Source organism: Centrocercus urophasianus, unplaced genomic scaffold, assembly GCF_019232065.1.
Source record: "Centrocercus urophasianus isolate 14NV4802_14NV808 unplaced genomic scaffold, USGS_Curo_1.0 seq_12, whole genome shotgun sequence".
Lineage (NCBI taxonomy): Eukaryota > Metazoa > Chordata > Aves > Galliformes > Phasianidae > Centrocercus > Centrocercus urophasianus.
Window position 1 is genome coordinate 56018654 of NW_024884364.1, and position 133352 is coordinate 56152005.

The 133352-nt window shown below is 41.6% G+C and overlaps 4 protein-coding genes and 1 long non-coding RNA gene across 9 annotated transcripts in view; 2 read left to right on the top strand and 3 right to left on the bottom strand.

The window, feature by feature from the left end:
* MGAT4A (alpha-1,3-mannosyl-glycoprotein 4-beta-N-acetylglucosaminyltransferase A) overlaps positions 1–17644 on the bottom strand; it is a 77569-nt gene extending 59925 nt beyond the window's left edge. For 2 of the 3 annotated variants that reach the window (XM_042809859.1, XM_042809856.1), the window contains exons 1-2: positions 17559–17644; positions 13634–13942 (exon numbers count right to left, since the gene is read on the bottom strand). In XM_042809859.1, the coding sequence (XP_042665793.1) occupies positions 13634–13727 (94 nt within the window). In that variant the 5' untranslated portion in view covers positions 13728–13942; positions 17559–17644. Of the gene's footprint in view, positions 1–13633; positions 13943–17553 lie in introns of all 3 variants that reach the window. The other variant, XM_042809858.1, reaches the window with a different exon arrangement.
* A 14060-nt stretch (positions 17645–31704) lies between these two features.
* CRACDL (CRACD like) lies at positions 31705–91973 on the bottom strand. Of its 3 annotated transcripts, none has more exons than XM_042810215.1 (11): positions 91904–91973; positions 57067–57143; positions 55970–56132; positions 53429–53564; positions 52907–53071; positions 52177–52245; positions 48574–48804; positions 44346–45957; positions 34939–35135; positions 33115–33250; positions 31705–32440 (listed from the first exon to the last, which is right to left on the bottom strand). In XM_042810215.1, the coding sequence occupies exons 2-11, from the start codon at positions 57113–57115 to the stop codon at positions 32319–32321; spliced, it is 2880 nt and encodes a 959-aa protein (XP_042666149.1). In that variant the 5' UTR covers positions 57116–57143; positions 91904–91973; the 3' UTR covers positions 31705–32318. The 3 variants fall into 3 exon arrangements, with proteins under 3 accessions (XP_042666149.1, XP_042666151.1, XP_042666150.1); XM_042810217.1 differs by lacking the exon at positions 91904–91973 and adding an exon at positions 91480–91626; XM_042810216.1 differs by lacking the exon at positions 91904–91973 and adding an exon at positions 62544–62564.
* LOC122155887 lies at positions 39376–41190 on the top strand. The gene is made up of 3 exons (XR_006167328.1): positions 39376–39658; positions 39871–39950; positions 40380–41190. It is a non-coding gene; the product is annotated as an uncharacterized LOC122155887 (long non-coding RNA).
* Positions 91974–97000: 5027 nt separating the features above from the next.
* TSGA10 (testis specific 10) lies at positions 97001–123959 on the bottom strand. Its single transcript, XM_042810263.1, has 17 exons — positions 123903–123959; positions 119500–119715; positions 118701–118766; positions 117518–117718; positions 115606–115779; positions 115362–115439; positions 112800–112951; positions 111334–111449; positions 109306–109460; positions 108009–108064; positions 107603–107771; positions 105877–105987; positions 105175–105360; positions 101888–102090; positions 101446–101550; positions 99707–99841; positions 97001–97551 (listed from the first exon to the last, which is right to left on the bottom strand). Exons 1-17 carry the CDS (start codon positions 123957–123959, stop codon positions 97527–97529), a joined length of 2205 nt encoding a protein of 734 aa, XP_042666197.1. The 3' UTR covers positions 97001–97526.
* A 3357-nt stretch (positions 123960–127316) lies between these two features.
* On the top strand, positions 127317–129148 carry LIPT1 (lipoyltransferase 1). The gene is given in 3 exon segments (XM_042810259.1): positions 127317–127398; positions 127684–127897; positions 127900–129148. Coding segments are annotated over 2 exon segments (1230 nt in total). The 5' UTR covers positions 127317–127398; positions 127684–127845; the 3' UTR covers positions 129078–129148.
* Positions 129149–133352: the final 4204 nt, after the last annotated feature.

Here is a 133352-nt window from a genome sequence, read left to right on the forward strand (position 1 = left end):
CACCAGTCTACACTCCGACAGAGGGTCTGACATTATTTTAAACACAAGGAATAGAAAGAATAATGTATCAGAAATCCAGACTCCCACAACTAAAAGAGGTCAAGTCAACAGAAGCATATGGTATTCTGTCTGTGCATTGGCTTCAGACAATAAGGATAATTAAACACATGATTTGTCTGAGAAGAGCTACTGACAACACAGGAGCTGGGCTTCTTTTAAACAGAAAGAATAATAAGCTACAGCAATGGCAAAAAATATATATTCACATTTGCAATTGCTTTGTCCTGACCTAAATGCTAACCTAACTAATTTAGTCTTCCTTGCCTAGTAAACAACACTGCCCAGGTCTTCAAGGACAAATATAATCCTCAGAGCTTTTTAGATTCCAACTTTTATGTTGTTGTTTTTGGTTTGTTTTTGTTTAACTCCTCGTGCTCAGAAGCACTGTCAACTCAGTCATTTCTTCTTTAAAGGGAAGGTCTCTGAAATCATATGCTAAATCAGTCCCACAAGAAGTAACCAGTGTTTAACACATCTCCGACCTATGCAGAAACAGCAAGAATAAATAGGAACTACACATATTCTATTCCCAAAAGTAAAGCAGATCAAGAAAAAAAAATATCAAATTTCTGCTGTAGATACACTCAACACAAAATGTTCATTTTAAGAAATTAATAAAAGAGTTCAGGTGAGCACGTAATCCAAAGATTTTGTGTAATTTGGGTATTAATTCTTTAGTGTCTGAAGAAAAGCATCATCTTTAAACAACCTTCATAAAAACCCTACTTCTTCTCTCTGCACAAGACTCCAAGTGTGGCTTTATAACAATCTATGAGATACTTAATGTTGATATTACAGTACAACCCCTAAAATTAACCCTGGTGCAGCACTGCCAATTCTCACCTGATTAAAAGAAGAGACACCTCTTTCACCTGAAGTACACAGAGACATCTGCTGAGAGTGTAAACAAGAGTAACTACTGTCCTTCAGGTAACTCAACCCCTCTCAGTTAGCTTTACTACACGTGATCATCTGTGACATCTCATGTTCCTCCTCGGAACTCAATCACCTGTATTGTCAGCTCCTTTTGATGAACAAGTACATCACTCTGTGTTCTATAATAATCGAGAACACATTCTACTGAGAGGTCTCAAGTTCCTGGAGTGTTGTTGTTTTGGTTCTAAATACATATAACGTACGGATACATAATAAATACCTTGTTTTTCTCTACATACCTTCTTATAAAGGTATTGAAGTTTCAATTTAATTTACTAAACACAGCGTTCTCTAACACAGTTGAATTAATGAAACCGGAGTTATTGACTTTCCTTGTAATGGTCTTGACTGGAAAAGGGATTTGAAAGAGGAAAAAAAGCAGTCTTCACAAAGTTCACAGTGAAAACATTTTGTTGTGCCTTTGTTATCCAAACCAGTGTTCACAAACAGGAAACCAATTTTCTAAATCGATTAGGATCAGAGAAAGCTTGACTGCCACTCACACCTTGGTAACAGCAGCCAGTCATTAACTGAATCTACATTTATTTATTTTTTTTAAATCCTTTTCCATACAGTTAACTGTATTTTAAAATTAGATAGATTGAGTTTTAGTCAAGGGTTATACATTACTTCCTATATTTATAATGTAACACATATTGGAAATCTCAAAAAAAAAAAAAAAAAAAAAAAAAAAAAATCAACAACACCTAATCTGAAATGAGTTTGCTTTTCCCTTTTCCAGCTCTGGTTGCATGAGTAAATTGTGCTGTTAACAGCACCACACCATTAACTACACAGCTGGAACCAAAGCCACAGCCAGTGCCTCCCATGGTGCCCAGAGCTGAGGGACAACCCAATTCAAAGGATGAAATCAAAGATCCTTGGTTAAGAACTGAGAATAAGGTGCAAGTCCTCTTTGTTCTGGAATACCCATATGTTTTAAATAACTATAATTAGGAGAATATTGATGACAGACTTAAATACTACTTAGTGGGAGCACTACAATACACACAGATGAGGTTCTACTTGGAAAAACACAGAATCAGGTACCCAGGCTTAGAGATGATAATCACACTAACCGCTCTGCAACTGTGAGCACTGATGTAGCTCAAGCCTATAATTATGGCATTAGAGCAATTAAAAATTCAACCCTAGCTGGACTCTCAGAATCAGTCTAGCCTCAATTCTATCGTGGAATCAATGCAGGTTTTGTTTGTTGGTTTTTTTTTGCCATTATTTCACAGACTTAACTTCCATATGATTAAAAACAAAATAAGCACAAGGTTAAAACTCCTGGTGGGGCAGGAGGAACGTATTCAATTTTATGTCATCTGCAAACACCAGAATACATAATGTATTGCAACAGATCAGAATGCCAACCGTGGCAAATGAAACTGTAAACACAAGGTTAGAGAAGATGCTACCTGGTTTCTAGTTATACTTGATTAAAGCCATTGGAATAAATTTCTTGAATAAGAAGCAGAAAGATTATGCTTTTCACAAAAAAAAAAAAAAAAAAAAAAGTCACCAAAATATTCAATAACGAAAATCAACATTTTGGTTTAACTGTCCCAAACCTATTTATTAATTATTATATGTTAATTATTTTTTACTATTTTTCCATCACACTACCGTTTCTCAGTATTATTCAACATCAGTTTGTGATGCTACAATGCCCCAGGGAACTGTGGCTCCTTTTGTACTTCAAATGAGTAAAGGATTTGAGCACAATTCAGCTTCCATATTGGTCTCTTCTAAAACCAAGAAACAAAGATTTGTGGAAAATCTAGCAAAGTTCAGGAGTTATCCCCACAGAAGTAGAGATGCAAGAAACATCAGATGACTACACCTAAATAAAACTGAATGGAAATAGAATATTTTAATCTTCTGTTATGGGAAAGATTTCATTGTTGCTGTTGTTCTGTTGTGTGTGGTTGTTTTTCTTTTCCCTAAGAGAGTCTTTTTGCATTACAAACATTGTGGATGTAAAGTTGCATTTTATTTCTGAAAGCTGCAGATCAATACATCCATAGGGTAGAAATGTTATTATCTCATCACTCTGAATGCCAGTATTCAGTATATAAAAGCAATCTGCTGTGCAACTTTTTAATCAGTGATGATGAAAAGTAGAGCCAGTTGCATCAGCCACCAACCCTACAGTTTCCCTTACACACCGTAATGGAAATAGCTTAGCTGTTTTTTTCCTTTAGGAAAAAAAAAAAAAAAAAAAAAAAGTATCTATAACTTCTCAAACAGCAGCAGTTTATCCTACACTTTGAAGCTGCATTTAACCAGCAGCATCATGAACAATCAAGAAAAACAGCATTCATAATTTATGTGCAAACATCTGCTGGAGTCTTAACTGAAGCAGTGCTCCTTTCCTCACCTTGTGCTCCAGTGACGGCGTGTGGCTGGTCAAAGCCAACATCACGGGGTGGGGAGGGAACACCCAAACCCCAACTGAGATACTGCAGCCACACAGGCTCCACGCATTTGTTTTCCTACCACTGTTTCCACAGCTTCTCACTCCCGGGGACAGGAACCCCAGTGGGCCAAGCTCCTCCCAAAACTCCCTCCCAAACCCCAGAAACCCCCATTCCTCTGCCCCAAGAGTCCCAGCCTGAAGATCCAGCATTCTGCCTTTGGTCCTGCATTGACACACAGCTCTTCATACTGCCCCTCAGGGATGGCCTGCACACAGTAACAGCATCTGCCTTTGAACACCAGCTAGGCCAAAGGAGCTGCAAAGACATCACAGCTCTTGAAAAGATCAACGACAGCCATCCTTTCTTTGTTACCTGAGTCCATAGTTCATCACCAACTTCACTGGTGAACAACTTAGACATGGGTACTACTTGTAATGAGATACTGACTATAAGGACGTGTTTTTTTTTTTTTTTTTTTTTTTTTTTTTTTTTTTTGCTACACAGATGAAAACTCTCAACCTCACCCATTTCAATCCTTTGATCACTGCAAGCTGCACATAGCTAAAATACCACAAAACCTGATGCAACTCATCTTCAAAACACAAGACAGAGTAAAGCCTCCTGTTCAGTTGTAGATCTTTTCATGTTCAAAATTTCTTCCAAGTTAAATACAGCTAAATTTAAACCAATGTGTTGTAAATACACAAGGACCAATGTCCTTGTAAACAGGACAAGGAATTAGTCTACTTTTACAGCACACAGAAACACTTTAAAATGCATATTTTTTTTTGTATACAACTGCCAGCCCAATAAAGCACGGCAGAGGAGGACGAGGGAAAACAAACCCTGACCTACAAAGGCCATCTCTACCTCTGAATGCATATGTCCCATTTCAGCTGAAGAGAGAACAGTTACTACACCAGCACGTGTCTTCACATGGGAGTTTCAGAAAGGTCGCCGGTGTTTCTGTTGAGAGCCTCCCTGATCAACAGATACATTTGTGCAAAGCAAAAATGTTTAACCTTGCTGCTTACATGCAAACAAAACCTCTGACACGTGCACTCTGTACATCCTCCTGAGCACGACTCACAGCACATATGCCAGCCAAGAGGGCAGTAGCTGAGCAGTTGACCCCCTTGCTCATCCCTGAAGCACTGGAGCTATTGTACAATTGCTCAATAACTACTTATCACAAATACACACTTGCACTAAACTTCTCAAAGGTATCACACACTGTGCACACAATCAGGACTTACAGTTACACAGCCATCTGGTCAGCAGGAGGATACCAGTGCAATAGCACCCACTCATCTGGGTGAAATAGATTATACACCTGAAGGATTTCTGCCCAGGCCAGATTTTCATAAAGAAGTCACGTCCACCAAAACCCAGGTACCCCAAACCTCCTCCAAGAGTCATTATTCATGTGGTATGTTCAGGCACTGTTGATTATTCAGAGCTCAGACTCTAAGAGTCAAGATACAGTATGTTCTTAGATGGACTAACTCAGCCACAGATCGATGTAGCACAGAAAAGAAAGAATGCTGGAAAATAAAACCATGCCACAGGAAGAAAAAGCAACCTTTCAGTTCTGACAGCCTGAAGGCTTTTGAGAACCATAACATTATTTGTTTCTACTACAGAATTGTCAATACCTGTCTGGGAGAACCTGTACATGTAAACCAAGACACTTACTTTAAACCATTCATTTCTCTTCCTTCAGAAACCAGCAATACATACAGTTACAAACCAGAAACTACAGCAAGAACACCCAGCTTCCTAAATTAAAATAAAACTAGTTAGCTGTGGATCAGTCATTACTGTTTACCATCCTAATACACTTGGAGAAAACTGATCTAACAGAAGATAACAGAAGAGAGCTACCACTCCAGTGCTATCTCTAGGAGCTAAAACTAATAGAAACTCTCACCAGCTTGGGTACAAAATGCAAGTGCTGTAGAAGTTTGATTACTGTTTCTGCACTTGCTAGTAGATGCTCCTTGCTTCTCTGTGCACCAGTAACTGCCGAACAAGCTTAGTTTCCAAGCACAGATTCTAACTTGCCTTCCTTGCAAATAAACAAACAAGGTACCCACACCTTACAATCAGTTTTATCAAACTCTCATGTTGCTGCAAATCAGCACCGCCCGTAAGTCAAGTGTGATGCCATCACACTTGTTATATTCAAATCTCACTTCAACACTACTTCTACAGTTTTTCTCTAGGGGCTGTACAATTAAGAGGACTGTTATTGAAACAATTACCTTGCCAGTATATAGTAATGGAAAAGAAATCTAGTTCAGCCCATCCCTGAAGCATCTGAGGAAACTTGCATATTCGTGATGTTGATACACAAAAACATGATGCATCAGTGGGCCACAACAGCAACATCTATGTACGGTAAGCATAGAAACTTGTAAATTATTTTTGAGAATAAAATAGTAAATATATATATAGCTGCAAGCAAAAATACGGTTTGTTGTTTACTGCTAGATGGATGGGTGGCACGCCTGTGGGAAGCATCAGCAGAAATAGACAGAAAGCTGCATGAAAGCCAAGAAGACGACCAGAAAAGCAGTTGGAAGTACAGCACTAAGAGACCATTTAGAGTAATTACTTTTTAGGGAGAGACTAGCTGGAATAAAGCCTTTCACCGTGAGGAAAGAAAACACTTTCTATTCACTTTCTAGCATGTTCAGAAAAACAAAACATAGTGCGTTATAAACAAAACTAAATTATAGACTTACCAGTATCTCATCCTGAAAAGAAACAGCTTACAGGATTCTAATCCAAAGACTCCATCATAAAGAAATAGGCTTTTCCATTGTCCAGACAGCAAATAAAGTTGTGATTACACAGCAGGAATAGGGCTATCAAACAGGATACTTGAGAGGCAGTGAGGGGGAGGAAAACACACTTAAAAATAAAACCAAGAAATTCTGAGATTTTTCTAACAGAGTACTTCAAAGGTCCCTAGGCATAGAAAAGTCAGAGGACAACAATAATAAAAAACTATGTGAATCTACCAAAATATGAGTCAACATTTTGTGTACTTTTAAAGGACCAAATGTTGAAAATAATAAAGAACAACTTCTGCATATCTTACGCAAGCATCAATATTATTTAGTGATTAAATGCACTGGCATGTCAGTCTTAGCAAAAAAAGAGAAACTTAGCCAAGGTGAAACAGACCTCATACAAACAAGTTGGAAGGGTCTTTTAGGGATCATCTAGCCCAGCCCCCAACTTCTCAGGACTACTTTCAGCAACACAGCTAGCTCAAAGTTAGATTATTCCTGCCAGCTGTACATCACAGAATTGTAGAATACAATAATAGAATTGATACAATCATAGATTGATTGAGAACACAGAAGCTCTCCTCCTTAAGGCAGGAGGAGAACTTAAAGATCATCGAACTCCAACCCCTTGCCATGGGCAGAGTTGCCAACCGCTACAACAGGCTGTTCAAAATCCCATCCAACCTGGCCTTAAATGCTTCCAGAGATGGGGCATCCACAACCTCTCTAGGCACCCTGTTCCAGCGCCTCACCATCCTCTGAGCAAAAAAATTAGGCTCGATGTTAGGAAGAAAATCTCCTCTCTTTTAATTTAAAGCCATTTCTCTTTGTCCTGATGCTATTAGACCACATAAAAAGTTAGTTTCAATCCTGACAGAAAGCTCCATTCAAGTATTGGAAGGCCACAATGAGGTCTCCCTGGAGTCTTGTCTTCTCCAAGCTAAACAAGCTCAACTCCCTCAATCTTGCTTCATAGGAGAGCTGCTTCAGCCCTCTGATTATATTTGTGGCCCTCCTCTGGACCTGCCCCAACAGCTCCACACCCTTTTTGCACTGGGGGCTCCAGGCTTGGCCATAACACCCCAGAACGCCTTCCCTATCTGAGCTTTACTTTGGGGTTGTCATATTGGCTTTAAAAACCAGCATGGCTTGCACTTGCGCTAGTCAACTGAGTCTCCTTGATATCAACTTTTGATATCAAACAGGTGTGTCTGTCTTGAAATCACCAGTGTAACCTGTTCTTGAAAATGCCTACAAGGGAAGTTCGTCACTCCTTCCAAGAGTCTACTGTGGTATGTAAGTACACTTGCCCTTACCTAAACTTTCTACTATCTCACCTCACTCTCCATTCCAATTTCAGTCCAATATACTCTATCATCCAAAGTGATCATGAACAACAAACTGCATCCTTTATTTTTTCAGGAATTCTTCTAATACTGAAAATTATCTTCATGTTTCTCTTTTCATACCTTCCCTTTAAGTTAAGTAATGCCAGTACATCAACTTACCCTACTGTATAGATAGATTTTTTGATCTTTGGTCACTTGTTGCTTCTTTGAACCTCAGCTACCGAGCCTCTTTTCTTCACAGTGCACCACCCAGAAACAGAAACAGCACCAAGCAGAGCAGAAAAAACACTTCCTGTGTCTTGCTGAGATAGCATACTTCCTTTGCGTACTTCATTATCACCCCTTTTCTGCTAAGTTTGCTTTCAATTCTACAATAATGTGATGTCATGTTTAGCAAGTGACTTACAGTAAACTGTCATTCCTAACCAGAATCCTAACATCAAGTTTCTACCCTATTCTGTGTGCGTGAATTTCCTTCTCCCCTCCATTACTGCATCCTGTTGTTTGTCTGGGACGCTTTCACCTATCTTCAGCAGCACTCATCCCAACCCTCCTTCCACTCACTGCCCTTCTTGACTAGCTCTCTGGTTTGCATAAATTGCTTTAAACTTAATTCTCTCAGGCTATCTGCCAGCATGCTGCTGTTTGAAGCACTTCTTCCCTTTCATCCCCCAGATTCACTAACGAAAATACCAACAAGCACCAGAACAGACCATTGTGAAGCCTTTCTTGCTCACTTAATGTGTCAGCTAGTATCTACTATGGGAAAATATTACTAACAAGAAATCCATTGCAAATATAACTTAGCACACAGATACATTTGTAGTTATATATTTTACAGTAGAGCTGTTCATGTACAAGCAGCTGTGTCAAATGCAAGTCTTTCCTGAGCTGCCTAAGGGATAGTCTCTGCATGAGAGCAGGAGAATTTTGGAGGAGTCATGCAAGCACGGAGAACTCAGGCTGAAGAGCTATTAAAAGAACCCATGCAGAGCAAAAGCATTGGCTTCCCCCATGTCTGAGGGTTGCATTGCAATGGAGAGCAGTACCTCAAGCTGTTGGCTGAGGTTAGCCTTATTAAATGCTAGCAGCAACCAAGTTTTAGAATCCCATCAACCGCGATGCTAACCTAGCTGGCATTTTACAAACAAGACAAAAGGACAGAGAAGTGCTGCAAAAGCTCCTTTGGCTGTGACCCTTTCCAGAGCAGCTCAGAATCACTGGTGTCAATAGTACTACTGCAACAGACCCCACAGACACAGAGATCCTGCAGACCTAAACACCTGAGCAGCAGGCATATATACCTCTTCCGCTCAATTCATCTGTAAAAGCACGATCAGTACCTGCACATAAGTCACAGTAACCATTTCAAACCTGCATTCCTGACTGGCCTTAATGCAATTCAACTGATAGTTTCACTACCAGTAAGCTACGTGCCACTTGGTCAGCTTTGGAAAACCAAGTTCGTAGCATGCTTCAGATAGCAACCAGAGTAATATCTGTGCGCTGATGCTACTGTTTCAACTTCAGCTCCTGAGAGATCTGCAACAGAATTTCCAAATGAAGCCAACATTTCCTTTCTACTTAAGAGAAAAGAAGAAGAAAATCATCTCTCCTCTTGCTCAAAAAAGTTGATCAGTAAAAATTGTTAAATGTACGACCTTCTCTAGCATCCCACTCCTTCCTTTCCCTTGCCACTACTCTTCCCATTTTGCAGACATTTTAACTTCTTTGGTTGAAGTATCTTTATTCATATTGTTGGAAAATTAGCACAATTGAAAATCAGAATGTGTAGTCATAGGACTGCAATCAGCATTTACTCACATAACAGTTTCTCTTAGGATCAAAGCACAAACTATAGTGGGTTACAGTTGCAAAATACTAACATGCATCTCTTAGATTTCTGTTCTATTTTTAAGGAGAATATATGCATAATCACTGCCAAGAAAAAAAATAATCCTCTCCTCCCTGCTCTATCTCCTCAGTGGCTCTATAGGACTTTTCTCCTTCTGGGAACTAATTCCTGCTTCTTATTCCAAAGCCTCCCATCACTGGCTGCTGCCTTTATTTTAGGTTAAGTTAGATTGTCCTACTCTTGTCTTGAAGTTTTGACTTTTTTTCAGCACTTAAGATTACTGTGGCTAAGAATCAGTGTGGGAATTCCAGGGGTATGAAGGCAGAGGAGAAAGAAGACAACAGTTTCATTATATTCCAGGAAGACCTCATTGTGGCCTTCCAATGCTTGACGTGAGTGTATAAACAGGAGGGGGAGCAGCTGTTTACAAGAGTGGATAGTGACAGGATAAGAGGGAATGGTTTTAAACTGACACAGGAAGGTTCAGGTTAGATATTAGGAGGAAGTTTTTTTTTTTTTTTTACACAGAGGGTGGTGATGCACTGAACAGGTTGCCCAAGGAGGCTGTGGATGCCCCATCCCTGGAGGCATTCAAGGCCAGGCTGGATGTGGCTCTGGGCAGCCTGGTCTGCTGGTTGGTGACCCTGCACATAGCAGGGGGGTTGAAACCAGATAATCACTATGGTCCTTTTCAACCCAGGACATTCTACGATTCTACAATGATATGGACCAAGTTATTTCTCATTCTTGCTCCATAGGAGAAAAAAAGGTTGTGCTTAGCACAAAACAGTCACCATTATTTAAATATGAGTGGATATTTGGCAAACTAGGGAGCTGATTAAACATCTCATAAGTGAGAGTCCTCTCTGAGATCCTCCCATATGATTTTAAATCAGCATACCAATATCAGCCATTCTCATCCAGTGAGCAGGTTTTATCATAACACCCTTGGTCAAACACCAGCAGTCTGCAGGTCAGTAGTACTGGGAAGCACAATTCAGTCCAAGTAGATGTGTTAAGCATGAATTTACCACTTGCAGAAGAGGAGGAGGAATTGCCTTCACTTGCTTAGGAGGAATTCAAGGACATATTAAGCTGAACTAGCTCTGAACATTACATAACAGCAGGTTCTTTAGGTGTGCTCTTTATGTGCATCAAAAGAATCAATTTTGGTAAGATCTGTTTTCCAGTATCTGCCTCATTTATGAGCTGTTCATAGCATACTTTTAACACATAAAAAGTAGTCTTACAGTTCCTGTTTGTGAGTCCCACAAAAGAGAGAGGTTTCTCCCACGTACATTCACGGCCTGCAGCCTGCACTGCTTCCTTACAACTTCAGTGCTTCTGGGCACTACATGGGTGTAGAAAATGACAAAGGTCTTGCCTTAATTTTAAAGATGTGCCAAAGACAAGAAGTATCCCAGTCAACTTGCTTCAAATACAGTTAACTCGAAAAACAAAAACATAACCAGGAACTTCATGCAAGAAACATCATCCATCCTATGAGAGGTTCATACTGTTTCCAGTGACAGCACTTCAGACAAAGTTTACCCTCCCATCAACTTTCTACCATGTCCATAAAGTCTGCAAAGAGCTGTTCCACTGAGAGAAATTTTTTGTGCTTTAAATTAGCAGCAAAGCCTGTACCATGTTGCAGTGCAAACTTATCACGTAGACTGGGACAGCTATGCTTGTTAGAAGAAGACATCATAAACAAAGATATCACACTCTCCCAAACTTGTGTTTATTCCATAAGTGGTTCTACATTTTAACTACAGTCACTCAGGATCCTGGTTCTTCTGAAAGGAATCACCTGATTATTGGGTCACTGGGACAAAATTTATTTGGCTACCACTTGCTCTTAGTTTTAAAAAAATATAATTAATATGTTATACAGATGGATTTACTTTGCTGTCCAAAGACTGACAAACACCTTCAAGAAACCAGTGTATGCCATATAAGCATAACGAATAACAAAAGATGATCACAGCACGTGACACATCATAAACTTCCAGTGAACAGGAACAGCAAGTGCCGTATCTGCGTCTAATTGAGCCTCTGAATAATTGATAATGAAGAAGTCATCAATGAATTAAGAGAACATTCTGCAAGGCTTATTAAATAAGCAGAACGTTGGAAGCTGAAAAAAAAAAAAAAAAATATGGATTCTTATTAAGCAGATACTGTTAGTTCCTCAACTTTTCCCACTGGTATAGAAGCGTGAATTGAAACGTGGTACTGAAACGAGCTCAGATCCGGGCTTTACAGATCTTTATACAGATCTTTGGGCTTATACAACCTGTTCAACATTTCATTAACTTACACAAGCAAAAAAGAATTTCAGAAACAATATTCTATGTATAAACTTGTCTTGAAGCAATATCTGAAGAGTGGGTTTTCTAGGTTATAGTTCTATAACCATTATTCATAATTAGTGTATTTCTGATGTCTTGTTAAACCTGTTTTTATTGAACAAGTTACCATCTCATTGCTCAAAAGAAAGACCTCGAGGAAGATAAGTGTAGAACTCTTATACTACCATTAAGTATTGATTCCGAGCATTCAAATGGGAAGAAAAAAAAAAAAAAAAAATGAAGTACAGACAAATAACAGAGCAGTCTCACCAACCAAGCTTAAACTGTCAGCAAGCACCATAGACAATAGCACTCTCTTGACAATGGATTTTTGTTGATTACTTTAATTAAGATTTTATTATTCTTTGAATGAAGAGAGCAAGATTTATACACCACATTAAGAAAAACAACCACCACAAAGACAGAATTTCAGATACATACATCTCGGCCCCAAAGTGAAAGCAAAAATTTTTTTCGAGGTTCTTCAAGAAGAATTATGAACATGAAATTTAACCAGAGAATGAATGCTGTATTAACCAAAGTTAAAAAGCTACTTGCAATACAATTCAAATATCACTTTCTTGACAGTGTTCTGCACTTCTACACTTTTGTTGCCCAATGAGAAGATCTCTATATGACCCCAGCCCCAAGAACGTGACATTTTTAATGATGCTCACAGTTAGAAGGCTGCCTACCAAACAACCACCACAGCAGAGATCAGGCTACGTAGCACCTGCTGTTTCTCTACTAGTATCAAATAATACACTAAAAACAAAAAACCCAAGCCAATATGCCATAGACCTCACCTGCTTCCTCCCAAAAGATCCTTCTCATTCTTTCACACTTAAATAAGGATCCAAGTTGGCTGCACTACAACAAATAATATTCTCAAAAAACCTCAGCCTTTTCTTACTGGACCCAAGGCACAACTGAAGATAATATTCTCAGCAGAACAGTCAGAACAAACCATGTAGCAATCTCATTTGATACAGAATGTGCACTTTAAGCTGACTCGATCTTTGAAGGACACAGATCAAATGGTTATAAAAGAAAAAAATATCTAACCTTTTTCTAGCAGCCATCGCTGCATAAGTTCATTTGCTTTACAGAAAGACAAAAATCAGAAGAGTAAACAGTCCTGACCCTCAGAAAAACTGATTTTTTCAGGGTTCACATGGAATGCAACAAGATCAAACATTTTCAACCATGAAAATCTATTACGCACATAGTCACTTTTTCATGAAATTGCTCACATTATTACAATGGATACATTTCCCATCATGCAGTCAGTCTGTTCATATTATTTTACTCCCTATACCACGCTCAGAAGAAATATTTTACACTTCCTTCGAAGACAGCAAGAAAGAACAATCCTTGGACAATGCTGCTTGGCATTCGCCACTGCCATCACCGAATCGTTAGGGAAGACAGAACGCTGTGCCAAAAACAACCCTGTCCAGCCTGGTCTATTGGCCATATGTTACATGGGAAAAAGAACAAAAAAGAAAAAATGAAAAAAGAACAGCTGTTTTACCAACACCCATTAACCGCGAAAAACAAACGGTCAAAAAGATTATTCAGCCTGGACCGACCCTTTCCTCTAGCAGCAGAATTTGTTTTTCTTCAGTCATTTTTGTTTATTTTTATTTACTTATTTTTTTCAAACCAGGATCCCTCCAAGTTAATTTTCCTGAATCTACTGGTGGGTGTTCAGTTCTCACCAAGGCAACACCTGCTGGTGGACAGGCAGTTTACAGATTGCTAATGCACGGCAGCAAAGCGCACGTTTGCCCTACCCATCCTTCAGCCACACAGCCACGTGGAAGCCTGTTTAGTTTTGGAGCCCTTTACTTACCTTTCCCATTTTGCCACGCAGTATACCAGGACAAACTGAGGAAAGTAGTGATGAAAACTAACACGGTGGCCACAGTTCCATTTCGGAGCCTCATCTCATTGCAGCATCACACTTGGTTACGTTCCGTTAGCGACGAGGACCGGTCTTGTTGGGCTTGCTGCAATCAGGTCAGCTCAGGTCCACCAGCAGCAGCCAGGCCAACGCAAAGCAGAGCTCTCACATATCAAAGGTGTCACAAATCAATCCATTCCACACTGCTGTAAACTTTCTTAGGGTTCTCATAAATGATACGTCCTCTCTCTTCTATTCCTATTCAAAGGAAACAAGATGGCAATAGATTAGACCAAAAATACTTACGGGTGTCCCCTGTGTACCAAAATACAGAAAAGAAACAGGTGCACATTAGTTATTGTGGTTTACACGCACTCCTATCTTGCTGCCTCATTTTCAGCCCAGAGAACAGCACCTGTTAGGTTAGTTTGCCCTTTTTCATTAGGAATGCTTGTATCTGGAAGAGTTGTACTTGACATTACTTTGGTAATGGAAGGATAAACATACACATCACCTACATTAGAATTTTATCACGGACGCACACAGGTTGGAAAGGACCTCTGGAGACCATGGAGTCTAAGCCCCTGCTAAAGCAGGCTACAGCTCAAGGCAACAGCACACATCCCTCCAGCAGGCGACGAGTAGATACCAGAGGGTTTTCAGGAAGCCAGCAAGTCCAAAGCCCCACTCCTAAGCACTCACTTTAACAAAGCCTCTCTGAAATCAGTGAGTGGAGGCTGCAAATGCAGCAGTAGAACCGCCCCCGGTGATCTGAGAGATCAGAGCTTTAAATAGCATTTACAAACATATATCATTCATCTCTTCCTGTTCAGTGCCAAAGCACTTTATCCAGCCACAATCATTTATTTTTTTTTTTCCCCTCATTTAGCTGCAGCAACAGCATGGGCTGCTGTCACACACGCAGAGACCGTTCAATCCATAACAGCTGGCAACAACCCAGAAAGCCCACAGCACCACCACAGTGCATCCGTACCGCTCCTGTCTCCTCACCACATCGGCACAAGGCCAAAACATAGCAGTCAACCACAGGTCACTTTTACCACAGGTGGAGGGCCCATAGCCCAGGACAAGAAAACCCTCAGCTCTCAGCTGTCCAAACGCAGACAGCACCTAAATGCACAGTTCTAACAGACTGAGAACATAGAAATAAATTAAGCAGTGTCCTGCTTTACACCTGGGGATGGGGAACTGATTTACAGACAGCTCAAGTAACATTTACAGTAGCTCAGGCATTTTATATTCTTTTAAGAGGCTGTCTGATTTTTCCCCCCCCCACCATAAACTACCTGTGATTGCTGCCTTGCAATAAATAAAGACTTGCTCTGAATTTCCCTCACAAGCAATCTCTGTCACCCTCTTGCCTGGGTATGTTTAGAACAGGGAAAAAGACTCTTTATCATGTTGGTACCTGAGGTCATATCTGGCCAGCTACCTTTCCCAAACAGCTTGCCAATAGGGACATAACAAACAGGCCTGGTCAGCATACGAAAGGAAGGAACGACAAAGGCATGAGGTACACATCCCTGCAATCAAGCCTTGGCCACAACATGCAGGTTATAAAAAGAGCATAAATTTTGTGATTACCCCATAATAATAATAAGGCTTCATGCCAGTAACATGCTTTGTTTTGAGGAACTGCATGCACAGATAAGTCTGTGGCTTTAAACATTAACTTTGAGATCGCATAGTACATACAAGGAAGAGAATACATGCACTTACGGGGAAGAGGACAAAGCAGCCAGTCAAATTCAGTAAGAAACAAAGTAATGAGCGGAAATAAAAAGGACTGTGAAAAGCTTTACAATACAGAAACCTGAATTCAACATAATGAAAGATAAAGACAGCTGAGAGACCTATAGAGAGCTAACAGGGAGAGCACAGCATGCCAGGAAGTATCAGCATCACCAGCACCTTGAATAGGAGATGGATGTTATCAGAGCTAGGGGGGTAGGCAGCAGCAATTAGGTCAAAGATAAAAGCCTGCATGAACTTTAATGGAAAGGAAAGAAAGAAACCACAAAACCCCAAAGTTCCACGAGGCCTGTCTGCAGGGATTTATGGAGCGGGAAGGGTTCCATCGATTCCCAGACCACCAGAATAAGTGGCTACACTGCTGGTAACAACACTAACAATTTATACTGTAAAGCAGCCCTGAAATACGGATGCTCAAGCTGGCATCTGCCTTCACCACCGTTCTAGCAGCAGTCACACTGCTGAAGCAGCTCAGGTGGGCACAGAAGAGCAGGCTGCAAGCTAGATGGGATCATCCCAGAGAGACAGCTGGTCCAACGTGCAGACAGGGGGCAGCCAGGAGAGTAAAAATGCTGTCTGGTAATGGAAGAAAAGGGAAGCGCCTTGCTGGAAAGCCTTTGCATCACTTCTACATTTGCTGCAACAAAAATCAAGAGGCTGCAATCAGGGCTTCTCACTGCACTAGTTGAATCCACAAGATGATGCAGCCTAAAACAACTGTGAGAAATAATTTCTTGATAGTAATACAATTCCATTCGCTATAAGTATGCACAAAACTGTGTCAAATGAATAATGCCCATGGGTTTGGAGTTGGCTTGGTCTGCTTTCAGCCCTCTCACCCACAGGCTCCAAGAGCTCAGCAGCAGCCCAGCAACACTCAGACCATCCTTCATGCATTTCACTGAACCAAAAGGCACACATCAAGGCCACACATGTGCCACAACCATCCCAGCCTTCAGAAACAGGTCTCGTTAAACCAGCAAAACCCCACACTCCCACGAACAATCTGACCCATAGGTGGTCGCTTCAGACTGTCTCAATAATTCACTGCCCAAACTAAGCCAATTTAACCGAGAGGCAATCCTCTCTGAGGCGACGGAGCACACAACCAGATATGAGAAGCCCGTGACACCGGAGCCAGACGATCCGTCGGGTCCTCGCCAACCTAAAGCCACTCTCCGTTTCCCAGCTCTGCTGTGACTCGAATCTCTTCCACCGCAGGAGGGGCCCCGCAGGCCACAGGTACCGGACGGACCCGGCACTGCCGAATCGCACCTCAAATAAACTGAGAAGTTCCCGCCCGTCCCCCGCTGCTTCTGCACTAAGCGCGAAGCACGTTTCCAACCGCAGACCATAAAAAGCCCGAGAGACACCAGTGCCCTGCAGAGGCTCCGCCGTGCCTGGCGGTGCACGCCAGACTCAGCAGAGGACGAGAGAGGGTGCCATCCTGAGGGAGCCGGGCATACAGCCGAGATCCGGCCCCGCTCCCTAAACCGGCGGGCACCGACCCGCTTCTACCCCTCGTACTGCTCCGTTCCCCCGCCGCGGCAGTGGCAGGATGACCTCGCTCTCCGAGCGGCGAGTCCCGAGCGAGTCGGGCTCTCCTCCGCCGCTGTTTACTCGGCGGACGACAGCACTGGCCGCCGCCAGCTGCGGCTGCGGAGATTGGGAGGAGGGGGGCGGGGGAAAGGGGAAATGGAAGAAAAAGGACCGCAAACTCTGCTGCAAGCCGCGGGCGAGCACCGAACGCAGAGGGAAACGCGGCGCTCCCCGAGCAGCGAAGCGCAGCGGGGAGGGGGGGGGGCAGCAGCGCCGCTCCGGACCCCGGCGCGGGGCAGAGCGCGGGGGCGGCACCAGGAGCCGCGAGCGGCAGGTCCGGCTGTATGCAGGTGCACGCGGAGCAGGGAGTACGGCCCCGACCTCCTGCCCTCGGGGAAGCCCGGAGCGGGAGGCTGCGGAGGGGAAGGACGCCCGCAGACCCGCGAAAGCAGAGCAGATGACGAACGGAGTGGAAAAGGCGGTCTGCGAGGGTAGCGCGGAGCTGGCAACCGGCGCCCTAGGCACGTAAGGGAAGAGGGTGTCAGTCACGGGCAGACCTCACCTGTGCGCTGCCTCCGGCAGGGGGAGCCCCGGGACGCGGGCGGCAGAGCGACCACCAGCGACTACCTCGGCCGGCGCCGGAGCTGCCGCTCCCCTACCCTCCCCTCGTCAGCGACGCGCCGGGAACTCCGCCCCGCCCCCGGGCGCGGAAGCCCCGCCCTCTCCCAGAAGGGCCGCTCATTGGCTGCATCATCTGCCGCTCTCCTCGGCAGTGGGTATAAATAGCTCAGTCTCGCGAGGCTTCCCTTAGTGGTCGCGTTGGGGTCAGAGCGGGGTGGGTGTGAGTTGGTAGTTGTCACTTATTATCGTTTTATTTGGGGCTGCGATATCTGGAGTTTGGCCATTATGGTCAAAAAAACGTTACCTGTTCTAATATCTCACTGTTTACCGAATCACAGAATGGCCAGGGCCAGAAGGGACCTCGAGGCTCATGAATCTCCAACCCTCCTGCCACATGCAGGGCCACCAACCTCCCCATTCAATACTAGACCAGGCTGCCCAGGGCGCCATCCAACCTGGCCTTGAACACCTCCAGGGACGGGGCATCCACAACCTCTCTGGGCAGCCTGTTCCAGCACCTCAACACTCTCTCTGTAAAGAACTTCCCCCTGACATCCAACCTAAATTTTCTCTCCCTCAACTTGAAATCATTTCCCCTTGTCCTGCTGTTATCTACCCTTTCAAAGAGTTGATTCCCCTCCTGTTTGTTATAGACTTACTGACTAAGATCACATTTCTCAAAGTTTTTTGTAACCATCTTCTCCTGTTTGTAGGCTCCCTTTAGGTATTGAAAGCCTGCAGTGAGGTCACCCCACAGCCTTCCTTTCTCCAGGCTGAACAAGCCCAGCTCCTTCAGCGCATCTTTGTAGGGGAGGTGCTGCAGCCCCCTGATCATCTTTGTGGCTCTCCTCTGGACCCTCTCCAGCAGCTCTTGTTTACCCTCTTGTATGCTCCTGGAGGAGATCCATTGCTAAGTTTGGTGGTGGCAGAGATGTACATGGTGATACCTGGGTCAAGCCCTTGGCCTTCGGAGTGAGGGTGTATGTCATAGAACCGTTAGAATTAGCAGGGACCCTTAAAGGCCATCTAGTCCAACTCTTCTGCAGTGAACAGGAACTCCTCCAGATACATTAGGTTCTCAGTGCCCCATCCAGCCTGATCTTAGATGTTTCCAGGGACACGGTGTCCACCACCTCTCTGGGTAACATGTTCATATATACCCCCTGAAGCGCAGGTGAGCTCAGCAGGGTATTCCTTGCACTGCTCATTGGTGCCAAGTGACTGGCCCTTACCTGTGCTGTGTGGTGTGCTCAGTGGCTGGTGATGATGGCCATGAATTTGCGTTGTGCTAATCAGAGCGTCTGTTGAGAGCTGCACTCCTTAAAGGACAGCTTGTTCCTCACATCCACTCAATGGGCCCTCTGTCCTTTGTGCTGCTTGCAGGAGTGGGGCTGTGTCTGTGTTGCTGCAGTACATGTGCTGCCCCGCAGGCTGTGTGACAAGCACAGCTGGGAGGTGTGGAAGTAAACCCACTTTCCTCCTGAGAGCTATTACTGCTGGGGTGTGCAAGTAGTGAGGAAAGGTCAGCAGCAGCTCTATCCCGTGGTTCATTACTGAGTGCTGCAGTGTTTCCATTCAGTAAGCAAACCTTGTTCTTCAATGCTTCCTTTCATGGGCTCCAGAAGTTGCATCAAGTGATGTGTTTTTGGGTTTGCAAGGTCCCATTAAAGTCAGCACTCTCAGGTCATGGTAGGTAGTTCTCTGCTTTGCAAGAGCCATACTGGGCATTTATGTAAGTGCTCATGATTAACGGTGCCCAGCCCTTCACCGCCTCCCCTTTTTTCCTAATCTTCCACCTGATTGAGACCAAACATCTAGCAGACATCTCTGCTCTGAGTTAAGGCTCTTGCCTTGAGTGTAGTGGTAACAGTTCCCCATCAGAACTTGATGAATCATACATCAGTCCTGTTAGTTATTCTGTCTTAAAAGTGGCATTGGACAAGATTCCATAGGTTATTATATTTTAACCAAAGCTTAAACACGTTGCACTATTCTTTCCCTTTAGGTGACCTGCAGAGTAGCCCTCTGTGTTTGTGCTGAGGGGCTGGTGCAACTGTGTGGAAGGGCAGGAGGAGCATATAGGCAGTTTGCAGGATCTTGACATCTGGCTGCCCTGTGGTGTTATATGCTGAGTGGTGAGAAGTTAGGTTTGTGCTTCAGTTCCCCTTTTTATCGTTTACACATTTAGTACAATAACTTTCTAACAAAGGCTGGCACTGCATGTACACAAGTGCACACATCTACTACAGGCATTTCTATAGGGATCCCAGCAAGCTAAAAACATTAGAGCTGCCACTGTTTGACTTGAATAGATTAGTATTGCATGGGGATATGAATTTTTGCATTTCTGTGCCTGGAAAAAACAAAATTGATTGGAGACATTTTTTCATGAAACTGCTTTTGTCACGAGAGAGAAGTCTGCTGGAGGAAAGAATGTGTTACAAGATGAGTTTAATGGCATTTATTTGGGGAGGGCTATCTTATACTTTCTACTCTTTGCTTTTTCAGATTGAACATTTGCACTAGGAGGGTTTACCAACTGGACCTTGACAGTATCCAATTAACTATTAACTTCTGCAGACAATGGAGTGAGTGTTAACGTGGTTATTTTCTCAGTTCATCTGACATCTGGTCCTGGAGCCAGCTTCATAATAAGGAAGACGGGGTGCAGGAGAGGGGAAAAAAAATGAGCAATGCTCTCATCTGACCTACTGCAACAATAATCAAATGCCTCTTGGCATATTCCATTGCTGGATGCATAGAAAAATTGCAAAGGAAAATCCTGCAGCTGCCAGAAGAAAGATGTCTGAGCTATTTGGCTGACATGCTGAAATGCTGCCTGGTTCTGGTGAAGGTGATGGCTCACTTTTATACCTGAGCAGTATTTAATGCCTGCAGATCTCTGAACTTGTTCTTCCTGCTCAGCTGTTCTTTCATCCTTCACTGTTAAACCAATGGCAGGATGCATGGGAACAGCATGGATCTGTGCCATGAGAGTTTCAGACTGGACATTAGGAACAGCTTCATTCCCAAGAGAATGCCTGACAGTGGAATAAGCTCTCTAGACATGTGGTTGATGCCCGTGCCTCTCACAGAGGTGTTTGGATAATGCACTCAACAGTGTGCTTTAACTTCTGGTTGGCCCTGAACTGGTCAGGAATTTTGATGGTCCCTTCCAACCAAACTATTCTGGTCTATATTTTGACACTGGAAAGCTTTCATGCTGTGATTTTTTTGTTATTACCTGAATGTCAGAGTAAAGACAAATTGGTCGTCTCACGTACGCTGCAGTAGTTCTTTGTAGCACACCTGGTCATTATGCATTTGTAGGGCTGCACTATTATTAGTATTTATCAAATTCTGAGCTCTTTGTATCTAGTCACGTTTCCTGAATCATTCAGGAGTATGAATGCATTATTATTTCTGCATTTCACACCATTAATGCTCTGGCTTTCTGTGACCATTAGGATAGATGCTCTAAGGTAAAGGTGCTTGACCGTGGGCAGCAGAAGCCTTAACGGTTGCCTGGCTGAGGAATGGCAGTCTGGAAATTGTCTGTGTCTACTGGCTGATAATTGAATCCTGCCTCAGAGACAGGATTTATTCTCAGTCTAGCACTAACCTTATTTAACAGAGCCAACACCTTCTGACTCTCAGCGCTTCTCCCTCCATCTCACCCCAGTTTTGCCTTTCTCAGCTGTACAACTGTGTGCTTTGCCACATCAACAGTGAAAACAAAAAGGAGCTCAAATATACCTGATGAGTAGTAGGGAAGGGTTGGCGGTGATTGCAGGGGCAGCCCCTCTGGGTGACTTGATGCAACAGGGTGAGTGTGACAATGCAGAATGGTTTTCCCACCTCACGCTTTTGGTGCTCATACAGATTTAGATCTCAGTACATTTTTATAGACGTAAACCAAAACGAATGAGGGCTTTGATGACTGGACTAGTTTGCAAAAAGTGTTTTAATTTTGTGGTATTGTAAACTTCTTTTATACACACAGAGCTGCTAGATGTATAGTTCGTCTATAAATGGGCAGCTTGTGTGGTATCTATTGTGATGCTAATGCTCAACAAATAAACGGATGTAGAAAATTACATTAAAATGATGATAGAGACAGATGCACAGTAGCAAAGAAAAAAAAAAGCTCTATTTAGTTAACCTTTACTATGCCATTTCTGTGACTACGCTCTGAAATAATCTTTTCTTACACGCTGTGATGCTGCTGCTCTTCACAGACCTGTGTCACTAGGAAGTCAGATGTGACAGATGTGCCCTGTGGAAACCTCAGGATTCCTCTCCACTAGGTAAATTATTTGTCCACCTTTACAATGGGTGACCTGACATGGGAGAGAGCACATAACTTTTCCACATCGTCTTGGGGAGGTAGAAACAAAGCTGTGTCTCCAAACTTGTGTTTCTCTTCCCTCACCCCCACAGCATCATTTCACTCACTGCGATGGTAACATTCTCTAAACTGCAAATTCTTCTGCCATATGCTTAGAGATGATGAAAATTTACATTTATTCATCTCCTTCTGAAGGTAGAAGCTTTCAAACGTGTTCTTGCTATTACATAAACATAAACCTGGAAGCCTTGAAGTTCGTATTGTGCCCGTATTGCTGACAGTAACTGAGGTCTGATGCCTGAGTTAAGAGCAGTCAGATACAGTTAGTCCTGAAGAGAGAGTTCACCTGAGAGGAAATCATATTAAGAATTAAACAATTTGATTGTCAGTTCTTTTTCCATCTGCCTGCTTCATGGTATTCTCACTACCATGAGAGAGATTTCTAAAAGACAAAGGAAAAGATTTCTGGAAAATATTTGAGAGTTAGACTTTGTGCATCGGGCATCATCTTTGTAAGCAAGGCACTGAAAAGATGTCTCCTCTCACTTACCTTGGGGTGACTTGGTGTTTGGCCCACTGATGGAAAGGAAACCACAGCTAAAGGGAAGTCTGAATCAGGCACTCAGCATGGATGTATGTCTGATGTTACTCTTTCCTAGCAAAAATCAATACAGGTCCAGGCAGCGCTGGGAAAGAATCCAATGTGTCTTTCATAGGCAAAGTAAGGTATTTTAGAAGGGTCTCTCAAAATCTGGTCCATTGTCACATCGTCAGATGATATGACTCTTGGTTTTATTTGGTGCAGTTATTACAAGCTGTAAACATTTTCTAGCTCCCCTCACCGCAAGTACCCAAACAGCCATTGGAATGATGCACGGTTAAGGCACTTGCATATTCTCCAAAGATGTAGGGATATGTAAAACCTGAGCTAAAATGTGGAAAAACAGTGCAAATCTAAACTTCTGATTGCCAAGAAGCACAGACTAAAACCATATACTCCAGGCTTCTGACACAGGCTCCCCTGCCAAAGCGTGGGCTGGCTATGCTTTAGTTTTTGCCTTGTTTTCTTTGTCTCACGTCTCTTGTTGCCTGGTCCAACCCCGCTCTTCATCACCAATCCTCCTTCCAACTGGAAGGCCACATTATGCAGGACATGGCTCAAATCACTTTGTTAGAACCAGATGTTAAGAGCCCAAAACCTGGCACCAAACCATTGGCTCAAATTCATCTCTGGGAAAAGAGCTTTCTCCTGCTCTCACCATTAGGTGAAGGATGAGCCTGCATATTTTCTGCTGCTAGAGAAAGTGTGGGATAGGGGATGAAAACGCCCTCTCCCAACTGGTAAACCAGCAGCAAACTGATAGTTGGGCTTGTGTACAGGGACAGAGCAGGCTGCCCCTCTGTGAGCATGTTAGCTGTGTGACACTCATTCTTGGAAACCCAATTCTCAGAAATAACTGTGGATGTGGAATCTGATGTTCAATGCGGTGTTTGTTCTATCAGCAGTCATCAGCTGTGGCCTTGCAACATTCAAGTCAGCATTGCCTCAAAGGATAAAGAGGCACAGCCCTTGCTCTTGAGCTTTCCTTACCCCCACCGCCTTCTGCTCTGATCCCATACGACTCTTCTTGCTTCCCTGACTACTTTGTCTTCAAAGTCCTGTACCAAAAAGCATGAGGAACAACCAAAAAATCTTAAACAAACTCACACTGAAATGACAGGAAGAAAGTGACAAGTGACTGGAGAAAGCATGACCATGTAACTTTCCGAGCCTTATCACATCAGATATGAGTAAGAAGCTCAAATAATTGGTAAGGTTTTGATTTTTGCCTCCTGACTGATGACCATGAATTTCCTGGTCAATACTTCTAAAACCAAGTCCTAAGTGGATTTTAGAGCATTCTGAAATGCTAGCTTTCATTTCAGGGCAAACCTCAGAAGTAAAACACTTGGTCTTTGGAAGCTCCCAGAGCAAAGGCTTGGGCTCACAGGCCTCTGCTGTAGCCACAGTCCAAGAGCTGCTGCCTGCTGACCAAGCAGGACTGCCTCTCCCATTGCATGCTGCCCACCAGCCTCCCAGTCTCTACAAGGTCCTACCGTGCTCCCCACCAACCCATCCACACTAAGCTTTACCCCAAGTAGTCTGCTAGTAATGCCGTGGACAAGGGGACACACATCCTGAGTGGCTGAGATCAAACAGGGGAGAATAAGAGCTGTCATTCAAACCTGAAGTGCACTGCAAAGTGATTTTGTCAGCAGCTGACTTAGAGCAGGGAGAGAGACAGAAGGAATAAGAGAACGATGTCTTAGATCCTCTTGCTCAGATTACCTGTAGCAAGTATGAGGCACCTTAACTTGTGTCTCCCTGAGACACAGCAATTGTCAAGGCAAACCTTGTGAGCGTGTAAACTCGGGAGTACTGAAAATAATTATCAAAGCTGCTCTCAACTTAAACACAGCTGGTGCTCTGCTGCAATGAAAAGATCTCATTCCTTGCCTTATCACAGCAGGAATCCGGGCTATATTAACTCACTCTATCTGGCCTTAAAGGCTTTAGTGATGTTTCTTTCGTTAGAGAGTTATTTTTCTGCCAATTTAGAATCCCATTTCTTACCCACCAAGTGAACAGGTGGATATCCCACCAGCAGTGGGAAGATAGTGGATGGCAAGGAAAACATACAAAGGACACGAGCATTCTTCATGGCATTTAGAAATAATGAGTGCAATTTCCTGCCTCTGAGGACTTTTTTGAGCAAGGTTTTAGAAGAGAGACAAATGAACCCCAATCAAACAGGAGCTCTACCTGAGTCTCTGGAATAACCAGCAACAGAAGTGACAGTAATGGCAGAAGAACTTCGGGACTACCAGACAGCTCCATCCCCTAGGAAGGACATCAAGGATACACATTTTTAAGTAAAGTGATGTATTCCTTTCTTGCAGATTCAAAAGAAGCTTCATGTTTCCCATCCCCACCTGCAAACGAGGTGCTCAGCTCTCTCTCAATCACATGCAAATTACTCTCCCAGAACACAAAGGAAAAGCAGCAGTTTAAGAGCAATCTGTTGATATTGTATTTTATACCAAAAATGTACTTCTCCGAATGACAGCTCCCAGCACAATACGACATGCTGTACAACCGTGTGGGCAGATGCTAATTCCTCCCACCAGACACACAGGTAATGAGAGCACATGGGACAAGGTCAGAACAGGCACCCATCACAGCCAGACGTGCTCCTGGCGGCTGGAGTCCAGTGAGCAATTACCAGACTCTTTCTGAAGTTTGTAACGTGTCAGAGATGACACGTTTGATAACCATAGCTGTGTCATAGCATATCCCATGCCATGCATATACTAGTGCCTTGTTTCAGGACAGGAATAACAGCAGTGTGCTGACACAGAGACAGCCCTTTGTGTTTCCAGGTGATTACGTCTTAACCCTCGCTTATAGAATTATAGCATATATGTAGCAGCGTGTTCAGAGGCAGGCTGCAGGATGACTCATCCCACTGCAAACCTGTTTACGGGCAATTAAACCTCAAAATTACAAGGGGCTGGATTTTGTCCCTGACTGCCAGAGCCGAATGGGGGAAAACACAAGGAGAGAGTGAAGAGCATCGTGGCAGACTCAGGTGAGCAGGTTGATGGCAAGCAATGGCTTTCATCGCCTTCTGTCCCATGGTGCAAGTTGTGTTTTTTGCCCCTTCCATGTGCATTTAGGAGGGGCTTCCAGCTGCACGGTCAGCTCAGGTTTGGGATGCTCACGGCTCCTCCAGGGGACACGTCTCACCTTCCCTACACAGAGCATGTCAGAAGGCTGGCCCTCAGCCTAACCTGTGTGTTTCTCCTGTTTCATCAAAACCCGCTTATGTTTTTAAATTGGAATTATACTTGTCTGCCACTCACTGCAGCCCGACAACACTAACTCAGTGTGCAAACAAGGCCATCATCCAAGAGTTGTTTTACATAACCAGAATGCTGGGGTTGTTAGCGTTTGCATAATGTTTAATTATTTAGTCAGAACATAAAACTTGTCTCTGTCTCAAAAACATTTTTATGAAATGTCTCAATAATTAAACACCACTATGTTTATTAACAGCAGGGAAGGCTCATAAAATGAATTAGCCAGAAAGAGACAAGTAATGACACCAAGCTACAGTAATCAAAACATGCTGCTCTAAGGTAGGTCCCCGAGCATGGCAAACACCCACAGTAACTCCAACAGGCATCTGAGTACAACACCATTAAAAGCACAGCAGATCAGGCACCATACCTTGGAGAGATCAGGGAGCCAGAATTCGATGGCTTAATTCACTCTTTAGTCAATACGCGTTGTTTTGAATGGACTCATTTGACTACACTGAGCCCGTGGAGCTGAGCCCTGTGTCTGTGGGTAACCTTTGGGGTCAGCTGAAGGCCGGTGTGTGACTTGGTGCCAGAAGAGCAGCTTGCTGGTTGTCAGGTCGTGTACTCAGGCTGATCAGAACAGTTGCTGTGCCCAACCTCCAAGTTGCTCTCAACCGCTCAAGGGAAAAGCAGAATTTGGAAGCAGAAATTGTTTCTTTTTAAAGGCGTCATCACCCATTAAACTGGGAGGAAGAATCTCATATGTCCTAGGAGCCGTGCATTCTCCTCTAAAATAAAGTATTTTAACAAGTGGAACTTTTCAACTTGCGTTTAGAGGAAGCGTAAAATTCAAAGTTCATTTTATTGAGGCAAGATGGAGATTTATGTTCCCGTTAAATACAACTTTATTCTTTAGTGGTATTTCAGTAATGTTACGCAGGAAATTAAGCGTGTGTCCTCCTATGCTCTCCCAAGCTCATCTGTTACTTTCTAATGAGGACTCCAAATTGCTCAAACCAATTCCTGAGGCGGGCATGTAGTTAAGAGGCTCCTTTTTGTCCATCAATCTGCATAAAAGCAGACAAGGAAACCACCTCATCTCCTCCCCGTATCCTTGTTGCGGCACCCGAGGCCCAGCCTGCATGCTGCAGCTCTGCAGCATGGTGCCAGTGGCTGTGTCCGAGTAGGGCTGGCTTTTGTGGGAGGAGGTGAGGAACTAATTGTGCAGAGGGGAAAAGCAAGTGGGAAAGCCACTGTGGGTTTATCCCCTGGGATATGCACCCTCTTCCCCCCCACACACGGCAGTGTGAGCCCACACAAGTGAGTTCTGGTGGGGGCTGCTGCCATTTTTCTCAGCCCAGAAGAACTCTGCATTCTTTGCTGCTTCAGTGAAGTAGGTCAAGGCAAAAGCAGCCTGCCCACATCTCCTCTCCATGATCACAAGGTAAGATAAATTATATCCTCACCGTAATCGAGGCGTCTAAAAGGAAAGCGTGGCATGAAGAGGCAATTCCAAAGCTCAGTGTCTCTCTGGAGAACAGCTGACTGCATGAGCCGCCATCAGAAGTGACTCACAGCTGCTGCCCTGGGCAGCCACTGTCCTGCTTGCTGCTGCTGGAAGGAGCTCGGTGCTTGGGCTGAATTAAAAGGAAGGCAGCCAGCCTTCAAGGTACATGCTGCTTCGGGAAAACAAGAGGAAAGCCACAGAGGAGGAAGAGGAAGCAGCAAAGAGCTGGGCAGTCATGAAGGCTGCCTGCCTGGGTCTGCGCTGCATAGCAAAGCCAGGTGCTCACAGTGGGCCTGGTGTGTGCTGGCCCTTGGGAGTGCTGGTTTGCTGTGCCAGTGAGCCATGGATACACCGAAGGCGTGGGGATAAGCACTGATTTGCCAAGAGGTTTGGGACTCGAGGGAGACAGAGCCATGGTGCACAGTGGGCACAGGGCCGTGTTCTTCTGTGCTGTCCGTAGGGAGCGTGCCTGTCAAAATCACCTCCTGTGCTGACTGCGAAGAGGAAGAGCCAGCAGCTTATTGTGGTCTTTCTGTTATTTCTTTTGAGAGGATGGCTGTTTCCCTGAACTGCTCTTACCTTAATTCTCCGCTTGTCGTGACTTGGAGCGTTGTCTGCTCTTTCCAGAATGTCCCTGTTGGCACTTTGATGTAGGCAGCCTTGTGGAGTGGTTATAGGCAGCTTCATTAAATTCAGAGGGGGTTAAAAAAAAAAAAAAAAAGGAGTAAAATAAAGTGAGGATGGGATCTCTTTGGGAAGCACCATTAGCGCAGCCTGACTTGGGACAAACTTGGCTCTCCAGTTCAGAAACTCCTGGTTTGAATGGCTTGGGCTGGAAGGGACCTTTAAGGCTCATCTGGGAAACCATCAGTTCACAAAGTTTACTTTCAAAGGTTAGGAAATTACATGTCAATTCTCAACTTCAGAAGTCAAACTATATTTGGGGAGAAATGGAGATTTGTTGCTATGGGGAATGAGGAGGACCTCACATGCCACCACAGTTCAGCATCCTTAAAGACAGCAGGACAGGCTTCAGTGGGACTGTGAGTCTGCAACACGTGCTCTTTCATATGCCAACAAGTAAATTAAGGGGAGCCTTCCAGGCTAACAAAAAGAAATCACTGAAAGCACAGTCTGCAAAGGTGTGAGAGGCAGAAGGAAGCGAAATGGCTCTTCATCACTTTGCTTCAACACTTTAGTGCAGAATGAGCTGTGCTCCTAACAGCTCTTGAGAGACGTCTGGGGTCCCAGAGAAGGAGAGAGGTCAATGCTTTTCTGAGCGACCTCTTTTTCAGCTGCGATAGGTGAGCCAGGAGGGCTTCCTTCTGGGAACACAGCCAGTGCACAGAAGAGAACTGGGATCTGCGGGGGAAGCAAAGGCACTCCAAGGTATCACAAAAGAAGATCTGAATGGACCTTGTGGGAACGTGTCACACTGGTAGGAAGCTTCGAAGAGTAACACAAGGCAGAGAACTATCAGGGAGTGATATTCCAGCAGGCCCTTCAGTCGGTATTGATTCACGAGCCACAAAGCACTGACCAGCACTCACAAATAGTTTCTTTGCCTTTGATTCCAGAACAGTACAAAAGCGATCTGCTAACCACAAACATCAAGCCCAGTAATTAAACCTCTGTTATCCGCAGCAGAATGCTCATCACATGTACAAAGCAAACGTTTTGACAAGTTTATTGCACTCCGTTAGACTAAGAGGGAATTAACGGCATCGCAAAATTACAGCGAGCTCCTTGCTATCTATGCTGCTGCTGGATATTTTCTGGCAAGATTTTGTGTTCCTTTTCATCTTTAAAAAAATGAAATACATTTAGTAAACATTTTTACTGTCAAAAGCAACGCAGCACAAAACTGTATCAAAGTAAAGGCCGGAGGGCTATTTTGGCCTCAAAAATTTATTATGGTTTGCTGTACATTAAGAATCATTTAGTCATAATTTTTTACTGAAAGTTACTGAGCTCTAGAGGTGGCTAATTCTGATAATCCAACTTGCAAATTGGGTAAGTCACCAACTCTACAGTTTTTCACAGAAAGAGGCACGGCTCACGCTGCATTTGCATTGCATGCAGTACTTCACTGCCAGAGACAAACTGATTACAGAGTGTCACCTTGCACCTTGGACAGAAAGCCAAAGATGCATCACAAAGCACTTCTGGGGAAGGAAACTGTTCTGTTTTCCAGTCCATTTTGCTGGTGTTACTTGACTATAATGCAGATTGTGAGAGCTGCTGTGTGTGAGTTATGAACAAAGGCTGAATTTTTATGTTTTATGTCACTGTTGGAAGTTCTGTACCAACAATGTATACTGCACTCACTTGAGCAAAACGGATCAGCCTGACTCAGTCATACTGCTTCTCGGCTGGAAACACACAGTGATGTCCCCACGAAAGCTGATCAGACCTGAAAGGCTTTTCCAGTGAATTGTTAACCAGAAATCACTTTCACGCAGAGAAGAAAAATAGATTTGTATTTGGTCACAAACAAGCCTTCCGTCCAAAGCAAAATACACAGATTCCAAACCTACATTCTGCCTACCTGTTGACAGTACAGCTGTATCAGGACTGTATCAGGGCCCTTTGACTTAGAAAAAAAATATATACAGGGGGATTTAAGTTAGATATTAGGAGGAAGTTTTTCACACAGAGGGTGGTGACGCACTGGAACAGGTTGCCCAAGGAGGCTGTGGATGCCCCATCCCTGGAGGCATTCAAGGCCAGGCTGGATGTGGCTCTGGGCAGCCTGGTCTGGTGGTTTTGACCCTGCACATAGCAGGAGGTTGAAACTGGATGATCATTGTGGTCCTTTTCAACCCAGGCCATTCTGTGTTTCTATGACTCTATGATTCTATGTGTGCAGAGCAATGCTGTGAGAAAACAAAAGCCTGCCAGGTGAGAGGTCCAGAGAACCCAGGGTCTTTCCAAAGGCTGGTGCCTGTGGCAGGATGCTGTGCCAAAGATGAGTCCTCCAGCTGCCGCCTTTGAAGGCCCATGGCAACAGCACAGGCCAAGGCCAGAGGCAATCACTGAGCCCAAGACCTTGGCTTTCATACTGATCAACTCTTGTTTGGTTTTGTCTTTCACTGGTTGATCTAGCTGCACCGTGCAATCATCTACGTCTTTCATGCTTCCAGTCTCCTGTTTGGAGCCAGAACACCACACAAGGAGCAAGGCACCCAGTGGTTTTTCCCTTAGGATTGCACAGGTCATGCCAGCAGACCTCCATCTTGCTTCTCTGGTATTCTTGAGTGTCTGTCTGTCAAAATGGGAGATGGTCCAATGGGTTCCCATGCTTCCCCATGCAGCTATACAGGTCATGCTCCAAAAATTCAGTCACGATTCAGCAGATTTAATCATTTTAAGGGCTGCATGGAGACAGACTAACAGACTATATTTTTCATTGTGTTTCCTGAAAACATCATCCTCTGCACAGGGTACTCCTTTAATACAGAAACCATTTTTTCAAGTTTGCTACAACACAGTAACAATATATATTAAAAAAACACTATATGCTAAAAAATTATTACAGAGGGAGTTGAAATCTTTTTTATAATATCTGATAAATGTACCTATTTCTTCTGCTGGTCCTACAGTATCACCTGGATACAAAACCAAAACAGGAAGAGAAGCGCTGAGCCAGAGCTGCAGCCCATGGAGAGGGAGCCACGGTGGGGCAGGAGGGCTGCTGCCCATTGGGGGCCCATGTGGAGCAGTGCCTGAAAGGTGGGTCCCATGGTAGGAAGTGGATACAGTGGAGTTCTGTTGTCCATCAGGGTGAATCCACCACAATGCCTTGGATATTCACATGTTCCAATGGGCTGTTCGTTGCAAAATTAAATAATCATTGCTGAGGGAGGCCAGCTTTTACTCCCCACCTCCTAAGAGAAGACAACACAACAAAACTTCCAAACTGCAGATGTTTTTCTTAGGAAATCCTACATTTCCTAAGGTCTCCCCATATATATATATACATATATATATATATATATATATTTATATATGTATATATATATTTTCCTGAAAGAGAAACAAAATCACAAATCTATACATAAATAAACCTAGGGAGTGCAGTGTAAAGGCAATATTTCACACATACATACATACACAGAGATAAATGTTTGTCTTAGCCACTGCTAAGTTTCCTTAGCATTAATTCCTGGGCATTAAGTTTCCAGGAAATTCCCCAGTGGGATTTATTGTTAGCTTGCAAAATTGTCCATTGCTGCTAACACCATGCTCCTAATTGAGAATGATGATTTCACATAAAGAGAAGATAGTTGCAGATCAATTCAGGTCGAAAAGTAACTGCAATGAGCTTCAAACTTCAGTCCAATTTCCTTATTGCTTCCCTTCTAGAAAATATCACAAAACCAAGGCTGCTCACAGAAGAACCTGAGGAATTTTTATTCATGGTCATGCATAAATTTGCCGTGCCTCATGAAATGTAACCTAAAATCAGAGACTGGACCACTTGGTTCAGCTCAGCAAACAGAGTCCAAGCAGCACATTTTAGCAGAGTACTCACTAGAAGCCATTCATGAAAACTTCTACAGTTTGACAGAAAAAGCGTGAGGCAATTCCAGTGACACACATCAACAGAACCAGGATGTTAGTGTACAGTTTACAAACGTAAACACAGAAAAAAATGTGTCAAACAGAACAGCAACAACTGAAACTCAGCAAAGTTTAGTGAAGATCCGCTTTTGACGCAAACGTCCTTAAAGGAAGAAAACACAGGAAATAGATAAAGCAGAAATCTTGTTTTCCAAAGTATAAGAATGTTCTCAGCATAATTTAAATAATCCACTGCAATCCTGATTGCTACAATTGCTTCAGGTAAACTTTTTGACTGCACCTATTGCACGCTTTTTCCACAGCTGTATAGTTAAGAGCCTTCTCCTGTTTCAGAGATTCTTCACTGTGACTAGTTGGTCTGTAGAAGTTCAATTAAGTAGCTGACTTATTTATAAATGATGTTATTCATTTGCATAATTCTATTTTATAATCTGGGGCATATCACTCCAAGCTTGAGATTTCTTTTTGGCAAGTTCCATCCATGACGGCTGGTCTGGAGCAGCAGTACTGGCTTTCTTCAAGTGGCTGATTTCATCTTTGTCTGTGAATAAAACACAGGTGCATTTCAGACAAGTTTGCTGTGCAGCTATACATTCTACTCTTTCATTAACAATTTGCTGAGTCTTGCTTTTCAGCAGAAAATCTTTGCATTTCACATCAAAACTTCTATGATACATTATTGAGGCAATAACCACTTCGAGCAGCAAAAGAATACATTTTTTAGGACTAATATGTTTTGGTTCCTAAACTTATAAAAAACAGTAAGATGACCTCAATTCTCTGCCATGCCCTGTGCTCATGCCCAGGCCAAACGAGAACATTCATTTCAGACTTCCTCCCAGCCTTCAACTCACTGATGGGCAGATAGGTGCTGAGCACATCGTTCTTGTGTGCTTAGGAAACCCCAAGGAAACTGAACACTGTTGAAAATAGTTCTGCACCTTTCTGTGAAATTACCCAATCCTGTGAAATGGCCTGGCACTCTTGATTCACATTTCTTTCAATACTAGTTCTGACTACAGTATAATCAAAGCAGAATGTGGCATCATAAAACTCCAGATATTAGTGCTGAGAAAACATTTTGCCCTTGGTGATGTGGAACCAGGGAAGGGATTAGGATCTAACCCCTACTCCTTCTCCAGAACACTCAAAGAGGATTTCTTCAGACGAGGTTTCAAGGTAAGAGCAACACATTTTAAGCATTTTCTTTCCTACCAGAGACAAAATGCGTCAGTGAATTGGTTCTTGTCAGAGGCTCTTTTGCTTCAGACTTTGACTCCTTCTTCTGTTCTTCAGAAGTGGTTTTAGGTGCCAGGTGTGGAGGTTTGCTCCATTGCTGTTTCACTGACCCCTAGGTACATAGAGGGTTAAAATCCAAATAACGCACAGTGAATAAGTAAGACCAGCCTGGAAGAATATGAGCAAAAGGAGTGGATTTGATGCTTGTTATGATCCAAAGATCACATGGACTTATCACACACTGGTTCACTCCTCTCACTGGAACTGACACCCATTCAGAGAATTCTATGGGTTTCACATTAGCATCTATAGTACTCAGCTTAAAAAACTGAAACTATTGCTCTGTGTATCTTCTTACTTGTAACAGTAGCTCCTAGTAGGTTGTTTAAAGACAAAATATATTCCAAACCATTTGGAAAGCTTCACTAATGTACACAGGATTTGCAAACAGCCTCACTCTTTCTACCTCCTAAATTTTGTGGCTTAGGGCATTGAATTTTTGGAGGATTGAAGGTAAACTTCCATGAAAAGGAAATGAAACGCATCCTCTCATGATTTCTCTTGCCAGCATCAAAAACCACCCTGAAGCGATAGTGCCTGGTGCCATGTGAGAGTAGGAGTAGTACAGTGGCACCACGCCTCACACACAGCAGTCAGGAGCATCTTGGCATATTTCTCTGCTAGCTGATACAGGGAAATGAAACGCATGGCATGAATTTTAGGGAACGCTGCCAACTGAAATCTGGAGTTTCCTATTTAACACAGAAACTCTGCTTTGGGATCATTTAAACCCTCTGTGTTTTAACTGCTATGACAGTGCTGAGTATTTTTGCAGTTTACAATCTTGCCTAGACATTTTATTAGGTTTTACTTCCTGTTAATCTAAACCACTGCTATTTTTTTCATCATCTAGACATCTTTTTCTATTCCAGGATATAATACAGTAATCGGGTTTCTTATAGTACCATTTTAAGCAAGAAAGTAGGTCATTTGCACTGGGAATGCTAAACTGGTGTAAACCACTCATGTTCCTGCATCAGCTCTTACTGTGCATGAGGCAACACAGGCAGCAGCACTCGCACGCTGCTGCCTCCATGAGCTAGCCCACTAACAGGAAAGCCTTGTTAGTATTCTGTATTAATGCCAAGTGCTTCTGCTAGCACAGCTTTGTCACCTGGGAAGATCACTTGCTACTGGTATCACCTTTTTTGCATAGGATCTTTGAAGCCCGTATTCTACGGCACCACGTTGTGCATTTCAGTTAAATACAAAGAACCAGAAGTTATATCTTGGCAATGTCTGCAAGTGCAAATGCTATTTTTATCCTGTTTCACTTCTCAAAGCTTTAAACGCTGTTGCTCTTAAATCCTTCTAGGACTGGGCACTACATTCGGTGTTAGATCAGTCAGAAGGTAGAGGAGATTCAATGAAATGGTGGAGAGAGTATTGTATCGATCCTATTGCACTGAAAGAGCCTGTACAATATGGTACTGCAGTTTGGTTATCTTAGCCTACAGTCCACACCTTACGTCTGCTAAGTATGCAGTGGGCACCTAAGAAATTTTACACAGCACACATAGTTCCAGGATTTTTTGGACATACAACATTACTTGTCTGAACAACCAGGGAATTCTGCGTCTGTAACACATTTATGAGAGCAGTGTTTTTGTTTTGTTGTTGGTTATACTCATTAACTATCTGTTATCGTTATGGCATCTGAGTAGTAAAATAGCAGTGGATTCAAGGAATATTACAGAAATGTAATAATATGAAATCATTGCAAATTTGTACTGTAAGTACCTCTGTTCTTTCCTTCTCTTTATTCTGTTTCTCTGTATCTGATTTAGTATCCGGAGTGACTGGTTTCTCTCCATCAAGCTCCTGCTCCTGCTGCGTTCCCCACTGCTTCTGCCTTGCGATGGTGATCCAGGCTGGCTCTGTGGGACTGTCAGGCTCCCTTCTGGAGTCTCCAGGAATCACCAAAGACACACTCCTCTCTGTTGACAGATTATTTATACTCATGGTTATTTGAAAGAGACTTCAGCTCTCGCTTGCTCAGTATGCTGGTTTGTCACATGAACTGTGATAAGCCTGGGTAAACAGGGACTCTTTTCAGATTGGTCTCCAGACAACAATCCTCATGCTAAGTTACCACTCTACTGGTGAAAAAAAACTTCTTATCCTTGTTCAGTTAGAGTTCAATGTCACTGCCTTCACATGGGGGAGATTCAGGAAAGTCAATCAAACGTCATGAAATCACTCACTTTCCAGGGTCTCCCCTTCGGCCCCCTCCATTCCCATTCCCAAACAGCAGCAGCCAGTGCCTTAGTGCTGCCTTCGTGTGACCTTTTTAGCCTTTCTGGCACAGCCCCCTGTTCCTGCAGTCTGTGTTGCCTGAACACACAGGAATACTGCTGACACTGCTGACACTCACCATGTTCTGCACTTGGGCCAATCACTCTCACCATGCTCTACTAGAATGGAGATTTCAGCAAGACAAGAAAAAATTGCATTTACTAGAGAAAAGGGTCAAAAGTGCTACTCTGTTTCTCTCACATTTGCAATTAAGGAACAAGTGGTATGCAGATGTATGGGGAAGTGAAATACTGCATATTCTATGGATGTCGCAGAGCTGAAGGTAAGCATTCTCATTCCAACATCATGCATAATTCTGCCCCTTAAGAAATGTTTGTTATCTATTCAGCATCCTGCTCAGACCTATGCTCAGCTGCTGTGCTGGCATGGAGCTGTGCCTCCCTGCCTCAGGACCCTGTGGAGGTGGCACACATTTCTGGAGAGCTGTGATCTAATTTAGAAGAATGTGGCCCCAACCCCAGAAGTTAGTTAGCATGAAAACACTGTAAAGCCTATATCAGCTAAAAAACACAAGAGGAGGAAACAAGATTTTCTTTAAGGGCAAAGGAAGAAGTAATGCCAGCTGACACTGCATTTCCCATCACATTTACCTCATGTGATCTTGTAGGGAAACCTCTGAAAAGAAGAAGCCAGGAAGCCCAGTTGTGGAGATGCAGTACAGATGAAGAAGGGCCCCAGGACACTGAAGAAGCTTCCCTCCTTCCTGCATGGCAAGTTACTCTGATTCTCTTGCACACCATCTACCTCCCTGTCTTTCCATGCCAACAGCTGTTCCTCACATAATCCTTCTCTTCTCTTTGCTGGCTACCCTTGCTTCATTTTTCTCTCATTTCAGAGGACGATAATTTAATACTGGGAAAGATGTCCAATGTTATCTATTCTATCCCTTCAGATATAAGGCAAGATGAATTGCAAAAATTCACAGAAACTGTATTCTGACCAATATTCGTCTAGTCTGTTCTTAAAACCCTCCACAGATGGGGCAGAACTCACAGTCTCCCCAAACAATCTGTCCAAAGACTTTGCTGTTCTTTTTCCACTAAACTTTTTCCCCAAAGGGTAAGCTACATCTTCTTTGCTCTAATATAAATCTATAACTTCGTTTCCTATATACTGTGGTTGTGAGCAGATTACTCACGTTGTTCTTGTGGCAATCTGCTGCACATTTGAAGATTTACACCACATTTTCTCCTTTTTTTTTTTTTTTTTTTTTTTTTTTTTAGCTTTCCTGACTAGTTTTATTCTCCAGATGCTTTTGGAGGTACTGTCCTAATTTGGTCCAAGTCTGGCTCCACTCTGGTACAAGGTGCCAGAATCAGGTGAAGTGGAAGGACTACTTCGCATGCCTTGGAGACTGCCTCCTATACACATCAGACTTTTTTTGCAGGATTACCTTATTCTTGTTTCAAATTTAGTTTTTGAGCTTTAGATCATCTTACTTCCCCTCTCTCCTTCCCTTTTCATATCTGTGCACCTGATTATTTTTACATACAGACCAGCACTTTGTACTTTTCTATAATAAAAATATTATTTTCAGACTATGTTTCCACTTTCTCAAGAGAACTCTGATTTCTATTCTTGTTCTCCGCTGTGCCTACAGGCTTTCCAGCTTGCTAGTACTTGCAAATGTAAGAAAAATACACTTAGATCTGTCACCCCTGTCCTTAAATATACTGAACAGTGCCAGAACTAGGATGGCCACCATTAAAACGACAGTGAAACATAGCCAGCACACTCAATAGCTCTGCATCAACCCAATGAATAGAATCACCAATACTGTACTTATAGGAGTGACATGAGGAGATGTCACAACACTCGTTTGCCCTGCCACAACAGTTATCATTTGATTTGACTTTTCATCACCAAACCATGTTGTTTGGAATTTACATCCATGCTATCTTGTGGACATTCATAGTCATTCCTTTCAGTATTTCATTTTAAGTGGTATATAACACCCCCTTCCCCCCCCACCTCACCTCCCTTTTCAAGATCTGCTACTTTCCCTTATTTTCCACATTTCTCCAAGACAACCACTAGCAGCTCAAGGACTACTAAACAGTCTTCACTGACTATATTAGGGCTAATTCCATCACGACCATCATAACTAAAGCCACTAAGCTGAATTGATGCGACGTCTACTAAGACACCCACAATCACATTATCTCCTTTGTAGGTTGTGCCCATGTATCCACTTAGGCAGTAAGTAATTTGGGCAAAACCCATTAAGCACACTGCCAAGTAAAACTAGGCTCCGTGCTTCATCAGTTCCCAGATCACGCTGCTGTGATAAGCGGATTGACCGCCACTATTGAAGGTGATGGTGATGTCTGGAATTCCTCAGAAGCATCATTTAATGAATATCCACACAGCAAATATTAGCAAGGTATTATCAATGTTATCAAGATGTTTCTCCATTGAAGCCTCCCTCAGCCTGGCCAGCCTCTTCCTGTAACTCCATCCCCCCAAACATTCCTTCTCACCCCATGTCAAGGCCTCAGTTTCAAGACAGGGCCTTGTATAACTGGCACACCACCACACAGGATTTTTTCCATGATAACTACAGCCTTTGTAGTGTCCTTTACTGTTTTTAATACGTTGGTCCTCACAAATATCAAAGTTTTTACTCTGAAGGCCCTCTCAACTTACCCACCAGCCTTTCCTTGATAGTGGGAATGCAGCTTCTGCCTTGGCTCAGCTAGGGATGTTACTTCTTAGTCTGCCTGATTCAAAATCACCCCCTGTGTTCTGTCCCATTTTCCCTGTCATACCACAGGGGCTTTCTGTAAACACTGACTAAACTGTGCATTGCTCTTCCTCAGCTCCCACCAAACAATCAATACTGACAATGACTGCAATGCTCTCATTCTATTTACCATACCTCATGTAATGGTTTTACTGCTATCTGTGCTTCCATTTCTGTGTATTTAGGATTCCTCCTCCTATTGTTTTGATGTGCATTTCCTAACACAACAGGGTCCCCGATCCCTCAGTGATATGTCAGGAAGCTGCTATTACAACAGCAATTTCCATAAAGCAGATATTACACAGGGAGGTGTCAAGCACCTGGGCTTTTGAAATAATTTTCATGATGAGAAACCAGACATCCAAGTAACACTAATTAAAAGGCAGCCAAATTAGAGCCAAATATGATCCTGGAAGAGATGGTATCAGAATGCTGCTGTTATAGTAGCAATGAAGAAGCTCTTTATCGACATCTTTAAAGGTTGAAAGATAATGTACCTGTGCAGGCCTGACTTGCGACAGCAGAGTACCATCACCTACTCTGAGCAGGATCAAGAGCTGATCTGCTTCTGGGATGGGCTTTCTTCTTTCATCAAGTAATTACATTTTACTCTCACTGCTGTGAGTCTTTGCTACAGGAAGTATGTCAGGCACGCAAAGCAAAGGAAATGTTTTCTTCAGCAAAAAAAGTCAGATGCAATCTGCAGAATTTGCTACCTTCTCCTTTATCAGTCAGCTGAAATTACTGTAAGAGGAGGAAGAGACTGCATTGTATTCACAATCTACTATCTTTCCCATTGCCCAGAGATCTTCTACATCCTCCTGCTTCCAACTAGGGAAGGTGGTGTGGCAATAAAGCTGCTCTGCTGTTCTAGTAACTTTATGGTACTGGCAAAAGATAAAAGGTAAACACAGGACAAAGTACGGTAGAGAGAGTCACTCTCACAGCTTAAGGTATGTGAGCCTCTCCAAGGAAACTCTGGGGTTCTGAAGAGTATTAAGAAACTGAAAACATTCTCAAGAAGCAACAATTCACAAGAAAAGACGTCTGCACATCTTTCTCATTTCAGTGAGTGTCTGATTCCCATGAATAAGTCCTTCCTCCTGTCTTATCTCATCTGGTCATGAGGCAGTCAGAATGCTTTTATAATTCACCGTGCATCAAAGCTCAGCATTTAAGGAACTGGCTAGCCACAGTGAAACCAAAAGAACTCAAAAGCACCATCTAATTCCCATTTCTGACAGAAGTCGCACGCAAGGCAGCTAGCACAAGCATTCCCTGTGTGTATGCTCTGCCGTCACAGAGTGCTGAATGCAAGCAGAGGCACCTTCTGCTGGAATCCATGCAAGGCTGACATGCCACGGATGCTCTGTCCTTCGGTTCTCCTTCTGTGAAGCAGGGGTGAGTCTCTCGCTTCCATGGCACACTCCGAAAACTGAATTCTGAATTATATTCTTTGGTTCTTATTACAGTATGTTTAAACAATACACTATTCAACTCTCTATTTAATCACTTCATAAACTAATAAAGGATGTTGTTGGCAGTGATGTATCTCTCATTCTCTCATAGGTTTAAGCTCATGATAGTTTCTTCTCTTTGTTTCCTTGGAACAGATTTGGCCTGAGGCTTTTGGAAAGAAGAGCAAGCCCCTTCTTCCCCTTGGGAAAAGTCACAGAAAATGGGAGGACACCAGGTCAGAACTTGTCTGCTCTGTGCCTAATGCCTACGAACACCTAGCATTTCAGTCAGCTGCTGAAGCCTGCTGCCTCTTGAAACCACACTCAAAAGCTTCCTCCACCCATTCCACCACAGCTACCAAGCACACACCATTGCAGGCCTCTTCACTGGCCTCATCGCTCAGGCTGCTGGCAGCCAGGCCCGTACCCCTCACCACTTCCACAGCTCTGAGTCTCACCACCAGACAACTCCCAACCCAAACAGAGCCCTCTCTCACCTTCTGAATTCTTTCCCTCAGATAAGAATCACCCAAGCTCTTCTCAGCTGGCTCTGATAACAGCAGGGCTGGCCCAATGCTCCCTAAGGGTGAAACTCCCCTGCTGCAGGTGTTGAATGCAAGTATCCATTTCCCTCACCATTTTACTAAAGATTTCCTTTTCCTTAGAGATTACAGCTCTGCTCTTACAAATGAAATTTCTTCTGCCTAAATATTGTGAATATGAAAGCATACACTTCCCATCAATGGCTGGATTTATTCTTTCCCGTCTATCTGACTGGCTGTGTGAGCAACGAGATGAAGATACAGTACTATTTATGGACTAAAGAGGATCTATGATTGATTCGTTACTGTACATTGGTGTATGCACACACAGACAAGTCAGAGAAATACATGGCTCTTTCTGCCTACTGAGGGATAGATATACTCAATATATTCAAATGTGTGTAAGGTTGTGTGTGTGTGCACATTGCATGGGTGAATAACCACAACAAAGACATATTGAAACATAATCCTAAGGTTTAGGGATCAATTTGTTTTAGGTATGGCCTGAGATATTGTACTTGTTTCCTTTAAATCTAAAAACCTTTGTGTGGACAAAATATTGCAGAGTCTCTTTACAACATTTAGATCCTGTCCCTGATAATGAGCATCTTATGCCTGTGAGGACTGCAAAGAGTGCTTTTGCCATACATTTGTGCAAGCAGAATATTACAACTGCTTAAAGGGCATACCTCTGGTAACAGCAAAGCTAACTTGTGTACTCCCTGTGTATTCTGAAAGCAAACATATTCTTAGCTAATCCAAACACAGGGACATAACCCCTCCATATATGCAAGTATCATTGTTTCGTAAGACCACTCATGTGTGCATATTTCTTTCCACATTGTTATATCTTTGGTCAATCATGAAACATCAGGTATCTCACAAAAGTCTTTAAAAATGCAGATGGCATTTAGTATATATGCTCTGCCCTAAATATTTCTCCTTATTTATTAATGTACTGCATGCATCTGTATCAGGATACACACCCAGTTCCTTAATTTCAGAGCACAGAATTCTAAAAGATCTGGCAATGTATTTCTGGCATTTCTTTCTTTAAGCTCTTTGAAGAATTTGACTTCTGGTTGGATCTATACCACTGATACCAGGAGAGTCTTTTTTTACACCGGAAAGTGCTATGTTTGCACTGAAGTCTATTTCACTGCTGGAAAGCAGCCATGGTACAAAATAGGCTGACACAACCTAAAAACAAATGTATTTTGGCAAAAAAAAAAAAAAAAAAAAAAAAAAAGTGTCTTTTTTCAGCTATAGACAGGACAGCACTAGAGCAACGTCTTTTATCCAGAAAGAAACATTTTCTTTGTTGCTTCAAAGCTCAAATTTCTAGACAATGAATACCAATTTCCTTTGCCATTACAGTCATTGTCCCTCTCCAAGTTCCTTTTTTTCTTTTAGAGAATATCTCTCTGCTACAGTCACTGATTTTTAAATATTCTCTTGTGCACATTCACATGGATATTACTTACAGCTTTGCTCTTGTAATAACCTGCTAGCATGTGTTGTTTCTGCCCTTTACAGGATTTATAGACTATCAACTCCCAAAAACACAGCTTAATTTTTTTTTAATTCTTGCAAAGACTTGTGCTTTTAGCTCTAGAAAAAAATTATTTTCTGGACAGATAGAGTGACTAATTTTACACATCCATTACAAAGTCACCTTGCAGCTGCACAGAGACCAAACAAACCCCTCCTCATTCCCCAGGAAATGCTGGCCAAACTTCTGCCAAACTTCTGCTTTCTCCTTGGTGGAACAGCAGCCTGCCTGCAGCCCTCACAGGGCCTTTGGTACCAAGAATGCTGAGAAGCCAAAAATTGAGCTCCATGTACCAAACTGCTCCTGTTCATCCTGTGACACAGCAAACTGACTTTCTGCAGATGATTGTATAGGAAAAGGGTATTACACCCCTTTGCATTATGATTCCACAGCTTGCCTTCCTGTTGAGCAAAGGAATTTCCTAACACACAGCACGCAGAAACTCCCTGACAGTGTCAAGTGTTCCTCAGTAGCAACCACAACTCTTAAGGTTGAACAAAAAAGAAAGTGGGCGGCTTAGAATACCTGATCGCCAGAATTTGTTGTTAAGCCACACGATTGATCCCTGGAAGAGTGATGCTGATAGTGCTTTTCAGATTTCTGGCACTTACTGAGATACTCTCCTGAGTCACTGGGCTGAGGCAATAGTTTCAAAGAGCTTAAAATGACATTTGCACAGGAGTACTGCACTGTTTCATAAAGCTGTTTTCTCTCTCATTGCATCCCATGGCTCAAGATGCCCTACAGAGGTAGTACAGCAGTTCTCCCACGTGATGCTGCTTAATTTCCCCCCACAAAACCTGCTGTTGTGCCCAGATGGCTAGAGAAGGTGTGAGTACTTCACTCACCTGCAGCATTTGGTAGCCTGCTCAGGCTGTGGTAGTGACTCGATCCCATTTCTAAGGAGAAAGGTCTATAGTGGCATAGGAAAGACCTGGAAAGACCTCAGGTCAAGTTGGAGTAGTGTTCTCTATTCAGAATTAAGCTTTCTCTCCTGGCATGCTAAAATAGCAGAATGCATTACAAAGCTGTTCAAAGCTGGAAAACTACTATGATATAATAACAACAATGAGGAATTAGATAAGAAGACTAATTACTGCTACAGGCTAATCTGAATCTCCACGTCAGACAATACTAGGCCATACCAATCTGCTGTAATACTGCCAGTTGGAGAGGAACGCATCTGAAACAGTGCTACTGGACCAGCAGCACCAGGTCAAACTCCACGTGTGCACAGCCCTGCCAGTGAGGCCAGGCTCTTGTGCATACACATTTTTGTAGAGAACAGCCCTGAGCCAGGGCCAGGATTCTCCTTTGTACCTAGAGCTGCAGGAGCAGAGGAGAAGCCAAGAGAAATGTGCTCCTCAGCTCCATTTCTTTCCTCCCTTCCTCCTACTGTATCCGTCAGTGCTCAGTGCACTTTTGCTGCACCCAGTCTTGCTCAGCAAGCTGTCTGTGGGGCCAGGAAGAGGCTTTTGTACAGCACACATGGCCTGCCACATTCTAGCGTCTTCTTTCGGCTTAGTGTTTCCTCTCTCCCAGGCTCGGAGCCTGGCCCCCAGTGGAAAACAGCAACCTGAAGGGCAAGCTCTGCTGTGGCATGCAGAAACCTCATCTCCCCACATCTTAACATCAGACTCATGACCAGACAGACTGGGGTGGGGAATAAGTTCCTCATACATACTGGAAGACCTAAAGATTTTTTTTTCCCCCATTTTGGTCACTCTTCAAAAAGAAGAGCAGAGTTTTTCCAGTTATAATTTCTTGAGTGTACTTAACTCGTTTGCTGTGGTTGCAAAAACCTCAGATGGCAGTGTTGCCTCTTCTGTTCTCTGCCTGTGGCACACAATATATTGGTCTCCAGAGGACTGAATTTTTTAACTCTAACCCAATTATGTTTTGGCTTACAATACAGACAACTGGGTGCAATTTAATGATCTGCAGTAGAGTTGATCTTAGTCCAGCAAGCTGCAGGGTAGCTAATTCTTGTTTTTAAACAAGGATTGAGTAATGGTAAAGATGAATAAATGAACATGTGTGACTCATGAGACAACATATAAATAAGTGTGCTATGCATGCCAGGCAGTTAGCAGTATTTCTGTCTGAATACTATGGCAGGAAAAGGTCTACAGGTTTGAGTCGTTCACCTCACATAGGGCACTGCTCTTAATATGTGCTCCTGCCTTTTGAATTTCAGAAAGCAGCTCTAAATGGGGAGATTTAGTAGCTTGATATTTCTCTTTTACAATACTTGCTAATGCCCTGTATCTGTTGAGTGTCACTTTGAACATCCTACAAACAATACTATGAAACAGAAAAAAAATCTCAGGCAAAAATGCCTTACTTTGCCTGTTACTTCTTCCCTGCTGGTTTTTTTTTTTTTTATAATCAAATGGAAGAATGAGGGATCAGCAAAGGCAGAGCCCTCAGCTCCAGCTCACATGATTTGAGATTCACACAACAGAATGTGTGAATCACACATGGTAAGGTCATTCTTCATGAGTTAAGACAACTTTACAAAGTATCAAGTGTCTTACCAGGCACTTTACTAGGATTTGGCCTTTTCTCCATGTGTCTCTCTTCATTTCTGGATTCTGGAGCATGAATAGTTTTGTCCTGCTTCTCCTTGCTTGCACTAGTATTTGGAACAGTTATGTTTTGAATGACTGGCTTTTTAGGCAATGGAGGTTTGCTACTAAGCTGTTCAGAGGACTGTGCTTTGGATTTGATCTTTTCATTTAAAGAACCATCAACATTTGTATTGGCTGTTTTTTTGATCTCTGTTTTATCATCTTTGAGAAATAAAGTCAATCCCTGATTTTCTAAATTAAATTCTGTGCCGTATCTTTTAATTCCTTTTGATTCAGACAAGTGGTCTCTATATTTCAAGGACAGAGAGGTAGATCTAAGTTTTACTTGAAAAGGATTTTTATCTTCACGGCTTTGCTGATTCTGAGATACTGCAGAAGAATCACTTTGCACCGGAACTGCATCGACAGCTGGAGAACTACAGTCAGCCAAAATTTCTGTAGACTGGCCCATGTTCTCAGAGTCAGATTCTGGCAGCAAAGCTTGGTTTCTGTCACTACTTTTTCTACCTTCCAGATCTGATCCCTTTTGCAAGTCTTTGCTCAACTTCTCATTTTTCAAAGAGACATTCACATTGGACAGGAAGAACCTGGTATTTAATGGATCTTCATACAGTGAACCTTCTGGAAAATGTAGGCTTCTGGTTTTTGGCCTTTCCCGTGCAGAGGAGACAGAAAACTTTCTCAAGACATTGAGTTCATTGGCAGTTTTTTCATTTTTCTTCCCCACAATCTCTTCTTTGTGAACCAGTGACTGACTGTTCTCTTTATCAGAAGCAGCTGCTTCTTGTACAGTCTTTGCTTTCTCTAGAGACTGGGAAGCATGCGACCCCACCTGGGATGAAGAAGAGGGATGTGAAACATGGAATGAATCTGTGGGCTGAAAAGAACCTATGAAAAACTGCTTGCTAGACTCTGATGACACAGCAACCACCTTCTTTGACTCTTTGTTACAGGACATTTCCACAGGTACCTGGTCATCGCTCTGTATGTTTTCTTCTAACCCTTCCAAGCAAATATTACTATTCTTACTAGTTGAAATATCTTCTTCAGATGGTATTTCATGTGCTGAAAACACAGAAGGAAGCTCCTTGTTTCCTTTATTTAAAGTACTAGTTGCTACATTGCTACTCGCATCCCCAGACAACAGAACCAATGCTGCTGAGGAATCTTTTGGCTTTTGTACTTCTATGTCTGGAGCAGAGTTCAGAGAAGTTGTGGAGCTGTTGCCTTCTGACAGCAGCAAGCAATCAGACTTCACACACGTATCCAGCATTGGTTGGAAGCCTGTTGGTTCATTCTCTGGAAGCAAAGCTTCCTGTGCAACAGCAGAGTCAGAAATGGGTTGAGTCACTGCCAGTCTCAAAGCAGGAGGAAGGTCCTCAGGCACTCTGGGCTTCTGCCAGGAAGCCACGTCCTGTGCTGCAGATGTGCTGCAAGGCACTTCTTGATCGCTGGTTTTGAATACAGCATCTGGCAAGTCTGCACGCATCTCCTTTTCATCATCCTCTTCTTCTTCTGGTGTGCAGCTCAAATCAGTCAGAGATTCAGACTGGGTCCTCTGCAAGGAAGAAATTTAGAAAGCTCCATCACTATGTGCAGATTCGTACGTTGTTGCTTTGTTTTTTTAAACACGGCATTTACAACCAAGATCTTAGACAGGAAGGCGAAACCTGCCTCCAACACTGAGCATGCTGTTTTCTTAACCTACGTACTGGATGCATTTTTATCTACAAAGACTTGGGAATAATGTATTTAGCCAATATAAAAGCAATCAGTGACATTCTTTTCTGCACAACTAGGGCTTTCATGCCTTTATAGATGGGAAGTTCATCAAAACAATGACCACTGGAGCGTCCTTGGCACTTGATTCCACTGAGCATACTGGATATGTTGTGTTGCTCTTAGGCAAAAAGCAGCATCTGAAAGAGAAAATCTGTCCCTTTGTGTTTTGCAACTCCACAATAGAAATAAAAATAAAACAAGCCATTCTTCCTAAAGAGTAAACCTACATTGAAGGAAGAACAAAAAACTAAGAAGCCTGTCAGGTTCTGACACACTATGCCAGCTGAGTATCTACTCCCATGTGGCAGTTTTCTGTCTGATCACACTGTAATACAGCATCATAATCTTTTCTCCTTCGTGCACAAGTCTTTTTTTTCCCCCAAGAATTACACTATTTCATAAAAGTTCACAAATATATATGTAGTTATCAATGAGGTCTTGTGATTACATTTCAGTTAAGGACTGGCTAAATATACAGGATTATTTGAAAATGTTAATAAGCTGCTGAAAACACATTTTCACACAGTGCATACATTAGCTCACTGATTCACTGTAGTTTGTTGGTTAAGTATATATTTTGGATATGGGCCCTTGTTCTAAGAACACAAAATTTGCATTCTGAAGATATTAGGATTTTCCCAGTTTCTTGTTTCACAAGTGCAGTGCAAAGAACACAAAGCTACAATGCCTCTTATGCTTCTAGTGAGGGCCCAAGAATGTAAAAGAAGGTATAGATAAGCCAGAAGCAAACTGCACAGGCAGGGTTGGCCAGTCAAATATTAATAATGCATTATCTAAACACTGAAACACTCTTCATGAAAAAACCAGGAGGGTTCAATTAATGTGAGTTAATAGGTAGAATGGACAAAGCAGTTGTGTGAGACATGCTCCAAAAGTAGCACCTCCCATGTTATGATGTTTGCCCAGGATGCCAGGTGTAGATGTTGGTGGGATGGCAGTGGAGGTTGAACCTTCCCACCAATATCCCATTAGAGGTTGTCGCTGTGTGGCAGATGGCAGCAGAGGGGTGGTTTGACACAACAGTGTCTCATATGGAACTGTGTGAATCAAAGGTGTGTCATTAAATTCCTCCATGCAAAAAAAATAATGGCACCCACTGACATTTATTGATGCTGAATATTTATGGAGACCACATGGTGGACATGAGCACAGTGAGGGCTGGGTGGTGCATTTTGCAGATTTTTACAAGTGCAACATGCAGGCTCTTGTTATCACTAGTAAAAATGCATAGCTAATGGTGGTGACTTTGTTGGAAAATCATGTTTTGTAGCTGAGACTTTGCTTCATCAAATAGTGCTTTTGTGCACTAGTTTTAGTTTCCTTGGGAAAAAAAAAATAGGAGGCATTACTTTTAGAGCAACATAAGTGTTTTGCTAACAAGTTTACAAGGGAGAAAGGTTTGATCAGGCATTTATTGCTTTACATGATTTTCCAAATAATTGGCCTCATCACTGTGCAGTTCACAGCAGTGCTCTACCAAGCCCAAAGACCACACAGAGATTTTGAAAAGGAGAAAAAATATCAGCTAAGCCACATTTAAATACAGAGAGAATAATATCTCCTTTTTTAAGCAAACCAATTCAGCCACTTTAATGTATTGAAAATGTTGAAAGAAACCACAAGCAATAAAGTTCTTTAGGAAGAACTGTAAACTTTACTTCCTAGAAGAAAGAAGTAAACTGAAGCTATGCCCTTCACAGTTAAAAAACAAACAAACAAAAAACCCACAAAGGAGATAAACAATGTTGTAAAATGATGGTTTAAAAAACAAGATCAGCAATGCACTGTTCTTTTTCTGCAGAGACTTATTTTAAGTGTCTGTAGTGCTCAAAAAGGCTCTATAGGTTTTGCAGATAGAGAGAAGGCTGAATTCAAGAGTCCTAATGTACAGAATTTGTCTCCAGCTAATAGATCACCACTTATTATTTCTGTACTTTCTGTAAGAATCAGTCCAATTACATTTGGGAAGTTAAAGCAGCTCCTCCATCAAGTCTATCAGAGACTAACATTTCAAAAGATCTTTCAGACCAGGAAAAGTACACAAGCTAATAGTTAATACTTCCCAATTTTATTTATTTAAGTAAGAAATGAAACACTCAGCTCCAACTTCCACATCACAGACAAGATACTAAATTGTACTGCATGGTAAATTTATTCAATTGTGACACAAACTTCTGTGTCATAAGAGCTGACAAGTGATCTGATAATATTTAGGCTGCTGCTAGTCCCATGAAATAACAGCTATTAACAACCAATGAAATGCCCATGCTGCAATATGTCTTTTCTTATCACACCTGAATCTGAAACACAAAGTCCAGAAAGAACTTCCTGGTTTTGTGTCAGTGATGACACTGCTTATTTTCACCATTACCTGAGAAAATCTTCTCATTTTACTGGACCTCTGGTTCCGGGGCTTTATTAAAAGCTTATGTTTAGCAGCAGAGTTATCCAAGCACGAGGAAAGCTCAGGTGGAGTTTCAAAATTGGCAGCAGGTGAAATGCTACTGTCAGAGTCATGGGGAGATTTCATTTTAGCACTTCCATGCCTAGAGTACAGCTGCCCATCTGTAGAGCAAGATCTGGAATGAGGACCCAATGTAACCTGAAAAAAAATCCCCAAGCATAAAATCAGACAAAGAAAGCAGTACATGAATCTAACAATAAAGAAAAGGGCATGTTTATTTGCATTTTAAGGCTGCTTCTTTTTCCTTCTGAGGTCCTTTAAAAAACATTGTATTTCTTAATGTTGCACACAGAACACTGGTATTAGCAATAGTGAATTCTTAGCTCCACGACTATTAAGGTATACTGTCCAATGTGGAAGAGCAACTGATACTTATTTAACTAAAAGATCTAAAGCACAAAAATACATGGTCAACATGTTTTAGCAGACAGATTTATGGAGAGTACTGCATTACAAAGCCTAAAGAGCTGGTTTCCTTTCTGGGTCCATCTTCCAGTTTTTGTGCCTATTATGCTCCTCTCCACAGTTATGTCTGTTTGGAACATCTCTAGCTTCCTAAACTGCATCTGTCTCTTCCAGCTCCACAACACCCTCCCAAAGAAAAAAGAATAAAAAATCAATGACATTAATGCCAAAGTCAGCTTGCATTTTTTTTCCTCATGTACTTATATTTGCACAATAACTAGGGAGTTTACCTGAAATGTAACATCTCATTTATAGACTATTCTGGGAAAGGAAATGAAGGACAATTTCTACTTGTGGCCTGGAACTTCCAACCTGAACAATAATGCATCCAAAAACAACTCCTGAGTCTTCCAAAGGATGTAGTACTTTCATAAAGCTGGAATTCAGCTTCCCTTATGCTTCACAAAAACTATGCAAGTCCCAGAGCTGATAGAAAAAGGAGTCTGAAAAAACTGTGAAAAATGGCTTGAAACAGGGTTCTTCCTTTCTCTCTGATTCAGTTTTGGCAAATAGGCAAAATGATATTTCTAACCTATCTGTCATAACATTAACACAATCTCTGACAACTCTTGGTAAGACTCACTTTGTAGGCTTGAAATTCCAGTTCATTTCATCAGAAAAAACTTTCCTCCTTTGTCATACTTTGTTCTGCTGGGTGGAAGGCTCTGGAAGTGGTATTTTATCAAAGAGGATGGATTTACATGAGAACAGTGTTGATTTTATGTTTTGGTAAGGGAAAAGCATCAGCATTTTCTGTAAGTAGAGCTCTGCATCATGCACTGCAGACAAAGGACATTCTGTAATATACCCAGGGTTTGCTACAGCTTCCTGAATGGCCAGGTAAAAACTCCCATTGATTTTAGGGGAGGCTGGATCCACAGCTTTCGATCATGCTTTCAGTTAAAAAAAAAAAAAAAGCATCTCAGCCACTGAATAATGGATGCTCTCATTAATTTCCACTCTACAATATCTGCAGTGTAGTACTCAAACATGACTAATGTACAACAAATGATACGTGGCTGCATTATACATTAGTACCTAGCAGTGAATACATTGACATTTCAGCTCCATGACAAAGACACAGCACATGTTCTCTTTCAAGGCAAATCACTATTTGCCTGCCTTGTTTTTGTGGTTTGTTGCTTTTTTGGGTTTTTTTTGACTACTGCTTTTCCTCGACAACTTGCACATCTTCTCTCTGGCAGTGCTGAGCATTGGCGAATACACTGGAAAACTGAGAATCTGCTTTGTTTTTCCACTTACATTTCAGCAGCCCAACTGAATGCCAGCTCTGAGCTGACTGCAAAAGCTGCTTGTCTCACAGAGCCTGGCTCTGGCCAACTCTGCTGGAGGAGGTACCAGCAGGAAGACCCCATCCTGCAAACCTCACGCACACGCAGCTCAGCTGTCCCTCAGCTGGTACTGCTGATTAGCACGGGGAGGGGGAAGCAAAAGAGCTCCGTTCCAAAGGAGTGGATGGGATCTCTTCCTTCCTGTTTGAGCCAGGAAGGATTCCAAGACACAGCAAGGTGTCACTGCTACCCGAAATCTCAGTGTTATGTTGTGCAAAACTTCTCATCCCTGTGAAGCAGTCTCCTCTGACTTGTAGGAGTGCAGCTAATTTCTGAAATGCTGAGCAGACCTTGCAGTTCAAGAGGAAAGTGTTCTGATGGTGCTACTTTATGGCTGTACTCTGAAATTAGACTGGGATAAAGAATGCTGTGATCTAAATGATGGGATGTGTGGAAAAAGCTGAGCAACCACAGAGTCACAGAGGCATCTCAGGAGTCAGAGAGTGAGTCAGAGAGTGAAGTTAATGAACTAAAGGGAGACATAAATCCTTCCTTAGCCAACACACATCTGGACTGAACACTATATTTACAGTCTGCCTACACCAGATTTCAAGAAATACCTTCTTCACATATTCTTTTTAGTCTTTAAAAATATTATGACCTTGCTGCATATAAGCAGCTTTTCAAACGATTTCATGTGGAATCCAACAAGCAAGGCCAGAAATCTTTGCTGAGCCCTGCTGCAGCTGGCCTTAAAATACATTTTGCATAATTAGCAAGAAGTAGTGAGTTCAGGACTAGCTTCTCTATTTCCTCTCTGCAATTCCCCTCCATTCCTCCTAGTATTTCTAGAAAACACTCTTTCTTTTACCCCCCGCATTCTTTCTCCCATGACTCCAGCTGCACACAACTAAAAGGGACTCTTCAGAGCCTTTCAAAACAGCTCTTTAATCAGCCAGAACATCTGACTGCTGATTGAAGAAAGTCATCTATTTGCTTGTACTCAAGTCCTGAAAATATCACTTCAGCAGAATTCCCAGCTTGTGCTGGTTCACGTGGCCACAATCCCACTAAAGACTTCACCTCCGTTTCCTGAGCAGTAATGTCAGTCATCAAACTGTTTCTATAGCAGTGTGAGGTAATTTTGTACTTAAACCAAGAGTTAGGGCAGATTTCGGAGGATCAGAGGCTTCCAAGGCCAGGGCCCTGGGCAGCCTGAGCTGGGGGGGAGGGAGGGGGTGGGGGGAAGGGGGCAGCCCTGCACATGACAGCGTCTGGGACTGGGTGGGCTGTGAGGTCCCTTCCAACCTGAACCATTTTGTGATTCTGTGATCTAGATATTGTTCATGGCTCCTTTACAACCATTCTCCCTTAACCTATGCATGTAACCTAACCAAGTTTTACTGCAATTTCCCATCTTTAAAAAAGGATACTATTTTAGTGTCTAAATCTGATTGGTTGCATTTGGAGATTAAATCACGTCTGTAAATTTTGCTAGAGGATATGAACTATTTTAGAAGGCTTAATTGGTGTTAAAAGAAGATTACTAGATGTCAGAATTATGCTATTAAACAATCATAACCTTATACTAGAAGGACAGGCATTAAAAAGGCAAAATGAATGGACATGCACCTACATACATACAAGATTGTTTTTGCAGCAGACAGGCAAAAAAGTAATACTTATGCCTTGCATTTCTTAGATGATTACTACACGTAATTGCTTGGCTCTTAATGCATTTGGCAGAAGTTACCTGTTCTTCTTCTTCACTGCCTGTTCCAGCTAAACTCAAAGAGCTAGGGTGCTTGTGAGAGTCAGAGAACTGTGGGATGGAATGAGGAAGAGATTCAGTAAAAGACGGCAAATGAGATGGATGTACTAGCAGAAATCATCTACACAAAGCACACTGATACTGACAACATAAGTTGTTTTTCTCAGTAGTCTTAAAGATTAGTAAGGATACTGCAAACATAAAGTCAAAGACATGCAGATAAAGAATGAAATTACGTATAACAAAACTACCATTTAAAAAGACAGAACAGTTCCAAATTATTTTATGATTCTTTTTTCTATGACAGGCTAGAAAAACATAAAAATTAAAAAAGAGAGCTCTCTTATCAACACGTTCAAAGAAGAATACCAATTTTTCAGATTTTTGTAAGACTGACAGCTCTCTGTAGTTCCTAAAAAAACAGAATCTCCATGAATGCACACAAACACACTTTCTTTTCCAGTTCTGCATATTCTGGAACTATTTTTACATTTCATCAGGAACAGAGATTTTAAGTAATTGTTTATAGAAATAGAACACTTTCTCTCTCACTCTCTTCTCACTCTTCTCACTCGCCTACAACAGAGGTATTTCTGAATTGTTTGGAGGTAAAGTAGAGGTACATATAGCAAGCCAAATAATTCATTCTGCCTCTACACATAGTGAAACAAATAATTAAACACTGTTTTTTATCAACACCAGAACTACTCACTCTCATTGTTGTGCCTGAACTTAAGACTTCCTGGAACAAAGACATTTCTGGGGGACTTCTTGGTAATCCATCATCCTCAGAACTGGTCCCAGCATCATCTGTCCTCTTTGCATGATACCCAAACGGAGGTGGAGGTCCCAGTTTCATGGTAGGCTGGAGTTTCATCTTCAGTATGGCAAAATAAACATGAACATGTGATCATGATGGAAGTTTCCCCAGTATGTTTCCTAGTTCAGGTCAGCAAGTTACATTTAAGTTATCTTTGTAACTGAATAGTCAAGAGAATAGGACATTTCACATTAGAGATTCTCTTTAGGAGCCAAACAGCCTATTCACTTCACAAATACCTTTTCAGTAGAACCGAGGTAAGATAGCACTGTCTGATGAATAAGCACAACATTTGATTAAGCTGCAAACAGATATTACTTGCTAATCTAATATTCGATTATTAACATTATAAAAGAAATGAAGCCTGGAAAGACATTCCACTTGCATTCAAAAAAAGTACATTGTGCAAATTACCTGCAGAGCTCTAATTCGATCAGAAACATTTTCTTGAGAAAATACTCTTACTGGCCTTGCAGACTCTTGTCCAATTTCAGGGATGAAAATGCTGTCGTGAGACAAAGCTCTGCTTCCCATAATGCCCTTATGGGCCCTGGAATAACATAATAAACAAGTGAAAACACATAGACTTCTTTTGCCTCTTAACTTGGATGGTCTTTTGCAGTGGAAGACAGATGTGCACAGCACTCATTACATCTGCAATTCCAAGCCTCTCCACAAATTCAAAGTGTCATTGAGATGAATCTATTCAGCATATTCAGGTGAATCTAAGCACTATGCTTACAAGACTCTGTGCTCTACAACAAGATCCTTGGGATTTTCCCTTATGAGCCTGTGGCTATGTTTTTTCAGGGACATTATTTGTGGCCTGGTGAGAAGAAGCAAAGAAAGCTTTGCGGGTAGCTTCTCTCATGTTCTGACTCCTACTTGCGATGGATGCAGCATGTAACTTATCTCAAAAATGTTACATGTGGGGGATGAACACCTTGTTTCTTCATGGGAATGTTAGGGGAGACATATGGGCAGAAAGCTGGCTGCTAGGAGGTCTTTTGCACTCATTTTCTTCAGCTTAGTTCACAACTCAACTGAGCAGGGACCAGAAATGTGTGCATATGGCATTTCTTCTGGGAATCCCTTCTTTTAATTTTTTAAAATATGATTGCTATGAAATGGCAAAGCAGAACACAGAACTGCTTGGATTCAAGTAACTATCAAGCTAATTGAACAGACTCCCTAGGAAAATAATTATGTGTATTTTTGGATCCTAGGTACTGTCATAGAGACATTCAGAAACATAAACAAACATGGCAAAAAAGTAACATTTTCCTTGCAATGTCTGCTATAAATACATTTGATAAAACAATTGCAGGAAAAAGTTAATCTGTATGCCTGCTGCAGAAGGAAGGAAAGCTTGCTGTTTCTGCCTAATGCATCAGAGACATTAGAAGAACAATTTATCCATGTGAAAATGTGATCTCCGCAATGCATCCAAGGTCAGAGAACTATAGCAATTTGTAAAGTAACTGTCAGTCTGGACTGTGATGGCTGCTCAATGCACCGACATCTTACAAAGATTGCAAGAGCTGCCAGCTAAGCAGCATTACTGCATGTGCACCTTTATCCCTGCATGCTGTCCTTGCTTTCTCTTCCTAGCAGATGCACAACTCCCAGATGCGTAGTAGAGGTACTCTAGATGTCTCCTCAGATTATGAGTGCTCTCATTATGCTTCCTTCCTTTCGTGGTATTTCATGGTCTTTATCTAAACAAGTATAAAGAAATAATAATTTTATAACCCTGCAAGCAATGCACAGGGACACGGCAAAACCAGCCAAAGTCTGTACCTGCTCAGACATGACCTTGATGAGCAGTGCATGAGGGACAGAAAATCTCACCATCTATGTCTCAAAAATATACTGTTGAACAACAACGGTGTTACCCACTGTTAGATCTGCTGCTGCCAACCCGGAATTCCTGGGGCTTCAAGCCGGACTACTGCTACCCTTGCCAATACTACCACTACTTGTTAGTAATTTTTTTCGGTTGTTTGGCGCTGCCTAGTGGCTGCATCGCACCAAGCCGTTTCAAATGGACAGGATGGGTTGGCTTTCCTGTCTCCCTGCACAGCTGTAGCTCCCGGCTGCACTCCATCCACGGACGGAGGTCCCCCGGTCCATCCAGGAACACATTTGAACTTTGTATCCCGTTTCTCGTGGTTAATTTTGGATGAAATATAATAGATAACATTTTTGGAAAAGTCTTAATGAAGATAAGAGGTACCAAGATACAGAGACTGGGATGCCTCTTGTCTAACTTCAGACACTAATAGGTACCTGTGCTAGAGCAAGTCATCCCAGGCTCCTGCTTACACTCAGTGGGGAGAAACAGGCCCATCTAGAACATGGTTCATCAGACTAACTTCATACGTCTACACAAGAACGGTATGAGCTTTTTGTTAGAAATGCTGACTTCTATCTGCTGATTGTAAAAGGCACTGGTGGCTAATTCAGATGCAGGCATTTATCCGTTGGTCATATGAATCCTAGCTATGCAAAAGAAAGAAAAGCTTTAGAGCCTCTGGTTCCTGCTGATTTCAATTGCAGTCATCCCCTTATCTCTTTCATGCTTTCAAAAACTGGCATAAATGGTTGAGTCTACATTTTTTAGCAATCCTTGAGAGATACGTCTTAGGAGTATAAGAAAATTCTGATAAAATATAAGCTAAGTACCTAATTCCCTTTTTTGAAGATGAAACAATAACCCAAGGATTACTTATGCTTAAACAAAAGCTTTATTAATTATTATTTCTTGCTGCACCCCATCCTTTCCATTTGTAATTTGCCATGCCTCAAGCATTTTAATTTGTACTTTCCTGAAAAAGGCAACTGTTTGAGAGTGCAGCATTCTGGACAGGAAGAGGAGGCAATTTAGGATATCTTTAATCTACAGATCTCATAGCAGCAATGCATTTGTTTACCAGCCACAGTGCAAAGACTTACTCGTGTTCATCTTCAGAATCAAAACTAGCATGCATGTCATGTGAGGCCGCCACATCACTTGTTGACTGGAATAGCTTCAGACTGCTGCTCCCTGAAGAAGGTTCTTTCCTTTTCTTTTTAACAAAAAACTTTTTGAAAGATTTGAACTTGGATTTTTTCTTTCCTAAGTGAAGAAACATAAAGAAGATGCAACCAGAGGCATTTGCAGGCTTTCAGAACAATAATAATTCCCATATAATTTTTTCATAAGTGGATTTTTTTTTCCTGGAAGAGGAAACACAGTCTGCTCTTGCATTAATGCCTTTCAAGACTATACTGATAGCATGAAATTACTATTATCTGAGAGAATGGATTGCAGTGTTTATGACATAAAAATAACCTACAGTGTAGGATCTTTCCTAATAGAGTTTCTACTTGCCTCTTGAGATAATTAGACTGTGAAGAAAAACTTTGGTATTAACAGCCTAGTATGTAGAGAAGAAATTACAACTTGGAAACATACTGCCTTTGTTCAGCAAGCAAAACAGTGATGATAAGGACAATGTTGTTACTGAAAGCAATTTAAATGTAGAAATGGCTTACTTAGGTGAAATGTGCAGTATCAGGAGGCTAATGCTGTTACAATGTCAGTTATATAACACATTTGAAAATGTTTTGAATGCTAATTGTAAGACTCAGTGGATCACAAAGTACTAAAACAGAAATCAAGCAGTAATCTTCAAAGACAGTGATAGTTTGCTCAGCGAGGAAAGACCTGAATCACCATCAGTTCCTACATCCATAAAGAATTCAGTATTTTGCACAAGACAGCCCAACAACTAGCACCTGTGCATTGTAGGTTGGGATGACAGCATTGGAAAGCATCCCTACCAATGTTTCAGTTATTGCTGGATCTTGTTGGGTAGAAAAGTTAACTGTCACAAGATACTACAAAAATCTGACTTCAAGAGTTGAGAAATGTCAAAACTGACACAGGTCTTGGAGGTAGAAGGAGAGAGAGGCAGAATGCATTCTCTAAATGAATACGCTCACTTCTGTGACAGAGCTAAGCTTAAGTTACAGCCCTTTTTGTTCTTTGAGGAAGGGAGAAGTTCTACCTGAGTTGTCTTCTCCATATCCTTCAGTCTCTCGCACCTTGGGGTCCATTGTCCTTGAGGAACTCACGTGACAGTCACTAAAGGAGAGAGAAAAAATGTCATTTATATCAACAAAATAGCAATATTTCAATAGACACATACAGGCAAGGTACAAAAATATAAAGACATAACAATTTAAGATGATGTTGTAGATAAATACATAAGCAATACATGTCTATATACACATATCTATTTATAAATACACAACACAAAAATATTCCATTAATATTCCAAATATTCCAATGAAGCTTTTTACTTCCAATTACTAAGGTGATGATACGCTACACCCCAGTTAATCAGCTCACTTCTCCTTACTGAGAATCAAGTGTAATGAAATTCTTGAATGCTTCTGAATGTTTGCATCAGAGGTTTGCTCCTCAGAGTTTTTCTCTCTGCTCCTATTCAGCAGCACAGACATAATGTCTTTGTGCCAATCACAGCATTTGGGTAACACGTGCAGGTAACCTTTGTAAAGAACTGCACGTATATTCAGTTCTTATTTAACTTGGCGTATTCTACAGATTCTAGTTTTAATTCTTTTTTAAGTGAAAATTTGTGAAAAATTAATCATTCTTTTTACTCTTCTATTCATGCAGACAAAGGTAAAAATAAAACAATAAATTTTCTTTCTTCATTGCTTTTTGGAAGCAAAAATGTAATGATGGCAGAATATCTGTAATTTCAAAACAATTTCCAAAAGAGTTTGTGTGTCAGTTTGTGCTCTCTTTTCTCTATCTGGAAAACCATGATTTCATGGTTGAGTCAGTATAAAGTCATGGATGTCATTCACTGGAAGGTGACCTAAATACCACACAGGAACTCTTTGGGTTGCACTGGTGACAGATGCTTATGCCAGAACCTAGACCGGGGTGTGAGTATACCACAGCTACTCTGAACCCCTGAAATAAGAGCAGACTTACGTAATGAGGCTCATAAATTTAGAGAGTTAGATGGAAATGAAATATTTATTACTGGAGCCTAAACCATGACACATTGCCTGAAACACTGGTGAGTTCTCGATCCAGGTGGTGATGGACAGACATGAGATGGCACCAGCAAAGACACTGCTGCTGCCCACCAGCTCCAGTGCTTCTCCACTTCCCCAGCAGCTGAATGAGCACTTTTATCACCAAAAAAGCCCTTTCACAGATCATATCATTATGTCATTTCGCATCATATTTTTCATATTTTAATATATAAACTGGATGCCATAATTCACACCCCCAGCTGTACCCACTGCATCCACGCGCAGCTAGCTGAAGGTCTACTATTGTTATCTGTTTACACATTACACCCCATCAGTTCTGAGCAGCAAAGTCACCAGGTGATAAATGCCCCTGTAATGGAAATGCTACTTTGAGCAGAGGCATGTTTCTTCTGGCATAATTAAAGCAATTAATATAATTTAATTTCAGATGCTCTAGAAATGTGTTGCTATCCCATCTGAAACCTTTGCAGCCAGTTTCATAGAATGTTTTAGGTTGGAAAGGACCTTAAAGACCATCCCGTTCCAACCCCCTGCTGTGGGGGTCTAATCTCCCATTAGACCACGTTGCTAAAAGCTCCAACCAACCTAGCTTTGAATGTCTCCAAGGATGGGGCATCCACAGCTTCTCTGAGCAACAATTTTCTACAGAATAAAAATGATTTTAAAAAGTGAACTCCACCACTATGTCACTAAAGATCTGTGCGAATGACTTCTGGCATTCAAGATTGCAAAGAGCATTTCCACTGCATCCACCAAACTCTTGAGGACAGTCATATATGACAGGGGTGCAACAAACATCTCTCCTTCCTTAGGAAAAACAGCACGACACTGAATCCCGATGAGCTTTCTTTTTGCCAGCCATGTGTCTACATGCAAGCTCCTCTCTCTACTCCTGACCTCCCATGGCCATTCTTCAAATCTGTAATACTTTTGCAATTTTAAGGTTGTTTTAGTAATCAGTGTATTTTTCCAAGAAGTGTCTTGGGCCTGAAGAAAGCAGCCCAGCTTATCTGTACTGCTGTAGCATGGTGCTGGAGACACCACTTGCAAGGGAGTGCTGGAACAACAGTGTGTGAGGAGTGAGGCCTGGCCAGGTCCCATGTCTACTGCTACAAGAGTCATCCGTGACCTGCTTCCAGGAGTTACCTGGGGGACGACCTGGCTGCTCTGTTGGTGGCTGTGGCTCAGGTTTGCAGTTTCAAAGGGAAGTTCACAGTCTGAATCCAGAGCTGGTACTTGGATCCAGCTCTACTAGGCCTACGTTGGTTCATCAAAGGGGTGTGATGTTCACAGAGCAGGAGGCTGGGAGCTCTCATGGCCGTTGCTATGTTGTGAAAACATGCTGTCTGAGACCCAGATGGCGAGGCGCGGCCACACGCTGACAACTGAATGTCAGACTGGGGAGGAGTTTTATGGCCGCCGTAACCAAGGAGAGATTTGTTTGCACCAGGGGATGAAAGGGTATCCTCTTTGCTAACCTGTGGAGGAGAGCTAAACAAATCGCAGAGGGACTGGAACTGAAATAAACTGGCAAAATGCTTGGCAAAGGACACAGTGGTCTGGCCAGAGATGCAATCATGAAATCACCAAGCCTGTCTGCCTGACCATTTATCCTTGGATATGGGCGGGGTGGGACTGTAATGGCCAAGCCGCCACTTGAAAGCTGACAGATCATTTTAGTCCACCTTGATTTCAAGTAAATGCTTGTGCTGAGACTTAGTCATGTGCTTAAGTGCTTGCTGAGTTACAGTTTACTCCCAGCTCAGCATCTCACACGGCCTAGTGCCAGGCAGTCAGTCAGCATTGATGATGACATTTTTATTGGCATGGGAAAAGCTGCTTTTCCTTCCAAGCCCTTCCTTTCTTTCCCAAGTGCATGAACTCAGAGAGCTGTTCTACACACACTTCCTTTGTTGGTTTTTTTTTCACCTTTAGCAGAAGTTATTTTAACATCTTTAGGTAGATTTTCAGCCTTTCAAGCTTTTTCCTCAGTGTCCAAAACAAACTCTCATTCATCACATGAAAGATTTGGTTAAAACATGGTGCTTAGAAGGAGAAAGAAAAACAAGATGCCAGAGTTCAACATGAGTATGATTATACCTTCTTGTCACTTCCCTGACGTAAACAGGGACTTGCTTAATCGAGAGCTAAATGATATCTTCAAAGCTTTCCTTAAAATCTATGACATGTAAGCTTAATAGCTGTTCAACAAATTGCTGACAGAAGCACCCACACGCAGCACTTGCATTCGGATCCTGAGGCTGTTCCAGGGAACAGTACTTTGTTCTGAGGGTACTGAGAACTCTCAGCCTCCTCTCTTCAACTTCTCCAAGCCTTGCTGAGCTTCAAGGACTAAGTCACATTCTGGTCTAAAAACTCAGTGGGATCCACATCCTTCAGGAGCGTGTTGCTTTATTTCTTCTGTCTTAGCAAGGGCAAGATTTACCGCGCTAACGGCACTTGTACTTTTTCTCTCTTCCTTTTTTTCCCCCTCAGGAAACAGAACCCTGCTTTATCAATTTATTATGAGATTTTATGAGGCCAATATGTCTGATGATAAACTGCTAAATATTACCCAAGCTTATAATAGTATTTTTTCTACATTAGACTTTTCCCAGCAGATATTGTTTTTCCATTTCCTTCTTCCTTCCTGTGCTCTTTTATTACGAGCTAAGTCACAGGAAGAATACATGAGCTAAGAATACATGAGTGCAAAGAATATAGAAGGAATATGGCACGGCAACCCTACCCCTCCCAAATGTCACTGCATTCCAGGTGAGTATCAGAAAAATGAAAAAAAAGGAAAAAGAAAAAAAAGAAAAGCACAGCTGAAATGAATGGCAGCAATTTGAACCTTTTATTCCTGTGATTGCAAAAACATTTGCTTTCTAGTAGACCAAGCTCTTTTAAAAATCTGAACTAGGGACTATCATTTCACATGAGGAGGAAACCTGCCTTTTTCTCTCTCCAGTATCATGATAAGCACTAAAAATCCTTACTGGTTTTACGCAGCCTTGTGGATTTAAGAAAGAAAATGCAAGAAGTCAGGGGATATAAAGAAAACCCAAACATTCAGAAAGACTGCCCTAGCTGAGCAGTAGCCAAACAGAATGGCTGTGTTTTGAAGATACTGCACTATGAGTACAGGAGAATGAGTGGGCAATGAGCTTGTGATGGTGAGGTGCCCACAATAATGTTCAAAGTGCCTGTCTGTTCAGATCTTTTCCTGCTAATAGGAATCTCAACATGACCCTCGCTTCAAGCTCTCAAAACGACCTTCAGTTCTCCCAAGTTGTAAGGCTTTCACCTACCCTGCAATAAATCTCTCACCACATGCCTAATTACAAAATCATTTGCAGAAGTCATCAATCACCTTGATGTTATTAGGAGAAACCTCTTTTCCCTTCCCCAGGTCCCTCTCCAACAGGTGTAAGAAGCACAGATCCAGCACTATGCACACCAGCACAGATAGTGGGAGCATCCTCACAAGCAAGATGCAGGTCCCTGGAAATCCAATTAGTTTGTATAAAAACATCAAAAAAATGCACAGAAAGGGACATGAGGAGTTGATAACAGCCATGTGTCTTACTTCTCCAAACCTTCCAGTGTCAAAGGGGTACAAATTTCACTTTCTATTCAGCCTCCGATTTTTTAAATCAAATGATCAAATACACTTGAGACCACACTTGCATGCATGTGGCCATCCCAAGAGCTTAGTCAGGTCTCCCAAGCACTCTCACTGTGACTGAAAGGCCTCTTTCCCTTTCTACTACATCAGCACCTGTTCATATTCCTCCTGCATCCCTATTTTTTTGAATGGGTGATGCACTGAAAATAATTTACTCAGAGAATAATTTTTTAAGAAAATCACGCTGTTTTCCTCCTCTATACCCACATAAATACCAAAGACAAACTAAATTCCAAACCAAGAAGAAAAACAGCCTGTCACTTTTTATGTACAATCTTGCTTTCTATTTTCAGAGTTGAGTTATATTTTCCTTCCATTTTACTCAAAGGTCTTGCATCAGTAAATGAAAAATAATCACACCGCAAGTCTCTGACTTCATATGTTCTCTGCTTTCTTTTTTTAAAATAGTTTAGTGAGTGTCCACAGGGACAGCATCTTCAAAAATGTGGTATTTTCACATAAGGCTTGCTGTCCCAAAAATGACACTTTGTCAGTTTGTTACTCATCTTTATCAATCTCACAATGACACCTTCCCCATCCTTTTTTAATCTGCACTACCAGCTAATAAAAGTCTCACTTTCTGTGCATGTGACTGACATTTCCTCCAGCTACTGCTACTCTCGCAGCATGTTCTCATGTTATTAGAAAATGTGTAGCACCCATCATGATGATGCGCTGAGAGCCTGTGTGCCATTCCCAATGCCCACAGCAAGGCTGGACCTGATGAACTTTGCCTCCACCAGTGTCCAGAGGGAGCCCTACCTTGATTTATGTCTTCCTCCTTAAAAATTCAGTCTTCTAGGGATTTTCCCATCCTCCTCCTAGCCACTGTCAAAACAAACAGAGCTCTGAGTGATTTACCTTTTCTCAGAAGTGACTACCTATATTTCGAGTAGTGACACCAACACACAATCTTCCAGTGCTTCTCCTCATGCCAACGCTTTCTATTCACAGAATCACAGGACATCCTGGGTTGGAAGGAACCCACAAGGATCACTGAGTCCAGCTCCACATAGCACCACCCCAAATCCAAACCCTATGTCTGACAGCAGTGTCCATACACTCCTTGAACTCCAGCACTCAGGCCATGCCCACAGCCCTGGGCATCCTGTTCCATGCCCACCACCCTCTGGTGCAGCCCCTTTCTCTGACCCCAGCTGCCCCTTCCCTGACAGCTCCATGCTGTTCTTCTTCTTTCACTTCTGTAGGGCAGTAGGCATTTTCCCACACATATCCAAGCCTAACTCATCTCTGGTGCACTTGTCACTATTATTTTCCAAGGACCCTGCAGACTCTCATACAGGGTACTCACCAAGCCTTCCATGCCTTCTGCCAACAGCGCATTCCTTTCTCTATTACAAACAGTGCATTTCCAAAGGATGCGGAGAAAAGCCCTGCTATGTCTATCTGTTTGTTTTCAAGAATGAATAGACCTGCCTTTCCATTTTCTACATGAAGGCAAGAGGCTACAGGACAAATACCACATAAAACAAGCTTTCCATCCAAGCAGCTCCTGAAGAACAAGCTTTTTGCTCTTTCAAAAAAGTGTGCTGTAACAAAATCCACCAACCTATGACAAGAAAGCACCTCTGCTTGGTCTGATTTCCTGGTGCAGCAAGGCAAAAGTCAGTTCTTCCCTAAGGGAGCTCAATAACTCAGGGGTAAACATCTTGTCAAAGGTCATATTTTATTCACAGCAAAAGCCTTAGCCTACATGCTTTCTTTAAACAGATGTTAAAATATGGAACTCAAAAGCAAACTGAACATCCCCATAAAATAATTAAAAACAGACAAAAAAATGTTGGCAAAGCAATAAAACAAAAGCACGTGAAATGCGTTTGGCCTATGTAAAACGTCTTCCTTCCACCTTTCAATGGAAGTTTTATATTTTTTGTGATTTAACAGAGAGCCCAGGAAAGCTATTCTACCAATACGGAAAGCATTATTAACAGAGCAGTAAGAGAAATAAGAGCACACTGAGACTCTGATTTCTTTCTCAGTGTACAGGATAATGGAATCATAGAAGCACAGAATGACCTGGGTTGAAAAGGACTACAATGATCATCCAGTTTCAAACCCCTGCTATGTGCAGAGTCACCAACCAGCAGACCAGGCTGCTCAGAGCCACATCCAGCCTGGCCTTGAATGCCTCCAGGGATGGGGCATCCACAGCCTCCTTGGGCAACCTGTGCCAGTGTGTCACCACTCTCTGTATGAAAAACTTTTTCCTAATATCTAACCTAAATCTCTCTAATGGAAGCACAGTTTTCTTTTTTTTTTTTTTCTTTTTTTCACAAAGATATGAGACCTCTCCCACTCAGTTCCCTGCAAAGATCCGCTGCTACATTTAAGAGAACAAACAGCTCAACACACGACCAGAGTCTGGGGCTCGTATCAGCTATTTTACTGATAGAAGCACAATCTGCATCTTGAACTTCAGTAGTACTGAGTGTGCACACAGAGCACTTTGGCTAATATTGTTCTGATGAACTTCATCTTTTTTGCACAATAACAGGCTAATGTCACTAAAAGTTAATGCCAGGTAAAGTATTAAATATTCACTGTGACTCTCCTTGAAAAGCAATAGAAAAGAAACTAAAAAGACTTGCTTTAGAACAAAATTACATTTGATTCTACATGTCACAATTGCAATTATTCTTCAATTCAGCACTAGGAACATTCCTGAAGCTATTTCACAAAAACAATTACACAAAATCACTTGGTATTCAGATTGAGTATCAAAATCAACGTTGTTATAAGGTCTCCATGGGTTTTAGATTCTTTGAAACAGAACAGGGCTTTCAGTGATCTCCCCTGTGCTCTTTGGAACCATAAATGCAACAAATTGACTATACACATACAAACGCATACTATGTGGCAGAAAAGGAATAAGACTCACCTGGAAGCACAGCAAGCCCCAAAGAACCCGCACTTTTACACCCGCAGCCCCATCAATTAGGCTCATGTAAGCATGCTCTTGTACACAGCGAAGGTTAATGGGAGCTTCAGATACTGAACGTCCTCAGTGCAACCCAGAATGAGATTCTTATTCAGCTTCGTCGGCTATTCAGAACAAAACTCAGTGGGCCAAGTCACCCAGACAAAGAAATCAATTGCGACTGCTCACATCAGATCTGAATGTGGCCCAATTTTCATCCATTCTGCACTCACCCATAATGTGTTGACTGTCTACTCCTGGCTACGTGAAGTGTGACGCAGTGAACGGTTTTATTCCAACCCTCCTATTAAGTTTCCTTAAGAGTTAAGGACAAGCCTTTTCAAATGATGTGTTTACCTGAACACAGAATATAACTATATCCGAAGCCTACTTGAAAATGTTTTGCCGTGAATACAATGAAAAACAGCCTGGTTTGGCCAAACACAAATAAAAAGGAAAAATGAATGAGACAAAGAGAACAAGATGTTCTTTACTGGGTTCCTCCAGAATTCATGTGCTGGAAAAATTAAATGCCTACAGTAATCATCTGTGCACCGTGCACAGAGTAGCTTTAACACTGAATATTTAGAGCAGAGAAAAAAAAAAAGAAACTAGGGAATGTAAAGAGAATACCCTAAGGGAAGCATTAGCCCTTCCAGGCAGAGACACCCCAGCCAACCACCTGAGATTAGCCAGAATATAAGCTGACTGCTTTCCAGAAGCCGCTCATGAGAGGTGCCAGGGGACCCTCAGGCTCAGCATTCCCCAGTGTCATTTGGTGGCTGCCCGCACCGCTCTGCTGAGCAGCTTCTGTCATGTTCTAACCTGGAGTCACCTCGGATGCAGTGGTAGAAAGCAGCCATGCCTCCAAGTCAATGAACAGCCCCTGTCCTGAGTCATCCTAGCACAAAGGAGCAGAGGGGATGCAGCCGGGTCCGATGGGAGGGTGCTGCGAGGTGGTTGGGAAGGGGAGCATCCTCCTCTTCTTTGCCATTCCACAGGTCCCTGGTTGCAGGCTCTGAGGCCAGTTTCCTCCCCAGGGTTCACACCAGCTGTCCAAGGGGGATGGCCACCGTCCGCGTGACCTTGATCCTCTGAAACTTCCCCAGGCAACGGTGCTGACATATTTCAGCAATAACTGCTACCTTGTAAACACATTCCACATTCCTGTTCTGCCAAACCCCACAGGCCAAATGCAAAGCTAACACGCTGCATGAGGCTCTTTCTGAAGAGACACATGCGGCAGGCTGTAACTGGGGATGACCTAATTGAGTCTCTTTGTCTCCTTCTAATTTAGTCCTGCCTGGCTTTCAAGTTGATAATCATTTTCCTGAGCCCAGATGGGAAAGACAAGAACCATAGTCAACTCTTCTCTCCTCCATCCTGAGCAACCTTTAAACCACTTTTAGGAAAAAAGGAGCAAGAAATTTTAATGCACAGTCACAGTGATATGTGAGAACCCTGGGAGTTCAGGTACGAGTCTGTTTAAGTCAGGAAGTCTTCCTAAGATTTCAGGTGAGCAGGCTGGATGGCTGCTTTCTGACCCCATCACAATACTGAGTCCTTTCATCTTTCCTCAGAACTCTCCTTCACAGTTTAAAAGAAAAGCCACAATCAGAATTTCACAAATAGAAGAGTCCTAATTTTACCATTTATTCTCTCACTACGTGTACTTGCAAACTTTTCATTCCTACTACCCATTCAGGTCACGTTTGTTTTGTGTTTGAAACAGAGGAGCTATTTTCCTGCAGTTCTCCTGTCTACACGTCCTTGCAGGTCTATGCTCTATGCTTCAAAACAAGGATATGAGCAAATGGAAATTAGAGTGACTTGCTCATATTCTTGTTTTCCCATTTGCTCCTTCCCTGCAGCAATAACGTCCATGAAAGCAAGAGATCTTGCCAGTCACTCTGCACATTTCACCTCTCTCTGCCACTTCAGACTTGCAGGCTTTTGGAAGTCAATACCCTGATGGAGCTTAATAGGTTTACTGCTACCGTGTTGGAAATCCAGAGCTGAGTCTCTGGTGTTCTACACCACATGCACCGGTCCTTGCACTGAGAAATAGAAGCACTTGCACATGTCAATTTGTCCAGGACAAGTGACATGGAGTACACGTGCAGGACACTCCTAAGAGTACATGCAGAAATTTTAAATGCAGAATGAGATGAGTAGAGGAGATTGGAGAAAACACGAGAAAGGAGGGCACTAAAGAGCACAAACCTTCCCCACCAGCGTTTATAACAAGCCAGAGATACATTCACTAGGAGGGCTCCTGCTTCTTATCTATCCAGAGCAGCAGAAAAATATGCTACCAGTCACAGTGTCATGCTGATTGTGTGTCCTCTCTCATCTGCAAGACAGATGGATGCAGGCCTGACAGCGCTTTCATCTTAACTCAGTACTGGAGGATGGGTGATAAACATCAGTATGCAATGCTTCTACTCCTTACATTTAATTTCCTAAGAAAACAAAGCTTACGTGACTGTACTGGCTATCTTGCTCCCTTTCTCTCCCTCTTTCCTCACTACTCCTGAAGCCACTGGTCCTTTACAGCTGGGCAGGCAGCAGAAGGCCAGGGGCACTTTGTGTACAACAGAGCAGGGAGAAGGAAGGGGACTGACAAATGAAGGCCTTGTGGAAAGAGCACAGGTGGATGAGCACTGCAGCAAGAGAGCATTACTACCCCAAGCACCCTTGGAGGGGGCCCCAAGCACCACTGTTGGGAAATGCACTGGGAGAAACATCTCTCTTTTTCCACGTCACCAATTTGTCCTCAGTCTTTTCTCACTTTCGTTGAGTTAAAACATCCCTTTGCCACAAAACTCCCATATCCACATTTGCTCTTGGCTGCCTCTCCCTCTAGGCAATGGAGAAAAGACACTTCAGAAATTAACAGATCTGTATCTCCTCACTGGGAATAAATGTTCTCTGTTGAGGACAGTGGGAACCTAGGGTTCCCATTCCCACTGCCCTATTCACGTGTCAGTGGAGAACCAAAAACCACACAAGAACCTGAAAATGCTGTTTACAATGGGCAAAACAAAACAAAAACATGGGAACTCGTCCCATTTGCCAGCAAGCTCCTTTCCCTGAACGCCTCACAAATGTTTTACTTCAATATTCAAAGCACAGTGAGATGCAAGTTATTAACTTACAACTATGACAAGATTATTATGGTTAATTTAACATGTGCAGGCACTTAACTAACTAAAGTTGGAAAATATTTGTCATTAATTCAGACATTTCCTGCTTGTGATTCAGCAGATACAAGCCTAAGTGAGCTGCAGAAACCCATCATCACATAAAGAGCTCTCATCCACCAGCACTTTTACATGTGACTGTCCAATACTTGAGCTCCGCCTGATTTAAATGTGCACAACAGAACATACTGCAGCATTCACAAAATAAAAAGCATTAGCATGCAGATGTCAGAAAACCTAACTTCACAGTATGCTCTTTCTGACACAGGAATGGGAGCAGAGAGGCACACAACCTTCCTTCAGAAGTTCTCTGAAGAATCCCGGCACTGATCCCTTGGACAGGTCCAAAATCAGAGAAGAAAAGGTTGGCACAGCCATGATGGAGAAATAAGCATTCAACAAAGCAGCCTTTCTCCTGTCCAGTGACTTACACATGTTAGTCCTAAATTGTTTTATCCACAAAGGGTCTTTACTGCTGCTTCTGCAAGACCTGTAACTACCAGATGCATTCTGCCTGTGAGCTCCATTCTACTCCAGGGGCTCCATGCATCTTCTTGCCTCTTTCAGTTCTCACATAGCCTCCTGAGAAACAGCATGTTTAGGTACACTGAAATCTCTGAGCTCTACACAGGTGTGTCAGGATGAAACTCGGGCACACAGTCTCAGAGGGGACCTCCTGAGCATTCAGTACCCTGTTGTTGCTGGCAAACACTTCATGTAATCCTTTCACAGGCTGATTAAAGCCTCCTTTGAAAGCAATTCAGTTTTCCCCTCCTTTGACTGAAATGGTATTCTGGAAATTTGTAGCTGATAATTAGAAACTTCCAGATTAAATGGCCAGTCTGTAGCTATTTACTGTTGTGACAGAACTATCCTCAGTTTGAGGCAGCTTTTGTCTCTTGCCAAGGGTATTTAGAGAAGATGTCTTCCCTTTCAGTTCTCCATTTGCCAGCAAGCCTTGCACAAGGTGGCGGACAGGTATCAGTGAGGAAAACATTGACTTTCCACCTCTGGCCTGCTCTCTACTGCAGAGCCCAACATGTCTCCTATGTTTACTATCAAGAAATACTGTCTAGTGTAAGGTCAGTGTCCCAGTAACGTTCCCAGACCTGGCTCTTCCATATGTGCAGGCACCCAGATTTCTGCGGCTGGCTGCTGCTGCCAAACTACAGGACCCAATTCAGATTCATGTTAAGCCCTAAGTGCTGACACTTGCTCCCTTGGGTGGACTCTCAAGTCCTGGCCGTCTGTGTATCTGCCGAAGGCCGCCAGTGTAGGTGTAGAAGGAAAATATTTAGCCTTTTACATCCAGGTGGCAACCACACTAGCTCAAGCTCAAGGAAAATCTGACCCTGTTTACGTAGGGGCCTCCTTCCTTTAAACTTTATTTCCTTCAGACATTTTAAAAATAGTTGTGAGTCAGGGAATGGGGTGTCTAGCAGCTCTGTTCCCAGCTCTGACAGAAGAGTGTTACTAAGAGGATGCTGGAAAGCTCTGTGAACAAAAGAAAGCAGGGAGTGCTGGATAAGTTAACCTCTCTGGTCCCACACCGTCCTCTGAGGGTGTTGCTTTACTGCACAGCCAGATCAAAGCGATTGACGAGGCTTCTGCTGTTGTCTCCTGAAAGTTGTTGATATTGAGAAAGGCACAATTAATTGAAATGTGAAGCTCAAGCAGATATTTCCCCTCTCTATCCTATATCACCTGAACACACAGTAGTGTGAAGTTACACACTTAGGAGATTCTTTTGTAATCAAAAACATCCTGAACTGCAGAAAGATCCTGCACTGGTATGGGTTTCTTCTCTCTTCTTGAATGCACATGCAGTGCTAGTCCTAGGGATGCATGTATAAGCTTTCCCACATGTTTGACATGGACAAAAAGCTTGAGATACCAAATCAGACATTCACACATCACAAAGCAGCCGCTGTATCAGTACGCAATGTGAGACTGGCAATTGTTTTTACGAATACTAAGCACGGAAAATATCAATTGAAACTGTGCTCACTCTGTCCCTGTGAGGAAATCAGGTCCTGAGTGCCCTATAGCCAGCACTCAAACCAAATAACTTCATATTAGAGATAATTTAAAAATACAGCTTCCGTTTTTTTCAGATCCTTTTTCAAAATGGCCACTAAAAAAATCCACAAACCTGCTTACAGTGTGTCTGCCCAAGACATGTGCAGCCAGATCTGAGGCTGATGCCACCTGGCAGGCCTCTGCTCACATTAACTGGGGCCGTGCCAAACCCACTGCTGAAGGGCTTGAGCATACTGTTTACAGACTGCTGAAAAAGGCAAGTTGAATAGCTTCTGTGCACCTGGAGACATTTATTTCCACATTTGTTTTTGAATATGAAAACTGTGTTTCTTGTGAGAAATGGTCCTTCAGAAAACTCTCATGCCACCCCTTCACCAGCACTCGATATAAATATTCCCCAGTGTAAACTGCACAATCGCCAGTGTTTATGAGTAAAGAAGGGAGCCAACAGCACACAGAAGAGAATTTCTTTTGGTCCAAAAATTATTTAGAACGGCACATCACTCCTATTTCTGCACTTGTCAAAGGGTTTCTACTTGTAAACTATGAAACAAAGTAAAAAATGAGGAACAAATCCCACTGTGCTAACAACCACAAGCAACAACTGCCAGCTTCTGCAAACAATACAGTTAGAAGAAATTGCTGCTTTCTATACCTAAAAGTGCAACAAGGAGCCAGTTCCAGCAAAAGCGTGGCAGCTGATAACTCTTGACCGCTTACACATTTTTACTAGCTCATTTTAGAAATGTCCCGAGAAATTTAAAGGTTGTTTGCAGCACTTCACAAGCAGATGCCACAAGGAACTAGGGAAGGCAGTTCATCTTTCCAATCAACTTTTTTACTTACCATCTGCTGAAACTTTAATAAGTACAAAGACGGGTCAACACTTGCACGACTGAATGTTGTGCGTCTGTGTAACCAAGAAACACACTGCACCTGTACAAAACCAACCTTTAAGGCAACTCAAACATGAACTTTAGCTGCTTACCTGCATCCGTTCCTGTTTTGTCAAAGTCAACGTAACACAAAGGGCTACAGTTGCTTCAAGAGGGGTCTGTCACCTTGCCAAGTGGTAGCAAACACAACAGAGGTACTCTAAAGTTTGCACGGAGGATTCTGCAAAGCCTCGATCCAGTTCAATTTAGGAAGTGCAAGCTACATCTCATCAGTTATCTGCCACTGGGCTCTGCTCTGCCTTCCCAAAGCACGAGTGATCAACACCGCCCCGGTCCCTTCACCATACGATCCCTGCATCTGGTGCCGAATGAGTCAGTGGCAGGAAAAAGCACCAGTATCCCCCAGTTGCTAGGGAACAAGCGGGGAGATCCTGACCTGAATTCCTAGCGCAGGCTGATGTTGCTCCGGGAGCTTTGCTGGGTCCTTTCCTGGAAAGGCAGGGACGTGCTGACAGGTTGCTCCCAGGTTTGCAGAGTCTGCTGGGCAGCACCACACAGGGCAATGGGAAGGCAGCTGAGCTGCTTCTACCACAAAAAGGCACTTGTGAAAATGGGGAGTGCACAAGCAAAAACTGAGGATGTATTTTCTATCTTCTGTGGCAATTAAGCTTAAAAGTTTTTAATACAGAAATAAGATTCTTGTATCTCAACTCTTGTCATTTAGAGAAAGTGGGAAAAAACACCCACTGTGCACATGGCCTCAGCATTAACAAATGCAACAACAGAATGTTGGATGTGGAAAACCAAGAAATTAAGGTTACCCCAGACACCTGTGCTACGAAGTATACAGTACAGACAAACCCATAGCTGAGATCAGGGAAGAGAAGTTATGTCAGAAGTGGTGAAGATGACACAAGAAATCTGCCTTTTCTGACCCTTTAAATATTTTAAGTTACTGCCATGCCAGTGCATTAATTACTCTACTTAGCTTGCAGCCTCCTCAGAATGCATTTTCTAAAAGATAAAAGGAGCCGAAATAGACCTGAAGAGCTAAAGGACCTTCAGGTCCCTTGAATTGGAAATGGCTGACCCCAGTTACCCTTTATGGGGAAAGAAAATAATGAGTCCTCAGATGCAGTATGAGATGCCTTGTGCAGAGCAGATTATCAGAAAAAAAGCCTGTTCGCTTTTTGCTGAAACCATGCTCTGGGCAGCAAGGGTGAAAAGTAATGCTAAGCATGCCATATTTCCACTGATGGCTGGAGGCAACCAGGGGAAGTGAGGAAGACAAGGGGTATCACTGTGAAAGTAGTTTCTCCAATTCCAGCCAAATACTTCCCCTTCACACTTGAGTATATTGCCCTACAGTAGTGGTTTCCTCTTTGCTGGAGTGATGCCAGCACCTGCTTAGTAAGGTATGTGCACTGCATGCAAGAATCACAGAATCATGCAAAAGCCCAAGAGGGAAAGGACCCACAAGGCTCACTGAGTCCAGTACCACCCAAAATCCAGACCCTGTGTCTGAGAGCACTACCCAGAGAATCAGCCCATTCCTGCAGTAATTGCAGCAGCCCAAAAGCAGATGAGTATTATGATGCTTCAAACACTTTTCTGAAAAAGAGCCAAAGCCATTCACTTTGATAGGAAAATTACACTTTTTTTGTTCACTTCCTTTCGCTCATCTTTTTTGCAGAAGTAGGAAGAGCTCAGTGTTTATTCTCGACAGGAAAGCACAGCAATTTCCAAACACCATAGTTACGAATGTCACGACCCAGGCAGCAGCAAAGCTGAATTAATCCAGATTTTAAAGAGCCACAATAAAAAAATCATTGCAGATAACCAACCAGCGTTTGGAAGGAGTAAACTGAAAATTCAAGATATTAAATATAAGCTTGCCTGCTGTTAATGAAAAGCTGAACATGTAACAGAATACTGAGGGTAAGCCAGAAATTATGGATCTGTGCAGTGCAACTGTATTTTAACTAGTACAAGTGTTCTGAAACAATTTTATTTATGAAAGGCCATCCAAAAATACCATCATCAGAAGGCAGAACGATGCAGAAAACCTACCCACAGGAACATCTGTGTATTAGATAGCACTAGGTTCAGTTTTTTTTACTAGGTTCTTCTTTTACAAACCAAATGGAGAGGATTTCACTGCACTTTATTCTTACAAATTTTTCCAAATTGCCTTTAAATTCAGTAACACAACACGGTGATGCTAAACAACAGAAATCAGAGGAAATAGAGGAAGCTCGGCAAACTGAAGGGTACAGTAAATATAAGCTTTCAATAATGAGGCTGTCAATAAAAGCAAATAGAAACTTCTAGATACAAGTACAGAAGATTGCAAAAGAAATAGAGAACTGCTGAACTTGAAAGAAAGCAGGTAAAGGAAAGCCTTTCTGGGCAAGGTTTTCAGATGTGAAATAGACCTTACAACTGCACGTGGACTGCAGCAAAAGGTCCAGGAGTAAAATGGTGCCAAGTGAGAAGGCAAAAGAGAGAAAGAAAGAAAGAAAGAGAGAAGCAGAAAGACAGAGAAAGGAAAGGATAGAAAATTAAGGAAAAAATACTCCTGGATTTTTCTGCATATCAGGACAGCCATGTGAGTAGAACCAAGGGAGAGACCTGGCGATGAAGACAGCATTTCAGGTAAGGGCTTTGTCATTGCCCCTACTAGCAAAGTTGCTGATCATTGTAAGGCCATTCATTTTTCAGCTGTTTTCAAACACAACTAAAATTCTGTTAAGACTTGAGAGAAATTTTACATTTCTGCTAGTCAGAAAAAGAATGATAAGTGAAGCAGAATGATAACAGGCAATAAAAAAGTGAAACCTGCCAAATAGTAGAGCACTTCTGTCTGAGAGCTAGCAAAAGGCTGCAGACAAGAGCAGCACTGCTGGAAATGCTGGCCGAAGCATGAGCCCAAAATGGCCACATTGCCTCCCCTCCAGACTGAGCAGCACAAATGGGCAAGCAGCAAAATGGCTCTGGGTAGGATGCAGAAAAGCCCTCCAGTATTGTAAAAAACAGCCAGTCAGATCTTCCTCCTGTGTCAGCCACAGGCTTTGTTTTATGCCAGCTGAAGATGTGACCAAATGCAGTGTGTAAGAGGAAGGCAGCAGTTCCTCCTACCTGCTGCACTTTGCCTGCAGGCCAATTTTAGCAAGGCACTTGTTTTCTCCAGAGGAAGGTGTTCAATGAAAGGTTTGATGTCCTTGATGAACACAGAAGGATGCTAAAGTACAGAACTCATCAAACACAGCTCTTACTAAATTACCTTTCAAAATTTGCTTTACTCGGCTTTGCGTTCTAAAGGCAATGCAAAGCAGACAATTCAACACAGCTCGAGTTTAACCAGGGAAAGCCTAACTACACTTCCCAAGCCTCTCTGCCAACATCTAGACTTGTGGTAATCTGCAGGCAACCCAGGAGCACCTTGGTGTACACTGCAGTGCAGGACCAAACAGCTAAGGCTCAGGCAGATGAAGTGCAGCTGAGCGATGCTGCCAGCTTCATGCCACTGCTGCTCCTCCAGCCCTGACATCCTGGCAGGATCCCTGCACCATTCACAGAGGCACAGGGCAAATCCTCAATCAATATTTAATAGGAAGAAACTTACTTTCCTTCTCAGTGACGAGAGGATGACGTGCCTGAAGGCAGCAAACAAATTTCCGCATGTCCAAGGCTGCCTTGTAAATAACATTTACAAGAGAAATAGTTCAAATTTACTTAGCACAAAAAGTACAGGGTGATGAATTATTCATCAGAGCAGAGGAACAGAAATACTGTCTTTTGTTAGTCTGGCCATGAGATACTCAGGGAAAATAAAGACAACCAGACTTTCTCAGATGCAATAACTGATCAGCAGTAACGCTGACAAGTTGGAAGGAAACTTTTTTTCAGTGAGTTGCAACCATTTTCAAAGTAAATGTCTGAAATTGATAACACACAAAATATAGGTGTGATGTCATCATACACATGAGCCTCATTATCAACAGAAGCAATAAAAATTGACACTACAATACTGATGTTTTTCATATTACTACAGATTATGTTCAAGTGTTGGTATCATTCTTTCTGTTTAACGGCACATGGCTGGACACAAAGATGAAAACATTGTAAAATGATGCCCCAGTCACTCTCTATGGGAATAATGGTAAGAGTTGGTCTGCCAACCAAACTGCCAGTTACTGGAGAACCTGGATTTTCAAATCATAGAATCATAGACTCACAAGGTTGGAAAGGACCTACAAGATCATCTAGTCCAACCATCCTCCCATTACCATTGCTACCAGAAGCTACCAAACCGTATCTCGTAGCTCCTCATCCAGCCTCTTGAACACTGCCAGGGATGGCTGCTCCACCACCTCCCCGGGCAAATGATGAACCACACTCCTCCCATTTTATCAGGAAAAAAAAAAATAATAAAGCAGACGTATAAGGAATAAGATTCAGCACTGAATTTTTGTACCATAAAGGCAGGCTGGCAGCTGTGTGCACTTCTCAGATTATAAAAAATCCAAAGCACTGACCTGTAAAGCAAAAATAGCAATAACATCTGCTAGATTTCTGGGCTCTGAAATCACATTCCCTGAAAGCAAGTTTCCAAATGAAAGGCTGGGCATTTCTGTAAAATATAATTTCCTTTTCCAATGAATTGTGTTTCTCTTCAGAAACTTTATTTAATAGCCTAAGTGCAAAAACCACACACATCTCCCTTCTCTGGGAATAAAAGTAATGTGGCAAAGTAACAATCTGTGATGGCAGCAGCGCAAAGGCACATGTATTGATGCCTTTCAGAATTTGGAATATATCAGCCCGCCCTCCTTGCTTACTCTCTGCGTCTGTTCTTAATCCTTTTCTACGACACAGATTCTTACATGTGGTCTTCTCAGCCCTGCAGTGGAGTGAACAGAGCTCTATTTACCCTTCTACATGAAGTACCATGGCAGTTTCACAAAGACAGAAATGCAGCTGCTTCTTAGGCTCCCTGCTTGGCATTTTGGTATCTTATGTCTAAGTTCTCAGCACTGCCAAAGCTCTCAACGCTTCACAAAACTTCCTACGAGGCCAAAGTCTGCTCCCTATTACATGAATTCCCAGCAACTCCGTCTCAGTTGTAAGCAGGTACTTAAAGCAAACCTTGGTCTCATCTTCTTCTTTCCCCTCATACATTTGCCAGATGGCTTTATTTAATGTCTGTTCCCTAGACTGGCTCTAAGATGGATTTTTTCCTCTACATTTGCCATCTGCTGGTCCAAACAGTGAAACAATGCACTTGCTTTTTGATCTCAGAGCATTGATTCACTCTTGCTGTTGACTTGGCATTCAAAATAGTATTGCAGGCAGACAGGCAGGTCTGGACAAGGCTGCACTTGACCAATAGTAATTTTCTCCTTTCTTGTGTCTGAGGGCTATTACAAAGTTCTAAGAGGGAACAAAGCACAAAGCTAAGAAAGACAAGTAGTGAGGTGACCTGAAGCGTGTGTTCTCAAAGATGGAAAGGGACTGCAGAGTGGCTGTGGCTCAAAAGAAGGATTTGCAGCTCCCGCTATTGGCACTGCGTGGCCTTGTACAAAGAAACTCTCATGTTGTGCAGCAGCTAACAGCAAAGAATTGCACGTGCACTTCCAAGAGAAACAAATGCTGAACCAAAAAAAAAAAAAAAAAAAAACCTTAGATCCTCTGCGTTATTTTTTCAGAAACTCTGGGAACTGTCTCTCGCTTTTAGTGAGGAGGTAGAAAGAACTAGGGGAAAAAAATTATGTGGATATGTGTCCTGTGCACCCACCTTACACAGCACCCAGCCGAGGGAGGAGGAAAGAAAAGATGCCAAGTGGCCATCACCCCTTCTCATGCCTAACACAAGATGGTACTGAGCTGCCTGAACGTGCACATTTTACCCAACCTCTCAATTGAAACTCAGAATTTTCCAGAGAATACTCTCTGGACTGCTTGCACGTTTCCAAACACAACAGCTTTTTGTGTTGGCTGAGTCCTTTGAATGCTACAAGAATACAATTAAATAATAAGAGCAGTATAAAGCTTGGTGCTGTTCACACTTGAGAAGATCTTGAATGGCTGTGGACAAATCAGAGCCAAAGCAATGCATGAAAGAAAAACATTTTCTAATCCTCTTGTTATTACTGTTGCTCACTCTTAAAGGTATTTTAGGACAGTCAAGACACTTATTTCATGACAAAAATATTCATTTCACTCTTGAATGCCACAAAAGACCAATTGTTTATCCCAACAGTCTAAGTGAATGAATGCTTAAGAGCTCCTATAGTTCATTGCTTCACTGTATGATTTAATCTGCATACATACTTGTCCTTTGCTGCTTCTCCTGAGTTTTTGATGACACAGATGACATCCAAACAACCTGCTGGCCCTCAGCTTTGCATCGCACAGTGAAGTATGAAGGTTGCAGAGGCTAGATCTCATTGCATTCAGTAAGAGATGACACTATAGAGCTGGTATGTTTTAGTTTACTATGGCTTGCAACCTCAGTTACGAAATAACAAACCTACCTCACCTGCTTGGTGTCCAATGCTCCTTGAAGCCAAAAGGAAGATTCCCTAATTACTCAATGTCAAATCAAGCACAATTAGACTGGATCACAACTGAAGAATAAGTTGCACAAATTCTTTTTCAATGCAAATTCCTTCACTACTGAACTGTACTGCACTGCACCACCTGCTCCAGGTCTTAATATAACCTGATGCTTCACGTACTTCGTGTTCGAGGGAGTGGTGCTGAGAAAGACATTTCTTGAAATTCCCAAGCTGCTTTACGTACTTCATGTTAGTGGCTCATGATAAGCAGATTTCTGATTGTCATCATCATGAATGAAAGCCTGAATATTCACTGACAAATTATGCTGCTTCAAAAAGGTGGAACAAGCAGCCAAAATTATGTGTCACAGGAAAACATAAAACAGCACCAGAGATAGCACAAGCCAGGCCTGTGTTTGAGAGCTGCACTGGTACAGATGTTAATAGGTGCACTCAATAAAGGACAAGACCACACCACCAGTCTGCATATCCATGGAAACCACGAGAGGATCTCCAGGGGAAAGGAGAGGCGAGATGGGGAACAAAGGAGCTTTATTTCTTTTCTCCTTTTCATTAGGGCTAAATAGCTTTCACATTATATAGTGAGATTATTTAGGTTGGGGCTGGGCCCACCCCAGCGTAACAAAAGCAATGCAGAAAAAGAACAATATGGATTCATCAGGTCCCTCAGTCCCCAGAGGGCAAGGCGAGTCCGCACTGTGGTCCATGTCTCTGCCTGCCTACAGCTACTGTTCCACGTCGGCTAAAGCTGATGCAAACACACCCAGTCACACAACAGATAACCCATTATAATATGCACAGTATGGTACAGTGCACAAGCCAGATGCCTGTTGGTTGGGGCGTGCAAGCTAAAAAAAAGAACACTGGTCTGCTATGCAGCTATCAGTACAGAGTAGTTAGGTACGAAGTACCACTATGGCTCATTTCCCCTTGTGTATATAAGTACGTCCTGAATGCATTTATGACGATGCCATTGCATCCATTCGAGACTGTTAAACCTCAATCTTTACTGAGTTATAATTACTCATCAAAGTTATTTTACTGGCTAAGGACAACGTCCAGTGAAAGGACGAGCTGTTATTGCACAGATGATGAAATGACTGGCATCTCCTTACAATGCACAGCAATACCAGCTGTATCTGCCAGCTGCGCTGCTCCAGTCATCCAGAGGACACCTCCTTGAGTTCCTCCTCCTGCTGCACACCTTAAAGGAGCTGGGCAGAAGCACCGTTTCTCTCCATTTCCTTCCAGCTGGCATCACAGCAAGAGGTGATTCTGGGACTGACACAGAGTGGTCTGGCAGCTGGCTACCTGTGTACTGAGCTGCCAGCCAGAAAGAAAGAAATGGGCACTGTCTGCCCTATTGCTGCATGTGCCCTCTGAAGAAGCAGGATGAAAAATTAATGCAAAGAAGACTATTGTTAACCATCTCCTTTCCTTGTTCTCATGCACCTGCCACTGATTTCAGTCTCTTCCATGAGTCTGACAGAACATCTTGCCTATGATCTGTTCCTCTGGTTTGATTCTGGTGCAGGCTCTCACTGGCCTTTGCTGGAGTCAAGAAACAGAGACATCGGGAAGAAAAGGGGAGTGAGAAAACAGGCAATAAAACCTTAAGATACCCAAAATGCCACCTAAACGCAGCAAAATAGAAAAAGAAAAGCTCCTTCTCCTTTTTCAGTATCTTTTGTTTCTAATGCTATCTGCAGGATAAAATTAGATGGGCATGTTCTTTTAACCAAATTACTTGAAAACCACACAGCAGAGCAAAACAGCTTGCTAATCTGGAACTAATCTTTAAATTTTACAGTGCCTTTAAGAAAATGGGACTTGCACAGTTTTTATTTCTCCAATGACATTTAAGTCCAGTTTGCTCTCTTAATTGGTTCTGAAAGCCTTGAAATTGACAGCTGAATGTGAACCATTTACAACCTCACTTTTACAGCTATCTGAAATCAGCACTGATTTATGCAGCACTCAACGTCTTCATTTCTCGATTAACTTCCATTCTGGCTTTCACTGTAAAGCCACTGTTTTCACTGATATCTTCTTACAGTTGAGATCATTGCAATAGCTGTATTCTTTTCCTCCATTACACTCAGCTCCTCGTAACCTCAGTGAAGCTGCCTCCACATGCCAGAGGCAGGTTATGGCTTCACAGCGAACCTCGATTCTGGCACGCTCAGATCCAAGCTTTGACTCAGCAAAGTAAATAGTGCACTTTTCAAGCAATTTGCACAAGGTGGTCAGGGCATTCTGATTTAATACTCAACACACTATCTGACCACCCCCATACAACAGTTATGAACTGAAGTTGCTTTCTCCTAGTACCTGACAATCTGTTATTCCTATGCAAAAAGAAACACCGGGAAGACAAGTTAAAATTTGAAGCTCGTTTTAAGGAAGAATCTTTGAAGTAAGTAGAAAATTTGCACATTCCTATCCCACCTACAACAGTGAATAGTTTATTCTCCCTTACTGTAACTTATTAAATCATTGTCCCCAGATTGCTGTACTGACTCACTATGGAACATAAAGTATTGTAACAACATCGCAGCAAACTCTTGGGTTGAGCTGATAGGAGTTCTTAGCTTTAGTCCAAATTTGATATCAAAGCAAACAGTTAATAGTGTTGCAGCTGATTTGTAAATTCCAACCTAACTCATTCCTAAAGGGTGGATGGAGAAAAAAATTATCATGCAGTCATTTATGAATATTATGATGAGAACTGACTAATCTATATGTTGGTCACTTGTATTTTGCATCATGCTTTAAATATGGGCTACCAAAATAACAGCTAATCAGGTAATAAAAGCTAACAGAAAATGAGGCTTTGTACTGTGGACGTAGAGCTGACAAAATTTATTCCTGTAAGTAGAGGCAGGTGTGTTTGGAAAACCAGTGAGATACTTTTCATTAGAATTTGCAGTTCTTTTAGTGGAGATGGAGCTGGGAAGCCCCCAAGAGAAGCTGCCACCTCCGTGGTCACACTGTTCTCCCCAGGCTTCGAGGCCTCAGCCCTACTGCCAACAACGTTCCAGCTACAGGGCTGAAGCCTGAACACCACTGCGCAGGTCCAAAGTACTCCTGAATCTGACATGAAGATTCACACTGAGATGTACTTATCTGTACACGTGGCCTTCTGATGTAACCCAAAGTAGTGCTGCGAGTAGTCAGTGGCTTTCATTCAGAACAAGCATGCAGTGCAGCTAAGCTGGTTATTAAACCAGACAGTTGAAGCAGCATGAATAAGAAGTATAGAATTAGACTTAAATGTTATGGTCTAATTGCCAGTAAGCCCCTTTATTTATTTTGCTTTGACTAATAAGCTTGGTACATCTGGTTCACTGCAAGGACATTTCTAGAAAGTTTGAAGAAAATTGATTGGAAGCCCTTTGTGTACACGACAAAATGTCCAGCTTTCTTTGCTATCACAGTCATTTGGGAGCAGGGCCAGGGGACCAGCTTTTGCTACCACATGAGAAAGCTTGTGGAAACAACCTCTCTTCTCACCAGCAGAGAGAACTTCATTTCAGTAAAGCACTTCAGCAAAGGCCTAACTGAAAGCTCCATATGCTTATGTGAACAGTGCTGAATTGTACAAGTGATGGTAACCAGCTCAAAGAGTAGAATTTTCTCAAAGCAGCAGGTCAGCTGGCATTATCCTTATCTATACCATGTTCACACTCTTGTCAAAGAGGAACCAGACTATTTCCTTGGTTCTGGTATCTCTAAAAAACACCAATCTTCAGTCCCATGGAAACTTTCAACTTCACCTACCCAAAGGTTGAAGCTCACTTGAGATCCTGGAAGATCAGACACACAGCATTATATTATTACATCCTCATGATTTCAGCTTGTGCCTGGGAAAGCAATGTCTGTCTTCTTCCCTTATCATATTTCCATTGTTAAATTTCAGGCTAAAAAAAAAAAACCAACTGGGGAGAATTAATAACCCAAGTTATCATTGCAATTGAGTTCAGTTTTACTGAAGTAATGGCTGTAATTCAGAGCAAGTGTAAAATTCAACACAGCCTCGTTATCCAAGAAGATAACAAGAACAACAGAATGGCATGTCCACAGAAGCAGCTGATGCTACTGGCCAAATGAGATGTTCCTTAGGATTGCTATTGCAAATCATAGAATCATAGAATCACTCAGGTTGGAAAAGACCTTCAAGATCATCGAGTCCAACCACAACCTCACCATACTACCCTGACTCTAACAACCCTCCACTAACTCATGTCCCTGAGCACCACATCCAAACGGCTTTTAAACACATCCAGGGGTGGTGACTCAACCACCTCCCTGGGGAGCCTTTTCCAGTGCAGATATCCATATTTTAAAAAATCAGGAGTGGTTCTGCTTCATCACCAGAAATAACCATTAGCTAAAACATACTAAAAATTGCTCATTTTTAACTTAAGTTTTGAGAGTCTGACCTTGAGTGAATCCTGGTTCACAACCCAGCTTCTGATCTTGCAGCAGTTCCTCGTTCTGACTTGCCCAAGCATGGTTTATTTACGCACATTACTCCATGTTCTCAAATGCCTGTGCAAAAGTGGAAGCAGCAGACCCTCCTTAGGTTGAGTTTTGTTGATTCCTCTCTACAGAAAGAATTCATGATGGCACACCTGTCCAAAGAATCTCAAGAGCCACAACCACGAGGCCACAGAAAGAAGACAACTCTGTAGCCCATCAACAAGACCCAACATTCATAGGAGCTGTGGCATCAGGTCCCCTCTCCTGTCTTGGGCCCATTCAGTCTTCCATAGGAGCCAGTAGTGCTTACCACTGTGTTCTGCAGCCCCACTTACCAGACATGTTACTGTCATGGGACCCAATGCTGCACTCCCTCAGATATGTAGACAGGGGAAGCAGGTATCTATGAAGTTCTGTCCAGCAAAGAGAAGATCAGATTTTCTGAATCTCCTTATCCTTGTCAGCTGATTGCAATATGTGCCACGATTTCTCAACATTAATCAGCTGTTTCTGAGAAACATGACACTTGTGAGGAGACCGTGTCAATTCACTCACACTATACGCTCTTCTACATATAAGACAGATTGGAGATGACATTGAAGATGACCCACACCCTATGAAAGCCCCAGAGAAACTGCATAGTTATTCACTTTTCGCTAGCTAAACATTTGTTAAAATAATTCTTGGCTTCCTTCCACAGTTCATCAGGCAGATACTTCAACTCATTTTTTTACTCAACACAAACAGAAACAAGGGATATATAAAACTGGAGGTGTAAAATACTTCAATAGCTATATTTTTTTTCACACCTTTTCATCCACATAAGGATAATGGAAAGCTTCAGTTATTTTTGAGGTCACTATCTCCAATTAAGAGCAACACATAAGTTTTAAACAAATCAGACAACCGTGGAACAATTTTAATCCCTGAATGAATAAATCCCTTGGGGGACCTGGCTGCAGAGAAATCAATGGGCCATTCTATTACGCCTTAGCAGCAAATAAAGCACAATCTGGCTCCTGCAATGAACCTCAAAGCCACAAATCCTGTCATAAGAATTTATCAGATTCGTATGATCTATCATCAGAGCCTGGTTAAACCCAGAACGTCTTCTGCTTACAGCAGCTGTTGGAGCAGCGTTGTGTGAGATCATCTTTACCTTAGGGGCTAAAATCTAATGCAGAAAAAAAGAATGCAGCAATAAGCATTCCTAGGGCAAATAATGTGTTCCTGGGAAGCCCTACCCTTAACAGCACCCTGCTGCCCATTGACCTTACCTCTGACTCAGATGTGTCAGGAGAAGTGTCATCCTGGCAGTGGGAAGCTTGGCATTTGCTTCCACTGCCTTTCATAGCAACATATAAATGACCTCTCCTGCCCTGCTGACGGCAAGTGCTCTCTCTCATTGTGGGATCAAACACAAATCATTCATACAGTACTACAAAAATATATTACAGCCTGGCACAGAAACTAGAACTGTGCTATAAAAAAAACTGAAACAGACAAAGTGATTTCCCCTCCCCTCTAATATACCTAAATTCTCATTTACAGTCTCTCAGGGCAACATCAAAATCACTGTGTTTGATACAACTGATAAACTCCAGCCCCTATCAAGTACTCTGCGTGGCGTGCCTCAGGCTACGTCTGCTCTTGTAAAGCAAATGCTATCAAGCTGCATGATGATGCTGAAGCCAATGGCTTCAAACTGGACTGTTCTGCTCTCTCGGTCCTTGGAAGAGGGTGACCACATCCCAAGTGCTTGCTGCAAACCACCAGCAGCTCATCTAACTCCAGGACCTTGGCCAGGACTGCTGCAGCAACCTGAGATCCTGAACGATTGCACACCAATCTGAATGCAGACTCCAGTGCAGAGATGCTCCTGTTGGGAACATAGGTTTATCATCCATATCCTATTCCTCAGACCATTCAGATCTGGGGCACGTACGCAGCTTCCTCTCCCTGAAAGCTAAATAGGAAAATAAAGTGAAAATAACACACACACAGATACTACCCAGACATAGCTATAGTACTGCTGCAGCACATCCACTGCTCAGAAATGTAGAAGTCCTCTGACCTTTCAGTGTTCATATGTAGTTCTGGAGAGTCAAGTTTTCAGAGATGTTAAACACTTGAAGACAGATGGCAGACAGCACTGAATAGGAATCACTGACCATTAAAAAGTACAGTGAGATCTCCAGAAGGTTGAGTGCCCCCCTCCCATTGCAGCTGATAGGAGTCATATTCCTGAAGATGTTAAAAGCTTCTGTATAAGAGACATGACTCTGTTAATCTCTAGACACCCAAATACAACGTCTCTAACCCATTTTGCTGGCTTCAGAAAGAAAAATACAAAATACCATCAGCTTTTTCCTCCTTCTCCCAATTAAATAATACCTGTATGTTCTGCTTTGAGATCAGGCTTAAATCTATTTGTGAGCAAGTAAGTGAAACTTCCATAGGAGCTGTGATGGTAAGCTGCAGCAGCGCCTGATAGCATCAGATGGAGGACAGGCAGAAACAGCAAAGTATTAACCTGGCTGTGAAAGGGCTTCTGAGGAAGCAAAAGAGAAGCAGTCAAAAGAAAGCACAAATAATTTTCACAGTTATTTCACTTCTTCACCAGCATCCTCTCACAGATGTGTGTTATGTAGAACTCTAATCTATGTTAATTTAAAACATCAATAGATATTTAACACCTCACTTTTTTTTTTTAATAAAGAAACTAAACTAGTAAAGAATCACAACACTCTTCATCAATTTCTTTAGATAGATAAGCCGACTTCACAGTCAGCTGCAGCATCCTTTCTTCCTTCTTTCATCTCACTTAAAGAAAGATGTAAAAAGGAGCTTTAGATAAAAGATAAAAATTTCACATGTATTGTCTACCAGAATTCCCATTATTTTGAATCAAATAACCTCTGAGGTAAGTACATATGTGATGTGAATGCTGGAGAGCAGTATATGGGACAATATCTCCTTGCAAAGCAAGCTTGCAAGAAACAAGAAATCCATGAATCACACATTGTATATTACTGACATAATTTGGGACTAAGCAATTTTGGAGGGATACATCTGTATGAGACAGAAAATCAATGTTTACCCTGCCAGAGGGGCTTAATGCCCTCTCCGGGCTGTGAAAATAAGAATACCTCATTTCTGTTTAAAACAATTAGCACACTGGAAAGAAAAATGGTAGTACGTACTGATACAAGTTAATATGGCACATTCACTGTTCCCAGAAGCCTTAATAGAAAGCAGGAGGGATTGAAATAAAAAATGTTTTTTTCTTTTTGTAGCAAGCCCAGTCACGGTTTTTTTCAAAGGTAACTCAGATGCGTTGACTTTTGGAAGCCAAGGTTTAGATACTTGAACAGGCTCTGCTGTCATAAAGCGTGAGCACTCCTCTCCAAAAGTCAATGGTCACCAGCCACTTGTGAGGATTCACAACAGTCCTGTTCTCCTCTCTCAAGTACACTTGCCTTTCTTTAAAAGCTCCCTTTCCAGATGCCAGAAGAGTACTGCTGATAAGGGCAGCGTTTCCTTCTGCATGCGTGGAGGATGTGCCATGCTAGCAAAACCCAGCTGCCACTGCTGCCCTGAACGAGTGAGCAAGGCAGCCAGAAGGAGGGAACTCTGCTCATCTGCATGTTCATTTGTGCTCACAGAGCAGAGGACACGCAGATTGAGAGGACTGACTGACCTTTTTAACCGGTTGGCTTAACTGCTGATCAGCTCCAACAATTTTCTCATCTGCTCTTTTTCATTCGCGCTCTTTTGTGCATCTGTTCCCAACACACAGTCTCTGTTTAGCCACAGACACCAAAGAAACTATTTTATTATGATGCTGCCACCTATAGCTTTTCTGAAGACCGCGCCATCCCTGAAGAGTTTTGATTCTGATTTACATTTATAAAAATGACCCTGTTTATCCTTTGAGCATTTTATCCTCAGTTCCACCTGGCCCCAAGAGAAATGTCCTGGGAACAATCTCTTGTTATCTCTCATTTCTGCCCCAAAAATCTTCCCAGCTTTGCCAGCTCTGACATTCTCTGATGAAGACTTTGAGGTGAAAGCTTACCCAATCTATTCCAAATAACAGTAGACATGCTGGAACACTCTGCTCAGTCAGCACCTTCACACTGTGATGCAACAGACAGGGACAGAAAACAAATCTCAGTGTCCTCTTATACTTCTTTAGTGCCCTATTTCTGTGCACTGATTACAACCAGTCAGCAGACATATTAATTCTCTTCCTGTCCCAGTGTTTCCCTGTACAGTAAGTTCTCTCAGCTAACACAGCAGTAAGGAAATGGCAGATCTCGGTGAGATGAAAACTGCATGCCTTCTTGTTGCAGAGCAGCAGGCAAACTGATGGAAATCAGAATCCTTGCATTCTGTAGCCCAACAAGCACAGACCCAGGCCACTTGCATGATTTGCAGGGCTGTTAGCTAACAAAGTGCTCGCTCATTAGCGATGCATTAACGACTGCACCAAGTAAGAACATCCACAGCTACAGCAGCCAGCACTGCGTCCTCCTGCTGCAAGCAAAGGCAGTGAGAAGGATGGACAGTATCTGCCCCTCTATAACACCTAGCACCCAGATGCTGATGTCTCCACATTTTTGCCCCAGGACCTTGCAAATAGCTTTGAGACACCAATTTAAGTAAAGAATATCACAGCTGTAAGAATTCAGGAGTTCCTGAAGGGAGAATGGTTCTAAACTCAGACAGGGAAGGTTTAGGTTAGATATTAGGAGGAAGTATTTCAGAAGGTGGTGAAGCACTGGAGCAGTTTGCCCAAGGAGGCTGTGGATGCCCCATCCCTGGAGGCATTCAAGGCCAGGCTGGATGTGGCTCTGGGCAGCCTGGTCTGGTGGTTGGTGACCCTGCACACAGCAAGGGGTTGAAACCAGATGATCATTGTGGTCCTTTTCAATTCAGGCCATTCTATGATTCTATGATTCCTAATTTTCATGGCATGCAAGGGCCTGTTAGCTACACATCCAAGGCCTTCTTTAAGCTACATGTCATTTTGTATTTATACCTTCGTCCTTCAGTTCTAGAATGTTTTCCATTTTAAGAAAGAAAAAAATCTGATCAAGTGCAGGATCACATAAAACCCATAATTCAAAAAATACCAGCAGCTGATAGCATTGTATTAGCGAGATAGAAGATGAAACTGTTCTTTTGTTATTCTATTTTTCTTTAAATCGCAGAGTTGCTGAAGCTGCTATGATAAGAAAAGACTTAGAAGGACAAACTGGGTAATCCTTCCATCTTGCTTTATCACTTGCAGGCACAAAAGTGTAAAACCGCAGTACTTCTCCCTGCCCGGTACGTTCAGATGGAAAAACAAAGCACCCCATTTAATATTACCTCCCTGAAAAGCTGGAAACTCAACATCGTTCAAAACAAATAGACTTGCAAAAAAAAAAGGGAAAAAAAACCTCCCTTGCTGTTTAAAAAAGTGGAGTTAAAGTGTATTTTTTATCCATGGAACATAATAAACTGTTGATGGAGACTTGCTTTGCAGCACAGAGCTGAAGCACTTTTTAATAACTCTGTGTACTCTCCAGAGTGTGTTTTCCCCTTGGAAATTCAGACCTGCACATTGGACCTGAAATCATAGGGGTAACCATAAAAGACAAAGTTGCACTTGAGCCCTGTCAGGCTATTTTCCTTAGTCTTTTTAAAGTGCTTCCATCTTGGTTTCGTGATAGCTCCATCAGTTTGTAGAGCTACATCACAAACCCTTACCATCTCATACACATGGGGGTTTCTGCTCCCTCTCTTCACATACTGCCTCAGCTGACTGATAAATTCTGCCTCAAACCAGTTGACACCAATGAGACTGCTGAGAAAAGTACCAAGGAAATCTGTGTCTAGTTTTATCACACGCTCTTTGAGCATCAACAGGCTAAAAACTGGTATGCCTTAAGTAAATACACTCTATGAGGCTCTTTCAGGGACACTAAGAGGAAACGCTGACAAACAGCTAAAGAAATCCCACAGTGCCTCTTATCTCTGTTTTGACACAAACATTTCCCGACTCATCAATTTCATTTTCCTCTTCAATTATTTCAAAAGCTGACAGAATTTAAGACATCTCTAATGAGTACAGCGAAGCTTGCTTGAGTATGTTCTCCGAGTGCTGATAACCTCCTGCATCCTGAAGGGCACCCCGACACATTGCTGTTGATCTGTGTCCTACAGATGCAGCAGGGGAAGCTCTGAGTTGCAAGAGGAGTCCAGCTGGCTCCAGCTGGGGCTGCACCAGGCACTGCTGGACATGTAAACCTGGAAACCACGGGAATGACTCCTCAAACCTCAACAGTATGAGAAACAACACTGCTGATTGCTTTTGCAGAAACACCTACTCATGTTTTGCAGAAACGTTTACTAATACATTTATGCTACTCTCCCAGCTGCTGTCTGTATTTCCCCAGGTGCTGGCAGACCCGTTTGCCTCTTTCTGAACTGCCAAGGATTCTAATTCCTCCCATGCTGCAAATCATCACACAGATGTAGGCATTTTACACTCAAATTTTGCAGTACTGTGTTCACACTTTACAGACACCAAAAATCAAGTTACCCTAGAATTACTGCACTTGTCGCAACGTTTCCTTTCACACGTGTTTTTAGAACCTTCTATTTTAAACACATTTCAGAACAGCCAAATACAGCTGTACCTCCTGCGCTGCACTTTGGGAGAAGCCACAAAATCCACCTGCAAAATGCTGATCAAATGGCCAAGATTTTGCAAGTGACTGCACAAGCAGACCCCAGTTCAGCCCTCATCTCGTGGGTAATCAGAGACTCATTAAGGTTGGGAAAGACTGCTAAGATCATCAGCTACAACCCTCAGCCCATCACCATCACACAATGGAGCAGAAGTGGAATGGCAAGGACAAGGAGAATTCCAAGGGAGTTCTGCTGACTGTAGGAAATGTCAGGATACAGGTAATGCCATCTTCCTTAAGGGACAATTATTACTATGAATATTTATTTCACTGTAACAAAATGGAGAACTGAATGATTTCCTTCCACTTCTGCATAGCCTCTCTGCTCTTTAATAACAGAGAACCTTACATCTCTCGGTAGGAGAAGACTGTATGTTTAATAGCACAAGCACATTACATTTGATTAGTTTATGATTGAATTTCTCTCTCTCCTGTGATTACTAACTCTATTTCAGAGTATGCAAAGCTGGGAAATTAGGTAACTTTTCTACACAAGCGAATTACAATCCTGGCATGCTCAGCCATCCTTCTACCTTCTCCCAGCGTGGATTTGCACACCTAAGTCAATGTCAATTCAGTGTTTTGGGTTGATACAAAATGAACACATTTTGGTTCATCAACACCTACAGTTCCAGGAAGGCACTTCTAGATGCATGAAAATGTAAGATAAATCACCTGTGCATTGCAGTATTGGCTTCTAAGAAGCAAGGTCTCAGGAGGAGCTACATGCTGCAGCTATGCAGGACGTGCTACACAAGTGAAAACAGATCTACCTACAGCACCTTTGCGTTCTGCACAGTGGGTGCTTGGCAGGGTTTCAGCCTGCAGCACAGTTGCTTGCACAGTTCCAGTTGGGTACTGGCTGTGCTGGCATCAAACTGCACATCTGCAACCAGGACTGGAGTGAGTGGATGTTTGGTGAGGCAGCAGCCATTCATTAAATATTGACACAAACAGAGAGATTGTCTGTTATTGGGCATCGATGAGTTCAGTTCAGTCCTGCTGAGTCTGAAATGTAGCCTTGCTACTTCAATAAATATTTTTGTGAGGCATTTCCATAGTTTAATCACATTTTTAGCTCTTCAGTAATAGCTCATTGCCCAGTCTGTTGTTACAAAGCTCCTTCTTTTCTGTCCTTTGATAACCTCCTGCCATGACGGTGGATACTGAATGAATCAGCAGCCATGTAACTTATAACACAGAGCTGTTGACAGCATGCAAGACAGGACAGCCTAAGGTGCCAGCAGGGTTATCATCCCTGGGGAGCTCAGGAGCAGGTACAAGGCATGCTCAGTCCTGCCCACAGCATCAGTGTTCCTGCAGGAAGTGCTCCAGGCTGGAGCAGCAGCTCCCTGCAGCCAAGAAGAGGCCCGTGGAGGAGCAGGCCATTCCCTTGCAGCCCACAAGCACAGCACAGAGCAGATCTCCACATGCAGCCACAGAGGAGGCCACAGGGCAGCAGTGGATGAGGCCTGGAGGAAGCACAGCCTATGGGTACCCCTGCAGGAGCAGCCTGGGCCAGAGCTGCAGCCCATGTAGAGAGGTCTGTGGTGGGGCAGGAGGGCTGAGGGAGCTGCCACCACCCAAAGACAGGAGGTAGCAGGGGGTGGAGAGGGAGAAGGTGGTTTTAGTTTGCTTTTAGTTCTTGCTGCTCTGGTCTTTTATCAGCAGCAATAAATTGCATTAATCTCCCTCTATCAGGTCTGTTTTGCCTGTGGCAATAACTGGTGAGTGATTTCCCTGTCCTTATCTCAGCCTTTGAGTCCTTTTCCATCATATTTTCCCCTCTCTTCCCTTAAAAATGGGGACTGAGTGTGGCTGCAGTGTAGTTCAGCTGCAATCAAGGGAAACCACCACCAATTAAAAACACAGTGAAAGTGAAGTTTACAAAGTTCCTTTGAAAACAAGCAACAAAACTGCATGCTGCCTATAAACTCTGGTGTCAGCAGACAATTACCACCATTCCAACCACAGGAAGTCCCTACCTCATCAACGAGGGAGCCAAGCACACCTGCTCCCTTGCCTTTAATGATCTGCCAGCTCCTGTCCTGACCTTCCTCCTTTCAATGATTAAAGAGCTCCAAGGCGAGTGCCAGTAATAATGGTACATTTTTCCCTTCTGCAATGTAATCTTTGCCCCTTAGAAAGTGCTGATGAGAACTTGCCCCCACTTAAAATGTACATAAAAACCAACCCATATCCTGTTGCGTGGAAAAGGACTGGTCAGGCGTCAGGTGTTACTGCCACAAGAGACATGGAATTACTCCAGTGCAGAAATGATACACAGCCCCACATCAGCAGCGAACAGGCTTTGATGCACGCTTACTATTTTTGGAGGCAAATAACATGCAAGTGATAAAGCAAATGAGGATTTTAATGATGATAAATAGAGGAGGACACGCAGAGCTGATGGGTGAACATGGCTTCCCGCAGGAGGAACATTTATGGGAGCTAATTACGGTATATCAGATTTGTGGTGGAAAAGCAGAAAGAGGAAAAACTTGGGGAAGAACTTCCTTGTGTCACCTGGGAACAACCGTTTCCCTTCAGACAAATGTAGCAGCAGCTCAATGCACGCTCCCAGGTGGCCTTTTTATGTCTTACGCACTGACATGTGGGCAAAGCCTGAGGCGTGCATGAGTCTGTGGAAGTTAAATAGAATCAAATTAGTTACAGGGAAAACACAGATTTGAAGCCGGCGTGAAAGAACGCCAACAATTAGCGCTTAGATCGGTGTTCAGTATACTCGGTGTTCAACGTACACGTGCGTTTTCAATTCATTGTGTGGGGCAAACCCAGCAGGGCGCTGCCCTCCCACCTCAAAGAGATCTCAGAGGGGCTTCGCGTTTATCAGCGGCGATCCGAACTCAACGCAGTAGCCTGGAAATTTGTGAACAGAAGCCACGAACACAACCGTGAGAAAACCGGCTAGCGGCACTACAGCCCTCATGTCCGACAGACGTCAAAAGGGAACTCGCGTGGCTTAAAGACCCCTTTAGACCGGAGCAGCCGGCGCTGTACGAGAAGTTTGAGAAGCGAGGGGGAAAGCCGCAGCCCGTCCGCACGCAAACGCCCGCGAGTGAACCTGCCCACAGCGCCCGCAGCTCCCTTCGCCCGACGACGCGCCTCGAAATGGCGGCGGTGCGGCCGGGATAGGGGGTCCGCTTGGAGCCGCTCCTCCGCCCGGGCCTCCCCGCACAGTCACGGAAGGCGCCGGGCCGGGCGGAGCCGCCTTAGCTCACCTGGGCCCCGTGCGAGCAGCGAGGCTGCAGCCCTCCGGCGGCGGCAGGACGGCAGCGCCCGAGAGGTGACGAAGAGCGACCCGGGCGGTAGCAGCCCATTCGCGGAGCCAAGCTGCGGGCACCTGCGGGCCGCCCGCCCCGCTCCTCCCCACCGGGCCCGGCCACGCCCGGGACTGAGGGTGAGGCACGGGCGGCAGCGCCGCAGGCGGAGGCGGCGTTGGGCGCGGCGCTGAGGTGAAGGGCGGTGGCGGGGCAGGCCGAGGCTGGAGGACAGCTTCTGGGCCGAGTCCGATCCGGTCGGAAGAACGGACAGAAGTAGCACCTGTGGGGATAGTTTCTTGCCTTGTACTGAATCTGTTTCAGTATTTTCTCTCTGACTTTCGGGTTTCAGTTTCAGTGCAAGCACCTTTTTGTCCCTCCAGCGTAAGTCTGGGGACTGTGGTTTTGCATAGAAAACACAAGGATTGCCTGCAAACAGAGAACAAGTAGCACACTGCATTGCTTTGCTGTTTGAGGTGAAAGCGTTGGAATGAGCAGTGCTGTGGTGCTTTGCTTTTGTATGACGCTGGTAAGGGAAGCTGAAAGGAACATGGAAAGCTGGCATAGGCTCAGTGTCAATGAGACATGGAATCGTTAAGGTTGGAAAAGACCTCTCAGGTCATGAAGTTCAACCTCCAGCCCACCCCCACCATGCCCACTGCCCACATCCCTCAGTGCCACATCCACACGGCTCTGGAACACCTCCAGGAACAGTGACTGCACCACCTCCCTGGGCAGCCTGTGCCACTGCCTCACTGCTCTTCATGAGGAAAAAGATTTTCCTAATATCCAAACTAATATCATTTCAGAATTACTTCTAGAGCAGCCACCGCAGGCCTAGAGAGAAATTCAATTATCCATTTTACTTCTGTTGAGTTGTACTACTTTCAAAACTTGCAAGCCATCCTGTCAACAGTAATTTTCAATATTACTGTGTGCAGGAAGGCATATCTGTCTAAAGCAAACCTGTGCAGCACGTTGTTCACCTGCAAGGCTGTACCACAGCTCTGACAACAATGCTTTTTGCTTTGTGTACTCTGTAATTGCTTGGGTGTAGGCTCCATTCAAGATAAAAATGTTTGTTCTTCCCCATCAGGAAATAAAATAAAATAAAAATAAATGTGGGAGAGCCTAGAGAAAAGTTAAATTATAATTTACTAGAGAACCAGGTGAAAAAATCTGTTGGATGGAGACATCCTTTCAGGCCATGTCTTATACATAATGCTTTAATTATAATAAACTTTATTTCCTCAGAGTTTATGAACAAAACAGCTGACCCTTGTCATGAAATGAGAATGTATGTTTCAGCACAGTCAAACCAAATCCACCTCATCAAGCCGTTTTTCTTCTGTGTGGAAAGCATCCAACGCGTAAAATCAACTCTGACATATTTTTCCACGTGTTTAGGTAACTGTATGTGAATGCCACAACAGCTGTGATTCACTCATCTTCATTCCACATACTCCCTCTGCTGGAAATGAATGTGAAAGGCCAGAGGATCGGAAGGAGAGATTGAGTGCAAGATACATTAAAAATAATAATAATAAAAGAGCATCTTTCATTAAAAGATCACACACTCCACGGCCCGTAGTGGCTGCAGACTGACTGATTAATGGGCCTCAGAGGACAAGGAAGAAAGTGAAACCATGTGTCACAGCTAGTACTTCCCATTCTGCCCTACACGAGGAGCGCTCTTCCAGCCAGGGGCTAAAAACACTGTTTTAACACTGCCCATACAGTCTTAACTCAGATTGCAAGTTGCTAAAGACAAAGCTTCATTAGTGACTGAATGCAAAAATAACTGAATAAATCTGGTTTACTTTCAGTAGAAACAGCAGCATAAATCAGAGATATATAGTTTGACACGCTGCTGAGATGTTGTCTCCATGGATTTTAGGAAAAGCACTGAAATACTTCTACCCAGCAAAACAGTGAATTCCTCCTCTTACACAGAATGATACTGCTGGCAGTGATGCTGTCCTGCATAATTAGTAGCTTCCATTTCTTCTAGGATAAAGAGTATACGGATGGGGGATACGAGATCCACTTTGGTTTTTTTCTTCAAATCCTGACAGCTATTTGCACTCAAGTAAAATAACTGCTGTTGGTAAATGGTAAGAGATTCCACTGCCATAGCTGAGAAAAATCAATTGAAACAGTGGCTAGAAATTACAAAAACAGTGCTGCAGGAAAGCCTGAACATCTTAAAAATACTATAGGGTCCTCTGTTATGCAAACAGATAACTTTGAACCATCACATAGTATCTGAGATCGATTTTAGCATGCTCTTATTTCAAAAAAACACAAATAGCATTTTCAGGTTTGCTTACATAAAAATATTGTGGTAAATGGTAAATTAAAAAAAAATTTAAGAAAGTGAAGTTTATAAGTATGGCATTGCTGACAGTTGTAAATAAGAGTCACAAATGTAAACAAATGATAAATACATTTTGGTATGTATCTATTTCCAAACAACATGGTATAATAAAGCAACAGCAATAAAGCAATAAGGAAACAGCCACGATCACTACAAATTTAACAAAGCTCAATTAACTCTTCTTTTATCTTTCAGTTTCTGACTTTTCAGAGATCTTGCCTCTACAGTGCTCTCTGAATATCCCCACCTGAATTATTTTTGTTAACCTTGAATAATCAAACAGCAACTAAGTGCTGTCAGAAGTCACTGGAACATTATGTACCATTGTGACTGACAAAGCTCTCTTTGGTCCCATCTCTTTCCTGATGCAATATGCAGAAACACAAATTCCTCATTTCCATAATGTAACCCCGGTAACAAAGGCTATGACTTGACAAAAAGCACTTTATTAATCTTCATATTTTTAACCTCATATTCCCTTAATTGCTGAAGAATTTTGAGCTTTTACCTTCTGTAACATTTGGCTAGGGAGCACACAGGTACTGACTTTTTATGATCTTAAAGAGAAAAGTTATCATTTTTGTTATGGAGTATTTATGTCTTAGGATATGTCTCTCTGCACAGCTCATCCACTCCCAAGAAGAATTCAATTTTATCTATTTCACATTCATCTAACTTTGCCTTCTCATCTTTTATGTTACAGGTTATTCATTTTATAGAATCACAGAATCACAGAATGGCCAGGGTCAGAAGGGACCTCAAGGCTCATGAATCTCCAACCCCCTGCCACATGCAGGGCCACCAACCTCCACATTCAATACCAGACCAGGCTGCCCAGGGCCCCATCCAACCTGGCCTTGAACACCTCCAGGGACGGGGCATCCACAACCTCTCTGGGCAGCCTGTTCCAGCACCTCACCACTCTCTCTGTGAAGAACTTCCTCCTGACATCCAACCTAAATCTCCCCTCCCTCAACTTAAAACCATTTCCCCTTGTCCTGCTGTTATCTACCCTTTCAAAGAGTTGATTCCCCTCCTGTTTGTTATAGACTTATTGACTAAGATCACATTTCTCAAACTTCTTTGTAACCATCATCTAAAAAATCAGTACGGTAAGATGACTGCAAGACAAATGACTTTTTCTCATCTTCTGAGATGATCACTTTCTCTTGTACCTTTTAGTAAGTGCATAGTGAGGAAATGTATAATGTCATTACATCTGATTCTGCTGTCTCTATTACTTCAAGCCACCCTCTTAACACTGGTGACTGCTGAAATGACTTCTGTGGCTGAGTAAGAGTCCCCCAAAGAATGAAGAATCCTGCAAACTAAAACCAGACCACCTATATTGAAGAGCAAATTAATGTTACCTTGAGGAAGGTAATCCTAGAATTTACATTACAGATACATTTTAATTTTTTTTTAATACATTATTCATCAAAATACTTTCACAGGATCTTTAAAGAAACCTGTTCCTAAAAAGCAACATAGGGTCATATCTATAGCTCATGTTAACATGTTTTTAAAAGTACTTAGGAGCATTTATATGGATTATGCTGTCTCTAACCATTACTTAACATATGAATTTTAATGCTTAGGAGTCAGATTGTCACAAACCAAACACATGTGAAGCACAAACGAGATATATGTTCAAACCATTACCAACTTGATTTTGCTTTTGAAAATAAGCTGGAGACCATTTTAAAATATTTTGACAAAGAAAACAAAAAAGATGAATCTATTGAAGAAAAAAAAAAAGTGAAACCAAGAAGTGAGTAATTTTCTATTTTAAATAGGAATTACTTATCTATTTCTGAAGTCAGAGGTAGGGATTTTTCAGCTGATTTGTAGGGGAGAGTTCTACATTCTCTCTTGCATTTGATGGTGGAGAATGTGTAACACTGACAAATATTATGGCACGGTAGCTGAAATTCTGAGCAAGTTTAAGTGCCAGTAAATATCACCAAGCAGTTCTCGTTAGTATTAAAAAAGCTCTTTAATTAGAAAGTTAGTGCAATTGTAGTAAAATTGTCAGAAACTGAACACGCTCCAAGTATGTATGTATATCAGAAACATAAAAAAATGCACATCTCCATAGTTATCACAACACTGTTGTAACTCCTAGCATTACTATTCTACTTCAGACAAATTAAGAAGTAGTTTAGGTTTTAAGAGAGGAAAAAAAGCCAACAACAAAAAAACTGCCTATCTTGAGATGGCATAGCACTCTTTTAAGAGCATTCTTCACATAGTCCATCAAAAATAGATCAGTTGCTCTAAAAGTAATACCTCCTTTTTATTTCCATGGAAACTACAGTAGATACAAGGAGCACAACAACACTATCTGATAGAGCAAATTCTCAGCTACAAAACCTTATTTTTCAACATAGTCACAATCAACAGCTAGGTGTTTTCACCAGCAATGAAGAAGACTCTGTGTATTGCTCTAGTAACAATCTGTACCAGCTGCTGCCACTGCTAAAATGCACCACTCACCACCTCACCATGCTTACATCCACTGCTTGGTCTCCATAAACATTCAGCAAGCATCTATGAATGTCAGTGGGTGCTATTTTTCCAGAATTCAATGACGTGCCTTCTCTTCAGTCGCACTTTCATGTCAGACACTGCTGTGTCAGACTGCCCCTCTGCTGCCATCTGTCACACAGCAAAGCATGTAATGGAATATTGGTGGGAAGGTTCAACCTCCACTGCCATCCCACCAACATCTGCCTCTGTCATCATGGGCCAACACCACAAAACAGGAGGCATTACTTTCAGCGTAGCCCTCACACTTTCAAATCATAACACCTGAACATAGACACCTTTTTCCTCCAATAAAGTTTCATATTGTTATTTGCTATCCTGTTTTTTAATTATATCACTGACCTTTTAAAATAATGCACAATGTTAAAATTACAGTACAATGTGAGTACAATCAATGTAACCTGAACTTTTTTTATGTTTACAGTGATGGATGTGCCATGTAACACAAAAATACATGAGCGGGGAGGGGAAGGAAAGGAAGCTATCCATACCAATTTCTTCCCAATGAACAACAAAGAGTGTATATAAATCCATGCAAGTATTTTTGAAACAGATTTAATGAAATAAAGCATTCAGCAGGCAAAAAGGATAACTGAATGTAAATTAAACTTGAACTCTCCAAATAGTGTGCAGTCTTCACAGGCCATTGTGAATATAATATTAGAAGTTCTTGAATGAAGAATTCCTAGAAAATAAAACAAAACATAGTCTAATTTTGTAGTGAACATAGAAATAGATTCTGAGGTTTCCATGAACACAATTTAAGATTTTGATTCTGAAAATACTACGAGCAGGCTTCCTGTCTCTTCTGAAATCAATCCAGGTAGATGATTTGAAGCATTAGACTTTGTTGTGCAAATATGCTACAATGCTTTTTGAAGGGAAGGACAAGTTTTGGACTCCTACCAAAGAAAATGTACAAACAAAGGTCTTTCACATCAGGTCTGCAAGACATGCTACATGGTGCATTCTTTTCATTTTACTCATACAGGGAGTTAAGTCAGAGAAAAATGGGAGAATAGGAAAAAGTTACCATCCAATTTTTTTATGATATCACATTCTGAATTTAATGAAAAGGTGATTGCCTGACCCATCTCCTATCTTAGGATGTGTGCTAAAACAGTGCACAAAATATGTAGTGTAAGAAGAGTGACAATGGTAATTCCAGCACTGCTGTCTCAGGGTTTTTTACTGCATGTTCAGATACTGGTTGCAGAAAATTCCTCTACACCAAGAAATTATTGTTTCTACCATATCTTTCTGACTCCCCAAGTAAGTCATCTTCAAGCATCTAAGAATGAAATTTCAGCTCTTGAAGGACTTTTTTAGTAATTTCAACTATTCTGTATTGATGCAAACAAGAAATGAGTTGAACTCATAATCTAGTTTGTAGAAGATTAATCTGGATTAGGATTCAACCAAGAAGACCAATGGCATCCTGGCTTGTATCAGGAATGGTGTGAGCAGGACTAGGGGAGTAATCCTGCCCTGTACTCGGCATTGGTGAGGCCTCACCTCAAGTACTGTGTTCAGTTTGGGGCTCCTCAGTACAGAAAGGACATTGAGGTGCTGGAGCAGGTCCAAAGAAGGGCAACAGGGCTTGTGAAGGGCTTGGAGAATATGCCCTATGAGGAGAGACTGAAGGAATTGGGGCTGTTTAGTCTGGGGAAAAGGAGGCTGAGGGGAGACCTTATTGCTCTCTTCCAATATCTGAAAGGTGCTTACAGCAGGAGTAGAGTTGGTCTCTTCTAACTGGTGACAGGACGAGGGGAAATGGCCTCAAGTTGCACCAGGATAAGTTTAGGTTGGATATCAGGAAACACTTCTGTACAGAAAGGGTTGTTAAGCACTGGAATAGGCTCCCCAGGGAGGTGGGTGAGTCACCATCCCTGGATGTGTTTAAAATCCGTTTGGATGTGGTGCTCAGGGACATGATTTAGTGGAGGGTTGTTGGAGTCAGGGTAGTATGGTGAGGTTGTGGTTGGACTCGATGATCTTTATGTCTTTTCCAACCCGAGGAATGCTATGATTCTACGATTCTGTGATTCTTTGGATTTGATATTTAACTAGCACTTTACTAATTAGAAAGGAACACTTTTCTAATATCAGTCTGATAAGGAGTTGAACAAATAGGAACAGCATCATAATTATGTAGTATCAGTATAGATGACAACATAGACTGAATTGATTGAATTCTCTTTTCTTTAGATGATATCAAAAATAAAAGAAAATGTTGTGGTTATAAAAAGTCATTTGATCAGTCCCAAGTGACACAGAGCTAATTTCAACAAATGTAAGAGCTACACTACACTCAGGTTAGGAAGGAGTAGACACGGTTCTTTCAGAGGATGAAGGGACTGCACTTGATACAAAAGACAGACAACAGCTACCAAATTACAGTCTTACACTGCTGTGCTAATATTTACCAGATTCATCTCAGAAGTACGCAACCGATTCAAAAGCAGACCATTTCCTGAAAGTAATGAAATGAGAATTTTTCCCACTCAATTGGCAAATATTTTTATTGCATGCTGCCATCAGTATGAATTGTGAGGCAACAAGCAGACAGCTACCAAACATAGAATTAATCTAAAAGACTAAAACTGACAGGGGAGTAGATGTAAGTGGTGGAGGCTCCATTTCAGTGACTGCTGGAAGGAAAACTGTTGTTTTTTTTTTCCTACCACAAGATTACAAGTGTTTGAAAACTCATAGAATGCATTTAAATATGGTGCCAAGTTGTGTAATTGAGCCAATATTTCAACAAGAAATATCAGAGTTCATCCTTTTATTTCATTTGTTTTCAGTGTTGGGAACTTAAACATTGTTGAACTACTTACCCTTCCAGGGAACTGTCCAGAGACCAATCAGGAAGTGGATGATGAGCACGTTCAGGTGATGATGTTCTTAATGTAGAGCTTAACTGATACGTGACTGTACGATTCTGGCATCGAAGTTCCTGTACAGCTCGTTCCCTATATAAACATTATTTCACAGTCAGATTAAGCACTTCTAAAAATCAAAGTTATCACACAGTCATTAACTTTTTCTTTGTTCTTTTAACTTTTTTTTTTTCCTTAAATTTTATTTTATATGGAGGTGTGGTGCTTGTCATACACTTCTCTAAAAGACAGGTAACTCTTTCTGCATACTGTTCTTACAGCTAACTTACAGGCTGCACAACAAGATTTAACTTTGCTCTTTCCAAAACAATTCAGGCAACTGTGTTTGTAATTATCTTGAAATAGAAGAGAAATTGTTTTCAAGAACGACAATGGAGGATCTCTGATCCATAGTGAGGCAACACTGACGTATAGACACACTCTAATATTTATCAGGTGAATAAACTATAAATTAAATCTTGGTATTACTGCAACTGTAAACAACTATGTGAGTAACAAATTATCCTTAATTAGGAGAAGAGCTTAAGTATGGAGGCTGATTCTGCTTTTTGACCATGAACGCCCCAAGAAGTATCAGGGAACAACCAAAAACCACAAAATGGATGCACTCACACTGGAGAAGTAGGGAAACAACTGCTTAGAGAAGAGCGAGACTATTTTAAAACAAACGTACTGCTGCATTAGCATACTATGTGGCTTATTTTGTGCAGCTGAAGAAGTACACATGATGCTACCTTTTTAATGCACTCACACATCTAACCCCAAAGTTCTGCAGTTTTTGCTGTAACTTCAGGGTAAAGGAGAAAACAATTTGAAATTGAAACACGTACTGTGACATTTGAGAAATGTATCTTTAAAAGACCTAATCTCAAGTGTAGATGTTTCCCCCTCAGAACTCTCATTCTTATGAGTGAATAGAGTATTAACAAACTAATTTGCTACTATTAAACAAAATACCTGATTCTCAAGCATGCTATAATCACATCACTACTTCTTCTACCAATTTCTTTTGAATACCTAAAATAATACTTGGCAGTTTTTAACATTTTTAACCTCACTACATCCATGAAGTAGAAAAATCTTGCTATTTTTGTTTCATAAAGAAACTGTTTAAGATACCAAGACTAAATAGATAAGGCAACTAGTAAGACAGGCCTAGGACTGTTTCTTGTACTATGGCTAAATCACATGAAACAATGTGTACCTACTGTTAAACTTTCTCATCCTGCCCATTAAATAAAAACCTAAAAAGGTGATTTTCTTCATATTGGCACATTCAGTGCCCCACACAGCACTTGGGAGAGTGCAGACTGTACAGGCTAAAATTGTTTCATTGTGTCAGTACAGACTAATTAGAGACAAGTATGCAACAAGATGCCTAGACCCTCACTTGAAATAAGTGCATGTTCAGGAAAATGTCCATCCCATCCTAAAGCAGGCCGTTTGAGAAGCAAGTTTATTTCGGTGTCTCATTGTGTTGGCAGGCAACTAATGTAGACAGAACACGTAACAGTTTCACACACCATGGCATGAGTAGCCTCTGAACACATAGTAGACGAAGAACAGAGCAAAGCCGAACTTTGCTGTTTATCCTTTTAATCAGAGTAAGTCTTAGTACTGCATTGGATTTCATCCCATTTAGATGGAGAAAACATAATACAAAAATATGTACTTGCCTTTCAAACCTCTCAGTTGCCAGCTGTCTTCTAGTGATATCCAATTCTGACTCTAGCTGAGCTGTTGTATTTTTGAGCTGAGTGAAATCTCGACTCTTCACAGTGCTGTAAAGTTCATATGTTTTAATTAGATAGCAGCTATAATCCTCAAGTATGTTACCAAATAGAATTATGCAAAATGAAAAGGGCAGCTATACCATGCAACTGATTCCCTTCTGGAGTAAAACGTGCACAGAAGAGTACTTTAGGTTATAGCTGAGGAATTAGAAGCAGGCTTATGTTATCTTCTGCTATTAAGGTATCCAAGGTACTTTAATCATTTGAAAATGCAGCTAGATAGACATGTGTATACATGCATATCTATGTTTATGTATGTATATATGGAAAGAATTTAAAAACAAAACAAAACTCAACTACAATGTCCTCCTGGTCATTTACTCACAGTTTATTCTCTGCTAAAAAAAGTTGCTCCTTGAGAAGCAGAATTTCGGAGTCTTTCTCTTGCTCTGCTATTTGTGACTGAAATTCTCTCTCACGATTGGACGCAAGCAAAGATTCCAGATTTTTCAGAGATGCTCTTTCATTTTCCAGTTGTCTTCTCAGCAGCTCTATTTCAGAATGGGATGAATCACATTCACTCTGCAGCTAAACAAGGTTTGTAACATTTCAGATGTATGCCTGCTGTGTTCAGTGGTCAGCAGTTAGAGTAATCTTTAAAAATAAAAGAAGTTTAGTATTGATGACCCAAATTTGTTCTTACTCCCAGATGGTTCAACATGGTTGATTACTGTCATATTTGACCTCAATTAAAATCCTGTTTCGGATTTATAAACTTACTCAGTGCATATCTATGAACTTAGGCATACTTGATACAAATAAGAAACTCTATGAAATAGAATAATATAATCACAGAGCATCCTGAGTTGGAAGAGATTTCAACTGTCCCTTCTATGCCTTGCCTTCGAGACCCCTTACCACCTTTATAAGCCCTTTTTTGGGTACTTTCTGACAGTTCTATCTCCTTTCTATATTGTGGCACTTAAACCTGCACCCAGTGCTTGAGGCGAGGCCTCAGTACAGAACAGAGCACTTTTTTAATTTACAAAGCAAAATCCAAATTATTTGGTCTTAATGAATTAAAATGAGTTTTCCTTATTCTGAAAAGCCAATTTTCCACTGTCAATCAAAACTATAGTTTTCTTGCCTATAAACAGTTCTGATATTCTATTTCTGTATTTCAGAACAAAACAATACTAAAAATCATATAAGCTTTGTTAAAATAAACAGTATTAAAACACTGAAAGAACAATATTATTTTAGCATCAGCATTCAGAATCTTCACTGAACTCTCCAGCTGCATTTCTGTATTTTCCCATCCTGAAACTCTTGCTTCCCTCTACAATCCCAGCAAGCCTCTTCATTGACAATTTGATAAAAGAATCACTTCTGTTGCTTCCTAAACCTGTCAAGCATTCTAATGTCCATATCAAGTTTCTTTGCTAATAAACTACTCTAGCTGTTCTGTCTATTAAGTGGCTGAATGTGAAATCCAAGCCATCTGTCAAGAAAACAATTAGTAATATTGCATCCTGAATTTCAGTACTTGAAGTAACTTTGTAAAGCAGTGGTGGTATAGACAGTACAACATCCATGCTCCGAGGAGTATGTTTCTGAGGCATGCTACATTAAACATAAAAAAAAAGAAAGAGACGCTGATCATCAGTAGAGATTTCTTTGATCATTCTAGATCTGAAAGTAGTTTGAGATCCCTTAAAGTATAACATTAACATAAAATTATTTTTTAAATTTATTTCACATACCCTTTCTACCTTCTCTGATGTGGAAGTTAACTGCTGACTTAACAGTTCTTTGCCTGCATCTAATTTAATGCAAAGTTCTTGCGTAGATACGAGATTTGCAAGTATAGAGACTCTCTCCTGATGTATGTTTTGAAGCTCTCCTTCCATTTTCACAATAGACTTGTGTAAAGTAGAAAGCTGAGACTGGTATGCTTCTTCTGTTGTTAAATGCTATAATAAAGCAATATCAGATAATCAAAAGTGTATTGCAAAGAAATTATAAGACTGCTTCCAAATTCCTACAGAAACATCCTACAAAAATGTTGTTGTGATGATTTTTAAGAGGTTGCAGTAGTTTATTCTGGAATAAATTTTAAAGTTATTTCTTTAAATAACTTCTGTATATAAAATAAGTAGAAAAAAGATTCTTGCTTCTGATAGCAAATTCAGCTACCAACATTTTAAACTTCTTAGGATTCTACTCTTTCTTCTGAACTATTAAGATTCAAAATTCTGCCATGGGCCTTATTTCATTCCCAGATAGAACCTCTTATTTTTAAAATAAAATGTATTCCTGCATGTAGAAGAGCACTGAATGCTCAAATGCTGTCAGCCATGTTCATGTTGCTGTCACCCAGAAACTCAGGCATGATGAAGAGCTGACAGAAGCCACACTAAAATGAAGTTTACAAAGCCAACAGCAGCAGTTTTGACTAAAAGCACTCTGAATGTTGTGTATTTTACAACAATATAACCTAGATTTTTCCCTTTTGAAAAATGCCTGTACCTTAGCCAGTCATACCTGTCTTGTATTTCCAACCACTTTTAACCGTTTAATTGTCAATGTGGCTGAGCATGGAAATTTGACAAAGGCAATGAGAGCAAAGAGACAAAGCAACGACTTCCCTGAAAGATTTCTTATAACTGAGATGGAAAAAGATGGTCGTAGGGGGAATACGTTACGTAATTCTAGCTCTTACTTGGCTAAAATAAATAAATTAATTTAAAAAAAAAAAAAAAAAAAAAAAAGGAAAAGGGCTACATTAAATTACATACATTAAAATTTCTGAATTAAAATTAGTGTGTTTAAGATACATGCCTTAATGTAACTGCTGCGAACCTGAACATGATATCCATCTGCAATTCTGACTGCATTTGTTGACACATGAAGAGGCCTGTTTATTCCTGTAATTAATATTAGACCTGGGAAGGAGGTAGAAAGATAAAATCTCTACCCATTTGAGGCTGGTTAGACAAACTAGGACCACAAGCCAGCTTCATTATATTAAAAATCTGCCACACAGTTGTCCTGCACTCTGTTCTACTATGTTCTCATCCTTCTTTATGAACAGCTGCAGATCAGCTTCTATTGGCTATCTAATGTGCGTGAGAAGCCCTCAATAGCCTCTGCAATATTTAGGAAGCAGAGATGATCTGTGGCAAAAACAGCAACCCCAAACCAGAACACAATTTAAATGTTCAGTTTAAATGTTAAGTCCTTCACATTTTCAAATAGGAAATAAATAGATGTTTGGGACACCTAAACCACTGGAAAGAAGGTTGAAAAGTTGGAAGCAAGAAAAGCAAGGACTGGAATGTACCAGGGGACAAAGCACTAGGTATGTTTCAGGTATGCTGTGGAGTTCTGTGCGAGGTTATGCCCTCCCTCATTTCAAACATGCTGTTCAACTTTTTTCTTTGAACTGTATTATTTTTATTTTATGTGCTATTTTTAATTTGTTTTCCCCCAAGTATGACATTTGTATGACTGCTCATTACGTTACGAAATAAACCCCATATTCTTCAGTGTAGCAACTATCTCTAAAATTCAAATAGAAGTGATATAAACTATAATTTTAAACAGCCATAAGCCTAAAATATTACCAGAAAATTTCAAATGTGAACTGCAGAAACTATGATTTCAACTTACTTGCTCCATCTCTGTCTCAAGAGTCTTCATTTTCTCTTTCAACCTGCGGTTCTCAGACTCTGCACTGATTAATGCCAATCTGGCAGAGTTACAGTCTTCTTCTGCTTGATGGCACTTTGCTTCCCAACTTTCTCCTTGTTCACGGGCTTTGTGGTAATTCTCCAAAAGCTCACAGTTCTCTCTCTCCTAACACATAAAACTTGTTTAATATTTTACAGTATGCTTCTCAAAATAGGGATATGTACAGCTGTGCAGGTATGACATAGCAGTGGATGTTCTCTTTTTATTGAGAATCTTGCATTTAGCAAAAACATTGAGAGACTTCTCAGAACAAGTGTTTTGTTCCATATGGCCACGTTGTGATGCACAAGAGACTTCTGTTAAAAATGGCTGAATTAACACTAAAAATGTGAAGTATAGGAATATATTGCAAACTTTTTTCTGTTGATCCCATACAGTAGCAGAGACAAAAGAGTCCCAAGTTCTTATATTATGCACTGAAGTTTTAAATTCAATGAACACACACACACATGCATAAAATGGTGAAATATAGTTTGTTACTTGTCTACTGGAAAATCAGCTAAGAAAATACTTTCAAACTATTAAAACTGTAGTAGCTGAACACATATTTGGAAAGATCTTCTACGGAAAGATGGTTGCAATTTCAATTTTAGTTAGAACAGCTTTAATCCACATACTCACTTTAAACTTCAGTACTCCCTTAAGCCTGGCAATATCCGTGTTTGAATCCTGGGCTTTCAACTTCATCTCATCAAGCTCATTCTTGTACTTAGTTATTTTCATATGTAGTACCTATGAAGAAAGATGTGTTTAATAAGGCTGAAGTATACTGTTTGTACCTTGACAAAAATAAATAGAATTTGTACATATCTAGAGCATATGCCTTTATTAAGTATATACAAAATATAAGGTATGTGGATTTCTACAAATGAAATTTGGCACATATCAAAAAGATTTACCTTCTTTGACTTTAAAATAATACTAAATCTTAAAATGAAGAAAAACATGAATAGGATTGCAGAAAGGTTTCTGGACAAGTCAATTATTATCTCCCTTTCTTGCAAACTACTGTGAGAACACTCCACTGCAAGAAGCAGTACGTAAGGAAAAACAGATGTAGACTATGGAGAAACCCTTGTTCCTGTTGTGAAATGTCCATGAGGTGCTGAGAAAGGTGCTCTGGAATTCTGTGAACTTTTTCAGCCCTACTGAAGAAAGAGGAATACTAATTGAGATGCTTGGACTTTCACCTAAATTAATGGAAAAGCCACAAGTAAAAAATACATATTATAAAGACACATCTATTAAAAATTAGTTGATCACGTGAGGCTAAGATTCTTTTGTTTCTACCTGCTTCTATAAGCCTACAGACACATTTCAAAGGAACCATGAAGTTTTTGAAAGTAGCTACAAGCAACAGGTAGCTTTATTTATACCAGCTGACCACACCAGAAACAATGGGGATTATAAAAGATTCTGAATAGATGAGAGATATAGATGAATAGAGAGATGCCTTTCAGTAATCCATGTTTCTACTGACACTCACTATCTGTCTTTTGTGATTATAGCATTTGAAGAAGAGGAGAAAATCAGGAAATAGAAAAGTATATTCAAAGAAGAAGATATTCTAAGCAGTTGAACAAGTATAGAAGAGAAAAAACAAGCATGAGAAAACCTGAATTAAGGCAGAGGTTTTAACAAAAAGAAGAAAAAATAGAACATTATACAATGATGACCTACTGCAAGTACTAAGCCTAATTTCTGGCTGCTTAGAAAACATATTGATGTGTGAACATCAAACGTGTGCATGAGATGAGACTGTAGTCTAGACGTGTATGGGAACTGCTGAATCACAGCCTGAACCTCTGATTGATCACCTGAGGCAAGCACTGAGTCAGCCACGGGAGCACAGGTAAGGCAATTCACCTGTGCTGCCAGAAGGGGTGGAGCCTGACTCCATTTCTCCTAGACCCATTTAAGAGCTGGCTACCATTGCTATTATCTTTTACCCAAGAGCCCCTTTAAAGAATGGTATATACAGTCCTGTTAATAAAGCTATGAACCTTAATAAATGTGTCCTGTGTTCAAATATGTAAACTTGTATATGCTCTGAGCCAGTCGCAGCACTGTACAATAAATAGCTGCTGTCTCCTTTACAGTATTTTTCAATGTAAGTAGCGGTTATAACCACCACAATTATTTTCACAAAAAGACCAGAAACAAGAGTTAAGCAGCTGTTCCTGGAGATAAACATCCAAACCATAACACCAGAGCAACTGAGCTTCTTCACACAGGTGACCTAAACAGGAAGTGACAAAATCAGTTTGAAAAATGAGCGCACCAATTCTATGCGCTACCAGAAAAACACTTAACACTTTTTAGTCAAGATTTCTCTATACGTATATACCTGATTTTCTTGTTTAGCATTAGAAAGATGCTCTTGTAACCTGTCCTTCTCCTGAGCTAACATTTCTCTGTTGTTGTTAGCTTGTGCAAGTTCTTTGTTGGTTTCTTGCAGCTGTTGTTGCAAACTGGTGATATCTTTCTCACAGATACACAGCGCTTCAGCAGATTTTCTATGTAGCAAATAACAAATACTTCAGGTATGACAATGCTGTTCAACATAGCAAAATGATAGCTTTCCTGTGGTTAAGTTTGCAGACTGTGAAACAAAGCTGTAGCATTTTAATATGCAACAGAGTAGAAAAAAAAACAATTCTACATTAGCACATCCTAGGATCCTTTTCTTTTTTTTTGCATTAATACTATGCGTTAATCAAAACTTAATTATGATCTTGAAATTTTATCCTTACTGTATTGAACGCTCCAAATCGGAAATCAGAATCTTCAAATCTGAAATAGTTTTCTCCTTAAAAAGAAATACAAAATTAAGATAAATTCCTCACAACTCTGATTTCCTTTTATTCAGTTAGCTGATTAATGCAAAACAGATTCTGATTTTCAAAGTTTCATCGTGTACTGTTTAGAGCTGAAAATCCTGATAACCTACTTTGGCAAATAAAGCAACAAATATTATCTTCTGCAGAATGTAACACTTTTAATTAAATTTTTTAATCCTTTGTGGTTTGAATGGTGGCATTTGTCATACACACTCTCAAAAGTAAATATGTCTTCTGTCTGCTAGATAAGTTATCACAGTTTTTCTACAATTAACAGACTACCAGAGTTTGGTAGTTTTTAACTGATAAAACAAAAACTCTGTCACTGTATTTCCATCAAAAAAACAAAACAAAAAACTAGCACAAACTGTATCAGTTTGTTCCACTGTCTCTGCATACAGATATTATAAGTATAGATAGGCTAAGCAAATGTCATCTACTGAAAACCCAAGATATATGAGATACAGCCATTGCTTCTGCAAAATAGGCACCATTTACAATTTACAGTCTTTAATATGTGGAGTTATTGTTTATAGCAATATGATTATGGCCTGTCTTGCAATATCCTATTTTCAATGTTATGTTGAAGGTACTGCAACTTCAAGTTAACAATCACTGCATTTGTGAAATACCTCATTTAGTGTGTCCTAAATCAATATCAAGATAACAGGCTGAAGAGAAAAACAATGCTTCAGACCTAAGCAGCTTCATTACAGAGATTGAAATCACACTATGCAAAAACCAAAAAAAAACAAAAAAAACAAACCCTGATGCATTTTGCCTAGCTAAACTAATACCTTAAGATGAAAATGATACCATTCAAATGCAACATCAATGATAAGAAAAGCAGTACTACTTGGCACTGTATCTTTAACATTAATGGGCACTGGGGAAGAATTCAGGCTAAACTTCATAATAAAATACTTTGTTAGCCAATTTACTTTTCTTCACCTAAGGAAAGTAATTAAAGTTTCCTCTCTTGATAAGTATAAGCTATGCAAAAGCCAAACATGAGGGGTTCAACGTGGCTCAGACCCACTGCTATTGATGTTAACATGAATTTTACTGTCTTGAAACTGAAGCAGGTCAGCACTGAGCTCTGCACTGCAGATAGCATTATAAGAGTGTTATGATGACCCAACAAATCCTTCCTCTATTTAATCTCTCATGATTCTATAATTTATTCTGATTTTTCCATGTTAGAACATACTTTAATCTTCAGGTTTTCCTCAAAAGTGATGATCTTCTCTCTTTCTTCTTCCACGCATTCTTGCAAAGTTTCCTTCTCTTTATCAAGTTGCACAATTGTATCTTTCAATGCACAGATCTTCTCTTCTTGTGCAGAACTTTGTTTTGAAAAGTCATCTGAATGCAATCAGAAAGGTCTTGTTTTTATAAATTCAAATCATTCAAGATAAAAACTATTTTGATACACTTCTGAAGCATAAAAGAACATTACAAAAGTTTTCCTTCAAGAAAATACTGAGGCAGGTGTGTTTTCAGAAACACAGGTAATCCCAGTGATACTTGTAGAACTGCATTCTTCTTTCAAGGACTTAACTTACTTGGCTCAAAAAAATGTATATATCTATCCTTAAATGGCTAATGTTTAGATAATTCAAATAATTTTAGTGGGCATTGTAAAAATAAATGGCTTAAATAGAATTACAGTGGACAGAAGGCACATGAAGGCTACAACCTGGAAAGGCTCACATGAAATAAGAGATAAATATCCCAATATTAGACAGTTTTCAGAAACAGTGCTTTATTTATATGAACTTTGTGTACAAGAGGTTTAAAAAACCTCATTTACAAAATCCAATGTCACTTAAGAAGTTCAAAGCTATTAATGAAAAAAAAACAGTTAATCTACTTATTAGAAAGTGAAATTTGAAAAGATCTCTTTCCCTGCCTGTCTTCATTGAGCTAAGAAAATGCTATGCACTGCATTTACCTTTAAGTGGTCAGATAATCAATCCTTATTTGAGGTGCATACACTGCATTCTCAGGGGAAAACTACAGGAATTCTTGTTACAGTGAAATTTACATCTCATAAAGAGTATGCAGGTTGCAAATTGCTTCACAAACGTCAGTGTAACTGGAGGCTCCCAATGATGCTTAGTAACTACTTCCAGGAGATAAACCATTCAAAGTAAAATCATATGTGGCCCAGTCTTTTAAAGACATCGTTCCCATATATCCACCTTCCAGACTTTTTCCACAAACTCTCCCTATTTTAATACACGAGATGGAAGACACTCGGATTTCCGCATCCTTATGAGTCTAGACTGCAACATGCTTTGGTCAGATGGTTGGAGGTCTTAGATGTGAGATTCTGAAAAGTCTCCTTTCAGCTTTCAGAACTAAAAGGCTTAACATATGCTTAGTTTGGACACATTTGCTGGGAATGATTTAAACATGCAGTAATACATAGGCAGATGCCCCTATTAAGCCAGTACTTCACTACATCAGGGAGCTAAACTTTTTAACATGATATATAGATTTTAATGTGGACAAAATATCTTTTTTCCTAGGTTTCTCAGCAGTGGCTTAAACACTTTAGCCAAAGCATTCAAAAATTTAAATTTGCTTTGAATGAGATGCTTATTCAAGTTTTAGAGGCTTAGAGCTGAGTAACTGGAGTTTCAAAGTTGTAAGTAATGAAGGAGAAGATATTTTAATAGCTGTATTTTCCATTCACAAATTCACCACTTCATTTAACAGTACATCATGTCAACTGTATCTATAGAACAAAATAAGACTTCAGACACAACGCATTTGTATTTCTGGAAGAGGTAACTCATTAATTTCTGTATCCACTTCCTTCAGTCCCTTAACAGAAAAAGGGTACAACATTTCATATAGAACGTAATCTACAGAAGATGCTTTCCTCATTACATCATCATCTGCTGATGCTGGGGGATACAGCCACCAGCTTAGTGGATCATAAATGCAACTGCTGGCTCAGACCCAGCATGTTAAAACCAACATCCATCGCTGGGACAACAATATGCATAGCAATCAAAATTTAGTTGCAATAGCTTTATTTATATAATTTTAAAATGCAAAAACCTTCCAACAACGAAAGAAAATGGACTTTGTGCATGAAGCATTAAAACTACCAGATATCTATTTATTTTCAAGAATTTTGTTCTTTCTACATGATAGAAACAAAAGAAAAAGCTGAAACATTATTATCCAATGAAATTTTATTAGAAAAATCATATCTATCACTCACCGATTTTTTCATCCAGAAGCTTAATTTTCTCTTCATTAAGTTGAATTTCATATTTTTTCTTAGTAAGACTTCGCTGTGCCTCTGAAAGAATCTGCTCTGTCTTTTCCTTCATTAGACTAAAAAAGAGAATTCAGATATTAGAGGACTTAATTCCTTTTTGAAATGCCACAAGTGAAGTAAAAGCAAGATATTTCTGTTTATCTTAGACTTTTGAAGATATTTTATCAATGTTAGCCTTAATCTCTAGATATTAAGGTCTGAATACTACTATAAAGACTCACAGGAAAATAAGAATTTTTTACAACAGAGAGACCAAAAAATTGTTAGAAATAATTATAAGAAAAATCTTTACTTAAAACACACACTGGAATGCTTGACCTATTTTAAGTTATACCTTACTAGTAGCAACTAATCTTCAAGAACTCAGCTTTTATAGTATTCATAAATCTGACAACTTGTAAAAAACAGCAGCAATGCCGGACACGTTTTGACAAAGGAGTTTGTGTTACTTCAGAAACTGCAGTATTCTTGGAAAGGTATTGTGGAACAGCACATCACTCCCACCAATTAAAATCAAACAAAGAAAAAAATTACATCAGCTATTCATCACCTACACCAGCCACTGTTAATGACACGTGGGTTTAGGAGAGCATTTGCCTGACTGAATTACAGCTTACAAATTGTCGTGGTTTTATGATTTTTCGGTATTCCACATTGTAACATCATGTAGATGTTACACTGTTGGAACATTCACAGGTGTAGAAGTAGAGAAGTCACAGTATCTTCTGCTGCAGTCTGTTCATCCTGTAACCTACTTCAGCATGTGATCTATACCTTCTTATCTCTGCTCAAATTTCTCACGTGCTTAACCTCCCCCTCCAGTCAGTAAGTAGTCCTTTTCATCATGAACTCAATGACCTATGCTTTCTTCCCTACAGCTTTACTCAAGTCTAGTCCCACTGTATGTTTCTGAATGCTGTTAGGAACTCCAGTCGAGCAGCAGTGGAGTTCAAAAACTCCATGCAAGGCTTCAGTTTTATTTCTGCTCCTGAAAAAACTGCAGGACTAAGAAATGGATGTTTGAAACTAACTGAACACATGACACTCATTAGTTTGTGTTTATTTGCTTGCCTTTTTAAGAACAACAGCATCAAAGGAAAATGATTTTTATGTATTTGTAATTAAAACATAATTCTTCAAAATACATCAGTCACTATGGTTTCTAATAGCAAGTTCCTAACCCAAGCCACTTTGCTTTCCCACTGAAAATGGTTTTCTTTACATCATAGTAACAGCAAATCAACATTTTACATATAAATAAGCAATGAGGAAAAACATTTAATTCCAAAACAGAAAGATGTCTCACGAGCACAACTGTCATAAGTTCTCTTCCCTTTGAGCTAAACGTAACCCAAAAGCCAAGGCTGACACTACTTGAACTGATGCAGTTATATACTTCCACTGACCTCAGTGAAATATATTCATCCTTCTGGTGGCTTAGCTCATTCTCAGAGTCCTGGCATCTTCTTGACATTATTTTTACCTCTGTTTCCAGAGAATCGATGTGTTCTTTCATTAGAGCCATTCTGGACATCTGCTCTAACCGTTCACTATCTAACTATAAATATAATTAAACATTAATTAAACAGGAAAATCTGGAATAAAAAGCTGATTTACATATAGATACTCACCTATTTACTCAAATTCGACTCTATTTTTAAGACAAATCTTTCACTGAAGGAGAAATTTCCAAGTTTACTCAGAACCTCCCAGGACTAAAAGCTGAAATTTGAAGTACAGTATCTGTCTTTAGATCCCTGGAGTATTTTGATTTATTTATGTAAAATGTTGTGTTGGTAATTAGGTGGAAGGATAAAAATGTTTGGTATTGGTCATCCTTAAAATTTTCAGTCACAGAAAATGCCTCTGTGGCTTTATGAATGGAGAAACCACAGTTTCAGATGCAACAATACCAATGATGGGTTTAGGTCTCTGTTAAGGTACAAGGCTATGCTGATAACTGGGCAGAGAAGTCACTCTAGAACACTTCCATTACGCACCCTATGGCCAAGAGACCACCATGAGGCCTTTAAGTCTGTACCTAGAACAATGACAGAGCTGTCCCAGAAAATCTTCCTTAGGTTCCTGCAAAGTTAGTCTGGAATGTCCAGTTTAAGGAAATCTGTATTTGATTACTAAAACATTCATACTTCACATTCAAAGTACTTTCCTTTCTAAATGATTTGAAACAACTCTTTTCAGGTAAAAATTTCTCACGTCATGCCTCTTCCTATTTACTAATTCTTTAAGGACTAGTTGCTGTGTTACTACAATAAAGGTCAGATTGCTGAAGATCAAGTCAATTAGAGCTTGGTATACAGTGACTTTCTCAATATTAGTGCCATAAATTTCATACTGAAGTATATCACCCTCAAAGGGGATCAAATAACCAAAGAAATGAGACAAATACCTTCCTGATACTCACAATGCTTCATACATCGAGCATATGATTAAAGCTGATCTGCCACTCAGACCAGTCAGTGGATTCTTCATTACAAATACATTCAATTTAATATTTTAATTCTTAGAACTGTACTTACAAGCTTGGTACAATTTAAAAGGCTGAAAGGGAGAAGTGAAAGTGAAATAAAATCTATAACCACAAGATCTAGAAGAAAGAGGCACTACATAAATCAATGCTTATCTATTTTAAATCAGGTTTTACTAAGACTGTATATACACTCAAGAGAACTGTATTTATTTTATTACTGCTTTCATTTTCTATCCGTATCTATTAGCTAACAACTGTACATATAAATAATTTATGTTGGAGATAAAGTATAATTTCATTTTCTTTTGTGGAGTATCAAGTCTTAGTAACATGCAACCATACGACAATCCAGGTTGGAAGGCCGTCTCCAGTTTAAAGCCCTGGACAAAGTAGCTCTGAGACCAGCTTGCTCAGGGTTTTATTCAGTCAGGTCTTGAAAATCTCAAAGGCTGAAGACTGCTTCACTGCTGACAGCCCTCATGGGGAAAAAGTGCTTCCCGGTATTCAGACTGAACACTGCTTGTTCCAATTTATGACCATTGCTTCTCATTCTTCCACCATTCTTCCACAGCTGTGAAGTCTTTCTCTGACTAAATGGTGAGTACTGGCAGGTAGCACTTGGTCCCTCTTGAAGCCACTCAGCCACAGAGTGCTCCAGCCCTGACTGTCTTTGGAGCCTTCTCTGAAAATAGTCACACCAGTTTGGCAATGTCTTTCTTGTATTAGATAGCAAAACTGGATGCAGTATTCCAGGTGAGATCTAACATGCTCTCAGTAGGATGGGACAATCACTTCCATTAAGCTACTGGCTGTATCCTCTTCACAAAGCCTACTACACTCTTAGCCTTCTTTGCTGTCATTGTACACTGCTGGCTCATGCACAGCTCTGCTGTGATCCAGGACCTCCAGGGTTATTTTAGCAGAGTTGCTCCCAAACCCGTTAGTCCCCAGCTTGTATTAGTGCCAGGGATTTTTCTTCCCAAATTCAGGTCTTGGCATCAATCCTTGTTTCATGAGAATTTTTGCACAAGGTTACAGCTGGCTATTCCTTCCACTTGCCCCTGTCCCTTGAGTATATCAACTAAGAGCCCTGCTCTTGGGTATATCAACTATTCTCCCCAATTTGGGGAAATCTGCAACCTTTATGCTGCCTCTTGCAGGTCACTGAGAAAGACCTTAAAAAGAACAGGCCTCACAACAGTCCCATGTTCTGATCCACGATCCATGCTACCAGCCTCCACTGTGTGCCAGACCATCCAGGTTTTTTCTGTCTAACTGCTCATCTGCCCAGACCCCAACCCCTCACCTGGATACAAAGACACTTTGGGTAACAGTATCAGAAGTTTTGCCACAATCTAGGCAAATGACATCCACTATTCCCCTTTATTTCTTCATAGAAGGCATTCAGATGGGTCCCACAGTATAAACCATTAAGTATCACCTTTATTACAGTTATTTAAATAATTACTCGCCTTACATTTTGAATAGTAGTTTCTAGCTCTTCAATTCTCTGCTGCAAATGAGCTTTTTCATTAAATGCAGTCTCTTGGGAAATCTGTGTCAAATAACAAAATCACACATAAAATAAACCTTAACTCACCACAGACAGATAATGCAATTAACTCTCAGTACCAGAATAGAAATCTTTGGCAACTCTAACTCCAATACTAAGTAACCTTTGTGTTAAAATAAGCTTGAGTGAAAAAAAAAAAAACTTAAACCTTCAGCTGCTTCCTGAGACTGTCATGTTCTGCAGTCATCCTTCGTAAATGTGACAGTGCTGTATCCCTTTCTGTCTCCACATGCCTTAACATTGCTTGAGCTGCCACAGTACTTCTTGGAGTCCTGGTGCATTTGATGACTTCCTGATGAAGCTGGGAAATCTCTTCCTGGGCCTGTTTTTTAAAAAATAGCAGTATAGCAGAAATATGGAAACAACATAATGTATTCCTGCATGTATAAAACAGGGACTCGTTAGAGAATTTCAGTTGGCATTGCTCAATTGAATGAATAGATTTACATTCTATAAAGCAATCATCAGTGAAAAAGAAATATACATTATCTTTTAGTAGGCCAAATAACAACATGTTACAGTAGCACATCACAGCAGATTTAGTTTTGAGCAATGAAAAGGGTTCATTGAAGAGAATAAGAGCAAAGGTCTCAACCAGTAACACTTATGAGACTTTTCAGTAATACTTATAAATCAAATTATTTCAGTCTTCAGCAAAACTATTTCTGTTTGATATTTTAGAAGTGTAAACTACAGCGTGCAAAAAAAAAAAAAAAAAAAATCTAGTGTGAACTATGTTTAGTAAAAAGGCATTACTGATAATGCAGAGCATCCCAGAAACCACACAATGTCAAAAATGAAACAATGACTGATGTGTATATGCCTTCCCTCAGGAAAGCATTCCTAATTCAGGACAGCACTTACAGTCTTGTATTTAAATGACAAATTCAGAACTGACAGAACTTCAAAAAAATTCTTTAAATTAGTATTTTATAGTTTTAGTCTTAAGTTGGTTTTTTCTTTCATTTTAAACAGAAAAATCGTTTTTATTTTCTTTCACATCACAGAATCACAGAATTGAGGGGCTGGAAGGGAGCTCCTCCAGAGATCACTGAGTCCAACTCCCCTGTCAAAGCAGGCTTCCTACATCAAGCTGCACAGGTAGACACCCAGGTGGGTCTTGAATATCTCCAGAGAAGGAGACCCACAGCCTCTCTGGGCAGCCTTTCCAGCTCTCCGTCACTCTCATTGCAAAGAAGTTCTTACAGGCATTTGTGCAAAACTTCCTGTGCCTCACTTTGTGGCTATTTCCCTTTTCCTATCACCACGTACCACTGAAAAGAGTCTGGCTTCATCCCTTTGCCTCCTGCACCTTACTTCTTTATAGACATCAATCAGATCCCCCCTCAGTCTTCCTTTCTCAAGGCTGAACAGACCCAGATCGCTCAGCCTTTCCTCATAAGAGAGGTGCTCCAGGTGCTTTATCACCTTTGTGGCCCTCATCTTCGCCACCCTAAGTTATTTTGCTTAACCATCGCAGCTGTTCAAACTTGGAAATTTCCCTGAATTTCTGCCACATGGCATTTGTATTTTTTCAGTGTTGACTCAAGTTCTTCACGTTCTCTCAATATTTTCAAAACATCTGGATCAGAACTCAATCCTTTAAATAATAATGAGATGTAAAATTAAAGCAGAAAAATTAAATTTGAGGTGCATTCTTACGTCTGCATTGGAAATTTCCATAAAGGATAAGATTAGCCTTCAACCCAAGAACCTGTAGACAAACAAAACCATACTCACGTAATTCTTAGTATTAGAGAACAGATATAAGCACTGTTCTAGAAAATAAATTTTATTTTGAACAGCAAATGTGTATCACAAATGGCACTGACAAAAAGAAATAATTCATACGTAACCAGCTGCAAATAGCCTCTGAAAATGATACGTTTACATTCTGTGTGAAGCACCAGTTAACTTCATGTTATTTGTTTGTTCCCATCATATGCATCCTTTTGTTTATAATTAGTTTTCTTTAGTATAGCTTTGGTCAGTTGCCATTAGATAAGCCAATCCTTACAAAGAAGGCACTCCTCCTGTTGCAAAGTGTTTTCCAAGCTCACCTGGACGTGTGATTTTTTTTTGGACATGCTGTCCCAAGTAGAGCCACGCTTAGGACTTGAAGATGCGTTTCGAAACACCCTCAGCAAATTCTCAGTCTTGCTTTTATAGTAGTCTCTGTCCTCTTCCAGTGTCTTAATAAATGTATCAAGCCTTGAAGGTGATTTCCCTTGCCTTATTTCATTCTCTGTTTGCAGAATAGCCTGCATGTGCAAACATAAGATGATGGACTCATTGAAACAGAACTTTTCTAGAGAAAAACACCTCAATGTGAAATGGACAAACATACTGTTCAGAATGAAGTGGAAGCAGATATCTACTTAAAAATAAATATCTATTTAATATTTTAAAGTGACTTTCTGAATGTCTGCATTTTTCTTTTGGTTAAATTGTTCTCAAATTCCAACTTCTCTGCTGGAGACTCACTATCTTCCATGGTAACTGAGCAGTAAGATTGCATGGCCAATTTGGGGTTTTTTTGTTATGGTTGTTTTGTTTTCTATTGAATGTTTGTTTGTTTGAGTGGGGTTTTTTTGTAGGATTGTGGTATAAACTCAAATATTTTGTACAGGAAAGTAGTATTCAATTCCTTTCCTCTACACTCTCTTCAGCACTGCCAGAACTAAAATTTGAGACAAATCTTAAAATTACATAAATTAAATACAATTTTGACAACCAAAACCCCCCCCCCTCTATAAAAACATACTTATGAATCCTTTTAATATATTCAAGTAATAATTTGATAAGTTGTATCTATTACTAGCAAATATTTTTACAACATGGTAGACAATTCTAAATGTTCCAACAGCACAACATCTTAAGCCAGACAGACTAATAAAGTAAAAACGTCAAAGAAAAATGTTGCTTCTTTCTGTTTCATAAATGATTTGCAAATTACTGAAAGCAGTTCAATGCTGTTTTGTATTAAAAAAAAAAAAAAAAAAAAGCCATTAAGATTCTCAAAAGCAAAATCATTGCAGGTTAGCTGCAAAACAGAAACGGCTTCCCATCCATCCAGCAACAGCATAACAAATGAGAACAGACATTTTTATCTATTCTATTCTGTAACTTGCCTGTTATCAGTGAAACAAAGCAAATGAAATTACTTCGTTGAAGCATTAATTTAATGTGGAAATTAACCAATTTCATAGCTACGTATGTATTAAGAATACATGTTTAACTCACAGATTTCAATGTTTTCACCGTGTGTTCCAGCTTCTTTATGCTGTTCTGCTGGCGTCGAACTTGAGTCTACCATAAAAATTTGAAAGAGATGCATTCATCTTTTACATTCTCTAGTGCAAATCTGACATTTTATCTCAATTCTTCTAGTCCAAAGGAACATTTTGTACACGCTGTCTAATTTGACTAGGCTGAAAACATGCTATTATGTATCAACAATACATTTAATCTAGAGGGGAATCAGTTAAAAGTCTTATCTTTTAGTGCAGTCCAGGGTTCAGAAAAACAGTAACAGTCAAAAAATCCCAGGTCAAAAAATGAAAAAGGAAGCATGGAATACTTTTTCCCAGAATTATTTTACCAGGAAACTTTCAAATTCAGGGACAATCCGACTATACTTATCAGCTAAAGAATTAAGTGCGTAGTTACACTAATGGCAAACAAATATCCTTTCTGCCATCTGAACACTACATTAAACAATGCTATTATTTTATTATTAATTGCATGTCCATAAAATACAGTTTGCTTCTATTCTATGAAATCAACTGCAATCTGCAATGAAATCGCATTCTTTCCGACCGCAAATGTGATTTTAATCCTTGAACCATTTCTCACTTGAGTGAGAAATGGCCATCACAGTGGCCAGAACCTACTCTTTCCTCATCCTACCAAATGTACTTGAAAGCAGGGATGAAAGCTAAGATTTCAGCCCAAAGGGTAAAAACAAAAAAATATCAGTTCCCCATAACAGTAGAAAATAACATTAAAATATCACCGTGTAACATCAATCCCAAGAAGATACCTTTGCTTCTTCTAGCTCCTTATCAGTGGTGTTCAGTAACAACTCGTTTTCCTTTTCCAGCTGCTCAGATAGTTTGGCAATTACAGCAAGTTCTTTACACAGGTGATCATTTTTACAGGTCAAACTATCCACTTGTCTTTCAACCACTTGCTTCTTATTAAGCAGTTGTAGGACATGTTGCCTTAGCTCTTGGTTTATTTTCTTCAGATTTTCAGCCTATGAGGACAAGGAGGAATAAAATATTTTACTACATCTTCAGGGATCTGCAGGGAAAATTTCAACAGAAAAGGCCTGCTCTCAAGTTTCCGACAGCCGGACTTACCGTGGTTCTTCTAGACTTAAGGAAAGCCCTTCAATCATCCTCTTTGAAATGGACCCACAACCTTCATACATAGTGAAGGCCAACAGAAATGTAGCAGATCAATTACTACTATTAATTCGAAAATTAAGAAATATAGGATTAATTATTTTCCTGAAAAAATGTAATCTTCAAGAAAAAAAATCATGATAATTACATGGCCTTTTTCTAAGAAGCTTGAGTTGCCATATCATTTTGGCAAGTGTCATCTTTAACTTCTCAATTTAATGGAGCATCACTTCCTCATGCAGCTTTTCAATTTTCTGAATTCTCAGATTTCTAAAAATCATACTCTAATCAAGGGATGCATACAGTGTGATGCAGAAAGTCCCTCATTTACACAGACTGTTTCTGTAATGCATGAAAAGATCAGTATCTCAAAACTGAGTTCTGTGAAGTTCCCTTGAATTGAAGAGTTTTCTTCAACTACTGCTAACAAAAAAACAAAACAAAACAAAACATTTCTAATTACTTAAGAAGATGTGGAAGATGATTTGTGGAAAAAAGCTTTCTGGATGGGTGTCTCCCGTGACATTTTGTAGCTTTTCATTTTACCGCTTCTGTTCAATGGCTATGCAAATACATTGATAAGACTGATAATCCCTTAAAGCCTTAGAGACTCAAAACCCAATACCACACTATTAACAAATTTGCATCACCAACAGAAATCATAAATTACAAAAAAAATGTTCTTTCTATCATGCCTTTGCACTCTACTGCTCACAACGGCCTGTTCCAGCAACATAAACCATGGAGAACAACGGTACCAGTTATTTACTTCCTAGCCACAAAAGGATGGAGAAACGTATTTTCTGTATTTTTGATGTAACAAAATAAAAGAAATACATGTTAATAGGAAACATGGGCATGTATCTCCATCTACCAGCATCTCCTCAAACAGAGAGCATGGCCAGAAACATTTGTAAATGTTCAAACTCTGTGCAGAACACAGGGATATGAAGCTAGTTATCATCAGCTCTCTAGTGCTGCAGCCTATGATTCCTCAGAAATCAACAAAGACTTTGGAATAAAAGAAGGGAGAGAAAGATAGACTGCTCTCTGGCAACTTTCTAAGAATAACCATGATAAAGTAAGGTCACTGGAGCAAGTCAGAGAGACATGAAAGAGCTAATGAGACAGGGACAGTGACGAGCACACCAGTGCCTGGCAGTGCTATTCAATACCTGCCATCCTGCTACAACTCTAACGTATAAAGAAGCCCACAGATCTAACAATAGAAGACAAACAATTGTTCACCAGCACAAAGTTCACAACAGCTTCTGCCCCTACTTACATTCAGGAGTCTCCAGGGAATTTGGGCAGCTGCGTGACTTCATTACCATTTAAAATCTCATCTGAATCAAATGTCAGTCACCAACTATCAGTCTGACTATTAGCCTCAAAGTGTTTTAAGCAACAATCTAAGTGATGGCTTTGTTAAGGAGTGAGATACAGCGGACTTCATCTGGAGTACCTACAAAGAGAGTTCTAAAATGGAATTTTCACTATCTATTTTAATTGGTCATCCTAATATCATTCTTGCCCTAGGAATACCTGTTTCTTTTCCCCAGGAGTGAGGACAGCTTGGAGATCTCTATAACAGCCATCATCACCACAGATGTGTCAAACTAGACAAGATGGATCCAACCCTAATATTCTGTTCTCTTTAAAAGACAAAAAACAACTTTGCTAGTCTTTCCAGAAAAGGAAGAGTAAAAGATTAGTGATTTGCAAGTTCTTAGTAACTCAGTATCTCACTCAGTTTTACAGATAGAATGTGTGGCATTTGGTTCCTCACAATACTACTTTTACTCAACTTGTGGAAAAGGAACTTTTTGGAGAAAAAAAAAGATTTTTTTATTTCCTAAAATAACTGATATTTGTGCTTGTCATAAAGCAGTATAATTTAACTACCACTATCCTGCCACCTTCCTCTGAAGTGTGGCAAAGCTTCATGCAACACTAAACGATACCTGCACCAGGCATTACAACATGATCAGAAGTAGGCAATTAGATGGTAAAAGTTTATTCATGAAAGCCAGCGACAAAATCTGTGGGACCCAACCACAGGCATGCACAACCAAACCTCAACTGTTTACATTCAGTTATTTAATTCAGAAAGGTCTACAGGAGCAACTGAATATCCAGAACATACTCAGATCCATCTTCACATTTTGAAGGTCCTCCTTCACAAATCCACGACTACCCTCCATCATCCTTTTGTCTTTAATATATCTCAAAATGCTTTCCAAGATTATTTGCTCTGTGTCTTGCTAGTGACAGGGACTGACCAGACTGTAACAGTTCTCCAGAACCTCTTGTCCACCCTTTTTGAAAGCATAAGATGAGATGCATCCAGGTAGGTCCCATGAACTAGCATTTATCCAGATAGTTTAAATGTTCCCCAATCTGATCTTCTTTCATTAAGGAAAAGTCTTCCTCACTCCACAATTTTCCTTCAGTCCCAGAGACCTGACATTCCTGAATGAAGGTCTTTCCAGTAAAGACAGAGGCAGAGAAAGCATTGAGTACTTCAGACTTTTTAGTGTCCTTTGTCACCAAGTCACCCACGCCATACAACAGTGAGAACATTTTCTATAGCTTCCTTAGGCTAATGTGTCTGTGAAAGTCTGTGAAATCCCTTCTCCTTGCCCTCCATATCCCTCATCAGATTCAGCACCAGATGGGCTTTGATTTTCTTAACTCCATCTTTGAATGCTTAGAGAGCATCTCTATACACCTCTCTGGTGTACAGAGATACAGAGATCCCTCTCTCACCTCTTTTATGCTTCCTTTTTTTTTTTTTTTTTAAATGTACGTTTCAGATTTGTCAGGAGCTCCCTGCTTATCCATAAGCCCTCCTGCCCCCTTGCCTGATTTCCTGTTCATATACATGGAGCTCGGAACAGGCAAGAATTGAAAATCAACAACTCTCCTGGACCACTCCTACGAAGAACAAGTTACCAGGGGAGTTTTCCAATCTGATCTTGGAACAAGTCAAAGTCTTTTTAAATTTAGATTTTGATTCTTCTTTTTGCCCTGTTCCTGCCTCTCGCAACCCTAAAGTTAACCATCTTGTGGTCAACACAGAGACACAGAACTGTAGGAATCGGAAGGGACCTCTGGAGATCAAGTCCACCCCCCGTTCTAAAGCAGGTTCCCTACAGTAGATGGCACAGGAAAGTGTCCAGATGAGTCTGAGTATCTCCAGAGAAGGAGACTAGACTGTGGTCACCGTAGTTAAATCTGCACTGAAGTCAATCTTCACATCTTGTACTAGTTCCTCCTTGCTTGTAAGCAGAGAGCCACCCTGCATGGGCTTCTCTATCTCCTAGATCAGGAATTAGTAATCACTACATTTCAGAAAACTCCAGGACTGCTCATGGCCTGCTGTGCTGTTCCTTCAGCAGACGTCAAGGCAATTACAGTCTGCCATGAGCACCAGGACCTGCAAACATGAGGCTTCTTCCAGTAGCCCAATGAGCAGCCTAATGGCCAACCCTCCAAAGCTGGGCTGCTCCACATAGTATTATTTAACAAATGCTTGAAGGTGAACATTACTGACTGAGTAAAAACAGCACTAGTATTTCCAAAGCCTTAAATTGGTTTTGTATTGCAAAATATGTTTCCTTAAATAAAATAAAAAAAAAAAAAAAAAAAAAAGTACGTGTGAGTTTACATATAAAATTAAAGCAGTGCGGCATGCACATGGATTTTACTCTTGACTACTAAGCTCGGACGTTTCATTGCACTGCACCGAGTGCATAGGAATAAGCATAGAGTAAATACAATGGGACGCAGTCGGACACTACAAAAGTCAAAGCGATCATGCGAAAACCGACTGCATCCCTAAAGGAACAGGGAGTACCCCCAGCCTCTCCAGGGCTCCCTCCAGCCGGCAAGGTGCCACCAATCGGCTCTGGCACTCCTCTGCCCTCTGCCCTCTGCCCTCCGCCCTCCACCAACCATCGCCCCGGCCGCCCCACGTACGCCTCTCCCGGGTCGCGCCGGGCTCGCGCTGAAGCGAGCCCCGCCGGGTGTCTACCTTGAGGCGAGCCTCCGCCCTCCCCCTCCGGCGTCCCGGGGACCGCCGGGTGCTCATGGTGGCTGCCCGGGCGGCGTGAAGCGCCCGCTACTCTCGCTCCCAGCCCCGGGCGCTCACCCGCGGCCCAATGGCGAGCTCCCGGCAGCGCCCCTTCCCTCCCCGCCGCGGGGCGGTGGCCGCCGCGCCCCAACGGCCGCGTTCCCTGGTGCCCGGCAACGGCCGGCTCCCAGCCGCCCCTCAGCGCTGTGCCAGACGGTCTCGGCAACAATCCAGGATTTCGGTCTTGCTGATTTTGGTACGCTGGAAATCATCAGAGGAGACTGTGCATTACCGTATTTCATAGAATCACCAAATGGCCTGGGTTGAAAAGAACACAATGATCATCTGGTTTCAACCCCCCTGCTATGTGCAGGGTCACCAACCACCAGACCAGGCTGCCCAGAGCCACATCCAGCATGGCCTTGAGTGCCTCCAGGGATGGGGCATCCACAGCCTCCTTGGGCAACCTGTTCCAGTGTGTCACGAACCTCTGTGTGAAAAACTTCCTCCTAATATCTAACCTAAACCTCCCCTGTCTCAGTTTAAAACCATTCCCCCTTGTCCTATCACTATCCACCCTCGTAAAAAGCCATTCTCCCTCCTATTTAAAAGTTTCCTTCAAATATTTGGAAGGCCAAAATGAGGTCTCCCCAGAGCCTTTTCCAAGCTAAACAAGCCCAGTTCCCTCAACCTTTCTTCATTTTTATTTCCAAGAGAGATGTGAAAAGACAGCATTTCAGGTTCTAGGAAAACTCTTTTCCATGAACACTCATTTTAGCAATGAAGTTATGTTGATTTTGTTCTTGTACTTGTATGGTTTTCTTTAAGTTATATAAAGTGGCCTCTCATATGTTGATATCAGGGCCACAGGACTTGAAGCCACAGCAGCAACAGCCTGAATGTGACTTATTTACTTTCCATGAAAAAAAACAAAGACCCCCAGTAGTTACACTGTTAAGATGTCACAGAAAATGCAAAAATCTCTGGAGTTGGATGTGTCACATTTCTGGAAACTTTTCAAAGCCTGTGATTCAAGACTGTGCAGCAGAGTCAGAGTATCTGGAGTGCCACTTCCTGTGGCACAACTGGCCACATTTAAAGCCAAGTCTTGAAAGGTGTTAGTGGAGCCCACAGGGAAGATGGCATTACTGCTGCTTTGCTCAACCTCTCTTCTACTAATGCGAGCCTTCTTCCTGCTCATGCCTTAAGCACATTTTTATGCATAATTCAACATCTGCTAGAGCATATGAAGAAAGAACTACATCCTCTTTGGGTTGTTACTCTAGGCTCTGAGAAAGTTAACATCAGTTATACAGTTGGCTATTTGCCTCACACAGCAGAGTGCACATTGGGTTTGGGATTTCTGCACCCAAAGGTTAATTCCGGAGCTGCACTCCTGACAGGAATTTGGGAATCATGTCACTAAGCAGTTTGTGCTGGATCCTACCACAGAGTGAATCTATATTCTGAGATTTTATTCACTTATTGGGATCTTCTGCTGGATTACAATGCAGTATAATCCAGTTCATAAATCTGTACTTATTGTATATTGCTAGAATATGTCTAATGATCTCAGTGGGTTTGTCTTTAAAAATAGCCACTTTTCAGGAAAGGTACTTGCAGCTGAATATGCATTTTATCTATCACAATATAAGAAACAAAGCCAAGACATTTTTAACTGTCCACCTTAGTGTTCTGCACATTTTACTTTTCTAGCACATTCTGCTTCTAATTAAGGAAAGGAGAATTGCTTTGGTCAGGCTATTTTCAGCTTGAAAAACACCTAACAGCTCACAGTACGTTTTTACTGACACCCGGTGGCAAACTGTAGAAATACATAGCAAACCTCCATGAGCCAAATGCTAAACGGGAAACAAATACTCCAGAGTTTGGTTTGTTTTCTAGTAACGTCAGCAGTCCCAGAGGATGCACTGCATTTCCTCTGAGCAGCATTCACTTTTGCATTCTACCAACCACCTCAAACACTGACTAATTCGTGGAGCATCAACACATTTTTATGGACAAAATCCACATGCTTTTTATCCAATGCATTTCAGAACACTTTGCCCTAGCAGAAAGCTGCTATCACAAAACTAATTTACCTTAAATGCAATAAAACAACATGGTAAGTGCTGGGACACACATCAAGTCATGCTCCTTTTAGAGTCACTCACCAACCACCACCAGCACTCCCATGTAAGTGTTTCTTACACTTTGCTTGCACTACTACAACCACATATTTAAGACCTTGGTTAAGAAATGTTCTTGCTCTGAATGATCCATTTCTTCAGTATGAAACAACCCCAAGCTCACATTGTTAATCTTGGTAGCCTCTTGTCTTTTGTCTGCATTTTTTTCTTTCACTTTGCAGGGAATATAGTTATTGTACAACTATCTATTTAATCAGAGATAAAGGCAATTCAAGCTCCATTATTATCAGTTCTGTTGGTAAAATGAACACACAAGGGATGCTCTGAAAGTAATGCCTGCCGTTTTGTGATGTTGACCTATGACATCAGAGGCAGATGTTGGTGGGATGGCAGTAGAGGCTGAACCTTTCCACCAACATCCCATTACATTTTGTTGCCATGTGACAGATGGCAGCAGAGAGGCAGACACAATGGTGTCTGACATGGATGAAGTGGATGAAGCAAAGGTGGATCACTGAATTCCTCCATGCAGAAAAAAATGGTACTCACTGAAATTCACTGACACTTGCTGAATGTTAATGGAGACCAAACAGTGGATGTGAGCACAATGAGGTGGTGCATTTCAGCAGTGGTGACAGTGACAGTGGGCCACGTCCACTGCTGCATTTTGTTACAGGCATGACAGGTAGGCACTTGTTCATCACTGCAAAAATGCATAGCAAATGGTGGTGGCTATGTTGAAGCACAGTGTTTTGTAGCTGGGAATTTGCTCTATCAAACAGTGTGGTTATGCGCTTTGTTGCAGTTTCCATGTAAATAAATAGGAGGCATTACTTTTGGAGCACAAACATACAAAAAATCTGGGGTTATATTCCCAAACTGCTCCTGCAAATGATTTTGCTGTTTCGTTGGAATGATACCCGCCTGCTGTTTCTTCCTAAATCAGCTGTTTTTAGAACTAGGAAGAAAAATTACTTCCCATCTGTCACTGTTGCAGAGGAATAATCTGTGAGAATGCATATGAGCCACTCTCCCAACGTTTTAACGTACAATTCTTTCAGGTCTTGAGACTCCCATATTGAGGAAAAATGCAAGATAAAAGCATGCAACGCATCCTTTATGGTACACCAGCAAGAGATACGGACTCCTCTGAAGATCAAACTTCAGCTCCAGGAGGCTTATGGCCGACTTAGAGAAGCGCCCGCCTCCCGCACCTCTAACCCGGGAAGCGGAAGGGACTGAGGAGCCCGCCGAGCTGTCGTGGGGCGCCTGGTGGCCGTGCCCGCGCACCGTCATCCCTCCCCGCGGTGAGTAGGAAATGGGGGGAGGAGACGCGATGGTGGCTGGGGGTGCGTCGCTTCGGTGCCTCGCTACGAGGCTTGCCGCCGTACGGGAGAACGGTGAGGGAGTTGTTGTGTTCGTTGAGCAATGGCGGCCCGGGCGGGCTGCACTCGGCGGGCACGGAGGGCTCGGCTGACGCGTCTGTAGGGAGCTGCTGGCTGCTGGTGCGATATGCACCGAGCGATATGCACCGAGATGCGTGGGTTGAGTGAGGGGGAGAATCGGTCCCATTTGTTCCCTTGGCCTTCCAGGCACCGAGGATAGCCGGCTGCAAGGAGGAGCACCTCCGACAGCCCCAGCTTCTATACAGAGCTCACGTCGGGGTGGGACAGCATCAGGAGCCTCCAGAGGAAAACATTTCTACTCGCGGCGGTTTAAGAACGTTGCTACTTTGGAAAGAGCATGACTGCATCATGACTGCAACCAGCAGTTCCTCCCTGTCACAACTGCGGGCTGCGCATGTGCCACATTCAGCTCTACCAGCACAAACAGGCCTTTTGCCCACCGTTCCGTTGTTAAGACCATGGTGCTGCAGTCCTCATTCAAAAGCTGCCTGTCGCTGTCGTGCCTTCTCAGGACTCCCAGAGCTGGCTTTGGAGGCACAGCTAGTGGGGGACTCATCATCCAGTCTCTGTCTAACGATGTTTACCAAAATCTAGCAGTGGAAGACTGGATCCATGACCACATGAATTTGGAGAACCGGCAGGTCCTTTTCCTGTGGAGAAATTCCCCAGCTGTGGTAATAGGAAGACACCAGAATCCCTGGCAGGAGTGCAACCTTCAGCTGATGAGGCAAAAGAACATAAAGCTAGCCCGGAGGAGGAGCGGGGGTGGGACGGTATACCATGACTTAGGCAATATCAATCTGACTTTCTTCACAGCCAGGAAAAAATATGAGCGAATGGAAAACTTGAAACTAGTTGTGAAGGCACTGAAAGCCTTGCGGCCACAGTTAGATATCCATGTCACCGACAGGTATGACATCTTGCTAGATGGGCAGTACAAAATCTCAGGTACTGCTGCAAAGCTGGGGCGGTCAACTGCTTATCACCATTGTACCTTACTCTGTAATGCCAATAAATTTGTTTTATCTTCTGTACTGAAGAGTCCTTATAAAGGACTGAAAAGCAATGCCACTCCCAGTGTGCCTGCCTCAGTGAAAAACCTCTTTGAAGAGGATCCTAGCTTAACTTGTGAGATGCTGCTGGATGCCATTGCTGAAGAATATGCCACGCAGCACAGAATAGATCATCACATCACCTTAATAAATCCAACTGATGAGACTGTGCTTCCTGGAATCAATGATAAATCTAAAGAACTACAAACCTGGGAATGGGTGTATGGAAAGACACCGAAGTTCAGTGTTAGCACGTGTTTTAACATGATCTATAAAGATTCTGTTCTTGATGTTAAAGTGGACATGGATGTAAAGCATGGAAGAATTGAAGCCTGTGACATTGATCTGCCGCAGCAGTGGCTTCCGCCAGCACTGTGCAGTGAGCTAGTGAAGAGCCTTACAGGCAGTAAGTTTTGCCCAAACGAAACCACTGCACTCTCAAGCACATTGCTGAGAACATGTCCACAAGATTATGAGTTGCACAGCAAGTGGAATCTGTTATGTGAGAATATGACACTGTTAATGTGATTTGTGTTGTGAAATTGTCAGATAGACTTCTGCTTTTTTATGTTATTTATTAAAAACAAGATTGAAAGATTGATTTCTGTAAGCTTTTTTTCCTATCTGTTAGCCATTAAGCTTTTTAATGTTGTGCTTTTGTTTAGTATTACCTGCTAGCAACTAGATTTCACTCTGCCTGCACCTGAGGTCAAGCTGCAGAATGTAAGCCCCTGTAACAAGTAGCAGCCCTTCATTGCTCCGTGCTGACAGACATCATCACTGCTTAAAACAGAATATGCTGCAGGCCCCCACCCTTGTCTCTGTAGGAAACAAGGTACCAAATGGCAGGTGGAGATTAGATGGGATAGATGGAAAACTGCTGCTGTGCTGCTGCACTTGATTCTTAGCTTGTATCTCATTCCCTGCAGATAGAAACTCAAAGACCATGCCTCGGCCCCTGAGCTGTGTGGAAAGGGATGTCCCCCTTGTTTCTGGTTGGAAATCCTGTCCTGCAGTGCTGGTGACCCTCTTCTTATATTTACAAGGGTGTTAGTAAGCTGCACTCACAGCTGTCCCACAGTTTCACACTGGATTAGGGGTTTGCAGATACGCATGTGCAGAAGAGGCAGGAGGGATTAGAAGTTGTGGAGGATTATGTGATGTGGCAGAAGAGGCTGAGATGGACCACATGTGCCTCCTTTGTACCCAGGACAGTGATGGTGTTGTACAAAGAGTGCATTCATTACCCCATGTGCTATGAGCCACACTCCCACGGACAGGAGAGATACTGCTTTTTATTCAGGCTATGGTGCTGGTGGAAGTTTCCACAAATCAAGAACAATAATGCAAGTTTCTTCACTGTATTTATACATTAAATTCCTAAGTATTCTGCCAGAAGAGCCACCTACTACCTACATATTCATAATCTTAAGCAATCATGGTGCTCCATCCGCTTCTGGCTACTTTCCTGGCCATCTGTGCTTGCACAGGGCTGTTGAGGGGTCTTACATGACCCTCATTGGTCATATGGGGAATGCTTCCCTTACCCTTTTTATCTTTTTATCATCACATTAGAACTGATCTCTTGCCAGTTTTCCAAGGGGAACAATTGGCATTAATTGGGTAATATCAATGGCTAAGACATTCTGCTGTAGGATAAGCAGTACTTGATCAAAGGTTTCTACCTTTGTCACGTAGGGTCTGTTCAGCCTGATGACAGGAAGGCTCTGGGGAGACCTGATAGTGGCCTTTCAGTATCTAAAGAGGAGCTATAAGAAAGAAGAGGACAGACTCTCTGGTAAGGTCTGCTGTGATAGGACAAGGGGAAATGGTTTCAAACTAAAAGAAGATATAGACTAGATCAAGAACTTTTATTAAAAAAAAAAATAAAAAAAAAATGGTGAGGCACTGGAACAGATTGCCAGAGGTGGGGGATGCCCCATCCCTGAAGACACTCATGGTCAGGTTGGATGGGGCTCTGACCACACTGATGTAGCTGTAGGTGTCCCTGTTCATTACAGGAGAGCTGGACAAAATGTCTTTTAAAGGTCCCTTCCAACTCGAATGATTCTATGATTCTGTGAACTGGTGTGTAAGCCACAAGTGGGAAGACCTATTCTACATTACAATATGCATATGTAAACACAAACCTTAGAGAAAACAGCTTCCTCCTACTACCACCTAACAGAAAACTTGCTAGTGGAAGGCAGTAGTGAACTGAAAGTGGCAGTTTTCAGGTTAAATCACAGTAATAACTCAATATAGAAGTACTATTCCTAAATAAAGGCTTGAGATTTATTTCCCTATTGTTGCAGAGTAACCAGAATGCAATTTTGACCAGGTCAGAATAGAAGCAGTTTATTGTTACAGCTGTAGGAGAGAACACAGCACACCTAAGTGATGGGCTTTGGTGATAGGAGCTCTGCCCAGATGAGTCTGTTAGAGAGCTTACTTTTAGGCTATACTTTCTCCAAACTGCCTTTGAATAGTACTTAAAATTTAAGTGGTGCATTCACCAAGCAAAGGAGACATAAATTCACCCTGTGGAGGTGCAAGCACATCCTAGTAAATTCCACCTGGGGCACAATATGTAGTACAACTCAATTTATGTAGAGATCTTTTCTAGGAGGTTAACGGGCTGTAGGACTCGAAAGCACCAAGTTCAGAAATGGAGTGCTGGGCTTTTTCCTGGATGAGGTACTGAAACACCAACAATTTACCACTTCTGAAGAGAACTGGAGGAAAATCAGAACAAATAAAGTGGATCGAGAAGTGCCAGTGTCAAGTAGGCAAGAAACAATCTTGCTGTTAGGGCAAGATAAAAAAGGACTGGCACAAACAAAAGAAAGTAAAGGAACAATGATATTTATGTCCTTCAGGCTGTCCTAATTACATTTCTCAGACTGTGGCATGGAGGAAGAGACTCTTCCATTCCTCCTCTTCTCCTGCTATAGTCTCTTACAGCTCCTCTACTTCTGCTAGTGTTTCCAGGAGCAAGATATTGAATTTGCAATGCCATGAGTTTAGTCTCACTGTCTTTCTCCCGACATGCAATGCAAACATAAGCATTGCTAACTAATTCAGTAAGAGGCTTAGTCTGCCATCAGACAGCAATAGATTGTAATTGCTCTTGAATTTCTAGCAATAAGTCTGCAACAAAGGCAGTTGCTACAACTGCTGGAGGTTTTTTAGCAGCATTGCCTATGCCAGAATGCCAGTTAAAAACTAACTTGAGGTAGTCCATGAAGGCTAGAAGGTATTCCCCCTTAATCTGTTCTGTATTTTGCCTCATTTTTCTTCAGGTGGGTCATCTGAAGATGATCTCCAGCTAACCCAAGTTCACTGTCACCCTGGAAAGCTAGCCTTTTCTGTTAATCACTGCCTGATTGCACAAGGCTTAACAGCTCACAAGAGCTGCTTTCTATCAGCCCAACTTGGATTATACCAACTGATAACAGTCCACAGTTCTCTAGATTTCTGAGTTTCTTCTCAGGTATGGAAATCCTTTTGCTCTCTTATACTTTCAGGAGTGCACAGGGTGTGAGCAGTAACCACACCTCTGGGCCCCAGTGCTTGTTTTAAGGGTGCTTGTATCTCAGGTCCAAGTGACAGCAGGTTCTACCAGCAACTACAGAAATTCTTGGTGTGTTCTGATAGTCTGATGATGCTTATGGCTCTGCTGATATTACAGGGGATAGGGGGAGGCAAGGGGTGCTTTTCTAACCATCCCTTAAAATGCTTAATCTTTCAATTTTCCCTGAGAGTCTCTCAAATTTCTGGTTTAGGATTCTATTTTTCTTTCGGATGCCTCCTCGTGCCAGCCAAAAAAATGTATGCCCCTGAAAAGAGGGTACATTAGGCCCTCTGGTGCTCCACAAGTACACTGTTTTATCTAAGTTAAAGGTAAATTCAATAGGACACTGCTCAAAGGTATTATCCTTGGTCCACATCCCCTACAAAAGCTGAGGAAGCTGGACTTGTTCAGCCTGGAGAAGAGAAGGCTGCAAGGAGATCTCACTGCAGCCTTTCTGTATTTAGAAGGGGATTTATAATAACAGGAGGGGAATCGGCTTTTTACTTGGTAGACAGTGATAGGACAAGGGGGAATGGTTTTAAGCTTAAGGATGAAAGGTTTAGATTGGATGTCAGGGGGAAGTTCTTCACAGAGAGAGTGGTGAGGTGCTGGCACAGGCTGTCCAGAGAGGCTGTGGATGCCCCATCCCCGGAGGTGTTCAAGATCAGGTTGGATGGGGCCCTAGACAACCTGGTCTAGTGCCAGGTTTGGAGGTTGGCAACCCTGTCTGTGGCAGGGGGTTTGAACTTGATGACCCTTGGGGTCCTTTCCAATCCAAGCCATTCTGTGATTCTATAATGCAGAAGCTCTTTTTACCTAAACATCTACGTGTTTTAGGAGAGTAATGAATTTACAAATACTGGAATTTCTTCTGTGGGTGCTGGGACTTCTGATTGTCTAGTTCCCAATTCACTCATTCAGGGAGAGAAAGGCTATCAGCTCACAGTCACCACTGCCAAAGTGACTATCCAGCCTGACAAAAGCCAGAGACTAAACAAAGACACCAGTGGTCCTCTAGCTGAGTGTCTAGTCCAAACCTCACCATGTTGGTTTTAACTGTTTACAAAATACAGAGGCTCATGCTATTACCAGAGACAGAGAAGGGGCTAATTGGCCCAGGAAGGACTGACTATTCCATAACCTTCTGGAGCAGCTCAGCTCAGGGTGGCAGCATACCACTTCAGTGTCATCCACACTCACAACGTAATCATAAGCAAACTGGACTTTCC

Excerpts from the sequence above, each read along its gene's own strand:
- CRACDL (XM_042810215.1), bottom strand. The coding sequence starts at position 57,115 with ATGGACCCCAAGGTGCGAGAGACTGAAGGATATGGAGAAGACAACTCA. Across the intron at positions 53,072-53,428 it reads ATCGAATTAGAGCTCTGCAG|ATGAAACTCCAGCCTACCAT; the intron begins GTAATTTGCACA and ends GCCATACTGAAG. Across the intron at positions 32,441-33,114 it reads ACTGACGCATTTTGTCTCTG|ACAAAGATGAAATCAGCCAC; the intron begins GTAGGAAAGAAA and ends TTTTATTCACAG.
- TSGA10 (XM_042810263.1), bottom strand. The coding sequence starts at position 123,959 with ATGAGCACCCGGCGGTCCCCGGGACGCCGGAGGGGGAGGGCGGAGGCT. Across the intron at positions 115,440-115,605 it reads GTCTCAGGAAGCAGCTGAAG|ATTTCCCAAGAGACTGCATT; the intron begins GTTTAAGTTTTT and ends TATTTGACACAG. Across the intron at positions 105,988-107,602 it reads ATGCTAAACAAGAAAATCAG|GTACTACATATGAAAATAAC; the intron begins GTATATACGTAT and ends CTTTCTTCATAG.